Here is a 144,179-nt window from a genome sequence, read left to right on the forward strand (position 1 = left end):
CTAAAAATTACTCCGCCTTTACAATGTGAGAAAACCCCACATTATGATGTTATGGCTTTGTAAGTTTCTAATACCGTAGGTTAATTCAAAATAATTCAGTTAAAGGAAACCCTGGATGTGTTTAAGACATGTCAAACAGACCTTGTGTAAAATCATGGAAAAAAATAAGTCTACCTAGATATCAGGAAGAGAATTGTGGACCTCCACAAGTGTTCATTTTCCACGGCGAAAGAATACCTGAACTGACATTGGCTCAGAGAGGAAGTAGTCATCCCTCAAAAGCAACAAAACAAGACAGATTACAGTTTGCAAATGCAAACAGGGACAAAGACCTTAAATAAAGACATCCCGTGGTCTGATCAAACTAAAACTGTTTTTTATCCCTCAGTTATAAATACATTTTGTTTTGGCTTTGTGTTATGCTTTCCAAGCAATGCGATAATAGTAAAAAGTGCTGTGCTCTGACCATGTGGAAAAGTTGGAAAAACTAGATGGTTTATACCAGCTGATTTGCAATATGTCTTCATAAATTATATTAAAATGATTTGTGTATTGGAAACTGGCCTGTGTTTGGTCACTGTGAAATTTAATAATACAGCTTCATCTTCTCTTAGACACACATTCACTTTTTCAGACTACTCCTTGTGTCTTGTAAGCTTGAATGAAGGGCTTGAAAAGGGATTAAGACAACCTTGTATTTCTAACGGTGATCTAAACCGGAGGCAAGGAATAAATGTGACATTATTTTTTAATACTTAATGCAAAGTGATGAATAAGCAGATAGGTAATTAGTTTTCAAAGTGTTAGTGCTGAGAGTAATGTTCAGTTTTGTGTCAGCCAGCAGCATCGAGGACTGAAACGATATCCGCAGCCCTGTAATTTTGTATACTGTAGTGGGGACAGAATATGTCAAAAGTGTCTTAAAGGTTTGTAGTGAAGGTCAGTCTATAAACAATCCTCAAATCTAGATGGCAAGTGGCAGAGTGACAGGTACATTTATCTGAAGACAGGATGGAAAATAGGCTTGCAAGTAGGTGGCACAAGCAAAAACCCACCAAGCTAAAGGAAGAAAAATCAAGCCACAGTTAATTTCTCTAACACTGAAAATAAAAGTTATTCAAGAGTGTCCTCAGTGTTCAGGGTTATGGATAAATGTAATGACATCCAGAGTAAATGTGCAGTGATTATTAGTTGAGAAATAGCTGTGCCAGGTAGACATCCAAAGCTATGCCTTCGTAAACACCCAGTAAGAAGGACAGAGATAGGAAAATGGTAAAGAGATGAGAAGGGAGAAGGCAAGCCCAGCTTCCTGATGAGACCATGACCAATAGGATTGGTAGTCATAAAGAGTCCTCTTGGTATTTGTTGCATATAATAATTTTAGAACTCTTCAGCATTAGCAAAAAATGATTGAACAACACACGTAAATTGTTTTTGAATCAGAATTTACTCAGACCAAATCAGTGGATTTTAGTCATTTTTGTGCAGCTCAAATGAAAGTTTTTTTCCTGATTAATGCCATTATGGTTGTTATTTCACAATTAAAAGAGAAAACCTGCCAATTACACCCAACACCAGCAAAACTCTTTAAAGCTTTGCCCAATAATTTGCGGCCAATTTTCAATATAGCCCAGCAACACTACTACTGATGATTTTGAAAAATTCTAGATACAACATGGATCAGAATGAACCTTCAGTACTAGTATTTCTAGATTCAGTTGCTGACTTTGATTGTGTTGATCACATAGTTTTAATTGTCAAGTTTGGATAGACTGGAAACTCTTTAAATGTCCTTAGAGGAGATGGTTCAGCTTGTATCTTCAAGCCAGGTAATGTGTTGTAGCTATAAGTCATACTTCAGTGACGTGATTGGATTTTAACTACGGTGTTTCATAAGTGTCATTTTTAGATCCCGGACTTTTTAATCTTTATTACCCATTACTGTGTATTGTCTTTGGAACACATGGCATTATGTTTCATAACTACCCTGATAGTACACAGTGCTAAATTGCCACATCTCCTGATGCTCACAGAAGCATTGATGGTCTTTTTACTGGTACTTTAGATATTAAACCATGAATGGTGGATAATTGTCTTTAGCTGAATGAATCAAAACAAAAAATAAGTTTTAGTAAGTGGCCCAGACCTTAAATAAATATACAGTGCAATTTTGAACATGGGCAATATATCCTTTCAATAAAATATGAAAAGGTATTTAGAACAAAATCAGATCTTTTAAATCATATAAAATATGTTTCAAAGATCACATTTTATCATTTAAAGATTATTACCAGAATTCAATAGTTGTTAATCAGTCCAAAACATATTTTAAAGCAGAAACGTCAAAACAAGCTTTTATAACCTGTAGAATGTGTTACTTTAATGCTCCACTTTCTGGTTTCCCCAGCAACAGCATAGATCCATTACAGTTATGATAAAATTCAGCTTCAACAATGCTGACAAGGATCAGACAGACACCACACAGACAAACACAGATGACTCCTCAGTGACTTATGTTGCTTTTTATAACTAATTTTAAGGTGATTTTACTGGTTTTTTTTTCAAGTATTAATGCTTTTGGACTAAATCTATTTATGTGATTTATGTCTTCAGGTCTTTTTTTTGGTAAAAAAAAAAATGTAAAAATTAAAACTCATGATGAGGTATTGTTAATTTATTATAGTCATCACCTCAAGGACAGACCCCCTGAAGTCCTGAGGGTAGCCCAAGTGTTTGATGTATTTGAAGTCAATAAGGAATGTATATTTTTTAGCTTTGGTTTCACTCCACTTCACTGCTAGACTAATGCTGTCTTATAATTATCCATATTTAATGTAATAAAATGTTTATTATTAATTAAATATGATCCTCATATGCTCCTCAAATGCTACTCAGGCTCCTTCCCCACCTCTCTGGTGGGAAAGGAGCCTGAGTTGGTGTGCCAGGTAGAGAGGTTCCAGCTAGAAATAGTCTGGCTCACCTCGACACACGGCTCTGTCTCTGGAACCAATCTCCTTGAGAGGGGTTGGACACTCTTCCAATCTGCAGTTGCCCCTGGTGAGAGGCACCGAGCTGGGTATATTTGTTGCCCCCTATCTCGTCGCCTGTACTTTGGGTTCACCCTGGTGAACAAGAGGGTAGCCAGAGGGTAGCCTCCCTCCGCTTATGGGTGGGAGGACGGGTTCCGACTGTTGTTTGTGCCTATGCACCAAGCAGCAGTTCAGACTACCCGCCCTTTTCGGAGTCCTTGGAGGGGGTGTTGGAGAGCGCCCCTCCAAGGGACTCCCTTGTTCTACTGGGGGACTTCAACGCTCACGTTGGCAATGACAGTGAGACTTGGAGTGGTGTGGTTTGCTGGAATGGCCCTCCCATTCTGTACCCCGAGTGGTGTTTTGTTACTGGACCTCTGTGCTCGTAATGGATTGTCCATAACTAAGGGTGTCCATATGTGCTGTCATGGTAAGGAGAGAGCTGAGTCAAAAACTTGAGGCTCTCGACTTACCGGTCGATCTATGTTCCTACCCTCATCTATGGTCATGAGCTTTGGGTCGTCACCAAAACAACGAAATCACAGATACAATGAGTTTCCTCCGCGGGGTGTCTGGGCTCTCCCTTAGAGATGGGGTGAGAAGCTCCGTCATCCGGGAGGGAGAGTAGAGCCGCTGCTTCTCCACGTCGAGAGGAGCCAGTTGAGGTAGCTCGGGCATCTGGTTAGGATGCCTCCTGGACGCCTCCCTGGTGAGGTGTTCAGGGCACATGTCACCGGGAGGAGGCCCAGAGGAAGAGCCAGGACATGCTGGAGGGACCATGTTTCTCGGCTGGCCTGGGAACGCCTTGGGAGAGGGACGTCTGGGTCTCTCTGCTTAGACTGCTGCCCCTGTGACCCGACCCCGGATAAACGGAAGACAATGGATGGATGAATATTGTGAAAGGATTTTTTTCCATATTGCCCAGCCCTACTTTGAGCTGACTGCCACATCACCGCTGATCAGAAGGATTGATACAGCCCCCAGACTCTTCCATTAAAACTTCATGTGGGTTGATTACCTGGGAAGTCAGCAATAACTTCTGCCGTATTTTTCACAATGACTTGTTTTAAAGTGCTGTTGAAGTAGGTCTGCCTATCCTCTATGTCTTCTACATTTTAGAGGATTTATTCACTTCACTTTCCCCTGGACGAGCTGGCCCAAGTGGCTGGGGAGAAGGACGTCTGCGTGTCTCTGCTGAGTCTGCTGCCCCCGCGACCTGGATAAAGTGGAAGACAATGACGACGAATAAAAAATCTTTACTATCCCCTTTAAATCTATCTACAGTTTTTGCACGCGATGAAAGCTTTTTTCCAGTACTTAAAATTTTTGTTTAGACTATGTTTATGTTGAAGGCAAATGCGTACCAAAACGGATTTTTTAGCCTATATGCATCCCATGTTCAACTTTTTCATGGATGTCTGAACGGCCCAATTCGGAGATTTTTGGAGGTGAAAAAATTGGGCTACTTCCATATGCAGGGCTTGACATTAACACCCGCCATCCCGCCAAATACAGGTGAATTTTAGCAGTGGCGGGTAACACAGCCACTCCGACTAGCCACTTTGGCGGGTTGAATTATATATACAGTTTTTAATTGTAGTTTTCTCAAATGGGATCCAAAATAATAAGCAAGTTAAAATGCGACACTACAACACCATAACACCCATGAGCACTGCCTGGGTACAGTGTTTGCTCTCTGGTCCGTTCATGACCAACTTCGCTTTAGACAGGCGGTCCCTATGGAGAACACAGTTGTGAAGCAGTGGGGGCGGTAATGTGGAGGTAATGTTTTTACTTTGTACACTGCCAGTCTTGCCAAGTCCGCTTATTATAAGCAGACTTGGCAGGAGTCTCCCTTCTGATTCCGCAGTGTGAAATATGTGCACACCTTGCCTTTTCTTTTAAACAGACTTTAAAGAAAGTTTTTTCTTGACTATGTTTATTGTCATTTTGCTGTTAGGTATGCAAAATTCACTTTTCTTTTGATCAGTTGTTATTCAACATTTTAAGTTATTCAAAATGTTTATGATAAAAGTGTTAATAATAATTTTGCTGTTGCTTTTGTATAATGCCATAATAAATAACAAGCGGCCTCTATTTTATACAGTGGTGTAAAGCCAGTTGGGCTTCTTTTGGGCTTGTTTTGATAGAGCTGGTTGCTTGTTTCTCTCACGAGACCTGGCACCATTGATCACTGCACATTTTCATATAAAAGGAGCTTTACACAGAACCTGTTACGACTTGTGAGATATAGGACCCCAGAATGCAGACCAGAAGGCAGCATGACGGTAAGTGCAACAGATTTAATAACAAAAAACTCGCTGACTACAAGAGGCAGGAACAAAACAAACGGGCAGGCAAGACAGGCATGGCATGATCAAAAAATAAGACTTGAGCATGAAAACAAGACATGAGCATGAGAAAAAGACATGAGAAATGTTTCCGCGATTAACAACTGAATAGGAGTGTATATATGGAGTGAAAACCAGGTGGAGCAAGGAGACAGATTAACTTGGACAGGTGAACCGAATAAACTTAATTGACAGAACATGAACAAGATGACAAAACTGTAGCATGACCAGGAAAATAACAGAAGCATGATTCAAAATCTAAGAATAATAATAACATGACCCGAAGTGGTAAACATTTTATGTAGTCTTGATATGATTGTGTAAAAGGGTCATTTACATTTAAAAATGTTGTAAATCTAGTTAAAGTAAACTTTAGCATGCTATAGTCAGCTTTGATCATATTAAACAAATTCTCAACAGCAAAATTGGTGAAAATGTGGAGTGACTAGTAACTTTGGAAAACCACTAGCCACAGTGCCTGGTGAACAAAAAAGTTAATGTCAAGCCCTGTCCATACAGGTCCTTCTCAAAAAATTAGCATATTGTGATAAAGTTCATTATTTTCCATAATGTCATGATGAAAATTTAACATTCATATATTTTAGATTCATTGCAAACTAACTGAAATATTTCAGGTCTTTTATTGTCTTAATACGGATGATTTTGGCATACAGGTCATGAAAACCCAAAATTCCTATCTCACAAAATTAGCATATTTCATCCGACCAATTAAAGAAAGTGTTTTTAATACAAAAAACGTCAACCTTCAAATAATCATGTACAGTTATGCACTCAATACTTGGTCAGGAATCCTTTGGCAGAAATGACTGCTTCCATGCGGCGTGGCATGGAGGCAATCACCCTGTGGCACTGCTGAGGTCTTATGGAGGCCCAGGATGCTTTGATAGCGGCCTTTAGCTCATCCAGAGTGTTGGGTCTTGAGTCTCTCAACGTTCTCTTCACAATATCCCACAGATTCTCTATGGGGTTCAGGTCAGGAGAGTTGCCAGGCCAATTGAGCACAGTGATACCATGGTCAGTAAACCATTTACCAGTGGTTTTGGCACTGTGAGCAGGTGCCAGGTCGTGCTGAAAAATTAAATCTTCATCTCCATAAAGCTTTTCAGCAGATGGAAGCATGAAGTGCTCCAAAATCTCCTGATAGCTAGCTGCATTGACCCTGCCCTTGATAAAACACAGTGGACCAACACCAGCAGCTGACACGGCACCCCAGACCATCACTGACTGTGGGTACTTGACACTGGACTTCTGGCATTTTGGCATTTCCTTCTCCCCAGTCTTCCTCCAGACTCTGGCACCTTGTTTTCCATACTTTGGACCACTGAGCAACAGTCCAGGCGCTTCTGCCGCTGTTTCTGGTTCAAATGTGGCTTGACCTGGGGAATGCGGCACCTGTAGCCCATTTCCTGCACACGCCTGTGCACGGTGGCTCTGGATGTTTCTACTCCAGACTCAGTCCACTGCTTCCGCTGGTCCCCCAAGGTCTGGAATCGGCCCTTCTCCACAATCTTCCTCAGGGTCCGGTCACCTCTTCTCGTTGTGCAGCGTTTTCTGCCACACTTTTTCCTTCCCACAGACTTTTCACTGAGGTGCCTTGATACAGCACTCTGGGAACAGCCTATTCGTTCAGAAATTTCTTTCTGTGTCTTACCCTCTTGCTTGAGGGTGTCAATAGTGGCCTTCTGGACAGCAGTCAGGTCGGCAGTCTTACCCATGATTGGGGCTTTGAGTGATGAACCAGGCTGGGAGTTTTAAAGGCCTCAGGAATCTTTTGCAGATTCAGATGATTAGGTTCATAGCTCATTTAGAGACCCTTTTAATGATATGCTAATTTTGTGAGATAGGAATTTTGGGTTTTCATGAGCTGTATGCCAAAATCATCCGTATTAAGAGAATAAAAGACCTGAAATATTTCAGTTAGTGTGCATTGAATCTAAAATATATGAATGTTAAATTTTCATCATGACATTATGGAAAATAATGAACTTTATCACAATATGCTAATATTTTGAGAAGGACCAGTATTGCCGGAGATGTTACTGTTTAATCGACCGTTTCTGCCGAAACGTGTGGAACGTTTACCTTATTTTGACTGACGAATCACTTTCGCACACAATGAACACAAAACGCTCTCTCTTTATCTATGTGAATATTTATTAATCTTCACCTACTCAACATGCAAAATTCTACATAACAAGGGTAACACGTCTAACTAAGCAAAAATAAAGAAAACAGCAGTGGGTGTTGAATCAACCAGCATTTGTGGCACAATTGAAATATGACGAAAGGGTGTGGTGGTGAGTGGAGAGTGGGGGGGCGAGGCGCCACTCCGACTGTACTCAGGGCTCATAAAACTTCCCCCCAACTCTTGAGCAGACAAAGACTTATAAAACTTTTGGCGGCAAGCTAGCAAACAGTGAGGTGGAAGACAAAAGAGAAATGGAGAATTTTACCATGAGGTCGTTTTAACAGTCCAGTCTTACCCGCGTTGACTCCCAGATAGTAAAGAACAAGCAGATCTAGGAACGCGGCGGCTCCAGATACCAACATAACACATCAAAGTTTCAATAAGCAAGGTTACATGCACATATCATTCAGAACACATGAGATCCTAACCAGCGATTCTGATCGCTCTACACCTCTGACCCTGCCCAGGCCTTCTAATAAATAAATAAAAGATTAAATAAAAGATGGGTTTTACTTGTTGAAGTTTCCTTCTAGGTCAGCGAGTGAGAGGGAAAACGGGGGGTTGAAGCGTTGTGCGCGTCTGCAGTTACACTCCAAGAGAGCGGTCAGTCCCGTCCTTTGGTCTTCTTGACAAAAAGGAAAAAATAGGATCTGACCATCAGCAGTCGACTAGGGGTGAAACACGATGGCGGTTCGTTTCCTCGAACTCCGTGTTTTTAGTTACGTGTTAAACTCACGTCTTCGATCGGCAAAGTGAAATTTCTGGCCTTCCAAGTCTAGAAACCTCAGTTATGAATTGTTCGTTGGCCAACGAGAGAGAGAAATAAATGAAGACTCCACGTGGGATCTCTCCTTCTCCAGAGGACGCTCCAGTTACGTGGTAACCTTGTCAAGATTCCCAGCTGAAAGCGAGTTTTCGAAAATGTCCGCCTTCCTATATAGCCTCTTGTGACGTCAGACTTGGGAGGCCCCATCATATCAGTTGTGATGCTTGGAGTTGTGATATGGAGGAGCGGACTGTCCTGGATACAAAATGGCCGAAAGCATCAGGAGGCCTGGTGTCTGTGCAAGTAGTCCAATATTCAGCAACAAGTGGTCCAACAAATGGCAGTGCATTGGATTAAATCATGTGAGATGTGCAGGCAGTTCAATGTTAGACCAACCTTGAAGCCAGCACCTGGAAAGTTCCCAGTAGACCCAATAGCAGGAAAAGAGGTTATCATTGATTATACAGACATGACTGAGAGAGTAATTGGGTCCAGATATCTGTTGGTGTGTGTGGATGCATTTACTGGATGGCCGGAGGCATGGCCTACAAAAAAGGAAGACAGCAAATCTGTGGTGAAGTGTTTGATAAATCATTATATCCCTAGACACGGTTTTCCAGCTAAAATAAGGTCTGACAACGGAACACATTTCAAAAATGAGGAACTCAAGGAAGTGGAAAAATTCCTGGGACTGAAACACTCATTTGGCACTGTGTACCATCCACAGTCACAGGGGAAGGTTGAAAGAATGAATCAAACCCTTAAAACCAAATTGGCTAAAATCTGTGCACAGACCAAAGTGAATTGGGTAACTGCCTTACCATTAGCTCTGATGTCTGTATGGAGCTCTATAAATCAGAAACATGGTTTGACCCCACATGAGCTGCAAACAGGGAGGCCATTTCCAGGCCCCTAAACAAGGTTACCGTTTCTCACTGAGTGTGAACAATCTATGTCTCATCGTGATTATTACAGATCTCTCCACAGTCTTGTTACAGCTTTCTCCAAACAGATCCCAGCAGAACCAGACACCAGGGTCGGAACCACCACCTCGGAAGCCGAGTGGGTCCTCCTGAAAGTCATCAAAAGAAAGTGGTCAGAGCCAAGGTGGACCGGTCCATTTCAGGTCACAGAGAGGACAACCCATGCAGTCAGGCTGAAGGGCAAAGGTGACACTTGGTATCACTGGAGCCAGTGTGCAGGAGCAGAACCACCCCAATGATCCCTTTCTCAGGTCCAGGAAGATCTGAGCGAAAACACAGGAAAAGACAATCTCACTTCTCTCACCCAAGAAGGGGCAGAATAATCCCCGGGTGAGAGAAATTAGCCCAGGGTTAGTCTGCCCTGAGAGCTGAAGACAGAAGAAGAATAGCAGAAGAAGAGGCGGAAGTGATTGAGTTTCCCTCTCACTAGGAGTGGTAGAGTTTCCCTCCCACCCCAGAAGACACTGTTCGGTGAACATTTTATATTTTATACTACATTTTGATTTTTCTGTATCTTTTTCAGGTTATGATTTAACTTTATATGTTTATTTTTTAAGTTTCATAAGTTTTAAGAAAAATGAGTACCCAAAGCAAGGGAACTAGACTCTCTAGGAGTTTCATCATAGGTGATGTGTTTCTCTCAGTATTCATTGTTACGTTTATTCTATGGTATTTTTGTGAACGTCCATTCCAGACATGTTCTGAAAACCTTTCCAGGAAGGTATCCAAAAGGTCTAGGATAACTCCATCCAAGGACGTATGCGTTCAATATTATGGGGGATTAGAACTAAAGTTAATTTGAATAAAGAAACTTATCAGGTGCAGGCCACCAGGGCTCCTGCTGTCCCTGAACCACTGGTCACACAAGGAGGGGTAATAAAAGTAGACTACTCCACCTTGCAACCTTTAGACATAAAACAGATGGCCACAGGTTATGCAGAGGATAATCTTTGGTTGCAGTGGATGGCCCAAACTGCAAAGGAACAAAGTAGGTCTGACTGCATTGCATGTGCATCTGCAAGACCACACTTAACCACTGATCCAGCCCCTTTATATCTGGAAGATGCTTAGGGGTACAGTTGCATGTTACAACTAACTAAAGAAGCCACCCCAGCCAACTGTACCACGCTAGCTAGCATCTTTCCACTCATCCCAAACAATACCAAGACAGGACCATTCACTCCCCAGAGGCTGAATGGGACATATTCTTGTTTCAATTTCACCTCAAACACCCCACAGGTGAATGTAGGTCATGACAGGCATGTTTGGACACTGGAAGGGTTTGATAATGTCTTTGATGATTTCTATTGCAGTATTTGTAGCGATAATGGTGACTTGTGGATGTTGTTGTGTACCATGCTTTCGTTCTCTGATGGAGCGCCTCATCACCTCCACAATTGAGCAGAGGAATCCAAAGATAGGAATTGACCATAACCAGGATGAGGACTCAGAGTGTGAATTCATGGACGCATAATAAGATGGATGCATGTTTTCTTAATGATTTTCTTGTCTTACAGGTGGTACAGTAATATTTTTACTTATTTCTACTTATTCTTAGAAGTACTTGGTTGAAGGACATTTTAGGGTGTGAACTCTTATGAGAGTTCAAAAGGGGGTGTTGTAGAATATAAACTATCTATGTGTGTAACTGGAATGTGCAGATAGAGGTCATAAATTGGTGAAGGACAGGGGAGTAGCGGATAGGAGTGAGACAGGAGAAGATGAACTTGCTGGAAGTAAAAACAGGAAGCACTCCTTATTTGGACATAAGGAACTGTTATGCTATACATCTAAGTGATATGATATATGTAAAAAAAGAAATGTGAACACACCCTGGAGACTTAATAAAACGAGCTGGAAGCAGAAAGAGAGCAGAGTTATTGCTCGCAGGTGTTGGCTGGGGCATCGCTCTCACTCTGCGCAGAGGCGAACTTAAGCTGATTGTACTTTGTGTTTATTTCACTCTTTTGAAACCTGTGCCCAAATCAGTGGACCCGGGGAAGCAGAGATGGCTTTGACACATTTTACAGTGATATTGAATTTGTAATTATTATTATGATTATATTATTTAATATTTATTAAAACGAGTTCTGGCATCACTGGACAGCAAAACTCTGCACACACGTGGAATAAATTCACACTATTTCTTAAAATACAATGATTAATTGATCACATTAATTCATCTCAAAGTCAAACACATTTCAATCAACAAAGTATTTACTATACTAGAACAATCCAACTAAAACTACCAAGCAAAATGAAAAAGTAAGAAAAACAATTAACTGCATACAAAAGGGGAACAAATGGATCAAAGATGGTTAAAAACCATGACCAATAAAATGATGATTACCATTCAATGTTATTTATGTTTGAGAACCAAGGATTATCTTGAGGAATCTGGAAATGAGGTTAAGTTAGTCTTAGAACTAACTTAGAACAATAATTGGTATACTTTCAAACCATTCACAATGCAAAATCAGATACCATTATTTTAATAAAATAATATTTGAAAGAATTATATGCTGAATAAAACCAACCTTCTGGATGATTAGTTCTCAATGGTGTTCAATTTGCCGTCCATATTTAGTAAAATAATATTTACAGAAATATTATTAAGGAAATAGTATTTTGAATAAGAACCAACAACCTTCCTCGATAAAGTATTCTTAATGGTGTTTAATTAGCTATCACATATAGTAAAATAATGTTTAGGACAATATTATTTCCTAGTTTGGAAGATAACAACCTTTCTGGATAAATGAACCTTAACTATTTATGACCTGAGGCATGTGCTTAGCCTTAGCCGTTAGAGCTAACAAAGGAAACTCATAGCTTGTTACCACTACTTAAAAGTCAAACATGTACTTTTAAAATACCCTTAATTCAAGGATTAAAATGCATGAGTGTTGACGGCACGTTATGGCAAAACTGTGTTTAAAAACTGTTCACATTAGCTGATCAGCTGGTCTTCTAGTACTTAGCCGAGTTTTCTCAACACAAACAAAAAAAAAAACAAACGTCATGAAATAAAAATTATTCATATTACTTCATGCTAAACTAATTGCTCTGCCCAAAACATCACATCTTACGTGAACCGTTCTGATGAGAAGATTCCAAATGGTTTTGGGAAACGAAGCTGTCCATTCATCTACGTGTGAAAACTGCTTCCGTACTATCATGATGGTGGAGGAGAACCCGGATGTAGGACACGTGACATCATTAGGGAACTATCTACACAACAAAAAAGTGCACTATACGTGTACTTTGTCCCTGTTCTTGATCTGATTATGATCTGATTGTAATTTCAAAAGATTTATTAAAAAGATTAAACCAAAAAAAGGGCACTTTACAAGGAAAACCGAGCTGAAAGGGTAAAATAAAGGACAGAAGTCAAGCTTGTCCTATTTTACTCCTTTTTTATGAATGAATGGTGGGTACTCGAACAGCAAATCATTACAGACAAATCAGACGGGCAAATCATTACTTAACTTTTTTGCACAGGGATCGGTGGGTACTTGGCCGCCAGATCATAGTCACTTGGATCCCGAAATTCATCAAAGGTAGTAGTCATATTGTTGCCCACGAGTTTAAAGACCTTCAGGTGACGCTCAGTCCTCTCCATTAGATGCGGCTGCAGCCGGATTGAGACCGAGCCAAAGGGGAAACGTGTTTGTGGGTAAGGGATTTCAGCTCTGACTCCTCCTCTTCCTGGGCTGAGTTGGAAGTCGTTTAATGTGATTTATATTAAAAGCTCCAGAAAAGTAATACCGGCCTTTAATATTATAACCCATGGCTGGGGTCCCAACAATGGTTAGTATTCTTAACTTTAACAACAATATTTTTTGTAGCATAAGTAGACCCTTACCTCACTGAAAGCCATTATTTCCGAAACATTCATGTTCCATGAGAGACAGAATTTAGGAGCTCAGAAGAGCAAACAGTACAGTTTTGTTGTTGAGCCTTCCTGTTCTATGATCTACTAAGTATTGCTCTCTTCTGAATTAATGATGGCCATAATTCTGTAGAAAATACTGTCCAAGATTCTTACAGCTTTGGGCGCTTCCTCAGACTTTTAATTTTTAACTACATCAATGATACTGAAAATGTTCGAGTCTTCTTTACTCAGTATCAACTTCCCCAGCAGTGTTGTTAGAACAACCTGTTAGAGCTGTGAATGTAGTGCACCTATTGTTGAGTTCTGTGCATCTGTAGCTTTTACCAATCAACCATGGAACTTCGTTTCTGACTTTCACTGATATCCACCTGAGAACAGGATCTTTCCTTTTTCATACACTAAGAATCCATTGTGAGTTGAGTCAGTGGCTTACCAAAATAAAAACCCTCCATCCTCGGCTTCTAATTTTGGGAAAATGTATTGCATAGAACTATAAAGATTTTTGTTTGCTCTTTCCAAATGACCTGTGCTTTTTACTTCTTATTCAATTGTTACAGTAGCCTCTCTGTGGATGTCTTTAGGAACGTCAGTGTTGTCACTTACCTGGAGTTGGCTGTTGATTGGACCCAAACCCCCCCCCCCCACCCCCCCCCCCCCCCCCCCCCCCCCCACCCCCATCTTAGACACAGCACATAGCTTAAAACCTGGCAGAATTCATTTTCTTGTGATTGTTATCTCACAGAATCCATCTGTCAGACAAAAGCTAATGTCTGCACTTCCACTGGATTGCTTTTGAGATAGTTCAGTCTGGGCAAAAGCAGACAGACTTAAGACACTGAACTAGCTATGCCAGTGTTTGGCAGGAGAAAGATGCACGTAATAGGGGTGAATCACAAATCACTTTGCTGACCAAAACCACTATTCAGAATTTGTCTCTGACTACGTAGTTCATGAATTTATTTTCCAAGCGGTTCAGTCACATCAGAGTTTAAATGCATGCACATAATAGGTGATTATGCTATGTCAAAGATACTTAGAATATGGATGTGTTTCTAGCTCTGACTGTATCCTCGAGTGCTATGTTGCATGTTTTTCGAGTTCAATTTCAAGCTGCAGTGATGAGTTTTGTTCTAAATAACAGTGTTACTGAAGGTTAATTAGCAAAGTTTAGGAAGGTATTTTTTCTGGCTTTTGCTGTGTTAAAATGTTTGTATGAGTAAAGTTCCACTGAAATGCTCTAAATTGTAGATCAATCAATCAGCCAGGTTTTACTTATAGAGAATGTTTTACAATTACACAACACAAAGAACACAAAGTGCTTAAACTGAGGATCAAGGATACAATCACACTATAAAATGCAAAACTAAGTAACTAACATAATCATAATTATTAAACACCTGAATATAATGTTATTGAAAGTGTAGACCTAAGAGGAGAATGTCAATCGTAGATGAGGAAACACCATACAGACACAAAAACAATAAAATCCTGAATTCTAAAACCCACAAAAAGTATATGTTACCCATAAGACATAACAAAGATAAAACCAAACAAAAATAGATTCAACAAAAATTTGAACCACTGGTCATGACTGGTTTAACTTGAGAGAAGTGAAAGGTGGGATGAACTTGAAGACTTGAGGGCAGACGCAAACGTACAGTAGTGGGACTGATCACAGAGTCGATTATGTAGGGTCCGATGAAACGAGGAGAAAGCTTCTTAGACATGGATTTGAGGGGAATGTCTCGAGATGAAAGCCAAACTCTCTGACCAGGATGAAACTCAGGTGCTGGTCTGTGTCGTCTATCTGTGAATCTTTTATTTTGTACTGCTGTGCTTTGAAGGGCATGAATGGTGGACTCAAAGGTGTGTTTGCAGCGACGGATGTGGTGACGGACAGCAGTTACTGCAATATCTTTTTTGTCAGCTGAGAACAGAGGTGGCTGGTAGCCGATGGAAGCTTCAGAAGGAGAAAAATCAGTAGCAGAAGAGACATGAGAGTTGTGAGCATATTCAATCCAAGAAAGATACCTACACCAGTCCGTAGGGTTGGTGGATGTGAGTCATAGGAGAGTGGATTCCAACTATTGGTTCATTATTTCAGTCTGTCTGTTTGACTGTGAATGATAACCAGAAGTTAGTTACACTTTAGCTCCAATAGCTAAACAGAACTGTTTCCACACTTGTGAAATAAACTGAAATCCGCAGTCAGAGAATATGTCTTGGGGAATACCATGTAACCTGAGGACCTGTTTTATGAGAAGCTGTGCAGTTTGGAGTTAGAACGGTAGCTTTCTCAAAGGGACAAGATGACTTTTGAAAAACAGTCAACTAAGGTTAAGATGGTAGTCATGCCCTTTGAGGTCGGAAGTCCAGTCACAAAGTCCAGAGTGATGTGGAACCAGATCCGTCTAGGGATGTTGAGGGGTTGGAGCAGTCCAGCAGGGGGTTTATTAATGGATTTATTCCTAGCGCAGACAGTGCAAGCCTGAACATATTCCCTCACATCTCAGTGAAGAGACGGCCACCAAAATCGTCTGGAGATCAATGCTATTGTTCTGCTAACTCCAGGATCGGCTGAAAAGTTGGCTGTGTGAAACCAATGGATCAGTCATGAATGGACAGCTGAGCGTCCAAAAGTTCTGTTCTTGGGCCCAGTTCCAGGATCGGGCTCGTCGCATTGAGCTCGGGTGACGAGATATTCTATCTACCATGTAAGGAGACCAATAGTTCAATTGGGAGGCATAATGGGTGCAGGTTCCTTCTCAGAATTGTCTGAGGAAAATTGTCTGGATAGGTCATCTGGTGTTCTTAGAGTCTGGTCTGTAATACATAGACAGATTAAAATGGGATAAAAACAAAGACCAATATGACTGGCGAGGATTTAACCATTTGGCTGACTGCAGGTACATTTTTGTGATCCGTCCACACTAAGACTGGGTGTTCACCCCCCTCTAGCCAGTGACGCCACTCCTCCAGAGTTCCTGGTCACCTACATCATAGTTCCTTTCAGTACAACTGAGTCGGCGAGAGAGAAAAGCACAGGGGTACAGTTTCTTATCAGTTTGTGAATGCTGTGACAACACTGCCCCCACTCCTGTGTCAGAAGCATCGACCTCCAATACAAATTGTTTGATGGGATCAAGATGGGTAAGGATGGGAGCTCTAGAAAACTTCTTCTTCAAAGTGTGAAATGCAGTTTTCGCTTCCGGTGTCCAGGAGAAAGGAGTCTAAATACACTTCCAGGTAATTAGCCAATGCGAAACACCTGTCACCTCTGCACCTGTGAGCTCCAATATCATCTAATTACCAAGCAGAGTAAATAGCAGGCAAAAGCAAACAAACAGCAAACTCACAGACCACGACAAAAGCTCATGACCATAGATGAGGGTAGGAACATAGATCGACCAGTAAATCAAGAGCTTCGCTTTTTGACTTAGCGCTCTCTTCACCACGACAGACCGATACAGCGCCCGCATCACTCCTGATGCAGCACCAATCCGTCTATCGATCTCCCGTTCTATTTTTCCCTTATTTGTGAACAAGACCCAAAGATACTCGAACTCCTCCACTTGAGGCAGGACCTCCCCCCCGACCCGGAGAAGGCACTCTACTCTTTTCCGGCTCAAGACCATGGCCTCGGACTTGGAGGCACTGATTCTCATCCCGGCCGCTTCACACTTGGCAGCGAACTGCTCCAGTGAGAGCTGTAGATCACGAGCTGATGAAGCCAATAGGACCACATCATCTGCAAAAAGCAGAGACGCTGTCCTAAGGCCACCAAAAGGGATCCCCTTAACACCTTGGCTGTGCCTAGAAATTCTATCCAAAAAAGTTATGAACAGAATCGGTGCCAAAGAGCAACCTTGGCGGAGTCCAACCATCACCGGAAACAAGTCCGACTTACTGCCGGAAATGCGGACCAAGCTCTCACACCGGTCATACAGGGACCTAACAGCTGGTACCCCATGCATCCGGAGTACCCGCCACAGGATTCCCTGAGGGACATGGTCGAACACCTTCTCCAAGTCCACAAAGCACATGTAGACTGGTCGAGCAAACTACCATGCACCCTCCAGGACCCTGCTGAGGGTGTAAAGCTGGTCCAGTGTTCCACGGTCAGGATGAAAACCACACTGCTCTTCCTGAATCCGAAGATTCGACTATCCGACAGACCCTCCTCTCCAGAACCCCCAAATATCTCAATCACAATAATATTTTTTATATCCGTCAATGTCGATATATGTCACGATATAAACCAAATCACTATTTTTGTCAATCTTTAACATTCCCTGGTAATATGAAGTGAGATTTGAAGATATCAGAAGGTTATTTTTGATTTAAAGATTTTATTTTCAAAAGCTGAGCATGTCATCAAACATTGTTTAACTGATAAATAAGTTCAGAATCAGCTTTATTGCTGAGTTTGTGCACACAAACAAGGAATTTGACTCTGGTACACTTTGCTTTCAGTGAAGATTGTTATTTTATTTGTCAATTTAAATGGAAATAAAAAATATCTTTTAAATGTACATATATACAAAGTGACTATACAGGGAGGATAATGTGATATCAGTCCAAGTAGGCATGGTGTTGTTCTCAGACTCTGTCAAGTGTTCATCAGAGAAACAGCCTGGGGGGAGAAACTGTCTCTGTGGTGGCAGGTTTTAGCAAACAACGCTTTGTAGCGCACGGATTCTGTCTCGCTATCTATCATAAGGCATTAAAAAGCCAACTCTAGTCGGTTGTTGCCGCTCTTGTTGGGATTGTAAAGTTTTACATTTTGCTGCTCCAGTGTGTGGCACTGGTTCGGGTGGTGAAATAGCTTGGTATTACCCGACTTTGTAATGCACTCAACGTAATTTGCAGTGGATGCTTATTTGTTTTTTTGTCCAACTTTAACCAGCCAAAATACCTCCACACGATTAAACTGCTCAGACCCTACTTATCAACGATGTCGTTTGCTTGGTCTTACGTCTTTTCTTTTTTGGGGAACTTTTTTTTTTTCTCTTGTTCCAGTGATGTCCTACCTGTTACCTGAATTAAGACGCTACAGCTGCACAAATATTAGCCATTACTGCATCTGTCTGGTACTGTGCTGTCTGTGTCAACGTAACTTTGCCTCGCTTTATTCCAGCAACGCAATTGGTCCACCATGGAGCAACTCCTATTATCATTTGCTATTCATCTTGTCTGTATATTGAAGGTCTATATCGAGCCTTTCTTATATGTCTATCAAGGAAAAATTATTTCGAGATGTATTTTGCTATTGTTTTATCACCCAGCTCTAGCTCAAAATTTGTTAAAGGTTTGCGGGGTAAACCTTTTGATTTTTGATTTTTAGGCCTCTGTCAGCAGAGGTGGACCAACAGAGCTGACAGCCTCTGCAAATTTTATTTTGCATAGTAACACACATTTTGTTAAGCTTAGATAAGATATATATTTGCAACAATCTTTTGATTGTGTTTAAACACCTAATATCTGCCTATATGGTGTTGTATCACATAAAAATTTAGTTTTTGATTCGAGATGTTTTAAACTTGTGTAAAATGAGGACACTTGTCTGACTAGCTGTTAGCAAAGAAGATTTCTTTATTTTCCTACAAAATAACTAAGTATATATACTTAAAAAACCTATTTCTACAACAGGTAAGGGCAATATTACTAATAACTATATGTTCACTGCTATTAGGACCAGCAGTGAACATATCAATCATAATATATTTGTATAAGGATATAAATGACTATTTAGTAAGGATGTACCAAAACTTTTTTTGTACACCGTTTACACTGTATGTAAATCATGGTTGGGTAAAAACTTTGTGTTTCAGTTGAATGTACCAGTGAAAGATATAAATACAAGTTAATTGGTCTACTTTTACAGATTTAAGAGTAAAAAATTACCAATACAAAAATAGAGACAACAAAACAAACTTGTGCTAATAAGAAGGCTATATGAAAACAGACTGTGTAAAGCAAGCAATGTTTTATAGACTGGTAGCTTTACTTTAAAAATAACATTTCTGATTATACATCCAGTTTTAACTAAACCATCTAGTATTATGTAAAACACAAAGTTTGAAAGAGTTCAGGACTGAAACGAAAGATTCGAGGTACAAAAATAGGACACAATTTTAACCGAAGACTACGTTTAGTTAAATTAAATAGAACTCCTTTCATGTGAAAAATGGAACACAATACACTTTAAATAATTTCTCTAAATGTAAAAATAAATACAATTTTAATTACTCATCACTCACCCAGTGTGGCAATGGTTGCAGGCCTGGTGATGCTCTTAAAGCATCTGTGTGTGTGTGTGTGTGTGTTTGAAAACGTAGAAGAATATTAAAAGGTGTTTATTGGATTCTATCAAGGTATGCTAAGAGACCCTTTGAGCCTTCCCTATATCCACCATTTGCTTTCTACTGGTTGTTAACAAACAACCTACTGGAACTATTTGCTAATTATGCAAGCCTTTATTGATTTGAAGCACAGTCATATGTTTGGTTGATTATTGCACAAATTGCCAAAATGTAAAGCTTTTTTAAATGTTATATAATTTGTTTTTTTGTTGCATATGTACATTTTTTGTTTAAGGGATCAGCTGAACATGTTTAGTCTTTACCGGATAATGTGTCAGTGAGTTACATGTCGGTGGAGCGAGAGTGCCAGACAGACAAGATGGGGGAGAGGAGCCGAACTGTTTTTTGATCTCTCTTTATTTCCCATTTTTATGCCCACTTTGACTCAATAGCAACTCGTGGATATGTAATTTCTCTACATTTTTTGTTTGCTGTATATTCTAAATTTATTAAATAAATGGTTAACCGCAAGCTGTTTCTGAGAATTTATTTTTGATTTTTGGATAAGAGTCATGCTGGAGGTTACAGGCGCGTCTGGATAAAGTTCCACGCATTAAGGATCTATTGATGCCATCAAAGAACTATAACATACTTCTGGCTGGTACTGTATAGTTCTACAGCCCTAATTTAATATCCTTTAAATTTTTTTATTTTACCATTTTAATGACCTTGCATGGCCTTCATTTGTCATAATGTCCAAGACTCTCAAAGAACAAGGAAAATGTTTTGGCTGAAAGGTAATGTGACTATTTGCCTACGCATGGACACAGTTGAACAGTAAGTCTTTAATTTCTCACTCAGACACAACTTGTAATTTTTTTCTTGCTTTTAACCTGAAGTAATTCAACTAACATAACCAACTCCCACAGATTCAGTAAAGTGCCTCCAGTGTGTCCTTGGGCAAACAAGTCCATTCTGTTTTGATTGCTTGTTATGGGTAACTCCATCCATCCACCCATCCATCTATCCAGCTCCTCTTTTAAATTCCCTCGCTTCAAGGCCAGGGAAGTGCATGGCAATTTAAGAGGGAAGCAGCTGAATACCTCTGTGAATGGATAGCTGACATCCAGGCTCTGCAGCACACATGGATCTGTACTCGCACACACATACACACAGTCATCTGTCCTCATGGACTGACACTTGGAGCTGACATTTCAAACTGTCAGAGAGAGCTGTGCTAAACTACGCATTGTACTTGGACATGCCTGTTTAGTCCATTTAGATGTGTGCAAGCAGAGGACATTGCATATGTGTTTGGTGGGAGTTTGTTGAATGGACCTAATACTTGTTTTAGACTGCCAGAGGCGACTTTATTTCACTATGCTGATGCATTTTTTTTATTTTTTACATAGATATAAATCTGTACACTCCCACACACACACACCACTTACCATCCATGCCAATGCGCACACACAAACGTTCATATTATGAACACACCTTTTAGCCCTTCTCCTCCGACACATACTTATCAAATTAAATAAAGTCAACGTTTTGCAGCCAGCTAGTTGCTGGAAAATAAAACACCATGTCATTTAGCGCTGATATGATGGAGCCTCTATAAATAGTCATTTCCTGCTTGGCTTTAATTAAGTACCGCTCCTGTCAGTTTCGGCTGTCAAAGAACACAATTATCAAGCAGACCCATTTAGCAAACTAACCCCTTCCCTGTGTCTCTTTCAGGTTATTCCTCTGTGGCTTTCATTTTATTCCGTGTGCTGTCTGTTTTAAAGCCTATTGTTCCATCTCCATTATCCCTTTTCACTGTTTGCCTCTGTGTGCTTCTTCAAACTAATGTTGATGCAGCTGAGAGTGTTTACCTTGTTTTATTCTTTATATTTTTTTCTCATGGAAGCCCCTGCGTTCCGTTTGTTTACTTGTTTTTATCTGCTAATCTGATGCAAGTTTTATTATTGGCGACTTGTTCCATCTACTTAATTTTTGTTCTGGAATCCTCCTTGTGCTACAGCTTTTTAAGGATTTCTCAGCTTTTTTCCCCATGTTCACATGTAGCACATCCAAACTTATGCTGCCACTTTAGTTTGAGCATGCAAATTCTGTGTTGTGTTTCCATGTACATGACTGTTATTAGGGTGTTTACTTTAAAAGCTCTGGTGCAGTTGCAAATGGAGCTGCACTTTCTGTCTCAATCTGAAAGCGCTGAAGCATGTTATTCCCCCAGTGCAGAAAGTTAGAGTCAAAGAAGGCGCAGGGATAGGAAGGACAGAGAGAGCAAAGGGGGGAGTGGAGAGAGAGAGTGTGTGCAAGGCCAGGAGATGGAAACAGCAAGAGAGGATAGAGAGGCAGAGAGGAGGACACTACAAGGACAGTGCAGTGGAACGAGATGGGAGTAGGAGGAGGGAAATGCACTTAGGGATACAAAAAAAACGAAGAAACACACCACTCATTTCATGGAACACACCAGTCCTCATTTTCACTGACACACTAACACCGATACAGGATCGTTGTCTCACACACATGCACAGGAAAGAATAAAGGTACTTCCTTGGTAAAGAACAGTTCATTCTATACATAAATGCATTCCCTTTCATGGAGTATTCACACTCGTTGAACCTTTCACCCCTTTTATGTGATAGACAAACAAAACCAAAGCAAAACGGAAACTAAAATGAGGTTTTCAAATTGGTTTACAGATTAAAAAGTAATGCCTCCCTGAATCAATACTTTACAGAATCAACTTGTAATGCAACTACAGCTGCAAGTCTTTTGGAATCCCTCTCTTACATCTTTGTACATCTAGAGAACATCTGTTAATTTACAGACTTTGACAGAGTTCTTTTAATGCTTGAATATGATTTAAATTTATATAAATCAACTCACTGAAGCTCTTATCTTCCACTGCAGTCTCAGGTCTTTTGTGCCCAAGTTTTCTTCCAAGATTGTGCTGTATTTAGTTACATCCATCTTCTCATCAACTCTTACCAGCTTCCCTGTCCCTACATAATTAATACATCCCCACAGTATAATGCTACCAGCGCTATGTTTCACTATGGAGATAGTGGAAACAGGATGATTTACAATCTTTAGTTTTGTCACACACATAGTGTTTTGCATGTAAATCGAAATGTTACATTTTCGTCTCATCTGATCAGAGTACCTTTTTGCATGTGCTTGCTGCTTTTACCCCATGGTTTGTTGGCAAACTTGAAATGGTACTTATGGCTTTTTGCCATACTTCCATAAATGACAGATTTGTGGAGTACACAACTAAAAGTTGTCCTGTCAACAGATTCTTATACCTGAGCTGTGGATATCTACATTTTCTTCAGTGATGCCATGGGCATTTTGGCTGCTTGTCTGATCAATGGTCTTCCTGCTATAATCTTTCCAATTTTCATATGATGGCATGAACAGTGTTCCATGAGATGGTCACAACCTTTTACAACCTAACCCTGCATTAAACTTCCCCACAACTTCTTGATCTTTCTACAGTGCTCCTTGGTCTTCGTGATGCTGTTGGTTCACTAATCTCCTAACAAACCTCTGAGGCCTTCACAAAACGATAAGAATATATTCTGTGTGAGGGAAGTACACAAGAAGAATTGCAACAAGAGTTTCCTTCACTAAAAGGACATCAGATAAACAGAACTCTGTGCACTCAGCCCTACAGAAGCACTTACAAAGTTATGCCACATCTTATAACTTAAGATGTTGTGCCCACATGTACATAGACATGAGTGCCTGCACACATGGTCTCTTAAGAATTCTATGTCATGCACGTGCACACACACACACGCGCACATGCACACACACACTCTCTCTCTGAGATGAGAAAGTCCAATTATCAGCTGGCATTCCTCTCTCAGGGTAATTTAATACATTGGGTGAGAGCTTCTCATTTATGTTTGGTAATTACACTCTCTCTGCTTTACACTCCCTTTAATAAGCTCTAACTTCACTGCATAAACCATTAGACTGCATTCATGGGCATACACTCTCAAATGCAAAGGCCCACCTACGCACGCAGATAAACATTTAAAATAAATTTTGCTTAACTTTTTTTATTTTACATATTAAGGCATAACTGTTATCTTGAAATCAAACATGTTCACACATGCATGCAAAGGCTAGCTTCCCCCCTTGAGCATTGCTACCCCTCAAAAGGCTGACCTTCCCTCATTTTCTCTCACATTATTGTTTATTACAATATTGCACTTGTTTTGGTGCTTGGCTGTTTTCCCCTTTATAATTCATTCCGTCGTTTTCATCGGGGATTATGTTTAGCATTATGGAAATGTCTTTGATTACTATTCAATATGTTGTTTCATGACTCTGAGTCTTTTAAATGTACACGTGTGTGTGTTTGTGCATGGATGCATGTGTGAGGGAGTGATACGCCTGTGTGCATGTGGAAGCTGTTTAATTCAGAAGGTCTAAGCAGATGCAAAAAATATGTGTGCATGTGCTAGAGTTTCTGTAAGAGCACCAAAATGTGCTCTTGCATATTTCTTCAACTTGAGTCGTGACTTTCCATCAGTGACAGAGAGGCAGAGTGTGTGCTGAGACTGTCGATGGAGCATCTAAGAGATGAAATTATGGCTGTGTCATCTGCTTCACTTCCTATTTCAGAAACCTACTCTTTCCAGTTTCTGACAGAAAAATATACACGATATTGGTCTCGAGTGAGTTGGTTTCCAAATATAATGATAAAAAAATATAGGCAATGACCAAGCAAATTGCAGGCACTTAAACCATTAGACCTCAGTGAGCACTTCCAAATGAGCCACATGCATAAATTAGACAGTTTTTTTGTGTAATGTCAATTACTATAGCTGAGCTAGTTGCAGCAGTTGTACACACAATAACTTGGTGTACATACTGTACTGCTCCACAAAAGATGATGGAACAAACTTTTGTCACCAAACATTTAAGATTTTCTGATCAAGATTTTTTATACATAATAATGATTTGAGTAAATTAAGATTACTACATTAATTAAATGAATTCCAATGGCATGATGCTTGAAATTTGCCCCAACCAGAGTTTCTACAAGACAACCTTAATATGGTGCCACCACTTTCAACTCCTCACAAAAGAAAGCAGCTACAGGCTGTCCTAAAAGTCGCCTGAAGTCACAAAGTAATGTGAATAAGTTACATAATATGTGCACGTAATTATTACAGACCCCATAGGTGAGAAGAATACCATAGTAAGACAGACAAAAAGTGAGTAAAATCCTTAAAGAACTTGCTTATGATGATTCTGTTTTTTGAGTCAATGTTGCAAACCTGTTGTGTCCAGAAATTGGTGGAAAAAGTAGAAAAAAGATCTGATGGTCAAAGTGAATACAAAGTGATAGCATTGAATGCTGTTGAAAATGACGAGTGGCAATCCTCCCAACAATACTTTAGAGTCAGACATTTTGGAGCGTTGCCCTGAGAGTTATATCCTAGAATGAGGAATGAAATAGAATTTTCCCACCAAAAAGTGTAACTACGAGAATACTGAAACATAGCATTCTTTTTTTTAAATGAAAATGTAATTCCATTTTATTTTTCCTCTCTTCTGTTTTTCCATCCCATTTTCCCTTATTTATTTAGTGATTTATTAAGCATAGTCCTCAGATTTTCGATTGGGCAAAGGAATGGGCATTTCCAGAAGCTTAATGTTCATTCAAAAACCTCTCCAGGGTGTCCAGGTTTAGACCATCTAACTGTTGATTTGAGGTAAAGCTAAAGCATGTGGAGGTGCACTAGTGCTCAATTTTCATTATTCAACCCACCAGCATGATTGAGAGCTGGTTTATTATTTAACCTCTTAAGCCCAATACCCAGTACTGGGGGCAGAATTTACCTCTTGTTTTCTTCTACTTTCTTTATTGCAAGTTCCATTAGTTAAACATAAACAAATGTGGTATCCACAGAAATAGTAGAATCCTGGCTAAAAGCTGATATAAACCATTTCTACAAACACCAAAAACAGTTAAAACTAAAGGCAGTTGAATCAGAAAATAAACAAACTCCACACAATGACATAACCGCAAAACTCGGTCTCAGCTGTTCACCACATGGCTTCTCCACACAACTTGCATGTCTGCTGTAAGCAGAGAGCTCACAGATTCCAAAAAATGCATTTTGTTGCTATCCACCCAGGTTATACTCAACCAGCAGCAAAGGAAGGCCAGAATTATCATTCCCATTTGAAAACCATAATTATTAACATAATGATTGTTTAGAGTATGTCTATTGTCAGAAAAATTCTGTTAGATTTGCGCATGTTATTTTGAGCTCAAACTTCTCAAATCCCCTTTGAGCTTAAGAGGGTTTGAAAACCTCACCTTGACACCACCAAACATATTTATTGTCACCAGATAGTTTAGTCCTTATCCCCTTTGTCCTTAAACCTTTGATCCAGAAGCCAGATATGCAAATGCAAATATCAATCACACTTAAAGATGTCAATTTTGGATAAAATTTATAGTGGACTGTTTTTGGCAGAAATCGTATCACTTATTTAAAAATAACATTAACATTAAGTTTCTGTAATGGTCTCCAACCAGTTCAAATGCATTCCACACAGGTATTTGTGACCCTGTGTGGACTATAGAATATTTTTAAGGTCCCTGAAATCTGTTGCACTGCAATAATTGCACAACAGCAGCTCTAATGTATCATTAAAAAACTGAAAATTATATGAGTTTCATGCAGATAGTAAAAATAAAACTTTTCACCAGAATTGTAGAATCCGACATTAACTGTTTAGTGTGCACTTACTCAGACGTGGAGGATAAAGATGTTCATATGTACTTGCAAATGTGCAAAAAGTGGTTAGCTAGAAGCCACAGCAATAATCCAATATGGTTATGAGCTACAGTTAATATACTCACAATACTTTCTTAAACCAACTAAATGAACAGTCATACTATTCTTACTGGTGAAGGTTTTACTCATAAATTGTTGTTCTGCTGCCAGTAACAATATTATTAAAAATCAAATTAGAAGCTGTAGCTTTCTTTGGAAACATGAAGGAGAGATTACACTGAAAGGTTTTAAACGCAAGAAAGAAAAAGGAGTAAGTTTTGGAAACAATGTTGCAAAATGACCCCAATCAGACAGAAGAGTGGTGGAAGGGCTCCTACTTTGTTCATGCTATTTTTTAACAGGTTGCCATATGGTGTTGAGCTGAAACTAAAAGGAATAAAGTCCAACTAATTTTAGTTATTGGTATTTTGGTGCAGTTGTACACCTTTCCAAATCTCTCTCATACAAGCTTGTATATTGCTTTATAATTGTAAGATGGAGAAGGAACAGAGAAACCTCATGTGTGATCACAGGTTCAGACTCTGAGTGTTTGAAATTGTTATTTTTATAACATGTGTGGTCTCATTGGGGAGAAATGCAGAAATAAAAAACTAGCAAAAGTTCAGGATTTTTGAGGTGGGATTTGGTTAAAAAGTATAAAACATTTAATTTCTTACCTGCAGTAGATAACCCTCACAGTGTCTTTATTTAGTATAACTCTAGATCAGATGGTCCCAGAGGCTTACTTTAGCTACTCTAAATGGGGCCAAGACAGAGGGAACTTCTCTAGTCTTAAAAAAACTCCAATTACAAAAACATCACAGCTGTTTATAAAAACAAATTTGTTTTAGCTGAAACACATTTTTAGACTGAACATAATTTGAGATGATACAGGTTTTCTTTAGTTATTAATTGTTACACACTAGCGATTAGCTTCAGTCTCTGGCCCCAACTGGTCTGGATTTGTTCTAAATGAAGATGCTATGTAAGATTTCGTTTGCAGTTAAGCTATGAGGTGCTATAACCTTTTAACAGATCCCCACTTCCAAAAAATCAGGGCTATCTCTTAAAAACACAAAAATGCGTCAACAGAATCATGAACCAGCCAATATGGCGCCTGGTTCATGTTCGGAATTGAAAGTTTGCTCTTTATTTCTCTGTGAAGAAAAGAACATTGACAGTTATTTTACATGGAAAATAACATTGATCTCTTATGGACCCTTACATGTCCTCAGAGGTACTTGAGAGTCCACTTGAACTTCTTATATACTCCACTGAAAAGAGTCAAAAAAAAAAAAAGCTGGTCACTTGTTTGAGGATTGCAGTTTAGGGTGTGTACGTGTGTCTCCATGTTTGATGTTCATCAAGAAAAAATTCCCAAGGGAGTAAGAGAGTAAGAGGGAGTGAAGGGAACCTTAAGTCAGACTGCAGTAATGAAGCAGCACAGCCCACAGTTGCAACTAATAAGCTCCAGTTCCACATGCTACCTGTCTATTTCTTTTTTACGGAACCGTGTCAGATGAACCATTTCAACATCAACAAGGTTGTTTCTAGCCAAAAGTCCTCAACATTTACAGTTTCGAATTGCATTCCATATAATTCAAATAATTATTTTACTATAAAAAAAGAGCAGCGATTAAAAAAGTACTGCTTAGAGTTTTAAATTCTGCAATTTCTCTTATTCAGTTAGAAAAATTGTTTATGCTACTCCAGCTAGAACTACTGTAATAAGATGCTCCATTAGTGTGTCAGTGCTGTTGGCAAAATGTAGCAGGGAGAGGTATAAACGGGTAGTAATTGAATACCAGGATCCCAGTGGGAAGATGAAGGGTGGCCATGCTATTAGACAGAATTAGCCACCTTTTCCCACAGGAGTACACATTTAGACACTGAACACATGAGTGCCTGAATGAGTGCAAGGGGGACCTGCATTTATAGAAAAGTCTGTATGAGGCTGTCATCATTGTTTCATCATAAATATTATACTTTTACCTCTAATGTGCCACCTGTGCTCCTGATATAGGTTTTAATGACTAATAAACATGAATATGCCAAAAGAGCTTAAGTGGGGTTTGTGTGTGTGTTTCTGCAAAAAGGATATATTAAATAGCTATGAAAAACCCATACTTTAAATATGAAAGATGAATATAGTGATTCCAGATGAGAGCAATCGAAGCAGTGAGAAAGTGTGGAGAAAGGCATAAAGCCAAGGTTACTGTGGCAGGAGATAAAATATTGTTGCCATTAAAACTCATTGAGGTGATTCCCTGCTCCACTGCGTCACTGAGAGCCAAAAGTGGCCTGTGTGAGTAAGAATGTTGGCAACTTCTAAAGAATCGAAAATAGATTTGCAGTTCCTTCCAATACTTAAATGGTATAATTAGTTGTAACAGAAGGACAATGCAAGCTGTTAAAACCACGGATGGATAGAGGTTTAAGAAAAATGGATGGGTGTTCACGCTTGATGAAATAGTTTTGATCATTTAAAGTGAGGTTATGTTGAGCTGTTCCTAGCAGTATTTTCTGTAGTAGATAGCAGTCAGAGTTGTCTTTGTTCAAAGACACAGGGATGAATCCTAGTGGTGGTATAGGACATCCAGTATAAAATATACAATGATTTTGGCTTTATAAGAACAAGACAACATTTTTGTAATATTTAAAAGTATAACTAAAAATAATTTTTTTTGTTATCACACTAACGTCACTGGTTCATAAACCATTCAATTTTGTTGGTATGATAAACTGCGGACACGCTTCCATGTTGATGTAATATTACAGCTAACACAGCTAACCTGCCTCCCGCACATAGACTGCTGGAGATAGGCACCAGCTCCCCTGCGACCCACTATGGAAGAAGCGATATAGAAAATGACTGACTGACATTTTTAAGACCTTAGGAATGCCTTGCAGATTGAATAAATAGGTCAAACTCACCACTGCTCCCCCTATACTATCAAATAATAGTTTTTGCCTGCTGTTGTAAATTAAAGCAATTTCCAAAATATCCACCTTCAAAATCCATTGTTGACCTCGAAAATGTTGTTACAAGACAGAGGGATCAAAAAACCCTCATCACACTGTCAAGGGAAGCTCACATTACTTCGCATCAGACGGGTGTAAAAAAGTATGCAACTGATATTTTCTATCAAACAACACACACCGGCAGTTTCTGGTTGGCAGCTGATGCTCCATGCTCTGGCATGCAGATATTCTTTCTGAAACCTGTTTTATTCAGTGGCATTGACATGTCTGATAAACTATCCAAGGCTGTAATACAATGATCTGTGTTGCCTCTGCACATTTTAGCACTATGTATGAAACGTGTGCGCCACAGCAACCCAGAAGTTGATTTTAATTCATATCATAAAGGAATAGTGTCAAACATCTTAATCATCTGAGCTCTTCTGGTGGTAGCCTTATTGTTACAGGGGGGCACATCTTTTGTTGATGCTACTCATACAGCAGTCTGGCCAACAACACAAGCTATGCGAGCGGTCGGTTAAATTTAGAATTTGTATTAACATGGTAGGCAATCAACACAGTATAGCCAACATAGCTGTTAAGGCAGTAGCAATAACATATGGACTTAGGTAGCTTCACTCTCCACTGAGTATTAATCTGTTTCTCCAAACTGAAGCCATTTTAACCACTGTTTACAGTAGGTAAGATTCTGACTAAACTCCACTCAGCCCCACTTAAATCTGAAATATTTATTTCAGTGGAGTATTTGATGGACCACTATGTGAAAAGATTACTAAGAAGATGAATAATCAGAATAGATTAGTAATTGTCTCTGATATAAAAAATTATAGCTGTTGGTGTAATATTGTATTTTGCATTTATTACGTTTTTACTTTAAGATCACTGGATTTTCTAAAGTGAGGAGAGGCTCTCCAAGTGTGAGATATTCTGCTTAGAGTTCACAATATATAATTTATAGGAGAAGAAGCTTGTATCATGACAAAACAGTTCATTAAATCATACCTTCAAACATAAAAAAACAATTTCTGGGATGTTGACATCAGCATTTCAGTCCAACACTTTACTGAAAAAACCTACACCCTTCATCAACAAAAGCAAAAATAGGATATTTAAAATCACAATATTAGCATGGCATTTAAAATACAGTAAATGTTTAGAACTCCAGCACACTGTATGTATGTATCAGGGCAATGTTGGTTAATAGGAACTTTGTTATGTTTCAAAACATAGCTTGCCTTCACTTTTTAGAACTAAGCTAGGAAAAACTGGATGACTTTGAAATGTGAAAAAACCCTGTTTATTTTCTGAAATAATAAATGCTAATGAATGAACACTAAACTGGAATACAAGGAATCTATTAGGGCTTGAAATTGCATTTTTCCACATGGGCCTATATCTTCCTTTAATTTGTGCAATTTTTCACTCCATTACCTATAGTCAATTACACTTTGAGCCTGTCTGATTATGAGCCATTTTTAAACAGCAAACAAAGCAATGTCTTTCTCTTTCAGGACAGCTTGTCGTCACCTCCAAAAGAAGCTGATATACATATAGCCAGCCTAAAACAGTATATAAAAACGCTCATTTGAATTTTACATATTTTGTATGTACCGGGTTCTAAAATGATTTTAATCTCATTTCAAATGTGCAAAACCACACATCCTAGGTTTCACCTATAGATGACAGCTTAGAATTCAATTTGATGTTTCTTTTTACAACAGTAAGTTGCATTACTAAAATGAAAGTTTAGTTTCTCCTATCCCCTTTCTTCTGTTTGTGCAGTTCCACCTAACACTCAGGTCTCATATTAAAGGCCTGAGAGCTTGAGAGTTTGCCTCAGCTGTTACAGGACAGTAGCCCTCTGGACAGAGATGTCAGACATGTTCCTGGGATCACCTGAAACCACAATCCCAGTTTGGAAGGGGTCACACCCAGGTGTGTTATGTTGACTAATGGCTCTACAGGGCCACAATTTCCCACAATTACCCTGCTTATTTCCTTTGAGCCTTTGGTATTTCTCTGGCTACATGGGTTCGATTGCTATCACCAACTTTTTCTTTTTGCCCACAACGTCTGGCTAGTTAACCATAACCCAGTAGTCAGTTTAGATATCAAAGACCCATCTTGGACCAGTTTACCTCCATCACCCTTCTGTACCAGTTTGCTAGCTGGAAGTCTCACAGACAAAATTTGTCAAGTATTCCTTGGTAATCCTGAAGTAAATTATGTGCTCATTCCATATGGTGGCTTCGATACTCAGCACAGAGCAACATGGTGCTGGCATTGCTTTGGCCCTTATATCAGAAATCAGAAATAAAAAAACACTTTATTGCAATGTGTAGTAGTGAATCACTAGGAATTTGTCATGGTGTCAGTTGCAAACACAGCAAAGGTTTAATAATGCAAGTAATGCATACAAATTTAAAAATAATATTTCGCAATGCATTAAAAAGGTATAAAAGGTGATGAATAAGTAATACCACTGACTTATCAAATAATCTAAAATCTGTACAATCATATCATTGCAAATTTTGAAACGTATCAGTGTAAACATAGGATGTGCTCCTGGTCTCATATCATATGCACAAGTTTGTCAGTGTAGACTAGTGATGCAGCAGACACAATCTAACTGTCCAATTAATTCATACTAGAGCAAAAAGATGTTAAGCTTCATGTGCTAGATTTTAGGTGACGTGTTTATTGTTGGCTATATTTAATAAATGATTTATTTGTTTTGTCGATATTATATATATATGGAATTAAATATGGTATTTTGTATTTCAAGGCTTTTCATCAAAGAGTTATGCCAACTTCTACAACCAAAAATTTCCAAAGCCGCCAAATCATTGCAGAAACGATGCTCTTTATACTGGCTAGTGACCTTTCAGAATGCGATCAGGAGGCGCACATTTGAAGAAATATCGAATGCTAATGTAGGCGTACAAAAATATGAGACTGTCCTGACAGGAATTTTGCAGTACAAGCAAGAAACAGTGTAAAATAATTTCCGGCTGGTATCTTTTTGCAGAATATATTGTGCTGGACAGCTGGGTTTACTTTGGTGCTCTGCAGCATGATGAACTGATATTTGTCTGAAAAGCTGTCAGACATTAAATTGTTCAAGTCAAGTGTAGTTATTTGCTTATTTGTGACATACTATATATGCTATTAAAATATGAATTTACACAATAATTGCTTTCTCTTTGTGTGAGAAACTAAGTCTCAAGTTTTCTTTTTGTCTTTTGAGCATCACTAAACTTATTCCATGGACGAGGTCACCCAAAGTATGTGTAATAGGGGCCTGTTGAATAAATGCCATTTTTTCCAGCTGCCATATTTACCAACACCAGTTATGACTGGCCAGTATTTTCATATTTTCATAAAAGACATTTTAAACAGTATGTCTGTGTCCTAATCAGTGACAAATTTGATGAAGGAGCCCCACTGTGAAGACATTCCTTGCTTTGGCACCAGTTTGCATGAATGTGTTAGTAGGCTTGTTGCTATGTACTTCTTTTAACCTAATATTTTGTTTAATTTTGCTATTTTGTTTAATTTTGCTATTTTACCGTAAATACACTATTATACAATAACTTATTTTAATCTTTAAGACAAACATAGCCTTTGCTGTTTGTACTCTTGCTGATTCAACTGGCAGAGAGCAGGCTGTTGAGTTTAGGACTAATGTTAACATCTTTGTAAACAGAAAAAGAAAGAAGTGGAATGAACATTCCTCAGGGATTGTCTAAGAAATTATCAAAACAAATATAGTTGTCCTGCCATCTGTTCACTGTCTTAATTGTTACCCTTTTGCTTACAGCACACTTTGTGCATCAGTCAAAACAACATTGTGAAGGAAAGGAAGCACTAAGGTAGTTTTTGTTGAGTGTTACATGTGCATTAGGTTGATTTTCACACAACCTATTTCATTCCTGAAAGGGAACCTGGGCCTGGAACAGTGTAACACAAATTCTGACCCATGTCTGATCAGCGCCCAAACCCGGTCCAGGTGGAAGGTTGTGAAGGAGGATTGCCTGACCCATACATTTAGACTTTCCCAGTGTCTGCCTGGAAGGGTAAGTGAGGACAGGGAATATTCACTCCTCAAAAAAATAAAGGGAACACTCAAATAACACATCCTAGATCTGAATGAATGAAATATTCTCATTGAATACTTTGTTCTGTACAAAGTTGAATGGTCTGACAACAAAATCACACAAAAATCATCAATGGAAATCAAATTTATTAACCAATGGAGGCCTGGATTTGGAGTCACACACAAAATTCAAGTGGTAAAACACACTACAGTCTGATTCAACTTTGATGTAAAGTCCTTAAAACAAGTCAAAATGAGGCTCAGTATTGTGTGTGGCCTCCACGTGCCTGTATGACCACCCTACAACGCCTGGTCATGCTCCTGATGAGAAGGCGGATGGTCTAATGAGGGATCTCCTCCCACACCTGGACTAAAGCATCCGCCAACTCCTGGACAGTCTATGGTGCAACGTGACTTTGGTGGATAGAGCGAGACATGATGTCCCAGATGTGCTTAATCGGATTCAGGTCTGGGGAAAGGGCGGGCCAGTCCATAGCTTCAATGTCTTCATCTTGCAGGAACTGCTGACACACTCCAGCCACATGAGGTCTAGCATTGTCCTGCATTAGGAGGAACCCAGGGCCAACCGCACCAGGATATGGTCTCACAAGGGGTCGAGGATCTCATCTCGGTACCTAATGGCTGTGCGGCCCTCCAAAGAAATGCCACCCCACACCATTACTGACCCACTGCCAAACCTTTCATGCTGAAGGATGTTGCAGGCAGCAGATTGCTCTCCATTATGTCTCCAGACTCTGTCACGTCTGTCACATGTGCTCAGTGTGAACCTGCTTTCTTCTGTGAAGAGAATAGGGCGCCAGTGGCGAATTTTCCAATCCTGGTGTTCTCTGGCAAATGCCAAAAGCCCTGTCCCCATTTGTGGATGTCGGGCCCTCATACCATCCTCATGGAGTCAGTTTCTAACAGTTTGTGCAGACACATGCACATTTGTGGCCTGCTGGAGGTCATTTTGCAGGGCTCTGGCAGTGCTCCTCCTGTTCGTCCTTGCACAAAGGCGGAGGTAGCGGTCCAGCTCCTGGGTTGTTGCCCTCCTACAGCCTCCTCCACGTCTCCTGGTGTACTGGCCTGTCTCCTGGTAGCGCCTCCAGGCTCTGGAGACTACGCTGACAGACACAGCAAACCTTCTTGCCACAGCTCGCATTGATGTGCCATCCTGGATGAGCTGCACTACCTGAGCCACGTGTGTGGGTTGTAGAATCCGTCTCAGCTACCACGAGTGTGAAAGCACCAACATTCAAAATTGACCAAAACATCAGCCAGAAAGCATAGGTACTGAGAAGTGGTCTCTGGTCCCCACCTGCAGATGTCATGGTTTTATGGATAGATTTGACCCACATGCAGAAAGCAATCAGGAGACCAAATGATGTTTACAAAAGTTTATTTTACAGGGAACAGGTATTGGGAGTGGAGCTGGAACCGGAAGACAACTGCAAAGGTAAGTAGACACGGTATATAAAGTCAGGAAATGATGAATATAACAAAATAGCAAAATCTGTCTTACTAAGGGGTTGAGTTTGATCCACCAGGAGGGGCGAGACAGCAATGGAAACTGCACACTGAGATGAATGAAGCTGGTAGGTACTTGGACTCACTTGAAGTGACTCAGAGGTTCGGCTGTTGATGTTATGTGGGAGGGTGGACAGGGTTCGCTTGTGGCGGTTCGTAGTTGATCCAGAAAAAGCTCTGTCAGATTGGCCGCCAGCAGTCCCTTAGGAAGCAAAGTGTTGGTAAGCCGAATACAATACTCGTGGCTAGGAAACCCTTTCTCCAGTAGCAAAACATCCACGTAGATTAGGATTCTTCAAAGGTTAGGTCTGGTATAGTAATCCAGTCTGCAATAGGCAAATACAAAATTATCAAAAGGTACAAAGACAAGCGTAGACAAACTATGGCTGGAGTCAATACCACTGAGGGCACACTGGCGCTGAACTGCTGGCGGCAACTATCTTAAATACCCTCCAGGGATGATTAATGGGGCATGGAACACCTGCCACCACTCCTGACGACCTCAGAGCCACCTAAAGGCCAAGCACAGGGCAACAACAACAACAGCACACAGATCATGACAGCAGAACCCCTCGGTTATTGAGTGTGTCTTGCTAATTGCCAAAGATTTCCCCCTGTTGTCTATTCTATTTGCACAACAGCATGTGAAATTGATTGTCAATTAGTGTTGCTTCCTAAGACGACAGTTTGATTTCACAGACGCTTGATTTACTTGGAGTTACAGGGGTTGGACAATGAAACTGAAACACCTGTCATTTTAGTGTGGGAGGTTTCTTGGCTAAATTGGACCAGCCTGGTAGCCAGTCTTCATTGATTGCACATTGCACCAGTAAGAGCAGAGTGTGAAAGTTCAATTAGCAGGGTAAGAGCACAGTTTTGCTCAAAATATTGAAATGCACACAACAATATGGGTGACATACCAGAGTTCAAAAGAGGACAAATTGTTGGTGCACGTCTTGCTGGCGCATCTGTGACCAAGACAGTAAGTCTTTGTGATGTATCAAGAGCCACGGTATCCAGGGTAATGCCAGCATACCACCAAGAAGAACAAGCCACATCCAACAAGATTAACTGTGGACGCAAGAGGAAGCTGTCTGAAAGGAATGTTTGGGTGCTAACCCGGATTGTATCCAAAAAACATAAAACCACGGCTGCCCAAATCACAGCAGAATTAAATGTGCACCTCAATTCTCCTGTTTCCACCAGAACTGTCCGTCGGGAGCTCCACAGGGTCAATATACATGGCCGGGCTGCTATAGCCAAACCTTGAGCCACTTTGGGTTGTTTTGGAGGAGCCAGGAGCCAGGAGTCAGGAAACGGTTTCCTCCACCAGGATCACGTAGTGACCTGGCCACTATCCTGCAAGAAGAATTGACGCAGGACTTGTATATGTCATTCCCAAGACAAATTGACGCTGCATTGGCCACAAAAGGAGGCCCTACACCATACTAATAAATTATTGTGGTCTAAAACCAGGTGTTTCAGTTTCATTGTCCAACCCCTGTATATTGTGTTGTTTAAGTGTTCCCTTTATTTCTTTGAGCAGTGTATTACAAACATAGTTAACTGCATGGGTGGAATTGATTTCAAAGGCAAAACATTGAAGCCTTTCTTCCAATATTTTTTAGGATATCCCTGTCAGAGACACTGAATAGCAGTAGGAGCTTTTCTCATAACTGAAATGGATGATCCTGAATATTTTATATGGAAACACACAGCAACAACATTTACACCTAGCTGCAAGAATTTGCAGAATAAAAACACTCTGGAGATGGGGTAAGCTCCAACAGAATCTTTTGATATATACCCTACACTTTAAAACAATCTAAAAAGAAAAGAATAATAAGAAAAACAACTTATCAACCACTGATGAAGATGTCCAAAGAGAACCAGATAACATCAGATTGATAGTGATGAAACTCTTTTTAGTACAACATCAATTAAATATTAAATAAACAATAAAAAATGCAGGAAATACAGTTTATACATTAAAAGCTGTCTCTTTGACGGGAAACAAACCAGTCAATGTGACTGAGATTACTCAAGTTACAATACCCTTTGCTTGTTGGAGAATCTTATAAAAATTGATAGATCTCTTAAATTTCAGGTGAGGTTTTTGGAAATAGTTTTGTTTCATGTAAGTCTGATTCCCCTCTATCAATAATTAAATGGTATCTGGGGATGAACAACTGTGCACCTTTGGAGAAAATAACATATAACATTAGAAATAAATATAAAACCTTTATTAAAGTCTTGCATTAGACTGTTACTGACTTCAAGACACTGTAGAATTGCTCTAAATGAATGGAGCTTCCTCTTGGGGAGGGGGAAGGGGGTGGTTTGTGCTTGATTGTTTATGTATAAAAAAAAAGAATAAAATATTTCAGGAAACAAACCAATTGAATTGACCTCTATCATTCCAGAAGAGTGGTCAAAGATTCAGCCAGTACAGGTAAGAATCTGTATGATGGCTGTAAAAAGAGTTTGTTTTTTTCCATGTCTTGCTGCAGGATAATCATAAAATAATTGTGGGAGTTTATGTTATTATTTGAATCAGCACATATAATTGTGACCCTGTGTGGATCAGAGGAAATTGGCATTAGCATCAAACTTGTGCATCCAAATTCTTGCTTTTAAAATTCATTGAAGTTGTTTGTAGAATTACCATCCCAGCCTGGAAAAAGAACACTTCAGATGCATCACTAGAAGCCCAAAATATATCTAAATTCATATTGATAATGAGTGTATGCAAGCGTCTATCCAACTATCTAAGCCTTTTTTTTTTTTGCAATAAACTGTTACTTACATATATTTATAGTATTTTAGTCTAATGTTTTTGCACTAAAACCCATCCATTTGTAAAGGTTTTTTGACATAAATAGCATAAATTAGTTAAAACTATGCAATTGAAAGGAGGAGGAGGAAGCCGGAGAGACTTGGCAGGCCCAAGTGTATAGTGAGGGTATGCTGGGAATACCTGCCGGAGCCGTTGGCCAGGGATGTATTCAACTCCCACCTCCAGGAGAGCATTGACCAGATTCTGGGGGAGGCAGGAGAAATAGAGTCTGAGTAAACTTTGTTCTATGCCTCTATTGTCGATGGTGCTGCCCGTAGCTGTGGCCGCAAGGTCTGTGGTGCCTGTCGCAGAGGCAATCCTCGAACCCGGTGGTGGACACCGGCAGTAAGGGATGCTGTCAAGCTGAAAAAGGAGTCCTATCTATTGTGATTGGCTTGTGGGACTCCTGAGGCGGCCAAGTGTGTGGTGGCCTGGGCTGTGGCAGAGGAAGAGGCAAAAACACAGGCCTGGGAGGAGTTCAGTGAGGCCATGGAGAAGGACTACCAGTCGCCCTCGAAGTGATTCAGGCAAACCGTCTGGCACCTCAGGAGAGGGAAGCAGTCCTTCGCGAACACTGTTCACAGTGGAGGTGGGGAGCTTCTGACCTCAACTGGGGACATTATCGGGCAGTGGAGAAGGTACTTTGAGGATCTCCTCAATCCTGCCCTCACACCTTCCCTGGTGGAAGCAGAGAATGGGGACTCGGAGTTGGACTCTTTCATCACCCAGGCTGAAGTCATTGAGGTGGTTAAAAAGCTCCATGGTGGCAAGGCTTCGGGGGTGGATGAGATCCGCCCTGAGTACCTCAAGTCTCAGGATGTGATAGGGCTGTCGTGGCTGACACGCCTCTTCAACATAGCGTAGTGGTCAGGGACAGTGCCTCAAACTGGGCTTTTTGTATAGGGCCCACTTGATTTTCTCACATCAAATCCATATGGGCAAACCAAAGTGGGCCCCCATTGTAGGCCCTAGCAGGGTCAAAGATGGGAATGCTTAAGTCGGTTCAAAATTGGAAACGCGTGTAGGACCCACTTGGATTGGGATTGACATGGACAAACACAGTGATTTAGAAATAAGCTGTTGTTGTGGGCTCCAGGTGGGGCAAAGTTGGATAATCAAGATATGTTTTTATTACTGATAACACAGGTGGGGCCCACCTGGTCAAACTACAGTGCCTTGCGAAAGTACTCGGCCCGCTTTTCAACCTTTTGCCACATTTCAGGCTTCAAACATAAAGATATAAAATTCTAATTTTTTGTGATGAATCAACAACAAGTGGGACACAATCGTGAAGTGGAATGAAATTTATTGAATGTGTCAAACTTGTTTCACAAATAAAAACTGAAAAGTGGGGCTTGCAATATTATTCGGCCCCTTTACTTTCAATGCAGCAAACTCATTCTAGAAGTTCAGCGAGGATCTCTGAATGATCCAATGTTTTCCCAAATGACTGATGATGATAAATAGAATCCACCTGTGTGTAATCAAGTCTCCGTATAAATGCACCTGCTCTTTGATAGTCTCTGGTTCTGTTCTGATAGGTTCTGTTCAAAGCGCAGAGAACATCATGAAGACCAAGGAACACATCAGGCAGGTCCGAGATAATGCTGTGGAGACGTTTAAAGCCGGATTTGGATACAAAAAGATTTCACAAGCTTTAAACATCCCAAGGAGCACTGTGCAAGAAATCATATTGAAATGGAAGGAGTATCAGACCACTGCAAATCTACCAAGACCCGGCCGTCCCTCTAAACTTTCATCTGGAACAAGGAGAACACTAATCAGAGATGCAGCCAAGAGGCCCATGTTCACTCTGGATGAACTGCAGAGATCTACAGCTTAGGTGGGAGATTCTGTCCATAGGACAACAATCAGTCGTACACTGCACAAATCTGGCCTTTATGGAAGAGTGGCAAGAAGAAAGCCATTTCTCAAAGATATCCATAAGAAGTCTCGTTTAAAGTTTGCCACAAGCCACTTGGGAGACACACCAAACATGTGGAAGAAGGTGCTCTGGTCAAATGAAACCAAAATTGAACTGTTTGGCCACAATTCAAAACGATATGTTTGGCCTAAAAGCAACACAGCGCATCACCCCGAACACACCATCCCCACTGTCAAACATGGTGGTGCCAGCATCATGGTTTGGGCCTGCTTTTCGTCAGCAGGAACAGGGAAGATGGTCAAAATTGATGGGAAGATGGATGGGGCCAAATACAGTACCATTCTGGAAGAAAACCTGTTGGAGTCTGCAAGAGACCTGCGACTGGGATGGAGATTTATCTTCCAACAAGACAATGATCCAAAACATAAAGCCAAATCGACAATGGAATGGTTCAAAGTCCAGACCTGAATCCAATCGAGCATCTGTGGAAAGAGCGGAAGACTGCTCTTCATGAACGCTCTCCATCCAACCTCACTGAGCTCGAGCTGTTTTGCAAGGAAGAATGTGCAAGAATTTCAGTCTCTCCATGTCCAAAACTGAAAGAGACATACCCCAAGCGACTTGCAACTGTAATTGCAGCAAAGGGTGGCACTACAAAATATTAACGCAAGGGGGCTGAATAATATTACACACCCCACTTTTCAGTTTTTTATTTGTTAAAAAAGTTTGATACATCCAATAAATTTCATTCCACTTCACGATTGTGTCCCACTTGTTGATTCTTCACAAAAAATTTAAATTTATATATTTATGTTTGAAGCCTGAAATGTGGCAAGAGGTTGAAAAGTTTAAGGGGGCCAAATATTTTCGCAAGGAACTGTATATGTGTCACACATCGGCAAATACAAGTCAGATCTTGAAAACATTATTATGTGGGCCCCATTTGGGTTATGTTAATATAATATGTGCCAAGATTGTACATGGGCTCAATGTTGTTTGTATAAATGGAGCCCACCTGGGTGAACCAAACCCTAACCCTAAACCCAGGTGGGCACACATTGTAGGTCCTTACTAGGTCAAAGATGGGAAATGTTTAAATTGGTTAAAAATGGGAAACACATGTTGGACCCACTTGGGTATTTAACCTGGGATCGACATGGGCAAACACACACAACCAATGACCTTCCCCTTGACTCAGCTGTCAAATGAGACCTTAGGAACTTAAGTGTAATTTCTAAACATTCGATGTCACTTGAAGCACTCTACACACCATTCCAAATAACTGGTTTGAAACAGTTTTTATTACTTCAAAATATATCAAAATAGATGTCAAAACATGAACTGGAGATGCGATTTCTTCTCGTTTATATAACAGTAACGCAGGGTGAATTTGACCATCCTTAGAATATCCAATATGCTGCTGCTAGACTTTTAACATGAACTAACTAATGGTTACTTGTTAATTTTAGATTTCATTTTAACAACTTAAATTGAACTGTCAGTGCTCTGCGTGGTCAGGCTCAGATAAGTAAAAATAAGAACTTCATTGATCCCTCTTTGAGAAATTCACTCATCACAACAGCAGTTTCAGCAATAAAAAGTGATGAAACCAGACACAAAAGTAGACAAAATCATTATACCATGTAATATTGAGAAAAACAAAACAGAAAAACAAAAAAAATCAAAGATATAAATTAATTATACAGAGAAAAATACAGATTTGGCATTATATGCAAATTGAGAATTTAAAGGTTTTCCAAAAAATTAGGACTATTTACATGAGTAGATGTGTGGCTGAGGATTTCCTGTAAATCAGACACTTTATTGTATTAGAGAAAAGTCCATTAGCTACTTTAAATATTGCTTTGTTAACACTAGAACTCCCAGGGCCATCAATTTGACGGTTTTGAAAGTTTGACATGCCATAACTCTGGTTTATTAAAACTCTTATCTTCCTGGCATCCTGACTATTTCTAAACCTGTGTCTTGTGCATTCCTATGTCTCTATTTTAAAAAAAGTAAAATAAAAAGTAAATAAAAGATCTAAGTATTTCTACTTCTAACTACCACAGCCGCTATTTTGACGGCCCTATTAGTTACATTGATATTTTTTCCCGCAGCTGAGTATAAGCGCGAGCATTGCCTAGCAACAGCCACTCTAGAACGCACTCTGAGAAGGAGATTGTTGGCATCCTACAAATGGCTTCCAGAAGGATATTTTCTTCTCAAGAGGCTTTGAAAATGCTTCAAAAATTACATGATTGTGATTCTGGGGTCGAGAGGGATTCTGACGGCTCTTGGTCAGCATTCAGCATTTTCATCGCAAGACGAGCGCACACCTGGGAAGGAGGAGGAGATAGGAAAGGATGGCACTGTGTGGACAGTGGTAGGGGAGCAAGCAAGTAGACGGAGGCATCAGAGCCAGAACGCATTGACGGAGCGCCAGATCCAAGATGCCCAGACCGTGTTCCTCTGCTTGGTGGATGCCGAAATGCTCATCCACGTTCAGGGCTGCAGTGTGTCTGAGGCCCGCAGAGTTTTAGGAGATGATTTCTCCTCGGACATGAGTGTGGATGAGCTGAAGGCATTTTTAGCACTAGTTTATGTCCGCGGAGTGAAATGGGGGGCGTAACATGGAGCTGTCCAGCTTTTAGTCAGATTAGTAAATTCAATTCAATTCAAATTCAAAAATACTTTATTAATCCCAAAGGGAAATTAAATGTTGTTGTAGCTCATTATGAGGGTTTCTTCAAAGAGCCGTTGTAGATGCTGATGGCTGTGGGCAGGAAGGATCTCCTGTAGCGCTCCATCTTACAGCAGATCTGAAGAAGCCTCCGACTGAAGATACTCTGTTGTTGTAGGATAGTCTCATGAAGAGGATGCTCAAGGTTCTCCATAATGTTCTTCATTTTATGAAGAATCCGTCTTTCCACAATGATCTCCAGAGGTTCCAGAGGAGTCCCCAGAACAGAGCCAGCCTTCTTTGTTGAGCTTTTTTAAGTCTCTGGCTCTGATGCTGCTTCCCCAGCAGATGATGGCAGAAGAGATCACACTTTCCACAACAGACTTAAAGAAGATATGCAGCATCGTGCTGCAAACACCAAAGGACCTAAGCTTCCTCAAGAAGTACAGTCTGCTCTGTCCCTTCTTGTAGATGGCTTCACAGTTGCATCTCCACTCTAGTCTGGTGTCCAGGTGAACACAGATGTATTTATACTCCTCCACCACCACCACTTCTTCTCCCATTATAGAAATAGTTTTTGACTTATTCCTGTTTCTCTTAAAGTCTACAATCATCCGAGTATTTCTGCAGATGACAGGAGTCTGTCTTGTACTGGAAGTCTGAGGTGTACAGAGTGAAAAGGAATGGTGAGAGTACAGTCCCCTGTGGTGCTCTTGTGCCGCTGACTACCTGGTTAGACTAACAACCCTTCAGTCTCACAAACTGTGGTCTGTTTGTCAGGTAGTCTTTGATCCAGGAGATTGTTGAGGCCTCCACCTGAGTCTTCTGGAGTTTCTGACAAAGCAAATCAGGTTGGATTGTATTAAGGTCAAAAACAGTAGTAACAAGAGATGCAAAAACCTCGTTAGCTAGCAAGTGGAGCTGTATTAATTTATTCTTTGGCAAAAAGTTAATTACAAAACACCAACTGCCTGTAATCTTTTTTTCATTGTAGCTTTCTATGTATAGCTTTTGAACTGACGTAATGTAATGTATGCCGCATCTTTTTGGTAGCCTTTTTTTCTAGGACTAGCTACTAGATGTGTTACTAATCCCAAAAAAAATGTAGTTTTTTTTTTAAGTCTTATGAGAGTTTTGATGATGTCCATTTGAGGATTCCCGCTCACGTAACTCGGCCATTATGCTCTAGTAAATAAAATGAATGAACATTATCCAATGTGTGAACGGGAGCTATCACGTGACATACATGTGCAGATTGGCAAGCTCTCTTCATAAGTGGTATCGAGTATGAGGCGGAGTGGTTGTGTAAATTACTGCGGATTACAGTATTGCTGCGGGTACTTGCAGCTGAAACGGTTTCGTGACCTGAACGTGAACCTACAGTCATGTGTGGTAAAGCTACCAGATGCGCAATGTAGCTAATACACGAAAATGGTGGTGGGTGAAAATAAAAAAATAAAAACACAACTTCATTAGGTCAAACGCTGTATGCAGCACTCTCTCAGATACCAATGGGATGAGAAATGTTTTGCCAATTTAATAAGTGAGTGCAGTTGTTCAGATCGCTGGGATGGTGATGAAGGAAAAAGCAAAACATGTTACTTTAGCTGAATGCTGTGTAAAATACTAGTATAATGTCATGATTTATGAATGTTTTTGTTTGGGTTCTTGTTATTCTAATTTCCAGCTTATGTTTTGGATCTTGTTTCTGTTTATTATATTCCCTGTGTCACGGAGTGACGTTTTTGGACTCTGTTTGTGGCTTTGGTGTTTGTTTACCTTTTGCTTAGATTTTTCTATTTTGGTTTTTGTATCATGTTTTCTTTTCTCCCTCTTCCACCTTCTAGTGTTTACTTCTTAAGTTCTTTTATGATTGTTTTCTTATTACTTGGTATGGTTTATTATTTTTTTTATTATTATTATTGTAATTATCATAGTTCTGGTCTTCCCTGGATTCTTTAGTTTTATTTCTCTTTAGTATCTTTGTGTTTAATTGTGTTTTATTATTTGTTCTTTTGCACTCTTCTTGTTTACTAGTTTATTTTCTGTTTCCTTTCCAGTTAATTCAGTCAGTGTGGTTAGGTTTGTTTACTTTTGTATTCAGGTTTTCTTTATGGGTTCTTTGTTTGTTCTCAGGTTGTTACTGTTGTTCCTATGTTCTCTCTAGTTTCTCTGTTTACTTTAGTCATGATTATTCCAGTTTTCTTATTCCCCATTTGATTATTTATCTTTGTCTATAGGTTTGCTTGGTCTGTGTTTCTGTTTATTGTTTATTAGTCACTTTGCCCATGCTCAATCTTTGTATTTGTTTCACCTATTCCTTCTGCCTCCTTGTCACACCTGTTCCCTGTTTTCTCTGATTACCTGCCCTTTGTTATCCCTCAGTATATTAGTTGGTTTCGTGTCATTGTTTGTTGCTGGTCCCTTGTGTTTGTCACACCTTGTTCTTGTCCATGATTATGCTTTGTTTTTTGCCACGCCTTGCCTTGGGAAACCTGCAGTGATTTTGCTACGTTTTTTGACCTTGTAAATAAATCTTTGAATTTCAAAGATGATCGAGCTCTGTCGAGCTCTTGTCTGCACTTTGGTCCGAACCAAAACCACATTGTGACACCTTGGCTGTTATGTTCTCTATATTATGTCTTCCCGATTAGTTTGTATTATTGGATATCTGTTTTGCCTAGTCACGTTTTGTTCTCCCTGCACCTGTCAACCTGCAATCAGGTTCATTCGGTCCACCTGCATCATGTAATCAGTCTCTATGTTTCACCTGCACCATGCTCTATTTATATACTGCCATTCTGTTTATTTTCTGCGAGAACATTATCTCAATTCACATCAAGTCCTTCGTTCATGTCAAGCCTGCTTCTGCAACCACCTACCTGTCTGCCAGGTTGTTTTCTTTTGATTACTAAATTTTTACTCACACTATGTAAATGTCTGGCCATCTGCATTCTGGGGTCTTCCGCCTCACCAGCCGTGACATATAAAGTCTTAACTTCTTATGATTCAATTGATTTGACTTTGTATATAGCCTTGAGACAACATGTGTTGCCTATTTTCACAATATCCCCCTAGGCATAATTAAATAGTTTATATAGCCAGGATGTCCAAAATGCAGCCTGCAGGTCATATGTGGTCTGAGTGATTTTGTGCCCTTCAACTGCAATTGTAAAATGTTGATTTTTGTCCTGCTAGTACAGCTCACAGTTGAGGAAGTTAGACAATTATAGTTTTTCTACCGTGGGGCTTGATGAAAAATTACAGACATAATAAAAGCTATTACAAATGGCAAAGGTTAAGTTAAAAAAAAACTGTTATTCCTTGACCTTTTTTTGCTCCCCATTGTTATAATGTACTCAATTTTATATTCAAGTCCAAGAACCTACGAAACATTCAACCCATCATATCCATGGAATTAGATGCTTTTCTTTTATTAAGGTAAACGAACGAGACCATCTTTATGCCTAATATCACCAAAAATGTACACATACTTTGTTCTTTTCAATTTAATATTGGATGTTTACTGTATTCTTGAGCAGGTAAAAATTCCACAAAAATAGTTTCGCATATTTTTAAGTGGAATCAAATTTTCATATTTTGCAAATACTTTAAATTTTGGATATTACAGCTTTTTAGTAATTTGCAAATGTTTCAAAGTCATCTGGTTTCTCAATAAAGTAATAAAACGTTAACAAGCAATGTGAAAATTTGAAAGCCACTATATTAGCCATTTGTTACTTCATGGAAATTTAGTATTTATGTCTGTTAATTCATTTGGTCTTGCATGAATACTATTTTGACAAGTCTTCCTGTGACTTTAAAGCTGAAAATCAGTCTGTCAGCTTATAGGTAAATAAGTTTTGTACTAAGTTGGTCTGAATAAGATTTCTAGTTTGCTATACCAACACATGCAATGCCTTTGAAATTTTATTTGTGTATCAGTACCAGAATCAGAATCAGCTTTATTGCCAAGTTCGTACATACAAACAAGGAATTTGACTCCGGTACACTTTGCTCTTTGGTTTTGTTTTTGCATTACAGAATATATATATTTACAATGTACAATATACACATATATAATAAAAAGGTGCATTTGCAACATCTGTATGCTGTTGTTTTGTACTCTATTGAATGTTCAACAGAGAAACAGCCTGGGGGAAGAAACTGTCTCTGTGGCGGCTGGTTTTAGTGAACAGTGCTCTGTAGCCACGGCCTGAAGGTAAAGCTCTGAACAGTTTATGTGCAGGGTGTGTGGGGTCTGCAGAGATTTTAGCAGCTCTTTTCCTGACCCTAGACCTGTATAAGTCCTGGATGGAGGGAAGGTCAGCCCTGATTATTCTCTCTGCATTCCTGATTATTCGTTGCAGTCTGCACCTGTCCTGTTTTGTGGATGAGCCAAACCACACTGGGATGGATGAAGACAGGACAGATTGAATGATGGCAGTGTAGAAGATGACCAGCAGCTCCTGTGGAAGGTTGAACTTCTTGAGTTGCCTCAGGAAGTACAGTCTCTGCTGTGCCTTCTTTCGAACAGTGTCTATGTGTGAAGACCATCTCAGGTCCTCAGAGATGGTGGTTCCTAAGAACCTGAAGTGGTCCACGGCCAAAACAGTGTTGTTGAGGATGGTGGGGGGGTGTATGGAGGTGGTGTTCTTCTAAAGTCCACCACCATTTCCACAGTCTTGAGTGGGTTGAGTTCAAGGTAGTTCTGACTGCACCAGTGTACGAGCCGATCCACCTGCTGTCTGTATGCAGACTCATCACCGTCCTGGATCAGTCCAATGACAGTGGTGTCGTCTGCAAACTTAAGGAGTTTCACGGGCGAGTCCGATGAGGTGCAGTCATTTGTGTACAGGGAGAAGAGGAGTGGGGAAAGAACACACCCCTGGGGGCACCAGTACTTATTGGTCTGCCTCAATACAAATTGTCAAAAGTTGGACTGCTTTAGTGATTTACAATAAATTGCACTTATATTCCGCAGCTGTTAGCACTTGTATTTGGCATCAGTCTCACTGATGCACAATGGCAATGAATAGGAACTGCGCTATCCATCCATCCATCATCTATACCCGCTTATCCTTGCAGAGTCACCGGGGATGGGGAGCTGGTGCCTATCTCCAGCGGTAATTGGGCAAGAGGCGGGGCACACCATGGACAGGTCTCAGTCCATCACAGGATAGCACAAAGACACACAGGACAAACTACTATACACACACATGCGCAGGAACCCAAGCATGCACAGCGAGAACATGAAAACTCCATGCAGAGAGACCCCAGACAGATATTGGAAACCAGGGCCTTCCTGCTGCAAGGCAGTAGTGTTACCAACTGTGCCACTGTGTAGCCTCAAGACTGTGTTAATTTACTGCTAATGATAACCCAATTTTAGGTCTGCAGCTTCACCAAAAGAAAAGCATTTTCATGTGTTTAAAGTTTTACTGGAGGGAGGTTTTCTGATTTTTGTTTAATTTCTATAGAGCAATGTAGTTGGTATGCAAGTTTTTGTCTGTATCTAGTTTTGGCAGTTAAATCATTAAAAAGGTTTTGGACCATATGAGTCCAGACCAGATATGGGTATCATGGTCCAAACTAGGCCGGATGGTATATGTTCTTAACGTCTCCAAACCGGATCCAAGTCGGATGAGGTGCTTAATGAGTGGATCCAGAGAGTGTCCGGGCCAGATCTGATCCGGATTCATGATCCTGATTTGTTCCGTATCCATTCCGATGTGCAAGTGGACTCCGATCCGGGTCCGTTTTGTGGATCCATTCCGAACCCTACACTACATCCTGATCAGATCCGGTCCGGAGTCCATTTGCTATCTGGGGAAATACAACCCCTCCGCCACTCAATTCGATTTTCACATTGTGAATGGGATACAGTAGATGCTAATCTCATGTAGCTATGCCACATCTCAAGCTTGGATTAAAAATACAAAACAAAAATCCCACTCAAGTCACATTGTTACTGGTTGTGGTTGCCTGCTAACCTCGTGTACCTACGCTAGTCAAAAAACTCTTGTTGTGACCACTGATCACCTAGCGCAGGAGGAAGAAAAAAAACACAACCTCAAGCCTAGATTAAAAATACAACCCCCCTCACCCCACTCAAGTCAATTTTCACATTGGACACAGTGATTGGCTGCTAACCTCGTGTATCTATGCTTGCCAAAAAACTGTTGTTGTGACCACCCAGCGCAGGGGAAAGGAAAAAACACAACCTCAAGCTTAGATTAAAAATACACAAACCCCACTCAAGTCGATTTTAACATTTCGATTTTAACATTTGACTGGCCAGGTTTATGTGATTTGTCCGCTTCAGTACATGATTTATTTACAATATGATACATCATAATAGTTTTTTTAAAAGTTATCAAACTCACCCCATGAGACACTGAATGGTGTTCCAGCAGACTTCGATGCCTCCGATGGAATAAGTTGTCCTGTCCGATCTTTTCCTTGGTGTCTTCTTGGTGGATGTGGTCATTGCTGAAGTTTCTAGCTTACGCCGGTTTGTTTCAAGATGTCCAATTATTCTCGTGTCCTGCCACTCCCTTTCTGCTGCTAAAGAATCCATCCGTATGTTGTACATGAGCTCTGGAGAAAGTTTACGGCTACAGACCTGTGTCCCAAGTGAAGAGTTCTCCTTTCTTCTTCCATAGCATTTACAGTCAAAGTTACGTATCTTCTCCATTTCACTATCTCTGTTTTCTCGGGTTGGAAATTTATGTGGTAGAGGCCGCCATGTTGGAATACGGTGTTTTTGTACAAACTGTGATGTTAGCCTCACTGTTGCTCTAGTCAAATCTGTTATCCAGGTGAACATCAAGGTATTTCTACTCCCCCACCTCTTGGACCATGATTCAACTAGTGTCTGACACAATAATCCCTTGTTTTGTTCATATTCAAGATATTTTGATTGTTTCCACACCTTGCCAGAGAGCAGTCACAGGCAATCTGTACTCAGCTTCTTGTCTATCTCTGATACATGGCCCGACACTTGTAGAGTCATCTGAGGTTTTTTCTTTACAGATGACAGTACACATATTGTACTGGTAGTCTGATGTATACAGAGTAAAAAGAAATGGTGAGAGTACAGTCCCCTGTGGTGCTCCTGTGCTGCTGACCACCTGCTTAGACATACAACAGCCTCATAAACTGTGGTCTATTTGCCAGGTAAGCATGGATATGGGAAATTTTTGAGGCCTCCACCTGTGTCTTCTGTAGTTTCTGACAAAATAAATCCAGCTCAATGCACCCCAATTTTGTACCAAAGCACTGGCATTATGTCGTTTCCAACTTCCAGTTTTAATCTGTAAAGAAATTTTGCACCCATATTCGTAAGTATTTTCATAAATGGTGGAAATACATAGTCTGAGAAATCTCAGGTATAACTTACAGTTGTTTACAATCTATCATAATTTATTTCAGCTTTGATCCCTGTTTCCCAGTGACTTTTCTGAAACATGATTAGAACCCCTGATTAGGCCAAAATAACTGTAAATTACATGCTGGTATATTTTTATTAAAGAAGGTCACATTTTCTTCCAGTAGACTGCAGAGAACTAAATAGTAGAATGTTGAAAATGACCTCAAATCGTTTTTTTTTTCATGCTTGTCAAAGTATGTTCAAAATGTCCGCTTGGAGGGTTCCGAATTTACCTACGGTTGGTATCAAACATCATACAGCCAACAGTTTATTTTTGTACCCAAAAATAATAGATTACAAAATCACCTAAAGTACAAAAGCATGAAAAGGCAAAAAGACAGAAATGACCAGCACCCAAAATGTGTCTTTAGACTACAATGTGACTATCTTTTTGACTTTCTCTCAAAAGCAAGTAAGAGCGACTGCATAGTCTGTACACAGATTCACAGAAGTCTTTGTCCTGAGGTCCTTCAGTATGTATAGTTGAGCCTATTCTCTGCCCATTGGAGAAGAATATATTTACTTCCAAAAAAGTTCTTTTTTTTAGTTGTCGGTAGTTCATTACTGTATGATAAAGTCATGCTTTTTAAGCCTAGTCTTCAGGAAGCAGGATTTTAACGTTTCCCCCTTTCAGCTCATGTGATTTATATTGATGGGTTAACAACAGAACTCTCCAGAGCTAGATGATGAGTTGATGAGGTAATTAGGATACTGTTATATAAATAAGCAGTAATAGGACAATCTACCTGTGGGACCAGCGCTGAGCTAAGCTAAGAGTGTGATTGAAAGCTACTGACTGGTTGTGTGAATCTAATAAGGTGAAAATCTTCTTCGCTTTGTAGCCTAAATACTCTTTTATGTACTTGAAACATGCTGACTGCCTTATCTTGCTTTGTCCCTTTCAGTAAATCAAGCCCAAGTTTATTTCTTGAAAACCTCTTGTGTCAGATAAATCAGACATGCTCATAAAAACAGAGGAGCAGAGAAAGCTTTTGGTAATTTTTTTTGTATGGTTATATGCAAACAAATAAGGCATCCAGGGTGGATGGGTGGTTAATTTTGATAAATGAACAAATAAAAAGCAAGATAAAATGAGCAAACTCTTATGTCAAGCAATGGGCCTGAGGGAGTTTTCCTTCCAAAGTATGAATTTCCACTGTAGTATTTCACAAAAATACTGTTTTTTTTTAAAATAGTAAATATCTTACATTGGACACACCTGGGTAACTAACATTAAAGTTGGTAGTAAGGATTTGCTAAATCAATGTAAACAGATAAAATGAGTTTAAGTTAAAATGCGGATTTTAGAGGGGACATAACATGCAAAATCCACTTTTTTAGCTCTTAAAGACAGTTTTTGTGTATTGGGAGTCTCTGAAAGACTACGAAAACTCCAGATCCTGCAATGATATACTGTATTTAGATGCTTTTTGGGTCATAGTTGGTCAGTCTGTTCAGATTTTCCATTTTCTATTACGTTTCGTTCTCTATTACGTCACTGTATTTTCTGTGGATCTTCTAAAGATGGCTAAGCAATCTAACGAATCCGTCATTTTTTTCTCGCAGTATTCTTGTAGTTCAAGTTGAAGGATGCCGAAGCAGCAAGCGGAAAAATCTAAATGTTCTGTTGTCAGGTGTATTAACCCACACCAGTCATTAAACGTGGGATCAGAACCTCTTCGGAGTGCCTGGTTAAATTTTATTTTTCATGGAAATGTGCCGACATCAGTTGGAAAAGTCCTCTTCATTTGCGCAAAGAACTTCAGGGAGGAGTGTTTCAGCAACCTCGGTCAGTATGAAAGAAGATTAGCTAAAAGACTCCATCTGTCTGAGGTGTCAGTTCCTTCTGTCTATGGAAGCGATGGACAGAGCAAAGAGGTAAGGTGCAGATAACAGTAAAATGACAGCAAGCTTGATTGTTGACGTGTTGATATAACTTACTGGCTGCTGTTTTGATAGCACAGCTTCGTGCCTCCCGCTAATGTTAGCGCTGTGCGCTCATTTTAGCTCCTTAAGGACATCACCTTATTGTGTGTTTTGAATAACAATATTAAAGAAAGTTTTGTTATTTGTTTGGTTGCCCTTTTTGCCTTGGGAAACGCATGAACCAAATGCATCCAGGGATGTTCTTGATGCTAGCTTAAGCTAACTCGTTAACTATGTTGGGTCTTGTTTAACAGTTGTGTTCATTCAATTTGTAGTAGTATTTTAAAAGGTATCTTACATGTAGTTTACATTTTTCATGTAGCCAACTAGGGCAGGGGTGTTCAAAGTCAGTCCTCGCAAGATCCTGACGTTTCCCTGCTTTAACCCACCTGATTTAGATGATTGCAGCTCAGCAAAAGCCTGTTAATCAACCATCGCTGTGGTTTGTTGAATTTGATAGCTTACAGCTACAATATTAGTTTTAGTGGTGCTGTTCTCATGCATTCGTAAACGTACCACATTTTTGGTGCAATGATTTTTTTATATACTTCTTGTTTTTTAGACATTTGTTGATATTTATCGAGGGCAACTAAAGTAATGGAATCATGTTTTATTCAGATGTCTAAAGCAATGAGGCAGGAGCCATCATTTACCAGCACAGGCTGAACCTGGCGGAGTGGAAGGCCTCGAAGCCTGGATGGGGGCTGGGTGTGAAGTGCCTCATTTGCATTTAAAGAGCATCAAAATGAGATTGTCATAAAGGAAACTTAAAAAATGAGTAAAATGAATGCTGGATGGAGCTAAAATAATGACAAAATCAAACCAAAGTATTGCAGTTACACTTTATACAGACCCCATCTGATTTAAATAGGAAAAGGAAGGATTTAAAAGCATGATATGTCCCCTTTTAAGGTAATCAACCGGTTTTAATAAGTTTTGTTTTGGACAAGCAGATTTCAACAGATTTAAGCATTTTCAATTAGTAAATCTCTTTAGATTGACAAAATTAAAATTTATATTCAGTCACCTTCTCCTTCCACTCAACTTTCCACTTACATGCTTGGATACAGTACTTTGTAAACTGTCAGCTTCTTTAGCAATAAGATTGACTATAGAGACATACCCTCCCTGTGGAGGGTGTCAGAGACTGTCTGCTGTCTTTCCTATGATCATAAGATGACCATAACATGACATTTAACTTGGATTCCTTAGTTGAATGTCATAATCATTATAATTAACAGAAATAAACACTTGAGATATGTCACATTGTCAGTAATGAATCTATATGATGAATGACTTGCGCTTCTTCAACTGAATTATTGAAATAAATTAACTTTTCATTGAACTGAAACTCTTTCTTGTAACTTTTGAATAGTGCAAAGATGTTTCTGAAGTGAAATAAACTCTGTCCACCCATGTTTGTTCACTATTGCAGCTCATGAATTTAAATGTCTAAGCCCTGTAATCACTTCAGCTGGTCTTGGAATGCTCACAGTGCTTCAAAGTGGCAGAATTTTTTTTTACTGAAGCTGCAGAAATACATACTGCCTGGTGAAAAGTTTAACTGAACCTTTTTCCTTCTTTTTTTCTCTGTCAAATAGATAATCATACAATTTCTAGCTGAAAGCCACTGACCATGCAATTGATAAAGTCAATTTCAATTCCTAGTGAAAGGTCAAATAGGTGACCTAAAACAAGTGAGAAAGATCAAAACTCTAAAGTTTTTTTGTAAGATAGCAGACTATAGACTATATAATAGTGTACCAAAAACATTTTATTGAGCTTCATAACAAAAACAATTGGGAAGAAACAACGAAAAGGAAACTGTGTTTGAACTGTTTCACTGTCCTTGTTTGGGCAGTATCAAATGAGTAAATCCACTTGGGGACAGCATGAATACTGCATATCTAATCAGGCCTACAATCTAAAGCACATTTTAACTCTCCAGGCACAGAAGCTATTCAACCATTCTCTCCAACATTAAAGAGGTTTTAGCTCAGAGTTCATTCAGAGTGTATTCCACTGCAGGGCAACCAGGTGCGCCGTTCTACTTCCTGCAGTGTCATAATTACTAACACCGAGACAATTAAGTACTCTCAGTGAGGTGTGTTTGAGCCCACAAATGTATTTCAGCTTTGTATTATGCTTTGTCTTATGCGGTTTTTTCAGTTTTTTTTGTCATTTTCTTGAATCTGCCTGCAAGTTTTTCAGATACCAAATCAATGACTCAATGCCTGTGAAGGGTGAAAAGGAGACAGTTAGCTTAATTATAACGTTTTAGTGTCAGATAAACGAAGCAGAAAACATGGGAAGGAGATGTTAATTTTTCATACAAACTTGCAATGTACTTTTCAAAAATGTTTTTGTCATTGCAGTTAACTTTTTTAATCATGTAAAGCACTTTGAATTGTTTGTTGCTGAAATGTGATACAAATAAACTTGTCTTGTCTTGCCATCTTTTATTATATACTTCCTTTATTCAACACAGGGTCATAATTACACATATCCTAAATGGAAAGAGTAGTTGTTTTGCAGTCCGAATATTGTGGATTTGATTCCAGCTTCCTCCTACTCCAAGTTGCCTACCAGTCTGCGTATTAGTGTATGAATGTTTGCATGTTTTCAAGTGTGATTGGATAAATTCGTATGGAGCTAAATTGGGGCCATAAAGTTTGTTCAAACGGAAACATTTGAACCTGAAAAATAAGTTTGTTCAAACAAAAAAAATTTAAACCTGAAAAAAAAGTTTGTTCAGAAGAAAACAATTTGAACCTAAAAAACAAAAGTTTGTTCAAAAGAAAAACATTTGAACCTGAAAAATTATTCTGAACCTCCCCCAAAGAAATTTGAAAACTGGAAAAAAAAGTTTTGCAACTGAAAAAGAAACAGATGTGAAACTGGAAAAAAACAAGTTCAAAACTACTTTTCAGATTCAAGTTTTTTTTTCGAACTTGCAGATTTTTTTTTTCGGCTTCAAACTTTTGGCCCTGTTTTGGCGTGGGGGCGGGGCCTCAGATCACGGGGTGCGGAATCATGACTGACAGCTCAACACAGCGGCTGAACAACATATTCCCAGCTGTTGCATTCAGTGACCGTGGGATCTGGAATTATCTGTAATACATCAACGATATTCTATATATATATATGTGATTGGTTTTGAAAGATAACATGCTTCACCGATAGAAGCAGCTTACGTGAATACACGACGCGCATCTCAGAAGAGAAAATATGATCTTGACAGAGTTGTACAGCATTTTAAGTCCGTGTTGGAGATTTCCCATGCTCTCAAAATCAAGCAAAAGAACTGCCAGACTAAGCGACGGTATGAAACCTGATGCAAAACGAGACGGTATTTTCCGAATATACTTGCATAATTAAGCTTGGACTTGTTTTCACATGGACTGGACTCGGGTTTCGGTTTCTGGTGCATCTTTGATTAAAACGTGTTTGGTCTCTGTCGAAGCCGTCTCTGCTTCCCCGGGTCCGTTAATTTGGGCACAGGTTTCAAAAGAGTGAAATAAACACAAAGTACAATCAGCTTAAGTTTGCCTCTGCGCAGAGGGAGAGAGATGCCCCAGCCAACGCCTGCGAGCAACAACTCTGCTCTCTCTCCGCTTCCACCTCGTTTTATTAAGTCTCCAAGGCGTGTTCAACATTTCCTTTTTTACATATATCATATCACTTAGTTGTACAGCATAACAGTTCCTTATGTCCAAATAAGGAGTGCTTCCTGTTATTACTTCCAGCAGGCTCCTCTTATCCTGTCTCCTTCACTCCTTATCCGCTGCTCTCCTGTCCTTCACCAATTTATGACCTCTATCAGCACATTCCAGTTACACACATAAGATAGTTTATATTCTACATCTCCATTTAGTGGCCTAGGCCTTTTTTTCTGATCTCCACTCTTCATTGTCAACTCAGCTGGCCGCCCTGCAGCGCATGTTCATGTGTCACTTTGGACAGTAATTTACAGCAAAGGAGTTATTAAGTGCTCGTAATAGTTAACAGAACCCTACCTCAGAAATGTTATTTTTAAGCTAATTTCAGTAAGATTAAAACTGACTTTGCCAGTTGAAGTTGGGCTAACAGACACTGAATTCATTTCATAAGACAAACTACATATAGTACATAAAACAATATTGAGACAGTTTAATACTTCAAGAACTTGTCACATCCCTACTTATGTACATAAAAGTTATGGTTATTCTTAGTAGTGCACTACTTACAATCATCCTTGTTAACCATATTAAGAAATTAATCTAATTTCTGGAAAAGAAAAGTATGGTAAAAAAAATAAAGGTAGAAAATTATTATAGCAGTTTTAAGGGAATGGTATTTTACTGTCTATACTGACTTATCTTAATATACTGCCAATAAATAAGTCACATACTCACATAAAATTACATAAAACATAAAATTTAATTGGATCCCCTTTTAGCTTTGATTAGTGGAGACATGTGTTGTGGTATTGTTTCCAAGAGCTTCTGCAATATCTTAAACCTTTTTGAGAGATGCATGTTATTAGTTGTGTCCATCTGCTCCTTGTTCTGCCGTGCCCATCTCCTCAGCTGCAATCAGTATTATTCCAAGCACCTGTGAGCTTCTCTTTTTAAGTGCTCTTCAACCTTCTGTTTTCTGTCAGATTATCTAAAACTCTCCAAAATGGACAAATTCCAGGAGGTTTAAAACCATCTGGAGTGTGTTTCTCATTCCGATCCTGAAAAGGTCACCTCTATGCTCCTGCAGAGGTTTCCTGACTACCACCAGTTTCATTACTGAAACAAATCTTTTAAAATGTCCTCTGAGTCTGGATAAAATTTTGGGTCCTCTCTCTGGTTTATTACAATGTTTTAATTTTCACCATGATCTTATAGAGATCATGGGGGAGTCAAAACAGTGAGCAAAATTTTCTTGAGCAGATCCAGAAATATAAATATTCTCAATGGGGTCAAGGTCTGGACTCTGTGGTGGCCAGTCCATGTGTGAAAATGATTTTCATGCTCTTTGAGGCACTTTTGCTCTATTTAAGCTTGGTTAATCCTGCTATTATCATCTTGGCATATGGCCTCATCACCAAGGAAGAAGAAATTCACTGATGCAATGATCTGGTCATTTAGTATATTCTGTAGTCAGCTTACCTCACAAAGTTGCTGCACCGGGACCTGACCAACTGCAGCTAGCTCAGGTCATAGCAGTGCCCTAGGCATGATGAGAGCATCATTCCATGTGCCTCTTCTTATTCTATTGTGCCCATCACTCTTGAAGAGGGCAAATCTGGGTCCAGAGTCCAATCTTTAAGCCCATGGCAAATTGAATGTTTTTTTTTTCCTATCAGCCTCAAAGATCAGGAGTTTTCTCAAAGATGAATAGCTGTTTAATCCAAATCCCTTGAGTTCCGTTCACAGTATGCATGTGAAAATGTTCTTACTTTTTGACAAAAAATACCGTTTTTGTTTTACAATTTGATTTCACCAAATGTCTAAGTGATGTCCATTCCCAATCATTCAAGATCTTTTCCGACCACATTTCTTCAGCGAAGATGATGGTTTCCCTCTATCCTTCCAGGTTTTAATAATGGATTAGACAGTTCTCAACTTAACTGGAGGAGGTGTCTGGGGTGAGGGACGTCTGGGCGTCTCTGTTGAGTCTGCTGCCCCCGCGACCCGGTCCCGGATAAGCGGAAGACGACGAGTACGAGTACGAGTTCTCAACTTATTTTTAGCCGTTTTAGCAAACTGCTTAGATGCTTTCTTTGCTTGATAGCCTTCTGAACAAATAAATAAAATTTCCAAGACAGGATGATGTGCCATTCGACATAGTTGTTGAAAAAACAAGAAGCTACTCACTGGATCAATTAGGGTTAAATAATTTGTTGTCAGCTGAAAAGTCAACATCCATGCACTAATTATTAAATGGAAGGCTCTTAACTGTTAAATCCAGGTAGTGAGTTGTTTTTCAGACAGGTATTGTATTAGGCTTAATCTTTAACCACAAACACCTACCATATCCTTTCCTCCACATGTTACCACAATCCTCAAATGTTAATAAACATGTGTTCTGTGTAAATAGCTGTGTAATCTAATCATATTATATATAGATTTAAATGTTTCAGTTATCTGCACATGGTAGAAGTTTACTTTGGTCTTGCATTCTCTCTTACTGTCTTTTAGGATAAGCAGCAACTAATCTATGTTTATTAATCTGCAGCATTCGACACTGTTGATCACTCCATTTTATTAGAGCGCCTGGAATACTAATAATAATCTTTGGACCAAAGGAAGAGCGTTTAAAAGTTTGCACACAGCTTCAGGTAATACAGGTAGAAACCACCAGTCAGGCTCGAAATCTGGGTGTATTGATGAACTCAGACCTGAACCTTCAGAGGCACATAAAGACAGTAACAAGGTCGGCCTTCTATCACCTAAACCTAAAGAACATCTCCAGGATTAAAGGATTAATGTCTCATGTCAAAATAAAGTGAGATCTTTCCATGTAATCCATGCAACAATTATTAAATCCATAAAAATTAAAATTAAAATCCTTATATGTAATCCATGCAACAATTATTAAAATACACAGTTGAAGCAGTAGAGAGTGGAACAAGCATATTTGCATGTTCTGGGACTGAAAGACTGGAGAGGCCTGTGTGGAGCCCCATATTAACTGTCTTATCTTTTGAAGAAGTATAAACAAGTATCCAAAAAAATTATGTATGATGATTTTCCATTATTTAAGTTCATTCGTTCGTTCGTCGTCTTCCGCTTATCCAGGACCGGGTCGCGGGGGCAGCAGACTCAGCAGAGACGCCCAGACGTCCCTCTCTCCAGACACCTCCTCCAGCTCCTCCAGGGGGAGCCCAAGGCATTCCCAGGCCAGCCGAGAGACATAGTCCCTCCAGCGTGTCCTGGGCCGTCCCCTGGGCCTCCTCCCGGTGGGACGTGCCTGGCACACCTCCCGAGGAAGGCGTCCAGGAGGCATCCGGTATAGATGCCCGAGCCACCTCAACTGGCTCCTCTCAATGTGGAGGAGCAGCGGCTCTACTCTGAGCTCCTCCCGGATGGCCGAGCTCCTCACCCTATCTCTAAGGGAGTGCCCGGCCACCCTGCGGAGGAAGCTCATTTCAGCCGCTTGTATCCGTGATCTCGTTCTTTCGGTCATGACCCAAAGTTCATGGCCATAGGTGAGGGTAGGAACGTAGACCGACCAGTAAATTGAAAGCTTTGCTTTTCGGCTCAGCTCTCTCTTCACCACAATGGACCGGCACAGCGCCCCCATTACTGTGGCAGCTGCACCGATCCGTCTGTCGATCTCCCGCTCCATTCTTCCCTCACTCGTGAACAAGACCCCGAGATACTTAAACTCCTCCACTTGAGGCAGGAACTCCCCTCCAACCTGAAGAGGACAAGCCACCCTTTTCCGGTCGAGTACCATGGCCACGGACTTGGAGGAGCTGATCCCCATCCCAGCCGCTTCACACTCGGCTGCGAACCGCCACAGCGCATGCTGTAGGTCTTGGCTAGAGGGGACCAGCAGGACCACGTCATCCGCAAAAAGAAGAGACGAAATCCACTGGTCCCCAAACCAGACCCCCTCCGGCCCTTGGCTGCGTCTAGAAATCCTGTCCATAAAAGTTATGAACAGGACCGGCGACAAAGGGCAGCCCTGCCGGAGACCAACATGCACTGGGAACAGGTCCGACTTAGTGCCGGCAATGCGGACCAAACTCCTGCTCCGCTCGTACAGGGACCGGATGGCCCCTAATAAAGGGCCCCCGATTCCATACTCCTGGAGCACCCCCCACAGGGCATCACGAGGGACACAGTCGAATGCCTTTTCCAGGTCCACAAAACACATGTGAACCGGTTGGGCAAACTCCCATGAACCATCGAGCACCCAGTAGAGGGTATAGAGCTGGTCCAGTGTTCCACGGCTGGGACGAAAACCACACTGTTCCTCCTGAAGCCGAGGTTCGACTATCGGTCGGACTCTCCTCTCCAATACTCTGGCGTAGGCCTTACCAGGGAGGCTGAGGAGTGTGATCCCCCTGTAGTTGGAACACACCCTCCGGTCCCCCTTCTTATAAAGGGGGACCACCACCCCAGTCTGCCAGTCCAGAGGCACTGTCCCCGACCGCCACGCAATGTTGAAGAGGCGTGTCAACCATGACAGCCCTACAACATCCAGACACTTGAGGTACTCAGGGCGGATCTCATCCACCCCCGAAGCCTTGCCACCGCGGAGCTTTTAACCACCTCGGTGACTTCAGCATTATTTAAGTATTAAATGAAATTATTGATATTTGATTATCAAGTTAAAAAAGATGTATGATTGAAATATGATAAAGAACTGATAATTTAGGTTAAAAAAAACAACATTTAAGATTTAAAAATTCTCAATCAGCTATATATATGAAAAATATATCATGTTGATCAGTTGTGATGTATGAATAAAAAGTTTGGTAACTGTGTTTTAAAGAAAGTGCAGAAAGCTGAGAATGGAATGTGTAATACTGTGTAAAGTTTAAAACTGAGCAGATTATGGAGAGAACTGTAGGATGACTAGGAGTGATAAGAGCCAGCTGCATGCTGACAGCGAATCTTTTGAAGACCAACACAAGGAAGGGAGGATGAGACTACAGCCAGCTGCGTGGCTATTAATGGCATCTCCAAAGCCGAGAAACAACACCAGAAAGTCACAATGACCATGACTAAAGTATTGAGCAATAACTGAGAAGCTGAGCAGAGTAGGTTGCGCCGTGACTGAGAAGCCTAACAAAGGTCTGACTGGTGAGAGCATCTGCACTATAAAGGCAATACTGAAGGAGGGAACTGCGGTTGTTTCCTCGCAGAAGACCAGCGAACAAGATCGGACAGAGAAAAGAAGCTCAGATGGAAAAGGAACAGAGACACAGCCCAGCTGATCGACTGCATTAAAAAGAGGATCAACCCGTGGGCCCTAGAAGGACTGTGCCCCATGATTAAGAATCTGATTTCATCTAAAGCCTTTTTATTCAGACAACAGAAGTGAACTTGATCGGTGAACAGCTGATTGCTCTACGTTTCAGGCTTCTGGAAGTCCTGAATCAACCTCATTTATGTCTCCCGGTTTCCTTCAACTCTTCAGCCTCTGGAAGCTACTGTCTTCGGAGACATATGACAACGAAGTTTCTGTTTAACCATCGAAGCCTGGAGCATCAGTGCCTGCCACTTAAAGGTAGAAAACTGAAGATTAAGTCGTATTTCCTTCAAGAAACCACTCGTTACCAGAAGAAACATTTCGATCAGGTGCATGGATGAGCCTCCGTCTTCAAAGCCTCTCCAAACTCACTAGTTTCAGCATCAGGGAAAGACAGGTTGAGCTGATTGATTCATTTCTATTATTGAGATTATTATGTGTTGCTGAATTTAAGCTGTTACTCACCCCTGCAAAAGCGTTACTAATTAAAGAAAGCATAAAAAATTCTAGTTAAATTGTGGACATTCAATTATTTGAGTCAACGTATTTTTTGTTTTTCGTTGGTGGTAAAAAGTCTTGTTGCCTGGTTCTAAGATTTTTTAGGAGGTTTTTATAGTTTGCCTTAGCCAAGTTTGTTAAAACAGTGCCCTTGGGACTGGTGCCTAGCCACTAAAATTAACCTAGCCCATATACCTTCTTTTCCTGCTCTCGGTGGAGGTGGACGCTTTTCCTCTGTCTCCCGCACCCCTCCCATATCTGCCCTGCTTCAGCTCTGTGTCTTGTCTTTTTGGAGCCTCTTTTTGCACATCTTCCAAATTCTTCCAAAATATGGATTTGGTCAGCTGGTCTCTCAATGCAATTGATCAAATTTTCTCGACGAGAAGACAGGGGTCGGGAGAGCCCGCTTGCCCGGACGGGACATTTTTCTCCGGATACACGATGGACTCCTGGCAGAAGTGGAGGATTGTGTGTTTGTCGATGATGTCAGTCGAGGATGTGGAAGATGTGTATATAATTGGATGTTTGATATCAAGATTTCTGCTTTTTGGAGTCAACGGTTACCTGGCATATTGAGAAATTCGGAGAATGTCAGCAGCTGTTCTGGCCATTGTAAGGCTTCCTGGCATGTGTGATGGGATCTTCAGAGCGATCAACACTCAGACTGAGATGTTACGTGAGCTGAATCGCAGACTGGATGTGATCCTTATACAGGATCGCAGGCAGGTTGCGGTTCCTGGACTCAGGGGTGAAATGGGATAAATCTTGGAGAAAGTTGTTCGCTTGGATCTGGCAGAAAGACCAGGAATTTGGCTGTTTGGATTCGCCTTTGTGAAGCACCAGCAAGACTCTCAAGGCTGACGGAAAATTAAGAGTCAGCCTAACCCAAATAATTATTGTTTTTCTGAATCTGGCTCCCCTGCGCAGCCTTGATGGCTGGTTATCTTCAACTTCTCCTGGAAGTTATGTAAACATGACGCTCTGCTCCCTCTGCCCCCTCCCTTCCCTGAGGACATCTGAGGACCTGCTCAGAACTTTGTGGCTGGTTGATGAACATCCCAACGAACCATCAAGGACAATGGCCTCTGTTACAGTGCTTCATGGACTTACTTGCACACACTCACTCGCACACACACACATGCTCAAGATAAACATATGCACCCCCTCACACCATCTTCACCGTTCCCGGTATGATGTTGTTTTGTCAACTGTTGCTTCTTTGTGCTGAGGTTTTTTTGCAATCTCAAACTGTATACTGCTAAGCATAAAGTGTGAAATATGATTTTTTTTTTTTCCTCTACTTACCTAATGTGGCCTCTTTTCTCATCTAACAAGGGCAGCACCTGTGAGTGGGCAGCAAAGCCTCGGTGACCCGTCTCCCTTGTCTTGTGTCATGATGTATGTTTGGATGGGTTGTACTGGAATTCTAATTTCCCCTCGGGGATCAATAAAGTATCTTTGAATGGAATGGAATTGAATTGAATTGAATTGAATACCAAGAACCAGTTGTAATATTAGGGAATGAGCAGCCGTGAACAAAAGTGACTGTTGAAGTGTGAATGACTGCGGTGGGCTACTCAGTCGTCCAGACCACCAGTTGAAGTGAGACTTTTGTATGAAGGCTGTCAGAGGCTAGGCGAGTCATTTCCTGACACCAGCTTAAACAGAACTTTTCAGTAAGCCATCTAAACATTATTAGTTACGTTTTCAGTCCAATTTTCCTTTCATTTTCTTGTCCATCATTCTGTTCGCTTTATTCTATTTTTTTTCTTAAATTACCTCTGTTGTTTGATTTTCTGTATCATTCTAATGTTTTTCCGTATGTACAGCGCCTTGAGTGCCTTGTTGCTGAAAAGCGCTATATAAATAAACTTGAACTAACTTGACTATTTAAAATTAATATGTTTAGAGAATTATCTATGGCAGGTAATATTTTAACTGTTCATAACCTCTTAACAGAAATTGACTTCTATAAAACAGAGATGTAACATTCATGCTCTCTAAATTCATTAAGAGTAAAATTGACTCTGGTGGACAAAGTAGTGCAAACAGTCAATGGATGGTGCTTTGCAAGACAGACTTCACCTTGATTAGAAATACTGGCACAATTTAAAATGGTTAGGTATTGTTACACCCCTAGGTATTCACATAAAGGTGGTGGTTATTTACTCTTGGAGGACATGGTAGGCGTGCTACTAATGAAATAAACATGTACAGGAAATTGAACCTGGTAAACATTTCCCTGGGTTCCTTTCTATGTTTAGGTTTTACTGGTAGCATACGGTATGCTGCCACAGTCCTTACAGCAAATTAACAATGATTTCTACAGAAATAAATGCTTAATGCAAACATGACAGGAGTTTAACAGTTTGTAAAAAAGCCCTTGCATAAATAGCTCTCAAACTAGCCCTTTGCTTAACCCTCCGGTAGGAACTAATCTGTATTTATATAAAATTAAGACGCTAAGGGAGTTATCTGCTCATAACCTTTTAACAGTATCCCACTTCAAAAACACTGAACCATCACTTAAAGAAAAATGAGGGACCAGCTATAAAAGAGAGATTTAAATTTCAAGCTATCTAAAATCAGTAAGAGTGAAATTGTTCAGAGTCAATATTTCTTTAAATAAGTGGTTTATCTCTGTCTCTGCAGTTGAGAATGTGTGCATGCTCAGTCACTTCAGCGGCGAATGTGGAGATGGGGGCAGCGTGAAGGAAATAGGAGCAGGCAACATAAAAGGAAATAACAGAGGTCAATCCTTTCAATGGTAAGTACACCTGCAGTGGTGTGCCAAGATAATGAAGTGTTTAAACACCATTCTCTGGATTTTCACTGAAACTCTACTGACCAAACTTAGTGTCCTCACTAGTTTCTCCCATGCAGCTTCCAGTAACATATTCTGTACTCCAGGTAGGGAGACTGCTTACTGAAAGAAAAGCAGGTCATTAGAATGTGTCCCCCTCGATGAAAAACTCAGTGTGGGAGAATAATATTAACAAGGTGTTCCTTATTAGGAGAATGACTCCGCAACTGAAGCGGTGTTGCACATGCTGGGCTGTGGCTTGGAATTTAAAGTCAAGTCTTAAGCCTCGGCAAGACACAACAAGCACGTGCTGTTACCCCAACAGCTTGCTGCTTTGAACCTTTTCTAAATCTGTATCCAAGTACATTTTGAAACAAAAAAGTAAATGAGTAGAAAAAAGTTTTATGAACGTAACTGCAATAGATTTCTATATCTTAGCTATTTTACTTTGTGAGTCACTCTCTTTGTAAAATTGTCTGAGACATTTTTAATTAATTTCAATTCAATTCAGTTTATTTATATAGCACCAATTCACAACACATGTCGTCTCAAGGCACTTCACAAAGTCAGGTACATACATTCCAATTAATCCTAATCATTGAACAGTGCAGTCAGATTCAGTTATTCATTCAAATTGGATAAAAAGTGTTTCTATCTATTAAGGAGAGTGTATTAGTTCCTGCAGAGTGAGATGAAGAGATGATCCACACTATGCCCATTTTCATACCTGCCGTGATTGCAAATCTATAGAACTTTGTGTATGTGTGTATGTGTGTGTGTGTGCATTGTGAAACTTTGGGTGTGATTAAGGACTAAAAATGAGCTGTGCTGTGAGGAATGTCTCTGAGGGAAAATTGAGCAAGTGGGCAGACCCTAACACGCAAGATAATTTAGCTCTCCATGGCAAGAAAGATGTTATTACGAATTAAAGTCAATGGAGGCAGAAACTCCTGTGCTAATATTCAATTCAGTCCTAAAGCAGTAAAGGAATATGTAAATGTATCCATCACCCAAACACGGACTATGTCACACTGAGCCGTATACATGTAAAATATACAGTATTCAGGTCAAATGATGATTTTATTTATTAAGGGAAAAGGCTATCTAAATCAGTCTCGTCCTATGTAAACAAAATGTCCTACTTTCATCCTACTTTCCATCAGTTTGGAAAGGGTTACAAAGCTATTCCTAAGATTTTGGAACTCCTGTGCAGCACACTGACAGCCATTATCCAAAAATGGAGAAAACATGGAAGAGTGTTACACCTTCCCAGGAGTGGTAAGGTTGGATTGTTGGATCTGGCTCCAAAAACTACTCAAAGACCACATAAGAACCACATTGAAACACACCAACAGGTCAACCTCTTAATGACTCCTAAACCCCCACAGCAAAACCTTTGGAGCAGCAGAGTCAAAGTCTTCACCTAAATTCGACTGGCATCCTGTTTCTTGACGTTAAACAGGCTATTCATGGTGGAAAACACTCCTATGTGGCTCTATTTAAAAAAAGAATACTGCAAAGAATAGGGCAATAGTCCTCCACAGTGATGTAAAAAAACAACAAAAGCAGAAGAAATATGTGGGTGATTTCTGTAGACAATTAGTGGCACTAACTGTTATTTAGTGGTGTAACAGTAAATGTGAATTTACGTCAACTTCACAATTATGTGCTACCCTGTGTTAGTGTTTCAGAAAAAAAGAATGCTTGAAATTTTGAGCTCCAAAGGTCAGAGCATGTGAACAGGGTGTTAATACTTTTGCAACGCACAGTTCTTTCATCCATGATTAGATTTGTTTTTGTTTTTTTATCAACACCAGTAACTCAGTGCAGCCCAGAAAATAATAAGCTTTAGTCATGTTGAGTTTCCCAATCCAAGCACAGACTGTTCCTACAACTTTGTTTATGCCCTTTCACTCTATCTTCAATTAAATGTCTAAATCCAAAGGTAACAAAAGAGTTCTGTGATAAAAAAACAAAAAGTTTTTATTGTAAGCTTGTTAATTGAGTTGGAGAACTCTGCGTTCTGGGTGACACTACTGGTTCAGATAATCAGGAGGCTGTTGGTTTTCTCTCAGTCTTAACAGACAAGATAAAATGTCATCTTCTAATTTTGTATTGGCTTGACAGTTTTGGCTTTTTCAATTTCTTTCAGTCAGTCATTTTCTACCGCTTATTCCATAGTGGGTTACGGGGGAACTGGTGCCTATCTCCAGCAGTCTATGGCCAAGAGGCGGGGTACATCCTGGACAAGTCGCCAGTCCATTGCAGGGAAACGTACAAACAACCATACACACACTCATTTATACACCTAAGGGCAATATAGAGAGACCAATTAACCTAACAGGCATGTTTTTGGACTGTGGGAGGAAGCTGGAGTACCCGGTGAGAAGTGAGAAGTGCAGTGAAGTCCTAAATCATTGGCGTATCATGTTTTTCTAATGACATCAAGAGCTGTGCTTCCTCCCATCTTCATTAATGGAGCGGGCGTGCTCGAATACAGCATGAGAGCATTTACAATGCTGGAATGATAAATCTCTGTTAAGCTGGGGAGTCGCTGCAATGCTGCACACCCAATGTAACTGATTAAGCTTACACTCAGTCAGGCACTTTCACACACATTTAACCACATTTTCAAACACATTTATCCACACAGAACAGTGAATGATACTAATGTAGAAATGAAGATATCAACAGGCAGTAATCTAATCTGATTCCCAGTAGTCCTTCTATCAACAGGGTTCCTGTGGATCCTTAAAAAGACCTAATAGGTATTGAATTCATCAATCTAAAAATAAAGCCTTAATTGGTATTAAAATGTCTTAATTCAATCTTTCAGAGGTCTTAAAAATGTTAACAAATCATAAATAGGATTTTATGATTGTAATTCGTCTCAAAAATAAAAATACTTGGTAAGATTTATTATTTTTGAATAATTTACCGAACGGCTCTCTGTGTAAGGTCAAGCAATCCTGATAGCGGAACCAATAAAGGGATGTTGTTGCGGCCGGGACTATCATGTAGCGCAGCAGTCATTTTATCTTGGACCTCATGGAAAACGTATAAATTCAACAAAAATTGGATGTCCAACCAAGATTTTTTTGAATGGCTGAAACCAGTACCAGGGAATGTGTATGAGGCACGGTGTATTTTGTGCAAGAAATGTTTCAAACTCGGCATGATGGGAATCAGGGCAGTGGAATCACGCATGTGCAGCGTGAAACACAAAGCGTCTAAATCAAGTTTACAACAAACAGCAGGTATTTCCCAGTTCTGTTCCACTCTCGTCTCTACAATGCCTCCATAGCCATCTCCGATATTGACAACAGCGACAGCAGCACCACATTTCCGGACAATGTTCGACGGTACGAACTAGATTTTGAAACTTAGAGATAAATACGGACCACCGGTCAAACGTTTTAGATGCACTTTCTCACTTAATGGGTCTCTTTATTTTCATGACTATTTACATTGTAGATTCTCACCAAAGGCAAAAAAACAATGAACACACATGGAATTATGTGGTAGACAAAAAGTGTGAAATAACTCTAAAAATGTTAATATTTTAGTTTCTAAAAAATAGCTTTGATTACTGCTTTGCTCTGTTGGTATTCTCTCCATGCATTTCATGAGGTGGTCACCTGAAATGGTTTTCCAAAGAGTCTTGAAAGAACTTCCCAGAGGTTCATTGAGAGATGTCCAAAGGTTAATATTTCATTCATCAGAGCAAAGGGTAGCTATTTTAAAGAATCTAAATTTTAAAACATATTTAAATTATTTTACCATTTTTTGTTTGCTACATAATTCCATGTTTGTTCATTCACAGTTTTGATGCCTTCACTGATAATCTACATACAATGGAAATTCAATCCTGTAAATACTCACAAAGGGAAAACACATACAGGGGTTGGACAATTAAACTGAAACACCTGTCATTTTAGTGTGGGAGGTTTCATGGCTAAATTGGACCAGCCTGGTAGCCAGTCTTCATTGATTGCACATTGCACCAGTAAGAGCAGAGTGTGAAGGTTCAATTAGCAGGGTAAGAGCACAGTTTTGCTCAAAATATTGAAATGCACACAACATTATGGGTGACATACCAGAGTTCAAAAGAGGACAAATTGTTGGTGCACGTCTTGCTGGCGGATCTGTGACAAAGACAGCAAGTCTTTGTGATGTATCAAGAGCCACGGTATCCAGGGTAATGTCAGCATACCACCAAGAAGGATGAACCACATCCAGCAGGATTAACTGTGGACGCAAGAGGAAGCTGTCTGAAATGGATGTTCGGGTGCTAACCCCGATTGTATCCAAAAAACATAAAACCACGGCTGAAGAAAACCATTAAATGAGAAAGTGTGCCTAAAATGTTTGACTGGTAATGCAAATAGATAATAGATATATTTAAATATAAATAAAAAATAAAAATAGATAAATTTGAAACTTTTACACTGGACCAAAAAAGTCATGTTTTATGTTAAAATAAACATTTAGGTAAAATTATCGCTAACTGGGGTTGCTTTTGGGGGTTCTAAGTACAGGGGAGCAAGCGAATTACCGGCCATTTGCCTGCTCCCAGCGGAGCAGGGAACCCTATTGTTTTTGCTTCCTTTTTTCATTATTATTATTATTATTATTATTATGGAGTTGTACTTGTAAGACTCACCTCCACTTCCCATCTAATTACTCCACCACATTCTCCGCTCAAACCAATGAGCTCCTGATCCACATTCCTTTTCAGCCAATCATGCCTCCAGGCTTTGCTTTAAAAGACCTTCATACGCAGAATCTCCTGCTCTTCAGCTGAGGTTCGAAGATCAGGCGCGACTACAACTCTGGCGTCTTGGCCGGTTCCTCACACTGTTTTGTGACGGATCCTCGCCCTCCTTCCTCCTCTTACGCCCTTATGAGCGTTCACCTGGCCTCCCGCCTTGATAGCCCATTTTCCCCCGTCTCAGCTCTGGCCAAGTGGAAAGCGCCTTAACAACTCCTCCAGTCCTCCTGCTAATCCTCGCCGAGGTCGCCCTGCTTCCACCCGGCTCCTGCCGCTGCGTCACCCCGCCCAGCTTCTGTAGTGGTTCTCCTCCGATCTTCCTCTCACACCCCAGGCTTCAACGTCTTCTTCTACTCCGGCCATCTTCCCTGCTTCATTCATCTCCATGGATTCTCTCCAAATCATCTCTTACTCAGCTTCTCTGGGAGTTCGCCTCCAATTCTGCCACGTCAACACTTCCTCTCCTCTGCTCTACCGACGCTCAACCCACTCCCTGGCCCTGACATTCACCCTCGCAACGCTCGTCCTGGTTGTCTCTAAGGGTGTCTCTTTGTTTCCTCATGCATATGCCGTTCAAGCACACTGTGTTTCTCACTCCTCTTTTACATTCAGGTAGATCATATACCTCCATGCATTCTAACATCTAGTCAGGCTCCGCTCCAAATTCTGCAGGGGCAGCTCATTAATCTGGTTTCTGTCATTTTACCATCTCCTGAGGTTGACCACTGTGTTGCTTCCCCTGATGGCTTTACTGCTATGTTTAAATCATCTCATCCCCCACCTTACTAAAAATCTCCCTTTTGGCGAGCTTGTGCCGCCTTTAAGCATTTCAGAGACATCTTCTGCTCTTAACCCCAGCATAGAATAAGCTCAATCCCATCCCTCCCTCTTCATCGACCAACATCTCAAACATGGCTTCCTAATTTCTCTATTAATATCACAAATCCTTATCTGCCAAAGCTGCATCCACCCTCACTCAATCAGGAGTCTGCCTAGACTGGTCTATTCTCGCCACTGAAATTTTATCATGACGAAAGGCACCTCTGATTCCTGCGTCTCAGTCGGCCATCAAAGGGCTCTGGGTTCTTCTCTTCCTTTCTCCCAGCACTTCTGCCCGGCCAAACTCAAGCTGATGGCTTCGCGCTCCAGTCTCCTTATGAACTGGAATGGTATCCCCTTCTTTTATGGTGACATCGTTCTTTCGGGTGACTCGTTTCAGTTTTTACGGTCTCTAGTTCCGGTCGAAAAGATTGTCTCTCAAACGGATGGTTCACAATTCTTTGTTGACAGAGCCTTGCATGTGTACACATCATTAAAGCTAAAAAATATACAGAACATTATAACTTTAGTAACTCTAACTATACGCTGCTTTTAACCTGTTTCGCCTTATTATTTGCCATAAATGATTTATTGACCTTAAATTATTACAACCCCCTTTTACCTTTTATCTACAATATTTCCCTTTTCCCTGTTTTACTAGTTAGAGTTAGTAAACATATCATGTTCTGGTTTTTTGTGATTATTATCACACAATTACTGAATTATAAGACTCTATATTGTGGATTATGTTTTAAAGGTAATTACAGTTGTTAATCCACACACATAAAAAAACTGTTTTTATTTGTGTTTTTCTCACACCAGTGTTGTGGTTTGGCTTACATTACATATGACTAATCACAGAGTAGTCAAAACTGCTGCAGACCACAGCTGTCAGTGTTTTGTGTGAAGCCTGCTATTTAAAAGAGCCAGGACAGGGACCCAGATGATCACCCATGCTACTTCCTCACAAACTGTTGCAGATCAGTGATGTTGTTTATTAAGAAATATGGATTTTCAATTAATTGTAAATTTTTGGACATTGTGTTGTACAAAAGACAATTTTTTTTTGTTGAAAAAAAAATTACACCTAGTGACAGTCTAAACAATGCATATCATTGCCATTATAGACATGGTTGATTTAGAATATTTAGAAAATTATGAGGTTTAGTGATTTAATGAAACTTGCATAAAATGCTCTGTTCACTCAAAATACGAATTAACATTGTTTTGTAAAACACATTTGCTCTGAGGGCATGGGACTTTTATATCCTACTTCTGTTATTAAATACTTGCTGTAGCAAAATTTTAAGAATTTATGGAGACACTGGATTCTCCATGATTTTTTTAAAGTGTTTCTCCAATGTTACAATTTTGACACACAGACCTCACAGGCTTAGCCCTTACAGCCTGTGAGGTCTGAGTGCTTTTGCAAGCAAGTTCTAACCTGACCCTATGGAAAATGTGGTCATATTAAGTGATGATCGCATGCTGTGTTGGCTGGGCGCATGACATGGCGTGCTGGGAGGGGTGGGGCTGGGGGCAGACTTGCTGGGAAGGGTTTGGAACCCGTTCATAACTGCTTGCAGTTCTAGTTTTGATTTGTGTTTATTGTGAAGTTGGTTTTAACTTTTTATTTTAAGTGCCATTAAAAAGTCTTAAAAATTCTGAAATTTAACTTGCCTTAAGCTTTAGGAACCCTGATCAGGCTCATTGTCTCTGCCCACATCTTTTACCTTCCACTTGAGTAAATTGTCCGAAAATCATTTTTGCTTTATTAAAAGGTAACCCTGTCTGGGTCACTGGACATTACTATTTTTTTTTTGTTTTTGTTTTGGATAACTATGACTATGTTGAGACAAATGGCGTTAAACCATGCCAGGTTGTGTAATTTTGGGTTGAAGTTAATTTAATTCTTTTTTTTTTATTTCTTTTTTATGTGTTTTAAACCAAATAGTTTATTATATGTCATTTAAAATGCATTTTTTGGTACACTACATTTGCAATTTGATTTCTATTTTCAATTTTGTTGTTATTCCATGGTTAAAAATTTTATGTTTTGTTTTTTCAGTATGTGAAAGTTATTTTTTCATGTCCTGTAAACCTACAAATTTGCATATTTGGAATGACCCTCATCCCCTTAATTCTATCCTGCAGGTATTGAATGGAAAAAACGCAAAAAAAACAAAACGCTTTTTTTCTGTTTTCTTGTAATCCCCTCACCATCCGACCTGTTATATTATGGAAAAAACTATTTGATAAAGGTCCCCTTATCTCCAATTATCCTATGGTGAAAGATACATTCCGATGAATGTAAACTGTACCTAGATGAATAACTATAACTCTCAAGAGGTTCTGCCATGCAAATCAACAACAATGTGAAGTAATTATTTTTCAATGTACAGCAGAATAAAGGAATGATAATGTCATGATTTGTAGGTGTTTTTGGTTTATTATTATTATTATTATTGACAGATTTTGAATCATGCTTCTGGTCATGCTTTAGTTTTCGTCTTCTTGATGTTTTGTCAAGTTAGGCTGTTTGGATCTGGTTATGCTTTAGTTTCATGTTTTTCTAGTTGTATTTCTATTAGATCCTTGGATTTCTGTTCTGCTCTAGCCACGTTGTGTCCTGTCAACTTTATTCGGTTCACCTGTACCCAGCTAATCTGTCTTCTTGCTTCACCTGGTTCACGCTCCATAAATACACACCTGTTCTGTCATTCGTTGCGGAAACATTTCAGATCATGTCACCTTGCTTTTTCGGATCATGCCATGCTTGTCTCGCCTGCCTGTTACTGTTTTGTTCCTCCCTCTTCCGCTGAGTGAGTTTTTGTTTTTTCCACAATTAAATATTTTTCACCTACCATCATGCTGCCTGCTTGTCTGCATTCTGGGGTCCTCCGTTGCACTCACCCTAACAGAATGTTTCCGCCAAACATGGACCTCATGGACGGTAGGCAGGAGAGTGCCAGGGATCGCTGGGTTCAGCAGCAGAGGGAGGAGGCAATGAAACATCTGTCGGCCGATCTGGCGGTTCTGTCATCTCCACTGCTGCTTGAGCAGATGGAGCATGAGGCGGTTCAGCTCCGCTCTCCGCCTGCTCCCCTGGTTGAGTGCCCTGATCCGGCAGCAAAGCCGGTATCTTTCTCCCGCCGCAGGAAACGTCGGCGTGGAGCACCTTCCTACTTTTCAGCCATTGAGGAGGAGTTTCCCATGGCCGCTGCTGTGACATCTGGAGCACTGGTTTCCCAGCCAGCTGACTTGAGGGCTGCAGTAAGTAATCCCGCGTCTTTGTATGCCACAGCATTGTCTCCCAGGCTCGCTGCCGCTTCGCCCGTGCCATCGTCGCTCACTCCAGCCCGGTGTTCTGAGGCAACACTTGACGAGAAGGAGTAGCGTTTAAGGTTTTAAGCACACCAGCTTAAAGCCTTCAGAAGGACCTGTCTCCTGTATTCCTCTCCTGAGATTAGGGAGAGAATCAGGCAAATGGAGAAGGATTATGAGATGGCAGTAAGGCTGTTTTACTGCCGTCCGCCTTCACCCACGCCAAGCCACCAGAACGCTGCAGCTGAGTCGTCTAAGCCAGGTCTCCAGAATGGTGCTGCAGCTCAGTCCACGTCATGTCTCCAGAGCACTGCCATTGTGCCGCTCAAGTCTGCCTCAACCTCCTCCACATGCCGCAGAGGACGTCGGAAGAGGGACGACGCCTCGGCTAAAGTCATCGGGGGTTCCAGCAACGCCACAGCTCCTGCTCACGCCACTGAGGGTCTCGGCGACGCCTCAGCTTCTGCTTCTAGTCTGCAGGCCTTCCAGGAGTTCAGTGAGGAACTGGTCCACGTTCTAGTTCCTGAACCCTGTGATGAAGGTTTTGAGGAGGAAACACCACCGGATCCTGTCTCTGAGGGGTTCAAGGAGCAGCTTGTCCTCGTTCTGGCCTCTGAACCCAGAGATGAGGGGTTCGAGGAGGATGCGCCGCCGGATCCTGTCTCTGAGGGGTTCAGGGTGCAGCTTGTCCTCGTTCTGGCCTCCGAGGGTCCCGTCGGTTCTGCTTCAGCCTCTGAGGGTCCCGTTGGTTGTGCTTCAGCCTCCGAGGGTTCCCCAGGCTCTGCTTCAGCCTCTGAGGGTTCGCCAAGTCATGTTCCGGAGGAGCCCCTAGGCGGGCTACCTCCACGTCCTGGTCCTGAGCACCTCCTAGGTTTCCTCTGGGGGGTGTTCATGGAACTGAAGTCTGACTCCTGGGCGCTGCCTGGCTCCAAGCCTGGCTCCAAGCCTGGCTCCAAGCCTGGCTCCAAGCCTGGCTCCAAGCCTGGCTCCAAGCCTGGCTCCAAGCCTGGCTCCAAGCCTGGCTCCAAGCCTGGCTCCAAGCCTGGCTCCAAGCCTGGCTCCAAGCCTGGCTCCAAGCCTGGCTCCAAGCCTGGCTCCAAGCCTGGCTCCAAGCCTCCAGAGTTCCGTAAGGGGTTCAAGGATGAACCACCTCCCATTCAAGTTCCAGAGTTCAGAGAGGGGCTCGAGGATGAACCGCCTCCCATCCAATCATGGTCGCCTGCCTGAACTTTGTGTTTTTGTTTCTCACCACCCTCATCACCGGTTGAGGGATGGTTTGAGGAGCCCAGCGCGCCTGAACCTTAGCAGTTCAAGCTGCTAGCTCAAGGTGCTGACTTAGCGATGCCCAAAGGCGGTGCTGTCAAGGCCTATTCAACCAATAGGAAAATTCAACTGCAGTAGCCGCCTTTCATCCCAAAGAGGACAACACTAAGAAGGTTTAAAGCCAAATATTGCAGAATTAAACAACTTTACATGAAAATGTTAAATAAAATTGCAAAGTCAGATAAAGATGGCACCCTTAAGACCTAATTTATACAGTTTATTTGCGAAAATGTTGATTTGGGGTTTATGTACTCTTCAATCTTTGTATTAATTGTATGTAAAGGAGATGTGAAACTACAAGGGTTGGTAAATCAGTTACTATCCTTTGTTAGCCAAAACCGCTAATGCTAGCGGCAACCAGATCAAATGTTTCCATACGACTTGCGCCATCTTGTGAAAGTCCATAGATGTTTCTCTCTGCCATGTTAGTAGTCCATAACTCCATGTGATGGCTTGTTAAAATAAGGTTAAAATCAATATTCCAAAAGGTTTTTCATTTTTATTTACGCAGTTAATATTTCCTTAAATATAATTTTTACTAGAAAATGTTGGCTTAGTAAAACAGCATTAAGAATTAATTATCCAAATATGTTATTGACTTTGATATTTGGCAAATCATGCTTTAAAATATATTTTATTCTGATTTTGCATTGCCAATGGTTGTTTAAAGACATACAGGGGTTGGACAATAAAACTGAAACACCTGGTTTTAGACCACAATAATTTATTAGTATGGTGTAGGGCCTCCTTTTGCGGCCAATACAGCATCAAGTCTTGGGAATGACACATACAAGTCCTGCACAGTGGTCAGAGCGATTTTAAGCCATTCTTCTTGCAGGATAGTGGCCAGGTCACTACGTGATACTGGAGGAGGAAAATGTCTCCTGACTCGCCTAGATCTGGTGACTGTGCAGGCCATGGGAGATGTTCAACTTCACTTTCATGTTCATCAAACCAATCTTTCACCAGTCTTGCTGTGTGTATTGGTGCATAGTCATCCTGATGCATGGCACCGCCTTCAGGATACAATTGGTGGTATGCTGACATTACCCTGGATACCGTGGCTCTTGATACATCACAAAGACTTACTGTCTTGGTCACAGATGCGCCAGCAAGACGTGCACCAACAATTTGTCCTCTTTTGAACTCTGGTATGTCACCCATAATGTTGTGTGCATTTCAATATTTTGAACAAAACTGTGCTCTTACCCTGCTAATTGAACCTTCACACTCTGCTCTTACTGGTGCAATGTGCAATCAAGGAAGACTGGCTACCAGGCTGGTCCAATTTAGCCATGAAACCTCCCACACTAAAATGACAGATGTTTCAGTTTCATTGTCCAACCCCTGTAGCTACCAACGTTTGTCGACATATCTACCAACTGTTGCCCTTAATTACTTTTTAAACTAATTTGATTTCATTTACCAATTCCTCAAGATAAATCTTGGTTCTTACACATAAATATTCACATTGAACTGTGATGTCTTTGCATCTTTTTTATAGGTTTCCTTGTTCCTTTATTTGTATGTAGCTTATTAGTTTTCTTTGGTTCTTCATTTTACTTGCTAGTTTAAGTTGAATTGTTCTTGCCTAGTAAATAGTTTGTAATTTGAAATATGTTTAACTTGGAGTTGAATTGCTTCTGTTAATAAATAAATAAATAAAATTCCTATATTTTCAGGATAGGCTGTATTGGAATGTATTCCATGTGTGTGCAGAGTTTGCTGTTGTGAGAATACCAGTGCTCCATTCACTCTTTCATCTATTGTTCTAATACTACTGCCAGATTGGGCTGGTATTTAAATGACAATGCTTGACAGACCAAAAGTTATTTAATTAAATAAGTAAATAACTTGAGAATATTATTGCAAAACAAGCCCCTCCACAACACCAGCACTCTAGTGGAGCACTGGTGTCAGAGAGCCTCTCATCCTGTTCCTGACTTGCAGAAAATATGATTAGGGTACAGATGTGCTGCTAACTTCATGAAATGTTGAGCAGCATGGCCATGGACTCATAAGATCGAAGCCTTCAGACACCAAACTCAAACTTATACTATACTGGCTAATAAAGACTGAAAAATTATTTTGTGGCAATCACAAAAAGAGCATTTTTTGTTTCCAACAATAGAAAAATTTGTTTGGAAAGCAGGGTGGTGGACAGACCAGCTTTATTTTTTTGTTTTGGTTTTAAGAAGAGAGTTTAATTGGATGAGCTAGTATTAAGCATTTGGGAATTTAGAAAATATCCAAATGTTTTGTATGTATGGTGAGGTCAAAAGTGAAACCTGCTGTTTAAGTCATTAATATTCCTGATGACAAGAATTTAAACTAAAACTCTCTGTGTCTGAGTGTCTGTTGACAAATAAGCTGTTCTTTAGTACAAGCATTCTTTTAACTGCAAAAGCATCATGCTCTTGCTCTCAAAAACTAGAAAAAAACTAGTGACAAATTCAGAAAATGTTCTAAAGAGTAAGTTCAAATTAAGAAGAGAAGCAGTACTGAGAAGGAAAATAAGGATGAGAAAGGTTTAAAGCTATTAAGAACCAATTGAGAAAAACAGATCAGGCATGATGAAATGAACTGACAAAAACAGAGGGAATGTTCAGTCTAGGTTAAAAATGCTGCAATATTTTAAAAGGCAGAAATCTAATTAACAGCAAAACATAAAATGAATAAGTTGTGTTCTACCTGTTCATCTCTGCAGGAGAGTTAAGTGTACTGATCTGAAAAGTATTGCAATGTGCTTTCTGTAATTACAGAGGAGGATAATTTACTGTACATTTTTAGCAGCAAAAACAGATTTGCTTGAAACAAAAAACTAGGTAATAACTCACCACAATAAAGACAAGCCCCTGAAAATAAAAAAAATCCCCAGCAATATAATAGCTGAGCTTCATGACTGACAGGTGACTGGCACTTGCAGTGCGGCAAAAATAGCAATGACTAGCATCCCATCAAACGCTCTGCAGCTCATAGACAGTTTGTCGTGCCTCAACGTATTTCATCTAAAGGGAAGGAGACAACTGTGGTTTGAAAAGCTGTGTAACCAGTGAGTCTTTAATATCAACTGACCAGAAAAAAAAGAATGAGCTGGATGAGCCTTATATGGGACTAAATCAAATCTACCTTTACAGTCCCTTGCAAAACTATTCATCCTTTTTTTATTGAGATTTTATGTGATAGACCAACACAAAGTAGTGCATAACTGTGAAGTGGAGAAAAAAGGATATATTATTTTCAAAATGTTTTCGAAATTGAAACTAAAAGCTTGTGACCAGTTGCCTTCATGAGTACCTTGTTAAAATCAAAATGAAGCTTTCTTGACTTATGCAAAGCACCATCTGTGTAAAAAAAAAAAAAGAAAAAACTGCAGAATTTCAGCCTGAAAATACCATCCTCAATATAAACTATGTTGATGGCAAATTCATTCTCTGTGAACTCTATTTTTCAGCAGGTACAAGAAAGTTGGTCAAAGTCTACAGAAAGAAAAATAGAGCTAAATTCAGGGCAACCTGGAAGAAAACATAAGTCCTGCTACACAAGTCTTTAGACTGAGATGGATTTTGACCTTTCTGCAGGACAGTGACACTAAACGTACAGACAGAGCTACAATTGACTTGATTAGATGAAAGCATTCATGTATCAGAATGGCCTAGTCAAAGTCTAAATCCAATGGTGAATCTGCAGCAAGACTTGAAAGTGCTCACAGATGCTCTCCATCCAATTTGACTAAGCTTGAGCTGTTGTAGTTAGAACAATGGATGGCTTTTCAATTCCCCACAGAAAAGCAGAGCATGATTCTTTGTAGTGTGAATTAAAACCTCTATTATCCATGTTAACATTTGTGTTCCTTTTACGAGTTAGCCACACTGAATATATTGCTTCATTTGCAGTTTTGCTTACTCAGACTTGCACTCTGCCTCTGGTATTTAGAATTGGTATGACTGTGTGTGTGTAGAGGAAGACTGCTGTTATCAATGCCAAGACAATTAAAGGTGATCCCCTTGAATTAAACTGCTATTACAATGAATAGGAATCATGTAGACATTTAAATAGAAATACTGCTTTGAACTCTAATTGCTAGGGGTTCACATAGGTATTCATTTATATGTTTAAATGAACTGCAGTTTATTGGTTGGAGATTTGGAAATGTTTCTTTTATTGAGCTGGAATGCCCAGACCACACAGTGATGGAGATGTAGGGGATAAACTCAATGTTTGCTGTGTTAACAAGAAGATCTTAGTGCCTGGTAAACCTTATGAGCTGAGACAGGCACTGCAAAGTGTGCTTGGTCTTCTCTGTGAGGTAAGAGGTGTTTTACCTCTTAGGTTTAGGGAAACTAAACCAAGAGACCTAAAGGATTGTACTGTTGATACATCATTGCTGTGATAAGGAAGGACAAAATTAGGTAGACTTCAAAATATGTGCATTTTTCTTTTTGTCCTTGTGTTGAGTTTTAGGTTTTTTGACTCAAACATGAAATGCCATACCAAGTTATAACCAAACTAAGGGGGGCACAGAAGACCACAAGCATTATCACAGAACTCAGATTTAAGGATAGGAATATTCTGTTTTGTGACGTTGCTTACCCAGTATCACTATCTGATTTGTAAAATTGTTTCTCTAAACACAAGAAAGCACATTTTAAAACAGATGCCCTTTCAATTGGTGTCCTGCCAAATGGTTGCACTAGATTTTACCACAGTAAAGAGGGGTGAATATATATGTAAACCAGGACTTTTATTTCTAAAATAATTTGAAAATTAGGTATGGTTTTTCTTCAGTTTAACAAGTATGTGTTTTTAAATGTAACAAAATGTGAAAAAGGTTAAGGTGCATCTTTATTATATTATTGAAAGCAAGTAAAACACATATAGAATTACCCACATTTCAAGCCTTTATTGTTGTTAATTTTGATGATTTTTTGCTTGGAGCTAATGAAAACATGACATTTAAGATCAGAATATTATGTTGGACTAAAGAAAAAACATTTTCAATACAGAAATGTGGACTTAATTAAAATTATGTTTAATACCTGCCTAAAGGTTATTTTAATTTGAAACAAACCTCATCAGAACACATGTTCTAATTTATTGAATATGACTGCATAGTGTGACCATTCGAACATAAATGATTCAAAGCACATGTTAGGTAACTTGTGCCAAGCAATAGTGTTCCTAGGTCCCAGAATTCAATCCTGTTTAGGGCCCCATACAATCTTGTGCCGGCTCTGCAAGCCTGAGTAAGCATTCAACCACCTGTCTGTGTGACGACGCACTCAAAGTGAGTGACTGAAAGCTCTCTTGAAGTGCATTTTATTAGCGTAGAGATAAAGCAGCAGTTTATCAGTGCATAATTATCTGAGATGAGTAGCACAAAAAAGCAGCTTGAAAATCCAACAATTAAGCCAATGCTGTTGCTATGAAACAGTCATATCATGATATGAATTTATTTGTATAAAATCTGTTACTAATTGGAAAGATACAGACTGAAAGAGTACCATCACTGCACACTCCACAGGAGACAATGAGGCTGTTAAATCGCACGAGAAAGGATCCCACTGATGAAGCACTGAAGACTCTGTGTGTCAGACTCCCGTTAAGCAGCTGACGCCAAACACACGCACACAACTGCAGCCTTGCAAACAGCATGCACACAAACCCTCGAATTTGCTCTTCTCCCTACATGTAGAACCCCCATCTGACACTCAAATGGAGCCGAATGACAGCAAAGACAGGCTGCTCTGACAAATCAAACCTGATTTGCAATGCAATGTGGGCTTTGTGTGTGTGAGGGCGTGTGTTTTGGCACGGGGGTCTGTGTGTCAGTCTTGGGTGGGCAGAGACAAGCAGAGAGAGTTGGGGGGTCAGACTCGTAAATTTTTAAGGGTCACATTTCACCCCCTTTATCCCCCACCCACAGTCATTAAGGTGTCCAGAATAATCAGTCTGCTCTGTCTGTCTGTCTTGTTTTGAATCGTTCTTTTGGTTCTTTTCATTAACAGATCGCATGACTGACATTTTCTTGAGTAATTTTAAATAAAATTTTAATGAGACTATAAACATGTTTCACTGTTTGTTTTAAATGAATGTAAGAAACAGTTTATGTAAGTCGACTAATGTCAACTATAAATTTAGTAATAATCAGAATTGCACATTTCCAAAGACATTTTGTGTTATCCTTTAAAACTGTCCCTGATATTAGACATAATAAATACATAAACCCCAATAAATATGCAGTTCTTTAGTAACAAGTGTTTGAATGTTGATGTCTAATCTTTTTTTTAACGGTGTTGCTTTCCATTCTTTAATTCTCAGCCAGTCGTTGCTGGATATACTAGTATGTTATAGGTCATAATCATGTTGCAGAATACAGTTCTGCTTCAACTTGTTATTTTTTATAGTGGGTAACGTTGTTTTTTTGTTTTGTTTTGTTTTTTTCCTCACCCAGTGATACACTACATAATTTACTGAGGATTCTAATAATGGCTGTGAGTCAGCTAGGTTTTACTGCTGCAGAATGTTCACTTCCAGGCCCATGCTTACAGTTGTTATGAGGTTCTATTCCTGGAATTCCGGTACCGGTTTATTCTAAAATATCTTCTATTCTTGTCTGCAAATAATGCAATTTAGGACTCGTGTTCAAAGAACATCACTCCAAGTCCTGCTCTTTGCCTTTGTTCTCAACCTTCACTCTGACCTTCAGGTTTTTCTTAGACATCAAAAGTTTCCTCCTTACACACCTCCCATGAAAGGTAAACGTATGCAGCCTCCTTCTGATTTTACAGACAGGCATTTTCAGATTCACAGTAGCAGGAACCTCCTTGCAGTTCTTGTCCTGACGTTGTAGAGTATTTGGATTTGCTATGGTCTGCTTTCATGGTGAACTTGCTTGGATGGACAAACCTAGGCACGTTGGCAGTTATGAATATCCTCCACTCATCCAGTGGAATGTCTCATCTTAGTGTTCACAGAAGCACACCAAGCTAATGACTATCCTTAGTAGTCATTGGTAGAGAGGGACTGTACTCCCTGGACAGGTCACCATTCGATCACAGGGCTTCACAGAAACACAGTAAAACAGTCAGGTTTTTGGTCTGTGGGAGAGAACCCATGCATGCAGGGTGAGAACATACAAACTCCGTGCAGAAAGACCCCAGGGATTCAAACCCAGGTCATTCTTTCTGCAAGGAAACAGTGCTACCAACTGCTCCACCGTGCAGTCAAGCGTTTTTCAGAAATCAAGCTAGCATTACAGAACCATAGGGGGGTCCATACAGACAAAATGTGTGACACTATATTATTGGGTAAAAGCTGGTGTAATATATATGATATATATTTGTTCTGTGTCCACACGCATAACCTTAACATTAGAAATGATGTGAGTAAAGCATCACAGTGGTCTGTCATCACTAGTTTACTACCTCAACCTTACCCCTACATGAATCAAAACCCTGTCACCACCAACTGACTCAGAGGCGTAGCAGCAGCAAGTTGACTTTAACTCTCCTTGATGCCATGATCCTTTCAGAAAACACGCAGAGAAGTCATGGATTGAAGTCTTTTGTGAAAGAGCCTAAACAAATAATTGTAAAGAAGTGCATAAAAAAACTACTTAATTATGCGTTGTGCGTTATCATTTCAAGGCTAAAAAATAGCTCTCAAATTTATTTTTTTCTACACTCCTCCCTTTTTGCAGAGAAATGAGTCAAACATATATTTTTAGATCAAGCCATCAGTCATACAGGAAATGACCCCAGCATCAGCATTTTACCAGAACCAGCTGGCTTGTTATACCTCCACTACAGTTAATAGCAGAACTGTCCCACTTGGCTCTACTAAGGGTTAAACTGTTCTGAGCCTTGCACATAGAAACCTTCACTGTACACCAAATGCAAAATATGCTGTAATATTCATACGAGTAAGTTCACTGAGGTAGAGCTATGTGAAAGTAAGATTTACCAAGGTCATTTGCTTAGAACAAATATTTGTTATCCCTAGACGCTGCTGATTGCCCTGTCAGGCACCGTCATGTGTCATTGCCATGTTACCACTGTAGCTCAGAGGGTACCAAGTAAACATTTGCTTTTAAACAGGTCTTTCAGATTCTGCCAAGCTGGTGTTTTCCTTTTCTTTCAGCAGATATTTAATGTATTTGTCCTGTTCACCACCCTGCCCCTTTTAGTAATTCAGAACAGATGGTCACCCTCCCTAATTCTGCTGGTGGTCTCTTCTAGTATAAAGGGTTGTCTTTTCTTCAGTTATACCCAGTGTTAGCTGCATGCTCAATATGGGAGTTGAATTAAAGTACATATTTCATGCAGTATGTTGTCTCTCTTGGTTAGGCCATTTTTTTATTATTTGCATTATTATCCTTTTGTTTTGTATCATTGTTATATTGTTATTGAAATAGTATTTATATTTCTATGATTACAAATCAGACTGTATTAGTCTGAATATGAATGATATGGATTCAGTTGGCTTGAAAATGGAATGTTTGTCACACTTCCTGATGAAGGCATTTTGAAATTATCACAATCAAACCCCCTGATAAGATTCAACTCTTCATTGGGAAACAGACTAGTGTCAGTGAGATGAAATACATAAATACCTTTATTAACAAATGATGAAGAAGTTGGTTTTAGATGACCTGTTGTCAATACATCATAGTAGCTTTCTTAACTGAGTCAACTCTATGTTGGGGCAGGATATCGTGGATGTCTTGCAGATTCTCTAGTTGGAGCAAAATATCCGTAACTGTCAAGAAAAATGTGCATACTCTGTAACATCATTGGTAAGTGAGTTAAGTGGGACACAATTGTAAGACCAACCATGTAATACTGATGAAATATACATTACTATGAAAAGGTATTGGCCCCCAATAGTGGTATTTTGTGATAACTTGCAATTAAACTTTTAGAACACTGTGGAGGAATTGTGGCCAACTCTATTTTTGCAGAATAGTTTTATTTCAGCCAAGTATGAATGTCCTGTTTAAAGTTATAGCAGTGTCCAAACTTTCCACTACAAAACCTTCATCCTTGTTTGTTTTTTTAAGCTTGCTTGAGTGTTTTTGTCATATTGTTTTGAACAGATTTGACCAACATGCAGAAAGCAATTCAGGAGACTGAGTTTAACGGTAATGAGTTTATTTACGGTGTAATGAAATGTGCAGGGAACTGGAACCGGGATACCAACTGTAAAATAAACAGAACGGTAAGCAAGGGATAACTCTGGAACTAAATTCTTAAATAATAATAATTCTGCCTTACTGGATTGATGGAGAGCTCCGCCAGAGGGGCGGTGGAGAGACCAAGGGGTTGTTTACCCGTCAGACAGGAGATAGTGAACACTGGTGTGCCAGGATGTTTAGTAGGTCCAAGAGTTTCTGAAGTTGGTGCAGTGGATGGAGGAGGGTGGACAGGGTTCGTAGAAGGAGATCCAAGGAACGAAGGAATCAGGAAGCTGCCAGCTGGTGTGATCCAACAAAGTAATAAGAGGCTTGAGTCTTTGTTCATGGAGCTGGATAGCTTCTTTCCTGAAGATGGTAATCCAGGCAGGGTTCAATGCAGAAGGCAAAGTCAGGTTCAGGTAAACCTGCAAGGTAACAAATACAAAATTACCAAAAGTACAAGGCAAGGTCAAGACAAAGGTAATGTGGCTTGAGCTGTACCACTAAGGGCATCACTCTGGCAGTGAGTTGCTGGCAGCCTCCTCCTTAAATACTCCTCAGCAGGTAATCAGGGGGATAGAGAACACCTGTCACCTCTCCTCCAGGTTCCACGCCATCTAGAGGCTAAGCACAGTAAACAGCACCAAACAGACATGGCACAGATCCTGACAGTTTTGCATCATTGTCCTAATTTATCAAGCAAGTGCGCTTTAACTTAAAGTTACCAATGGAAGGCCAGACATTCTTTTAATAGATTTAGACAGCAGAATTCATGGTTCCATCAAATACGACAAGTAGGCCAGGCAAATCAGCCCAATACCGTCACTCACCCACCACCATGTTTAATTGTTGGTTTAATTGTTGTAATTTCCTGTTAGTTTTACACCAAATGTAATGAGACAAAAACCTTCCTAAAAAAAGTTTTTCTCAGTCCACAAAACATCAAGACGTTTTGGTCTTGGACCTCTTCCATAGATTCAATTTTTTCCCAGTCTGTTTTTTTTTTTTTATTGTGATGACATAAACACCTTACCTGAGACAAATAAGGCCTGCAGTCCTTTTCGATGTTCTAGGTTTTGTTAGGATCCCCTGACTGAGTCACTGGTGTGCTCTTGGACTAATTTTAAAAGGTTGGATACTCCTCTTAAGGTTCTCAAGTATTCCATGTTTCCTCTATTGGTAGATTGGGCCATGTTGTATTTTAAAAGCATTTAGCCCAGTTTGCTTTATCAAACAGACTCTACTGAAGTGATTTCTTTATTCTTCGAGCCAGGCAGTAATTAGGCATGAGTGTGGCTAGTGACACTGGAATCAGCTTTCCAAATAAATGTATTTGATCAAAGTTGTCATTATTTAACAAGGCATTCAATGATATTTACACATAGCAAAGTTTGATTTTGATAGCTTTTTTTTTTAATCTTAATTACATCATAATTTGAAAACTGCCTTTTATATTGACTGTGGTCATGTTTTTTTTTTTACATAAAAATTTGTTTGATGATCTGAATCTTTAATTAAGGTGTTTTTGTCTCACAAAACTGTAGTTTGTTATTTTACTACATCTTAGGCTAATACGTTTTCAGGCATATACATGGGATTTATTTGATTAAATTCATTCAATTATTCAATTATAGTATTGGGACTATCTATCAGCAAATACAGGGGTTGGACAATGAAACTGAAACACCTGGTTTTACACCACAATAATTTATTAGTATGGTGTAGGGCCTCCTTTTGCGGCCAATACAACGTCAATTTGTCTTGGGAATGACATATACAAGTCCTGCACAGTGGTCAGAGGGATTTTAAGTCATTCTTCTTGCAGGATAGTGGCCAGGTCACTACGTGATACTGGTGGAGGAAAACGTTTCCTGACTCGCTCCTCCAAAACACCCCACAGTGGCTCAATAATATTTAGATCTGGTGACTGTGCAGGCCATGGGAGATGTTCAACCTCACTTTCATGTTCATCAAACCAATCTTTCACCAGTCTTACTGTGTGTATTGGTGCATTGTCATCCTGATACACGGCACCATCTTCAGGATACAATGTTTGAACCATTGGATGCACATGGTCCTCAAGAATGGTTCGGTAGTCCTTGGCAGTGATGCGCCCATCTAGCACAAGTACTGGGCCAAGGGAATGCCATGATATGGCAGCCCAAACCATCACTGATCCACCCCCATGCTTCACTCTGAGCATGCAACAGTCTGGGTGGTACGCTTCTTTGGGGCTTCTCCACACCGTAACTCTCCCGGATGTGGGGAAAACAGTAAAGGTGGACTCATCAGAGAACAATACATGTTTCACATTGTCCACAGCCCAAAATTTGCGGTCCTTGCACCATTGATACCGACGTTTGGCATTGGCATGAGTGACCAAAGGTTTGGCTATAGCGTGTATATTGAGTTTTGTGTGTACACAAGCTGCCCTGTGTATATTGGAGCTCCCGACGGACAGTTCTGGTGGAAACAGGAGAGTTGAGGTGCACATTTAATTCTGCCGTGATTTGGGCAGCCGCGGTTTTATGTTTTTTGGATACAATCTGGGTTAGCACCCGAACATCCCTTTCAGACAGCTTCTTCTTGCGTCCACAGTTAATCCTGTTGGATGTGGTTCGTCCTTCTTGGTGGTATGTTGACATTACCCTGGATACCGTGGCTCTTGATACATCACAAAGACTTGCTGTCTTGGTCACAGATGTGCCAGCAAGACGTGCACCAACAATTTGTCCTCTTTTGAACTCTGGTATGTCACCCATAATGTTGTGTGCATTTCAATATTTTGAGCAAAACTGTGCTCTTACCCTGCTAATTGAACCTTCACACTCTGCTCTTACTGGTGCAATGTGCAATCAATGAAGACTGGCTACCAGGCTGGTCCAATTTAGCCATAAAACCTCCCACATTAAAATGACAGGTGTTTCAGTTTCATTGTCCAACCCCTGTACATAATCCTAAATGACTGGGATTCATATATTGGTACAAAAAATGTTAGTGAAACCCCTAAACATTGGGTTTCTCTTCTTTGATTGTAGAGTGCAGTTTTGTTTGTGTTGTTATTTAGAGTTTGTGTCACTAGATGTCACTAGATCAACCAAATTGGACATTGTACATAACCCCCCAATTAAGCAGACAGATTTCTACACCAAACCAAAAATTGGGAGCAGTGAAGGGTTTTCTTTTTTTGTATAGTAGTATTTGTTTACTTTTAAGGAATCTTTTGAGCTGCATGGCATAGATTGTTGTATTTTGTTAACCTTTTATGTGAGTAAAAGTGTTTATAAATTAGATTAATGACCATATTCCAGTGTTTTTTTTTTTTTTGGGATTGTATTATTTTGTATAACCATTTTTTGATGGTGCAGACTGATGAAGTTCAGGTGGTTTCAGTTCTCTATAAAAACTGCAACATTTTGGCAAACAGGAGAAAAGATGATAATAAGATTGAAACTTCTGTTAATAAAATGGACCAAAAAGAAACCAAAACGGTCTGCTGAAGCTCCCTTTACTGAAAGTCTTAAACAGCCTGTTTTTAGCTGATTTCAGTCGTAGCAGAATGAAATGCTTTATATTCAGTTCCACCTTCTGTCGTTAGCTCACATTAAGCCACCAGAGGAGAAACAAGGAGGCACGACTATGAAATGTGACATTACAATAAGCATAGTAACTAGTTTCTTGTCCACATTACAAAAAGAAAATAATGTTGACCTCTTTACTGTTTGCACAAACAATGAAGTTGAGCTTCATCATCTTTGCCAATAACTGACAATGTTTCAACACAACCATCCATCTTTAGTAGGAAATCTATGGTCCTTCAGTGTTGCAGGATAGTTGTTAGGTACTACATTGCTTCTTTCTATTGGAAGTTTCAACTGAAAGCCCTGCCATGTGGCTCTGAATAAAGCTTTACTGCCAGTAAAAGCTGTGAAACTGTCAAGTGTGTCTATACAATGTCATCATCAACAGAATGCACTGCACACATAAAGTATCGTCTGTGGTTCAGACTGATACAGGATTTTGTCAAATAATACTAATTTGACGTGATAAAATTGATTCTTTAGAAAGAGAAGAAAAGCAAAGCAGTGTAAGTGGGAGTCTCACAAATCTCCGGCAATATTTGTTGTCAAAGTGAAACCTGTCCTGTCTCTGGTTAGTTTCCATTTAATGTGACTTCTTCATGTAAAGTAAGTCAAAGCTGTCATAAGGATATGAAGGTCTGTGCTTTACGTGTGTCATCCGTATCTGTGTTTGACTGTCTCATTTTGAAGTCAGAAAGAAGCAGTTTTTGGGTTGACCTATTGTATGGAAATAACCACTCAGTTCTTTCCATACTGCTCAGTATAAAAAACACAGACAGGGTGATAGACGAGATTTAATACAAACACTGGGAGAATGATGTGACTGGCTAGCCCTTAACCACTAATGATTCTTAAGATACACTGGGCAGCTGTGGTCCAATAGAAAGAGTAGTAGTATTGCAACTAGAATGTTGTAGGTTCCACTCCAGGTCACTCACTGCCACATGTCGATGTGCCCCCTGGCAAGGCACTTAACTCCAAGTTGCCTACCGATCTATGTATGGGGGTATGAATGCGGGTGCAACTGGGTTAATGTAGCTTTAATGTAGAGCACTGTGAATGCTCAGTAACTCAGGACATAAACCTTAGTGTATTTAAGAAAAAATAGAGCATTTTACAAGCTATTTATGGCAATACATATTTAACCTGTGCAAAAAACACAAAAACTGGATTGTGTTATAACCTGAACTGCACTTTTCTACAATTAATACAGATTATTTAAAGCACAGCTAATGACTTTTGAAACGTTACTCTTTAGTGAAAAATATTGCTAAAATATGCTATGATCTTGTGAACCGAATCTCATCTCATGAGCTGAATGAATCGTTTACCCCCTAAATCTAGGTAAAATATACTGAATCTTCTTAGTCAGTACTTGCAGTCCTGCTTCTGATGTTTTTCTGTTAGTTAAAATGACATTAACATTTCAGTGAAAAGGTTCTTATTCATCATGTTAAACAATCTGTCCTGAGATGTTTGAGTCAAAGTAACATTTTAAATGATTTATATACTGTGTGTCAACTGTGACAAAGGAAGTCAATAAAACGAAATTTGACATTCATCTGCCAAATTGGCATCAAACATATTATGTTTGATGCCAATTTGGGTATTCTGAATAATATGATTATTAGGTGTTGTGTCACAAATCAGGTTTGCAATGTATTATGTGATTCAAAATTCAAATTTGTTTATGTGTCTGAATTAGATTTATGCACTACGACGTGAGCATTTGTGGTATGATGTTTGAGTGCATGTGTGTGCGCGTGTGTGCGTGTGTGTGTGTGCATTGTGTGTAAAGTGGCCTCAGGGCTTCAGTGAGGGGTACTGCCAAGGGAATTCTCATAAAAGCAAAAATCCTCAGCCAAAAGGGAAACAAGCACAACCTCAGCCTCTCATCTTTGCTTTCTATGCCAAAGGCATGCAAACGCAAAAACGCTCCACTCTGGCTAATGCATTCAACAAATGTAAAATCATAAATTTTATTTATACTTTCTCTATCCTTCCATCCACACTCCACAAAAACTGAAACCTAATGCATTGTTAGTGTTCTGGCCGGCATCTGGCCATGGAATTCATAACCAAAGGTTTTTTTCTTCGTTCAGCTGAGAGTTTAAAAGGAATAGGCAGGTATTTTTGTGCCTTTTCTGAAGAATTGGAACCCTTTTTGGTGAGTGTCCATGGAGACTAGCCTTGTGAAAATATATTTTTGTTAATATGTTCAGAATTGGTGTATGGTTGGCCTTAAACATTTTTAGAACACAAAAGAAGAAATACAATAAAGGAATTGTACTATGTATAATCAATAAAAACTAGAAACTAAAACTGGCATCTTTAAAAGAAAATACATCCACTTTTAAAATCCAGGGTTTTACATATTGTGCTGACCACAAACACCTCAGATTTGATGTTTCACATACTTTTAGGAGTCTCCTTCAAGTACTGTACCTTGTGAATGACCGTACTACAGTATTAACGACAACAACCTCTCACATAGATTGCCTTCCAGAATCTTGGGGCATGAAGGTTTTTATGAGCTATTCTGCTATTTGTTATTTCAATTTAACAGTCTATGTGTAGGTTGTGTAAAACCTGTGGAAATCAAGCTAGCATTCTCACAACAATGTAATGGTTAGGGTTGGTGGCATTCCTGCAATGTGTACCGAGTGTGTCAGTGTTCTTGCTGCAACCAAGAGCACCTCACCATTTGAAGTCAATTGAAACAGACGTACAAGATTTCCACACCAATATCAGAATCAGCTTTATTGCCAAGTTCGTACATATATCAAACAAGGAATTTGACTCCGGTACACTTTGCTCTCCGGGTTTCTTTTTTTTTGTGCTTTTTTTTCATACACAATGCCATGATCAGGCCCCTTGCATGTAGAACGCATTGTGTGCTAAGCTCTAGAATAAAAGGGCTCCAAGCTGTGGATAAGTACACATACTTAAAAATTGCCCATTAACTAGTTGCTGGAAGACCAAAACAAGTGTTGAGCTCTTCAGACTGCAGTTGAAATGTATCATTCATTTGTCACAATTACCAATAAGAAGCACTGGAATTGAATATAATGGTGAAGATCAGGAAAAATGGGGTTTGGGGTCTAGTGTTGCATGGCAGCAATAGTTGCAGTGTGACTCAAAATCCTCTTTAGCTTACAGTGAAAAATAAAGACATTTTGTTTGTATGATTCCCTCTACTGAATTTGGTGAGAAAAACTCATGTTAAAATCATAGTGCAAAATGGCATCATCGACAGTGTGTATAACAATTTAAAAACTGCTGTCTCTCATGCCCTTCTCCAACAAGGCTGGAAGTGGTAGTGATGATGGTGGTGCAGAAGCCGTCCATATAATAAGTGAAATCGTAAGCAGTTTGGTCTCCATTTTACCCTGTGATGAACTCACGAACTCTCCCGGGTGTAGCCTGCCTCTCTCCCAATGGTGGCTGGAGTTAGAAAACAGCCCCTCCATCAGACTGATGCCAATGGCAATGCTACAAAACTCTTTTGGCTGCTATACACTAACAGAGTCTGGATTAATCCCAGTAAAGTTGCAGGATTTTTAACCAGTCACAACTGTGTTACATGTATTACTCACGCAAACAAACCTGCAATGCATAACGAATTAAAGACAGTGTAAATAATTATGTTAAATAAAATCTGTCTCAGTTCGGGTGGTACTCACAAAAAATTAAGAAAATCCCTATAAGCAGAATTATATTATGTTCCTGTTACAGTTGGTTTTTGAAAAACACCCTTTGTAGGACCTGAAAGAAGACAAAAAACTGCAATATAAATATAGATCTACCTACTGCTGTTCCTGTGAACCTAGTCTTTACTGTTGTTTCAAAACTGTTCTTACCATCTTATATCACTGCAAATCCACATTCCTTAAGAGGATGAATCAGCAGGTGATCTTGTTTGGAACAAAATAAAATTCAATATTTATGATGGTTGAGTTTTTTAGCAGTATATGAAAATGAGGGAGAACTATCATTTGTGGCTGTTGCTTTTGGTGTGGCCCAACAGTGTTCAAAAACGATTTTGCTGACTCAACCACATGCCTCATTCATGAAACTCTCCTTGTACAAAAAGAGCATGAAGCATCATCTTAACCAACAAAGCTAATGTAATGGCAGCACATCTGGGAGAAAAATTTAGCAGTACTGAACAGCAAGAATCCTGCGGAAAGCACCCAAATAAAAAATGGTTAAGGTTCCTTACATTACAAGAAAGGTGATAACATTTTATAAATTCATTGATCCAATCATATTTGTTAAAAAAAAATCTAGGTTTGGGTGAATTTAAATTACTTGTACCATATAGCATTAATCTGCGTTGAAGTGTTTTAGTAGTGACAAACTTTTAAAACAGAAAACAGCTGTTAAACATGGTGGAGGAAGTGTTATGGTTAATGACAGTCACAAGGTTTGAAAACAGGGCAGCTTGTGTACATTTGATTTTCAGCTATCTATTTAACACATAAATGTTAATTTTGTTACATGAAAAACTATTTGAGAATGACTGAAAAAATAAATGCTGATTTGAAATGTTAATTTCAACTCACAATGGAACTCCAGCTTCGTCTGTCTGTCGCTTGCTCCGCCTTGCCTGCTGATGATGGTCAGAGGGCTCGGTGGCACCTATTGTATGACACCTTCACTTCTGTCAGTCTGCCCTAGGGCAGCTGTGGCTACAATGTATCTTACCATTGTCAGTGTGTAAATGGGTGGATGACTGATTGTATTGCAAAGTGCTTTGGGGTCCTCGAACTTGATAAAGCGCTATACAAGTACATACCATTTTCCATTATATAAACAGATTCAATTCACATAGAATCACCTCTACTAAAGGTCAAACTGTTAGTGTTTTTTAACTATTTATTTGTTTTTGTATTTTGATTATTTTTTGGACTGTTAATTACTGTTATTAAAGTCTTTCTGTATGGGTTTCTTACTTTGTGTCGAGTTTCCTAATTCTGTCTTGTGTTCTGCTCTTAATGTATTTAGTTTAGACTCTTATTCTAGTGTTAAGACATTTTTGCTTCGTTTAGTAGATCATTTGTCTCTGGTTCAACTACTCTGAGTTCATTTTGTGTTTATTACAAACCTTCCCTCAGTTTTCCTGATCTGCTTCTTCCTCACTGACAAGTCACACCCGGTTCTCATGCTACTCATTAACTCTTAGTAGTTTAAAACCTCTGTTTCCTCACCTTCAAGATTCAAGATTGACTGCTTTCTTCATGTTTTTTAGTTTTCAGTTTTTACTTTGGATTTGGACCTTGGATTTTGTCATTTTGTGTTTTTTTTTATAAAATATTTTTTTGGCATTTTTCTGTCCGCAGTTGAGTCCTAACGTTGAACCAAGACACAAACACTCCAATAGCCTCATTCCAGAAATGAGAAGACAATCTTGTAAAATACATACAACCACTTTTCTAGCTTGCAATACTTAAAGGTGGCAAGTCAAAAAAAAACAAAAAACAATGTACTTACTTTTTCACAAGCATACACTGTATCATTCATGCGTGGCTGCTTTTTACGTGAGTAAAGTGATCTGAGAATGGATAATTCTTTCATAATTAAAAGATGGCATTTTTGAGTGGACAGCAGCTGTAAACTGAGTGATTTTTGGGACAAAACGCAGCTAGTGGTGAAGTGAGTCACCAACATTTTAATCAAGTTTAACGCTGTATGAGTGCTCAGCACACATGGCTATTCTGGTTATTAATAAAATACATGCCTTCACTCATCCCTGTAAACCTATTTGTAAAGGCTAAACGGTCCTGCTTTAGCAATCAAAACTGAAAGCTTATGCAAAAACATGTTTGCAAGATAGGTTCTGCATGCACTTCGAAGAAGGGAATTTCATCCACTGAGAACATCAAGATCTCCCGACACAAGCACAAAAAAGTCATGAAATTAACCTTTAATTTAAGTGGATGACGGTATTTCTGACAATCATGTGCTTTAAAATTATAGTATTGGCTCACTAAAGTTCAGACTTTTCTGATAACAAATATGTTAATAGGTGGAGCTGTATTGGTAAATATGTGAGTTTACAGAATATGGGAAGGCAAAGAGAAATCCATCCACAGTTTTGTTTTGAACCTTTAAATATTTCTTAGCAAATTCAGCTTTATACCATGTAAACAAAACTTTAAATTAGTTCTTTTAAAGATTACGTTTGGAGAAGAGTGACTGTAGAACAATTAAAAAACTAACTTTCTTCACAGAAAGTAAAAAAACTGTCTCCCCTTCACACAGTTTACTTGATAGACCTTTACTTTGTAGTAAAAACTGTTATTTTGAACAAAGTGTTGTGCTTTACTAATTATTGGGCCGCTAGGGCATCTCAGTAGAGAGCATAAGCAAGCTGTCAATCAGTAACTATTTTTAACTTCTAGCTTCTGGCAAATATGCAGATTGTTGTTCTCATAATTACTCGTTTAAGGCAAAATAACTGGAAATATTTAATAACAGCAACAAACCCAGAAAAGAAAAAAGACAGCGAATTGTAAACAATGCAGTGTTGCTGTTATAGTCAAAGCAAGAACGTAAAGGAAAACTACACAGCACAGACTTTTGATAAAGATGAGAGAGTCTGTTCTTAGAAATTCAGCACATACAAAATTTAGGCCTTCAAACTGTGTTGTATGAAAACAAATTTCATTATTACATGATTAAATATTTAGGAATATCTCAAAAACATGTAAATATCATGAATAAAATCCAAAATCTTTTGTCACAAATCTCAGAAAGTGAAACTCGTATATCGAATAGATTCATTACACATAGAGTGACATATTTCAAGACTTTATTTCTTGTAATTTTGATAATTGTGGCTTACAGATAAGGAAAACCCAAAATTCTGTGTCTCAGAAAAGTAGAATATTACATAAGATCACTAAAAAATGATATTTTAAACAGAATTGTCAGGCCAACACCAGCAGAAGACATGACACCCCAAATCGTCATTGACTGTGAAAGCTTCACAGTGGACTAAGATTCTCTCTTTCTCCACTATTCTTCTAGGATGTAGGATATTGATTTGCAAATAAAATGCAAATTATACTTCAATCTTTAAAGTGGACTTTAGACCGCTGAGTTACAGTCCAGTTCTCTTTCTTCTTAGCCCAGATACAGTAACATGCTTCTGACATTGCATCTGGATCAGGAGTGGCTTGACATCAGAAATTAGTACACTGATATCCCATGTGTAGGATTTCTCTGTGCATAGTGGCTCTTGATGCGATGACTCCAAGCTTAGTCTGAACTGATTTTGCTCAACAATCCTCTCAAGACTGCGGGTATCCTTGTTGCTGGTGCAGTTTTTCCTATCACACTATTTCCTTTCACTCGACCTTTTATAAATATGCTTGTTTACAGCACTCTGTAAACTACCAGCTTCTTTAGCAATGACCTTTTGTGGCTTACCCTCCTTGTGGACAGTCAATGACTGTCTTTTGGACATCTGTCAGGTCAGCAATCTTCCTAAAAGTTGCAGGACACCGGCCCTTGGGTAATGGAGCCTGACACTCCCGATTTAGAGGCCCAGAATCATGAATAAGGTGTGACACAATGAATTTCAAATATTGAACTTTTTCACAATATTCTTATTTTCTGAGACACTGAATTTTTGGATATGTATTGTTTGTAAGCCATAATCATCAAAATTACAAGAAATAAAGGCTTAAAATATTTAATTCTACTTGTAATGGATCTACATAATATATTCATTTCTTTTTCTGAAATCAGTAAAACATCTTTTTTTCCACAATATTTAAATTATTTAAAAGGTGCCTGTAAATGCTTATGTTCTGTTATGCAGTATCTTGCATCTTTTAATGAGTAAACTTTACCCATTAAATTAGTTGTGCATTACAAATTTCTGCCCTTTATCAAAATGTGCCATAAGGAATGCATTGTTGAAAGAAAGCCCTTTTAAAACATTGTCCAGAAGGCAGTCTGGTAAAATAAGACCAACATTTTAGCCTACATGAAAACACATGTGGTAGAAAATGAAAACTTCACATTATGCTCACCACATCATCACGTCAATGACATATGGTGGAAACATAATGGTGTGGGAGGTCGTTATTCAGAAGGGACAGAGTTGATTGGAAAATGGACTGAGCTAAATACAAGGGAATCTTGACAAAGAAAACAGTTAGAGGGTGCAAAAGACCTGAGACTGGAGCAAGGGGTTCACCTTCTAGCAGAAAAACAACACTGAACTTATAGCCGAAGCTGCAATAGAATGGTGTAGATTCATGTATATCAATGTGTTGGTGTGGCCCAGTCAAAGTCCAGAGTAAACTTTTATTTCGAATATGTTGCGAGAGTTGAAAATTGATGTACACAGAGACTCTCCATCTTAACTGAATGTGCCACATGTATTTAGTAAAGAAATATGGGCAAAGATTTCAGTTTCTAGAGGTGCAACACCTGGAGCCACAGTGGCTCTCAACAGTGCAAACCCCCCTGTTAAAATCTCAGGTTCTTGTGACATAAAATAAGACTAAAGCCTGTTGAATTATTTCCGAACTCTGTTCACCTTTAATTTAGAAAATATATTCTTTACATTTAAACTGAAAAATCAAACAAATCCTTTGAGGGAAATTTAAAAAATGAAAATGCTGTGATTAAAAAAAACTGGATGCATAACAGTCCCACAGTCTTAAATTGATATTTTGATTTGATCACAGCAATCATTATTTTGGGGTACACACTAGCCATCAATTATGAGCCTAGATAACTATAAGGTTTGATGTCATTTGCCTCCTTTTGGTGAAGTCATAATTAACAGAGTGTAAGAAAACCTGAAAAGCATCTCACTGTATAAAGGCATCAGTCAGGAAAAGGATTATCATACTTATATATTTTCCAGTTGAATTCTACAGGATATTGGTCACAATACAAGCAGACAAATGTTTGAAATGTTTTATTTCGGTTTAATTTTTTATGTAAAAAGAATAAATTTTTTTTAACAAGGGTGTGTAGACTTTTAGGATCCAACAGGGTAGGATACTACAGGGTACTGAGTCAGGGGGCCTGAATACATATGCTAAAGTGCATTGAAGTTTGCTGTTGCAATGCGAAAATGTGAAAAAGGTTCAAGGAGTATGAATAACTTTACAAGACACTTTAAATTACAAAGGTTAATCAACCTGCACTTTGACATTGTTTTGCACCAAACCTTAACATTGAAACACCTACTCTTGGCTGTGCAAGTTTCTTTTGAATTATATATATATATATTTTTTTTTATAGTGAGTGTTTTTATTTTTCTGTTCTATCAAGAATTTCCAAAACCACACCCGGATCTCTACAGCACCAATAGCTATGTTGACAAATGTCAGCAAATACAAAGTGAGTCTGAATACAAAGCATAAACCTGTCGCATAAACTGTGGAGAAAGTAAACCACAGAATGTAAACTTATAACAAATATAGAAACAACCCTCCCATGAACCATGAAACCATGACTTTCCAGGCTTGCCTTCAGCAATTCTGTGCTGCTACAGAAAATAGATTGTTCTCTTAACAAAGAAAGGTTTTATTGAAAGGTTTGCTGTTTACAAATCAGTACAAGTGTCAAGATGAGAACCTCAAGCGGTGGAAAACATGCACATAAATCACATCTGAGCTATAGCTTTGACCTGTGATTTATCAACACATGAATTCTCTGACAGGCTGCTTTACAGCACTACAGAGCTTTAGGGGCACTTGATGAAAACTGGGATGGGAATTGGAACCTCAGTGGAGTGACTGTCAACTAGCCATAATAGATGCTTTGAGTTGATGCAATTATTTTTCTTCCTATATCATTTAGCATCAAAAGCTAAATAACCAAAACAGAAATCTATTCTGTATTTTTAAAAGTGAAGGGCATAAACTTCTACTCTACAACCACTGAACTGTCAGTGGTGTGCAGACACTAAAATAGGCAGAGAGATCAATATAACTCACATATGGAGCGCTGGAAAATTAAGCCATTTTTTAATCAGCAAGCTTGACTTTCATTTCTAACCATGTTAGTTTTTATAGTTTGTTTGATTAAAAACCAGATCTAAACTTTTGAATCTGCAGAACAAAAAACAAAATTGTGCACAATTCTTAGGTAAGTGAGCATTTTAACTATTTCCCTGTATTGTTTGCAACTCCAAGCTGCATACATCTGAATTCTTATTGGATTTAAGCATATCATGATGTATGTTCATGTAATGAGGGAGGGTGTGACCTAAAGAGATCGATGCTTTCTATCAAGGTGTGCATAAATATTAGGCAGCTTCTTTTCATTATGCAAAATGGGATAAACATTGTTGTAGCCTGGGGGAGGTTGGAGAATGATGAGAAGTGCTGCACCAATTTCAGACTGCCGAATTACAGACTGCCGAATGAAAGCATGAATGCTTCCAAAAGTACTGTTTAAATAAATCAGATGTTGGAGTGTTAGTGAATGCAGAGCAGAATGTTACGAGAGCTACATGCTGCACCCTTTGCCTAGAGTGTTTGACCGGCAGTGGGGCTCATCAGACCAAACAAATCAGCATTTAATAAATGTGTTATATGATTCACTGGATAACTCAAGTGTAATTAAAGTCAATCAGCGTTTTTAAGAATAAACTTTATAGATATTTGTTATTGCAGAGCCCTAAAGTTTACCACTTAAGCCAGTAAACTTTGTGGTGACATGAGACGCCCCAACAGAAAGCAAACAGCTTAACATTTTAACATTTGATCACACCCTCTTAGTGTATGGAAGCAAATCGTTACCATATTTCAAATGAAAAAGCATTTTTAGAAATGCTTTTTCATTTTAAGAATGTGGCTGCATTGTTTGACTCATAAATGAAATTAGTAATCAATCATCCTATTTGCATTTTAATTTTCTTCTTCAAGACTGCTCATTCTTTCACTTAATTAAAATGAAAAAGAAAAAGACATTTGAGATTTATTTTTCAAACTGTACCCCAGTAAACATACTAAAATTCAATTTGAATTATAAAATTTGAAAATGAAAAAGCATTTCCAGAAATGCTTTTTCATTTTAAGAATGTGGCTGCATTATTTGACCCATAAATAAAATTAACAATCAATCATCCTATTTGCATTTGCATTTTTTTTCTTCACGACTGCACAATTTATGCCATAATGAAAAAGAAAACAAAGCACACATTGCTTTTTCGTTTTCGTGGTCTGCCTGCAAAATACTGCCCAGAACTCGAAAACGAAAAAGCATTCCGAGCGGCGGGCGCAGCAGAGTGACGTCAGCAGCCGCTCTTCCTCAGCTCCCTGCTGACCGAGCTGCCCATCTTGTTCGGTAGGGGGCGCTGTTTTAATTAAGTGAAAGAATGAGCAGTCTTGAAGAAGAAAATTAAAATGCAAATAGGATGATTGATTACTAATTTCATTTATGAGTCAAACAATGCAGCCACATTCTTAAAATGAAAAAGCATTTCTGAAAATGCTTTTTCATTTGAAATATGGTAACGATTTGCTTCCATATTAGTGTTGCTATGACAGTATTTACATTTTAATCCTGAAAGTTTTTACTGTATTTTTTTTTTACTTATATCTAATTTTTGATTATACACTCAGAGACTGGGTGAAACAGCTTGTAAAGAAAAATGTATTTCATGCAGAGAATGCAAAGCTCCATTTTCACTAAAACACAGTGACTCTGTATGTACTAAGTTAACGACTTTTATGGAAAGCTCTGTATCACAAAATGTATTCACTGCAGTTTCTTAAACCAACTGAGGAACATAATTATTTTCATAATGACAGCCGGTAGAGATAGAGGAAAGAAAAAAGAATACAAGTTATTATATTATAAGGAATCATAGCAGGGCCAAGTTTGTCAGGCAGGGGAGGTCATAGTAGAAGCATCTTTGTCCAGAAGGAGTTCTGCAGTGCATGTACATATGAAAATATAAGAGTGACACAGAGAGCGGGTGAATACTTCTGAATGAACTAGATGACATTAGAGTGTATGTACAACTTCAGTTCCATTGAAGTTGGGACATTGTGTAAAACACCATACAATGATCTGCAAGTCTTGTTCAACCTATATGCAATTGAATACAATACAAAGACAAGATAATTAATGTTCAAACTGATGAACCTTATTGTTTTTTTGCAAATATTCATTTTGAATTCATTTTGAATTTTGAATATCTTGTCTTTTAGAGTATTCAATTGCATACAGGTTGAATAGGATTTACAAATCGTTGTATTCTGTTTTTGTTTATGTTTTACACAACGTCCCGACTTCATTGGAATTGGGGTTGTATAAAGAGTTACATTTTGAATGTAACTGCAAATGAATTTGTATAGTTTGGATTGTATATAGCTTAAAAAGGTAGCTATTACATTCCAATTTTCAATTAAGTCATGATATAAGCAGTGCATCACCATGATACAAATTGTATGTCTATTTATTAATATTTGGTCTATTAATTCAACAACCAACATTTATTTGAATTAAATAACTTTGCTTAATTTGTCAAATATTGCTATGTAATAAAATTGTGATTCATTCAGATGAAAAAATTACAAAGCCTCGAATTAATTGGATACATTTTTAGTTTATCATGCCACCACTCATTTGTGCATTTGAAGTGTCGGTTGATTATTCCCATTTTAGTAGATGAATATAATATGGGAAATTGGGTTGGACAATAATTCTGCAAATCAATAGTTGCTTAATACACACATAGATATTCTCCCAGCCAAAATGTCATTATTACATTTTTAAATATTCAGGTTTAGGATTTATTAACAATTTGGATTAGCTGAAGATGCTGTAATTGTCCAATAATAAACCTGATCCTCAAAACCACGGCTTGCTCAATAATTGTGCACAAAGTGTAGTTTTGGGATCTGTTACTTAGTGAAACAAAACGTAAGTGAAGAAAAACATGGTTGAATTTAATGGCATCAGATTTCATTTACACAAAAAACTTCACAGTTGGTATTCAGTGTCTGCTGATTTTTGGGAGACATCAAACTTAAACACTTAACCTGAGAGACAGGTTTATGTCTTGTCACCTTCAGGAGAAGGGCAAACTGTACATCGCAGTACACAGTGAAGATGGTTTTAAAAAGCCTTGAGGCAGGGTTGCTGTTGAGCAAATAGAAATAAAAGGACACCATCAATACAAAAAAAGAAGAGTTAGGTAAGGCTTTGTAAGTGGCCATGAAGATTAGATTCTATTGGCTCAAATTAAACACTGCACGGTTTTTACCTCAATATAAACTGACAGGCCAAGAACAGTCATTGCCTGGATATAGTTAAGTAATCAGAAAATAGTCTCTCTCTCTCCCAATAAAATAATATAGTAAAATAATCAATATGTTTCTGCAAAAGAGCTAATTTACTTTAATTAATACTTCTGATCACTAAATACTTATCCTGAGTATGTAGAGAAATTTAAAGCAAATCAATATTTGGTGCAACCACCCTTTGCCTTCAAACCAGCATCAATTCTTCTAGGTAAACTTGCACACAGTTTTTGAAGGAACTCAGTTGGTAGGTTGTTTCAAACATCTTGGAAAACTAACCACAGATCTTCTGTGGTTGGAGGCTTTCTCACATCCTTCTGTTTCTTCATGTAATCCCAGACACACTCCATGATGTTGAGATCTGTGGGGGCCAGACCATCACTTCCAGTAATTCTTGTTCTTCTTTACGCTGAAGATAGTTCTTAATGACTTTGACTGTATGTTTGGGTTTGCTCACATAGCATTTTATAAATTGATAAAAATAAACAATCATCATTTATATTTCTGAAAGCATTCTTTGTTTACAGCTTTTTTTCACACCTGCTAAAATGTTTTCACAGTACTATATATTTTAACTTAACTAAAAAATGCATGTTCTCCCCGTGCATGCGTGGGTTCTCACCGGGTACTCCGGCTTCCTCCCACAGTCAAAAGACATGCCTGTTAGGTTAATTGGTCACTCTAAATTGCCCTTAGGTGTATGAATGAGTGTGCATGGTTGTCTGTGTGTTGCCCTGATGGACTGGTGACTTGTCCAGGGTGTACCCCGCCTCCTGCCCATAGACTGCTGGAGATAGGCACCAGCTCCCCTGCGACCCACTATGGATTAAGCGGTAGAAAATGACTGACTGACTGATTAAAAGAAAAAAAAGTGACGTGAATTAAACCACTACTGACATTGCTGAAATCACAAAAACTGAAACTTCTCAGGGTATTATTAAAACTTGGGTGGACCAGTCCTCTTCATAAACATTGTTGGGAAAATATTGACATTGTTCAGAAGTTTTTTAAATGTTTTTTTTATTTTTTTCAAAAACCAAATGGTAAGAATTTAGAGGAAAGCAGAATGTAATCTGAATGAGAGACTTTTGGATTAATTCAAGTAGGTTTTCTGACTACTTGGGGTCACTCAGAGAGTACAGTATTTTCATTCGAGGCAGTCAGATGATTTGTAAATATAAAAACGAGGTGGTAGCATTATGGCAGGAGGAACTAAACCAATAATCACAAAGCAGAAAGATGTTAATTCCACACTCTTGATACCAATACACATGCACTGTTCAGAACATGGCCACATCAAAGCAACAAACACGGACTATATTGCAAAATGCATTTGTCTGTCTACTTTACATGTACATGAACTTAAATGACATCATATTATTAATTTATAAGGTCCCATTTATTGATGTACTCAGCAATTGCAAGTTTAACTATTCTGTAAACATGTTCTACAAGGTTTAGGAGTGTGTTCATAGTTAGATGAGAAAACCAGATTTGCTGCCTCTGCTCTAATTCATCCCAAAGATGTTCAAGAAGGTTGAGGTCAGGACTCTGTACAGGCCAATAAAGTTTCTCCACACCAAACTTTATATATGGAAATTATTGTAACACTGGAATTTATCGACTTGATGGTGTGACCAAATACTTTTGGAAATATAGTATAACTCAAAAACAAGACAGCACCTTATATCTCTCAAAATCCCTTAATTTATTCACTCTTAGAACCACATAGGAAGGTTTTCAATATGGTTACATTTCTAGTATGATAGAAAACAGTGAAACAGTAGTTTTAGGAAAGCAGATATTGGTAAGTTTACCAGAGAAGGTAAGTCAGCTAGTTTAAAAAAGTAACAGTTGAACTCTAGAGCAATAAAAAAATCTCATTAGTTCGATGAGCCCAGAATATACCCTGTTCTAAACAGGGTAACAACAAAAGTCTTTAACTGGTCTCATAGGATTTAAGGTTGCTTCATGTAGTGAGATCTAGTTTCACCAATGCAAAGTGGTCAACAAAACCATATCTGCCTACAACCTGCCTACTAAAGGATTTTTTTTTCCAACCATGGAATTTGTCCATACCCTGATGGTATGAGCATATTTCAAACTGATCATGCCAAGCTTTATTGGGCTCAGATTGTGAAAGTATAACTGAGGGTAGGATGAGACATGTTTTCACATATGGAGTGACCATCATCATGGTGTAGAGACCTTAACACTGTACAGAATCTGTGAGATGTGTTAAGAGTTCACCCAGGTTTCCAACTATCAAATTGTCAGGATAAGACGTTAGTAAAAATGAAATAATATGAGTGTGTACTGTCACCAAATAAAATCATTCTAATAAAGCATCAGACTGACCTTTATGTTTAATGTAACTGTATCTGTTAGGTCCCTAAAAAGAGCTTCCACACCAAAGAGTGGTGTCAGCACTTAGAGGTACATCTAAAAAAATTGAGTATTGTGAAAAAGTTCTATATTTTTGTCACTCATTCAGAAAGTGAGTCTCATATATTATATAAATGTCAGTCAGTCAGTCATTTTCTACCGCTTATTCCATAGTGGGTCATGGGGGAGCTGGTGCCTATCTCCAGCAGTCTATGGGCAAGAGGCAGGGTACACCCTGGACAGGTCGCCAGTCCATCGCATGGCAACACACAAACAACCACGCACACACTCATTCACCTAAGGGCAATTTAGAGTTACCAATTAGCCTAACAGGCATATCTTTGGACTGTGGGAGGAAGCCAGAGTACACAGTGAGAACCCACGCATGCACAGGGAGAACATGCAAACTCCATGCAGAAAGCCCCCATGCTGGGAATTGAACCCAGGACCTTCTTGCTGAAAGGCAACAGTGCTACCAACTGCACCACCGTGCAGCCCTTATAAAAATGTGTTACACATATATTGAATATTCAAGACATTATTTCAGTTTGATGTATGTATGATGACTGTGTCTTACAGATAATGAAAACCCCAATATTTAGTGTCTCAGAAAATAAGAATATTAAATTGGATCAATAACAAAGCATATTTGAAACAGAAATGTCAGGCTGCCACTCAGTACTCATTTGGGTCTCCTTTTCCATAAATTACTGCATTAATGCGGTGTGGCATGGAAGTCAGGGTTGCTTTTATAGCAGCCTTCATGTGCATTGTTGGTTCTGTTTTCTCTCATCTTTCTCTTGACCTGTTTAGGTCAAGCGTTTTAGGCGGTGAATCGAAATAAATTAAACTACGTCATTGAAGCAGCCTTTGGCAATGTGCCTAGGTGCAAGGTGCAAAGTTCAATCAGCATTACTTATAGCTTGTCAGCAAAATGTAGCATGGAGCATTCAAAAATGTCCTGGTGGATAGCTGCGTTGACTGTGGATTTCATGAAACACAATGGACCAACACCAGCAGATGACATGGCACCCCAAATTGTAACAGATTGTGTTAATGAATTTTGCCAAGATTTAAAGTACAATTTCAAACAGCAAAAAATGACACTATTACAGCAGTTATAAATATGTTTACATAAAAAAGAGTAGGCTGGTAACACCAACTATAATACTGTGGTGAATGTATTGCTTTATTCAAAAGAATGAACAAAATCAGTCACTATACCAAATGTGAAATATAAATTCAAATGGGGTGGGACGAATTCAGGGTAAGTCAGAACTCCGTACATAATAACTTAGAGTCAGTACCATTATTTTCTAATTACTTGCCTGAATGAAAGATGGGAAATAAATGCAGAACAACACAGACTGCAAATTGTGTTGACAGAAGAGAGACAAGTATTCGGTACTGTTTCTTGTTGTGATTATTAAAATATTCATCAGCATCCTCTGTACAGAAAAATAGCCCCCATGCATGTTACTCATCCAGCGAAAGAGTTCAACGTGACTTGTTTTTGGTACGAGGGAGTTGTTTGCTGAATATTTTCAATTTCTCTAGCTTGTAAACACATTATCTGTCAGCTTAGGATGTTACACAATGTGTTTGTGTATTTTCTCAGTCATATTAACATACAAAAATTATACTCACTTGTGAGCACAAGGAATTTTTTGTATGCCCTTTTGAAATGTGTATTTGTGTTATATATTGGCATACGTGTTTGCTCAGGTTGAGGAATCGCCCCGTATTTATGTCTTTGTAGATACCATGAACCATGAACAGAGACTGCTGGTAGCAGATATAAACAAGCATCAATTTCTTTGGCCTGACATTTGATGTGTCCACATGTATATCTCTGCTTGTATCTGTTCCACTTTGTGATCACATCTTTGTGTTTATATTTATGTACAGGCGTGGACGTGCAAGGATGTCCGTGAATTTTGTACCGTCATGCCCACTTGCCAGACCAACCACATTCTGCTCAGAATACATATTCAGAACTTTGTACTTTTCTCTCTTTCTCTTTCTGCTTCTCTTTTCATTGTCGCCATTTTACCGTAGCATTAGACAGGACATGTTTTGCTACTGGCAGTTCTATCAAATTTCAACACCCAAAGGCATGTGAGTTATAGAAACTATTGTGTTTTTAAGAGAGGGTAAATGCAAATACGTTTGACTGCTCCATGTAAGAGGAGCAGTGTGCATACATCTTTACATCTTTATCTGTATCTACACACACACACACACACATATATATATATATTGATATGTATTAATATATATACATATATGTTCATTGATTTATAGACTAGTACTTTAAATAAAAACAACAGAATATGATCCACTCCACACTATCCCCAAGACTATTCTCCACACTTCATGGCGTGAAGCATATCCTCTCTCTCTTGCTCTTTCTCACACACACATACACAAACACACGGAAAAAACATGCAGAGAGCTCTAATATATCAGCCCAAACCACACATACATGTTGTAAGAGCCCAGAGGCTCCATCCATTAAAAGGTCCATCCATCATCAAATATAATTTTAATATGGCAGAAATAAAAAAGATGCTGACATGGTTAAATAAGGTTTTTCAAAGACCTACATGGTGAAGCCCAAAGCCCTCCAAGAAACCTGTTAAAGAACAAAATAAATGCAATCAAAAACACTCAAAATAATGAGCTCCAGGTTGCGGGGGCAGCAGACTCAGCAGAGACGCCCAGACTTCTCTCTCCCCAGACACCTCCTTCAGCTCCTCCAGGGGGAGGCCAATGTGTTCCCAGGCCAGCCGAGAGACATAGTCCCTCCAGCGTGTCCTGGGACGTCCCCTGGGCCTCCTACCAGTGGGACGTGCCTGGAACACCTCCCAAGGAAGGCGTCCAGGAGGCATCCGACACAGATGCCCGAGCCACCTCAACTGACTGTCGATGTGGAGGAGCAGCGGCTCTACTCTGAGCTCTTCCTGGATGGCCAAGCTTCTCACCCTATCTCTAAGGGAGTGCCGGGCCACCCTACGGAGAAAGCTCATTTCAGTCGCTCGTTCTTTTGATCATGACCCTAAGTTCTTGCCCATAAGTGAGGGTAGGAACGTAGACCGACCGGTCTCTCTTCAACATAACGGACCGGCCCAGCATCCTCATTACTGCAACTGATGCATGGATCCCTTGTGAACAGGACCCCGAGATACTTAAACTCTTCCACTTGAGGCAGGAACTCCCATCCAACCTGTAGAGGGCAAGCCACCCTTTTCCGGTTGAGAACCATGCCATGGCATCGTACTTGGAGGAGCTGATTTCCATTCCAGCCGCTTCACACTCAGCTGCAAACTGCCCCAGTGCATGCTGTAGGTCATGGCTAAAGAGGGCCAGCAGGACCACATCATCTGCAAAAAGAAGAGACGAAATCCACTGGTCCCCAAACCAGACCCCCTCTGGCTGCACCTAAAAATCCTATCAATGAATATATTAACAGGACCGGTGACAAAGGGGAGCCATGCCGGAGTCCAACATGCACCGGGAACAGGTCCAACTTAGTGCTGGCAATACAGACCAAACTCCTTACCGGATGGCCCCTAATAAAGGGCCCCCGACTCTGTACTCCTGGAGTGCCCCCACAGGGCACCACAAGCGACACAGTCGAATGCCTTCTCCAGGTCCACAAAACACATTTGAACAGGGTGGCCAAACTCCCGAGCACCCTGTAGAAGGTGTTTAGCTGGTCCAATGTTCCACAGCCAGGACGAAAACCACACTGCTCCTCCTGAAGCCGAGGTTTGACTATTGGCCGGACTCTCCTCTCCAATACCCTGGCATAGGCCTTACCAAGGAGGCTAAGGAGTGTGATCCCCCTGTTGTCGGAACACACCCTCTGCCACTCTGCCACTCCAGAAACACTGTCCCTGACCGCTACACAATGTTGAAGAGGCATGTCAGCCACGACAGCCCCACAACATCCAGAGATTTGAGGTACTCAGCGCGGATCTCATCCACCCCTGAAGCCTTGCCACTGTGGAGCTTTATACATATATAAAGTCATATTCAATAAATCTGACTTTTATTAAGTTCATTTATTTTGGTTACTCAGATCACAAAGTAAAACATTTTATAGATTGTGACACACACAGTGATGTTTTTAAGCTTTTATATCCGTTACTTAGGTGAAACTTTTCAACATTTAATATAAGATTTAAGATTAGAATACTTCATCAGACCAATAAAGAAAAAAAAATTTTAATAGTAAAATGTGGGTTTGATGAAGACTGCTATCATTGTCATCATGCACAATAAATTCATGGCAAGAAAGAAAGCTGTCCAACAATCAGAAAGTTGGACAAAACACTCAATCCCTAGTTGCCCAGCGATCTGCATACAGGTATGTGTGGTGTGTGCATATTTGTGTGCAGAAAGGTAAATGAGACTTGTAATGCTACAGCTGTTTGATTTGACAATAGTATATTATGTACATGTTTATGGAAGCAAATTTTAAAAAAATGTGATTAAATGCCAAACTTCCCACTAAACAATTGTAATGCTGGAATTTTACTTTAATGCTTGTCTTGCTTGTAAAGTCTTCATTTAGAAGGCAGATGCCCTGCCATGCCACTCTACCCAAATATACAACATTGACCCATTAATAATATTACTTTATCTCATGCAACACTTTGCATATGCTATGTCTATTGAAGAATCACTTACCTCAGCTGACAGGATGCTTCAAACTGAAAATGATGTGGAAGGCTAGAACTACTTTCCGATTAATTTGGTATCTGACTACTTGGATTACTCGCTTATGGATTATTATAATTCGAATTGCAGATGGTCAGTGATTCCTAAATATGGAAAAATAAAAAATAAAATCAGAGAGTGACATCATGACATAAGAACCTGGAGCAGATGACTGAATTTTATATTCTTGATCTCAATAGACTTGCACAAAATTATTTTCAGAATTGGTAGCCCTTGCTGTAAACAAATAAAATGTGGGGAAAGTGTAAAGAATGAAATAAAACATTCTAATTTAATTCAATCAAGGTATCTATCTATCTATCCGTCCGTCCGTCCATCCATCCATCCAAACAGGGGATAGATAGTCCTCATAGATCTCACTGACTCATATCTCAGTGAGTTATGGGTCTGCCCCTCTTCTCTCAGTGTGAAATGCCTGGAAAATCTCCAAAGGGAGACACTCAGGAGGCATCCTGCTCAGATGCCTGAACCACCTCAGCTGCCTACTTTGATGTGGAGTAGCAAAAGCTTTATTTTGAGCTCCTCCTGGATGACCAAGCTTCTCACTCTAACTCGAAAGCTAAGTATGGCCATCCATAGCTTGTATTTTGGATCTTTTGATTTGGTCATGATTGTTATCTATGACTAGAGGCCAGGGTCAGAATGTAGACTGACCAGTAAATCAAGAGGTTTGTTTTTTTGGTTCAGTTCATTCTACGCCACAACAGACCAGATCAGCACCCGCATGATTGTGGACAAGAGCCTAATGATGCGTCTCTCCATCTCCTACTCCAGCCTAGGATCACTTGTGAAAAATACAGCAAAACACTTGAACTCTTCCACTTGGAGCAAAGACTGACTCTCAACCCAGAGGGAACAGTTCATCTTGTTCAGGTTAATACATTAATTATAATTATTAATGTTGAGGTAAGCAGCTAAGAGCTGAGTTAAAAAAATAAAAAAGAGTATATGCATGTGTATGTGTGAGGTAATGAATGTACATAATCACTGCAGTGTGTGGCAGGATTACATGGGACCCTTTAAGATATCTTACAGGCTCCCTCGGGGCATGTACCATAACACATTAATGATCTTACATTTATGCTCTCTAATTCTGTTCTCTGCAGAACTTGAATTCATTTGGAGCATAAGCTGCTCAAACAGAGCTGATGTTTTGCAGCACAGGAAATAAGGCAGAGCCAGACATGGTCATGTCTTGTTTAGTTCAAATCAGCCCAGGTCAGGATTACCAAAACATGTAATATTAAATCAATAGATAAATCAAAAGGTTAAAAAGCAAACATATGGAAGGAGTAACATAAAGGACATATGTAGTGCAGCTCATCCAAGATGGCACATCAATGCGAGCTGTGGCAAGAAGATTTGCTGTGTCTGTCAGCGTAGTGTCCAGAGCCTGGAGACGCTACCAGGAGACAGGCCAGTACACCAGGAGACATGGAGGAGGCCGTAGGAGGGCAACAACCCAGCAGCAGGACCGCTACTTCCACCTTTGTGCAAGGAGGAACAGGAGGAACACTGACGGAGCCCTGCAAAATGACCTCCAGCAGGCCACAAATGTGATATTTGCCAGAGAACACCAGGATTGGCAAATTCACCACTGGCGCCCTGTGCTCTTCACAGATGAAAGCAGGTTCACACTGGGACATCATGTCTCGCTCCATCCACCAACGTCACGTTGCACCACAGACTGTCCAGGAGTTGGCGGATGCTTTAGTCCAGGTCTGGGAGGAGATCCCTCAGGAGACCATCCGCCGTCTCATCAGGAGCATGTCCAGGCGTTGTAGGGAGGTCATACAGGCATGTGGAGGCCACACACAATACTGAGCCTCATTTTGACTTGTTTTAAGGACATTACATCAATGTTGGATCAGCCTCTAGTGTGTTTTTCCACTTTAATTTTGTGTGTGACTCCAAATCCAGGCCTCCATTGGTTAATAAATTAGATTTCCATTGATGATTTTTGTGTGATTTTGTTGTCAGTACATTCAACTTTCTACAGAACAAAGTATTCAATGAGAATATTTCATTCATTCATATCTAGGATGTGTTATGTGAGTGTTCCCTTTATTTTTTTGAGTGGTGTATATATATATATATATTATATACATATTGCTCCTGATTCAGAACAAAGAATGCACTTGTCCAATCAAAAACAGCCTCTAAACTAGATATTGCTTTGCCAGTGGTGCACTCATTAAGATTTATCAGTTGCTCCAGGTGGACTTTACTCAGCCTCTTTATGAAGCACAGTCACTCCTCTGACAACCTCTCCTCAATTTTATCCCTAGAAGCAGTGCTGAACGCAACATCATCAAAGCACAGGATTTTTTTGAGGACACTCTAAAGGTTCATTACAGTGACTTAATTTTCAGCTTAACCACATTTTCTTCATCTGCGTTTTCACTGTGACAGTGTTATAGTCAGACACAAACATCAGATCTCCTTCTTGGCAATAATATTTGTAAGCACACTTAAAATGTTGAAAATGATTCAGTCATGTTAGGGCATTTGTCACTTCTACTTAGCAATGTTTAAGCATTGACTATCTCTTAAAAATAGTAGTTTAGCCTTGCTAAACAATTAAAGCTGATGTCAGGATGAGCACAGAAAGCATTGCGAAACACACTAAAACAGATCTATTATAAGCCATATTGATCCATATCCAAAGACAGACAGCTCAGAGCGATATGTTGTGTTCCAACTCTGCAGACTGTAAATGGAATTTCCCCAGAGAACTTAAATGTAGTTAAGCCAGCAAAACTGTTTTCACCAGCTTTAGGTTGTTACTGATGATAAAACATCTGTCTCTGTAGCGTGAGTCTGTGCTGTACAGCTATGCTTTCCTGCGAGTTCATTTAATGAGGTAAGTTAAACAAGGTTATGATATTTATCACAGCACAAGGATGCTGGAGTGGAAAGGAAACTTTGTACAACTATAGTCCAATGTACAGTAGGCTAGGCTATGTGCAGTCTTAAAAGTAGCACTTAAAGCAACACAGTTCTGATGATTAGAAAAAGAAGAACTGCAGGTTATTAACTCCGGAAAAGAAAAAAAACAAACACTGGCAACAAACACTAGCATACCTATACCCTAAGTTTTTTAGGGCACCATTTTATTAACATTGTCAGCAAGTTCGACTAATAAACGTGCAAAACTGCATTTGCAAAACCTGAGTATAAATCAATGCACACATTCACACATTCAGATGTAAGGGCAATTCAGATTAACCAATTAACCTAACATGTATAGTTTTTTTCTGGACTGGGAAGGAAGATGCAGCACCTGGAGAGAATCCATGCATGCGCAGGAAGAACATGCAAACTCCATGCTGGATGACCTCAACCAGGATTTAAACCCAGGACCTTTTACGGCAAAGCTTTTAACAGCTGCTCCAGCCTTCAGCAGCTAGTGAGCCAGCAAATGAAGCTAAAAATTAAAGTTAATGAAGAAGTACAGAAAAATTGCTTTTAGTCAGTTCACGCCATCACTAATTTTTAAGCCCTTTTCAAACCCAACCATTACTGTTCCTTCTAGATGTTGTGTAAAAGTATTTGTCCCCCTTTAGATTCGACCTGTTTTTGCTATTTTGTCATTTTAAAATGGTTCAGATCATATGACAAATTTTATTACCAAGACTTGAGCAAATACAAAAAGCATTTAAAAAAAATTTCTATTTATTTTATTAAAAAACTCAACCTGGCTCTGTGTGAAAAAATACTCATACTTTATTAAATCACAAATAAACTATGATAAAATTGATTGTTCAATTTCATTAGCCATCCCAGGTCTGACTGCTGCCAGACCAGCAGAATCAAGAAATCTCTTAAATAGAATGTGTCTGATAGCATGAGGTAGGCTAAAGATCTCATGAATCAACATATCATGCCTCAATGTGTCACACATACAATATAAGAAACAACATCAGTGATCTATTATTTGGGAAAGGATTAAAAAAACATTCCTCAGCCTTTAGGACTAAAGTGAAACCACAGTGAGAACCATTATCCATAAAAAGAAAAAAACATGAAACAGCAGTTTTTAAGAGTGGTTGGCCTACCACAACTACTCATCAATGACTCATCAAATGCATGGGGGACTTCCAAGGAGAAAACCACTAGTCACCAAAAACAACACAAAGATCTCTATTTTCCCAAATATGTTGTTGTTTAAGGATCTTACCAATTTGCAGTTATTAATGGAATTCAGTTATCTACCAAAAACTGAGAGAAAATTTTAGACCATCAGTTTGTGACCTTAAGGTAAAGCGAAGTTGGCTATGCGCCAGGACATTATCTGTCTCAAAAAAACTAAATGGATGATTTGGACTGGCCTAGTTAAAGTCTAAAATTAAACTGAGTTGTGGCATAACATTCAACAAGCATGCTGCAAAGAGCAGTGATTCAAAATTTACCCACAGTGTTGTTAGTGATCTACTACCTGTTGTCAAAATGCTTTGTGGCATTTGTTTCTGTCTACAGGTTTTTTTTTTTGCATTTACTCAGGTTTTCTCAGTCTGAAATCAAATTTTCTTTGATTATTTGAAACATGTCATATAAATGTAAAAACTAGAAGCACTGCACAGTTACTTACATTTTGCATCTTTAAACATGCAAGTTCAATTGAATTTAATTCAGTTAATCTACTGTAAATAGAAATTTGCCAAATTGCAAAAGAGCTCATCTCAAGGCACTTTCTAATATATGATGTACAATATACAATATATATATTGCTATATAATGAGCTGGACTGACAGTTTAGTCATCAATACAGTATTATGGTTTTATTTTATGTCTTGTTCTTTTTTTTTCGCTGCTAACATTGTTTATAGGTTCCACATAAAGACTTCATTCATTCATTCATTCACTCATTTCATCTTGAAAAAGTTGTATACTAAAAGACCAAAACTGCAGATGTACCTAATGGTGAAATACACTTACACCCAAATAAACACTTTTAGGATATGACGTTCAATATCGTGTTTTTAATGCTTGGATTTTTATTCAAGTCCTTTCAACAAGACTTTACAGAAGTAATCTTTTCTCCTAAGTACACACTGTCTATGGTGGGGCTTGGGAATATTTCGTCCACCAGAGGTATCCCTCGAGCCGTTAGGTGTACTCCTTCAACAGGTGTCCCTGATCTTCATCTGGTTGTGGATGCCTTGGAGGAGTACTTAGGAGCCAAGCCACCAGTCCTTCGATGCCAGAGTGTTTTGCCCATGTGGTAAATCCCTAGCCGAAGTAATTCTTGCCTGACACTGAGTGTTCTAACCAGTACTTGTTTTTTCCTGCTTCCTTGGGCGGATTCACTTATCCTGAACCGTGTTCTAACCTGGATTTCATACCTACTGTTTGACCTTGGATCTCCTTCATTTTTGGCTGTTTGGTTTGGCTCCCTAAGATCGCTGGACTCCCGGATTCAAAACCTCCACTGTAACCTCCTGGAACTGTTTACCTGCCTGGAACCCAGTAAGCACTTGGCTTTTTGCACTATTTCTGTAAGGACCTTCCCAGAGTAACTTTTCTCTCTTTCTCCAGTGAAGCCCTAGAAGCCTTTGTGCCCTCCCGTGGTTGGCTGACCAGAGAAAACCCTGAACTTAAGTTTGTGCTGTGATAATAAACCTTTTGTATTTGCTCCTAAGTGAGGTTTGCATGTCGGTCAGACATTTATCTAAAGAGATGACAGTCTATGAACATTTGCTGTGTTTGCCACGTGCCTTGAAAGTGCAGCATTACTGTTGCCAAGGGAATGAGAATAGCTTATAAGGTCTAAGAAAAATTGAAAAATGGTCAAGTCTTTGTGACAGCTTCCCCAAAAGCAATAAGACACTGAGATAGAGTTATACACAGAAATCCACCACCGACATTTAAACTGGATTTCTTTATTTAAAGCAGTTTGCACAGATGTACATTCAGAATTCTGCAGTGGGAATATTGGCATCCATATATGATTGACACCTGACTATGATGTAGCTTTATCATCTTACTGTATGTTAATATAGTGTGGAGTATTACACAAAATAAACAGTTTAACAAGAGGAAATAAAGACATTGTCTAACATGTACCACTTGTTAAAGGTAATCTAAAAACCATACTTTTGACTCTAAAAGTATTCACAGTGAAATACTTTTTTTTTTTATCTTTACACTTCTTTACACATTTGGTTTTGGTCTGTACTGTTTTTCATTAAATAATTTGTATCTAAATTTCTGCTCCAAACAATCACAAACACAATGTAATCAACAACAACAAAAAAAACAACTACTAGCAAAACAGTTCATCTTGATTCCCGACCACTATAACGTCTAGAATGCATAAAACATGGATATAGAAATCCACAGTAAATTTAGAATACCGCAGAATTTAACTTGTAGATGTGATCTCACAAAAATAGGTTTTCCTTTACAAATGCTGTGTAATGCCAACAGAAGCTCAGATGTCCTCCAGCTAAGCCATTAGTCCTTAAAAAATTAGCTTGAAGCAAAGAGCTACTTTTTTGAAGCGGGCAAAACACTACTCTGTAATTTTGTCTGCGCAAAACTACTCCAATTTTTGGTGAAGTGCTTTTTGAACAATTCAATCACTGTTCTGAAACCTAGTAAGAACCGTGTTAGAGCACAAAGGGCAGGTGGGATAAAATATAAATCAATGTCCTTAAAACACACAGTCTAGTGAACATCTAAGTGATGTCTAAATGTCTTGGGTGAGTAGAGGACACAATCATTTTCCCAGAACTTAGGGGTTAACTTCCAGAACTTAAAAAAAATGCTTGGTGGCATTTGTTTCTGTCTACAGGGTGGTTTCGCATTTACTCAGGTTTTATTAGTCTGAAATCAAATTTTTTTTGATTATTCAAAACATGTCATATAAATGTAAGAACTAGAAGCACTGCATCTTACTTACATTTTGCATCTTTAAACATGCCAGTTCGATTGAATTTAATTCAGTTAGTCTACTGTAAATAGAAATTTGCCAAATTACAAGAGAGTTCATCTCAAGGCACTTTATAATATACCATGTACAATATAAAATATATATATTGCTATATAATGACATGGACTGACAGTTTAGTCATCAATTAAGAATGATGGTTTTATTTTATGTCTTATTTTTTTTCGCTGTTCTTATTGTGTATAGGTTCAAAATAAAGACTTTATTCAATTATTCACTCATTTAATTTTGAAAAAGTTGTATATTAAAACATCAAGACTGCAGATGTACCTAACGGTGAAATAGACTTACACTCAAATAAACACATTTAGAATATGACGTTCAATGTCATGTTTTAAATGGTTGGATTTTTACTCAAGTCCTTTCAACAAGACTTTACAGAAGTAATATTTTCTTGCTTGAAACAAAGGAGTTAACTTCCAAAACTTAACAAGTACTCTTATGAATGTTTCTTAGAAATTACTGGTTACCTTTCTAGAATGTACAAGGTACTTTCCTGGTACTAAGAGGTAAACGTCTCAAAATTGTTCAAAGAGAATGGTCAATTCGCACAACTCCAGAGTCCAAGCAAAATAATTGGTGCACAGTTCAGGGGAACATCCAAACATTTATATGCAGCTTTAAGTGAAGAAATACTAACGGTGAGAGCTGGTAGTGAATGCTTTTTGTTTATTTGTAACTTTTATGAATTACCATGTACTTTCCTAGAACTTTCATGGAACTTACTGTTTGCATTACTGACAATTACTCAGATTTTAAAGGACAAATAGTCAAGTCAAGTCAAGTTTATTTAAATAGCAATTTTCAGCAACAAGGCACTCAAAGCGCTGTAAGTAGATTTTAGGTCCAATATTGAACTTTTTTTTCTTTAGCTGTTTCTAAATTTGTTGTTTATAATATATTTTGGCAATAAAATATGGAAATGTTGTTTATCAGCCTTATGACAGTGTTTTTCCAAACAATCAATCAATGATCAATCACAATTTCAGCATGATTAAGCTGTCCTACTTTGGTTCTGCTTTTTTTAATGCTTCAGGGTCCCAGACATTGCATAAATAGGAAATAACTGGGTTATGATGCATAACCCTATTAAGAATTTTTAATGAAAATGATTAAGAAATTTCTTCAAACTAATACACCAAACAGCCAATCCTGTAATCTCTCTACTAAAAATTTAAGATTAAAATTTTTTTATACTTTAAAGCACTGTAAGCATGATTTGAAGTCCCTTTTCTGTAATTTAAGAAGCTGTTTTAGGGGAGGTTATATACCTCTGGCATCTACCTGTAAAATCCTGCTTGAGAGGTACTGAAAAGTGTAAGAGAGCAAAAATAGTTTAGTGTTAAATTGTTTGACTGTCATAAAATTAATGTTCCGCCAAAATATATATATCACTGTCTAAGAAAGGAAACAAATAGTGCAGAAATAAATTGCAACACTTGTGACCATGTCAAGGGCACATTTTAAAACGTGCTTTTATCTACCAAATAATCAGCCAGAGATCATGACTGTTTTGACAATGAAAAATGTTGCAGCAGAAAAATGTTATTGTCTGGTACTGTAAATTCCTGTCCTTCTAAATTAGAGTACACGTTTATATTCATAAGAAGTAACGTTCTAAGCACTTGCCTACAATTTTAAATGGGACTGCCCAAAATTTATTGCTACTCCTGTGTGTGGCGCCATCTTCCTAACAACATGATTCTAATTCTCATTACTTTAACCATAACTTTTTACTTTATGATCAGAGCTGTCTTCTCTATTCTTCTGCATGCTGCTGATAGGACACATTTGTAGTATCTCTGGCCCCTCCTTATCGATTTCACATTTGTTTGCTAAAGAGCGTGCTTGAAGAAAAAAAAGAAACCCTTTTTCCCCCCTCTCTCATCTTCGAAGGATTTATTTATCTCATTAGGGCTCTTTAAAACCCTCCGGCTGGGAAGGGGGGATGCTCTGTGTGCATGCACAAAAGCAGGTGAAAGTAAGAACGCAGAGAAGGCTGACATAATCTCTCTCTCTCTCCCTCCTTCCTTCTTTCTGTCTCAGAGTTGCTGAGTAGGGATTCTATAATGAGAGAATGGTGACGTTGACAGGGAGAAAAAGAGAAATCTAAGCAGAGTGGCTTAGGTGGTGCTGGTGTGTGTGTGTGTCGGGGGGGTACATATGGAGAGATGAGGGAGGGAGGCTGGGAAAGCAGAAACAATGGGAAGAGGAAGAGGAGGAGTTGAGTCAGGAAATCAGGATGTTGAGAAAAAATTCTCGGTCAAGGTCCTTCCTAATGAACAAATTATCATTCATTGCTTTCTCTCTCTTTCTACATCTTTCCCCTCCCTTCTCTCGTTTCTCGCCGTCTTCTCTTTTCACTTTTCTTCCAATCCATCCATCCATCCATCCATTCATTCTTTCTTTCTTTCTTTCTTTCTTTCTTTCTTTCCTCACCTGTCTCTCTCTGCTTCGCTGACTTTGACCTTGGTTCCCACCTCTCTCAAATACCATGCTTGTTGCCTCCCTCCCTGTTTCGCTCTAACCTTGTTTATTTTCCACTGCATCCCTGTTTTCTTTATCTCGGTTGCTTCTCCTCCTTTGCTATGTTTGCACCCCACTCACCCCCACCCCCTACAACCCTTCTCCAAGGCCTTAGGCAGTAGTCTGCTGCTCTAAAACCTCTCTATCAGCACATCCCTGCAATAGTCAGCTCTGACAGTCACTTTTGCTGCAGAGCCGCTTGATTTGCCACACACAGACAAACTTATGCCCTATTGTGTCTACTGCTAACATAGTGTGACTGTATGCAAGTGTTTGTGACTGCACGGGAATATCTTTTGCATCAATGATAATAACATTAGATCTTCATGCAAGAATTGATTTTAGGATGTGAACATCTGCAGGAGTGCGACTGCGCCGGAGTCTGGCTGTTCATCCTGCCCCAATTTCTTCCTTCCACCACTTTTTGCTCACTTTTCAATTCGGTTATTAGCCCAGAAGCGTCATAAAGGTCATGCACTGCAGCGGCATTTAACCGCGGCTCTCTAAAATAATAGCATTGCTATTTACTGTTCTTGAGCTCAGCCTGACGTTTGCGTGTGTGGCCCAGGGGCTACATCAGCTTCATAGCTTTGCTTAAGATGTATCCCTGGATTGGGTCAGTAGGCAGAGACATGGCCTGGTACATGTTTTATACTTGTTCAGCTCCCCCAGGTACACAGTGTTTTAAGGCGAAAAAAGGCGAGATCGGCTGAGGCACAAGGAAAAAAAGAGAGAAATCAAGAAATGGGGGGAAGGAATTATAGGGATCAAAATCACACACAGGTGAAGAGAGTCATTTCTGATATGACTATTGAGAACAGAGAAAATAATAAATAGGACCAGTGCTTTTGTCTTTTAAAGAATTTGAATGCTGAGAGTGGAGTTTTGAACGTTTCAATGTGTTAATTTATGGCAGGAGTCCCCAACTAAAATAGCAGGAGGTCCACAACCTCCATCATCCAAACACTTTGGGGTCTGAACATTTTAAATCAACTGACAAAAATATTTTCTTTAATTTCATTTAACATTTAATTAACACTGGAGTTTTTGTTTTTTTAACTACTGATCAATTATTCATATGCCCATGAAATCACCTGCTGAAAAGAACAGTGCAATCCAATATTAATACCAATATTAAAAGCACTTTGAATGACACAGTCGAGCTGGGTCTGTACATCTTGGTATAACAATTCTGCTCTCCTTGTTATGCTTGTGGCAGGCAGGGCTATTTACTTAACTTTTCCTTAAGTTATTGTCCTTTTCCTTCTAGAAGTGTTTCTGGCACAGATTCCATGCACTCTTTGATTATTTCCCAGTCAGTAAAAAGGCTTTTTTGTGTTTTCTTAAAATCTGATGTACTCGCAGTGAACACTCATATGCCTGCTTTTGTACTGCAAGAGACTGTGTTATCAGCCGTGTAGCTCACTCTTGCTGTCCCCTCTGTTCATTCTCCTTGTCCTACAATTTTGTCCTACAGGCTGACAGTTTTGGTTGAAGTTTTTATGTTTGGTTTCATAATATCTCTTTAGATTTCCACTCTTTATAAGTTCAACTGATTAAGAAAATATCAGGCAGACTGGCTTTACGGCCGAAGGATGTTAAAAAGAAAGTGTATGCTTCTGTCCATTCATCTTTAGACGTGTGATTTTCATAGTCCACTTTATGTATTTTTGACAAAGCCATCTTCTTTTCCTCACCAAGTCAATGTACTGTGAGCAAACATGAGCTACCAAACTAGTAACCCCTGTCAAGTAGTAAGTAAGGTGCATTACCGCCACCAGCTGGCTTGGGGCGTGGATCAGAATGTCGCTGAGACGCTGACCCACATAGTTGCTCGTTGCGCCTGATCAAAAGTCAGACGTGGCATCCTGCAGGAAAAAAATGTCTATATCTACAGAGTAAATGCAAAAATGCTTTGTGGTCCAGGAAAAACGCTCTCTGGGTCCTGATTTGGACCGGAGTCCGGAGTTTCAGGACCCCTGATTTATAGGTTCATAGTAGCCCCTGTAGCAACCTCTAGCACAGATGACAGCTGCAGCTCTTCATTAACATCAAATGTTTAGGTATAGGTTCATTTAAAGTTTGAGCTAAACTGAATCTATATCTGCTCAGAAACAGAAAAAAGGTCCTGTCTGCATTAACACAGATATTTTACTAAAAGGAGACCTCCCATCCAGAGATTTGTGAAAATACTTTCCAGAGATTATTAAAAATTATAACCTAGTGGCCCAATTTGTGCCTTTGCACTATCTGCATACAAGAAACCACAAAGACAATAAAGAAAATTACTCTTTTTTTCATTAAATATTAAATGTAAGCTTCAATACTTTATAAGACTCAGAGGAGAGGGTAAACACAATAAATACACAAACTATTTTTAGCCTGGCATTGCTTTAGCCATGCTCAGGTACATGTTCTGTTCCTGTGGTCTGGCTGCAGATATAGGTCTGTAACTATATAGTTTAATGTAAAAAGAGTCATGACAGAGTTACTGGTATTAAAAACCCCATTAAAATAGCTCCACTGTTGTCATGGTTTCTTGCACTAAAAGTGATAGCAGGCATGTACAAACAAGGTTTTTATCTCATCAAAATAGACCTTCTTGAAATCTCCACTTTTGAAAATTAAAAAAATCGTTTTTGGTCAGTGCCTATTACAGATGGCCAAGGCTGATTTGTGGCCCTTATTCTCTGTGACCATTATCATTCCCATTGCCATGTTGGAATTATGATTATTGATTAATTAATATTTATCAAGAATTATAATAAAAAATCATAATTTGACTAAATTAATTTCTTAAACAAAATTCTCATTTATGAATCGAAACCAGAGTTGTCCTCTGGTGTTGTCATCATGGCTCAAGGCCTTTGATAATTACCATTATTTAATGTCACTGTTTAATCAACCGTTTCTGCCGAAACGTGTGGAACTTTAACCTTATTTTGACTGACGAATCACTCTTGCACAAAATAAACACAAAACGCCTTCTCTTTATCTACGTGAAAATTTATTAACCCAATCAGCCTGATACAATCAACTCTTCGATCCGATAATCTTCACCTACTCAAACATGCAAAGTTCTATACAAAGGGGTAAAATATCTAACTAAACAAAATAAAGCAAAACTGTATGGAATCAACCAGCAGTTATGGCAAAAGTGATAATATGACAAGGGAATATGGTGTTGAACAAAGCTTTGGGAGCGCAACCCGCCAGAAAGTGTAGCTCAGTGAGATGCAGGCAGTAATAAACTTCCCCCCCAGCAAGGTTGTAAACCCAGAGGACAAAGGGTAGTAAAACTTTTGGTGGCAAGCCAGTAAGCAGTAAAGTTGAAGACAAAGAAAATGGTTGATTTTCACCATAAGGTTATTATAACAGTCCAGTTTCACAGCTCACCTGCTCTCAGGTGTTCACATGGTGAAACCACAATCTTGCGAGACACGGCGGCCTCAGAAAACAACAGTAATCACGTTTCAAAAGAATAATAGCATGCACATACAATTCAGAACACATTAGACTATAAGTCGCGATTCTACATCGCACTAAATCTCCTCTACCCTGCCCAAGCTATTCCTAATAAAGAAATTAAAATAAAAGGTGGATTTTACTTGTTGAAGTCTTCCTTCTGGGGCAGTGAGTGAGAGAGAAAAAGGGGTTGAAGAGTTCCACGCGTCCGCGGATACTCAACCAACCAGTCCGTTTTTTTCCTTGGTGGCCTCCGTGGCAGAAAGGTAGAAAAATTATGACGGACCGTCAGCAGTCGACTGGTACAAAACAAGGAGGGAAAGTTGCGTCTCCTTGAAACTCCGTGGTTTTTGGTTACGTGTTAAACTCACGTCTTCGATCGGCAAAGTGAAATTTCTGGCGTTCTTATTCCAGAAACCTCTTTCATGAATTTTTCGTTGCCCAACAAAGGAGAATAAATGAAGAATCCACATGGGACCTCTTCTTCTCCAGAGAAACATGCTTCAGATGTTGGTCCGGTATCCAACGTGAAAGCGCTTCTTTCAAACGTTCGCCTTCCTATATTCCCTCCTGTGACGTCAGACCTGGGACGGCCCCATCATATCAGCCAAGTGGGTTTTGTAGGACAGACTATCCCGTGGTACAAAATGGCCGATGACGTTGGAAAGGCATAGTGGCGTCCAGCAACATGCAAATGGTCCAACATTCAGCAAACAAGTGGTCCAACAGCCATGCTATCCTGTCGTTTCAATAAAAGATGTGTCCAATGGCTTAGTTTACATTCATGTGTCCTAGGTACAACAGAAAACAAAGAAAATAGGACTGGTGTGTTATGTGTTATAAGCAACCTTAACCCTAAAACAATAATGAGATTAAATACAATTTGTTGTTCTTTGTATACATAAATTGCAAAAACAAAATGCTCTCAGAGGGTGAGTGCTGCTCTCCAAACAGGAGGAACAGAAGAGACCTAAAAGGAAAATGTCACATTTTTGATGAAAAGAAAGTCTTTGTATCAGTCTAAGAAGTCTTTGAGAGAAGCAGTGAAAATAAACACAACATATGAAAAAAATGTTGAAGGAAATGCATGCTGCATTTTCCCCTCTGATCACTGGAGAGAGTGATTTCACAAACACATCATGAGGCTTTAAGTACGTCATTCTCGATTAATGACAGCCAATATATCAATTTGAATGAAAACCCAAGTTTTAACATTTACATGCCCCACTGTAAGGAAGCTAATACTCTTTTCAGTTGTTTCAGCTATTTATTTTCAGCCTAAAACGTATCTCTCATGAAAATTAAACTAAATTGATCAGTTGGATTTTATTTTAAGAAGTTGAATACTCCCTAAGGTTGCATCTGATTCAATCTGCTCCTGGAAATTATTAAGACTGGATTAAAATGGCACAGGTGTGATGAAGTGTAATTTCTCACTAACAGGACATTGCAATTACAAATTTAATACTAATCCACTGAATGTGTGCCTTGCATTTGTAATAAGACTACATTCCACATATGGTAACATCTCAATAGTATTTATACACTTTCCTATTAATAACGGTAAAATGACAAAATACAAGATCTTTACTGTTGCCTGTCAGGTATCTGTTGAAGCCGGCTTGACATCCAATTTCCCCTTTACTGAAGTTATCGATGTCCTATGTAAGACAGCTCATTTATGAAATGACAAAGCTAAGTTGAAAATTGTGAAGGAGTGAAATGTCCTGCTCATGGGCTCTTTTGTAGCAGCCTGAATGGATAGCAGAACCTTTTCTGTAGAAAATAGTTTTTGCTTTTTTCTAGAAGCTTCTTACACCTTTTGTGTTTCATCAGACTTCATTTTCTAAACACCTCATTGGTACTGAGATGTCTTCTCACAGTAATGACATCAGGACTAAAAATTGTTGTAATAAATTCAACCCGATGCCTGGTGCCGTACTTTGCTCACCAGCCAATTTCTTGGTGAATTTCTAGTTCAAAGTAACTATTTCATGCAAAAGGGGGAAGGTGTAAAGCTACTTAGAATTTGATGACAAATTAAGTTCTTGTAGTTTTAGATGGAGGAAATTGGCTCCCAGATGGACCTTGCTCTGAGTAGAGGTTAGCTTGATTTTCCAATCAGACACAAACTACTCTAAGCTACCCTACATGACCCACCCTAAAAATAAAATCTGAAATCTTCAGACAGCGTGTTATGATGATAGAAAATTCCAAATGGGTTAGACGTCAGGGTGTAGGAGTTTAGAGAAGATTCCAACATATACTTGTACTGTATAATTGCTGCATTAAAGTAGTTGATTCTCATGAGGCAGTGTTTGTTTGTTGGGTTATGGATTTTTTCATGATTATTTAACTATCACTAATTTCTAGAAGAGAAAACCAGCCCATTACAGTAACTCCTTCAGTTACATACTTTTGTTATGTGAAGAGTCAAGATAACTAAACACCACTGAAAGTTTGCACAAAGCTTTCACAAGGAAACATGAACAAATATTAAACTACTTTTAGCTTGGCTTTTCTAGACATCGTCTGCTTGGATATGAGTATTATTTTCACTTCGTCTGGATTCATTTTACTGCTGCAGCCACATTTCAGTGAAATTACTCACTGACAGTCCACAGGCACCGTATGCTTCCGACAACAACTAGCTCTCAGCCAGAATGCTCACAGGGCCAGCTCATATTACGTTTTGTGACAGGCCTGTTGTGTTGCTTGCAGTTACAAGCTTCTACACATTTTTGTGTGTTTGACACAGAATTTTAAAAAAGCTGTGGATGTCCACAGTGCACCAAAGGTCCGGGACATGTTAGTAACCCCTCTTTAATTAGATCAGGGCTCAAAAACGAGCCTGTTCATGTCATGTTTAAACAACAAATATGAGTTCCAGTTTAATATCCACACTCAGTTTGATTGCTTCTTAATAAGTTTATATTTACTCTCCTGTTTTACCTATTTGTGACATATCAGGAATTTTCATTTTCATGGTGAGTATAAAAATTATGATTTTGAATGTATTCCAAACATATGGAAAGATGAATTTAAACACAACCCACATTAAACTGAAATTAACTTTAAATACTATAACTATTACAATTCATCATTTTGTCCATAATTATAGCTCACATGCAGGACAATGCATGTCATTGTAACTTCAGAGTTCCTACTGCCAAAATGTCATACTTTAAAGCTTTCTGTGCATGTTTTTTATCAGTTTTTGAGAATAAATACAAATAGATAATAAATATCCTGCAGAATTTCCTACAGAGGTCAGGTTTAAATTACAGAATCAGCAGAATCTTTGACCTATGGATGGATGGATGGATAGATGGATGGATGGATGGATGGATGGATGCATGGATGGATGGATGGATGGATGGATGGATGGATGGATGGATAGATGGATGGATGGCCTTTTTACTGGATGAGAAATTATCTTTCTTTTCTTTGATATAAAGTCTGCCTACTGTAAGATAAGGTAAAAACTGCCAACAATTAGCCAAGTGATCACTTTTTACAAAGAGAAATGAACTCATGATGGCACCTCCTCCACTAAAGTGGATAGAAAACATCTTTAGTGGTTTTTCCATGAATGAATTGGGCAATGTTGTCATGTGGGAGGAGATATTGGGTGGAGTGTTTGAAGATGTTCTTTGTTTGTTAAGCTCTGCTCTGATAGATGCCATCTTACCCTTAACTTGACAATCTGATTGTGTCTTTATGGACACCCCACCAGATCTTCTGTCTCGGTGGAGGTTTAGAGCATCCAACATCTGCAAGGATGAATCATTGCATGGGGTGTTTCTTGGGGAGCTCAATTATCCTGCTATGTTTGCAAGAGAGAAAGCATTTTTGCCTTTGCCATCAGAGGGTCATTATAGTGTGAATTCCTGACAATAAACCAGATTTAGAGCTAGATTTTCAGTTTTTATGGCTTATAGTTCTAAACCTTTGAAAAATTCATGAATAACCAGTTTAAATGTAATTTTCAATATCCTCTGCTTATTTTGTATGTTGTTCAATTTACCTTCTGTTTGCACTTTGAAACTACTTACAACCTGGTAATGACCCACCACCACTAAATGTGCATATTTGTAATTCATTTCTTCTACAGTCTAAACATTTAGATGAGATGTGTAGTAAAATGATTTCAAACCTTTGAAATGCAAGGATTGACAGAAAATTATATCAAACCAAACCAGACAAAAAAACATCTAAAACCTCTTAGAAAAAATATAAACTCTATGTTTATGCTGTAACAAGTGAAACGATTTGAGCTGCAAATATATGCATTTGCAAATGTTTACTTCAACATCACAGGTAGATTAAGTAACAGCAGGAGTGCAACTTTTTTATATTCCCTTCCCTGCCTACAGTGTCTGCCACATTTATTGGCACCTCTGGTAAAGATGTGCAAAAAGCCTTAAAATAAGTTCATCATATTTCTGCAGCTTCTTCTCACACTAAAAACATGTCAAACCATTGATTAGGCTGCAATATTGAGTGGGGAAAATAAATCAGGTGAAGTGAGCAAGTAGGGTAAGAATAAGCTGTTGCAGTAAAATATATATTTATTTTAAGACTTTTTACATATCTTTACCAAGTGTACTTTCTTTGTGATGGATTCTGGCAAACGGTTAATTTTAATATAGAATAACATATCCAGTATATTCAGGCAAAGCAAACATCAACTCAGCAGCAAACTAACAAACCAAAGACAAACCAAACAAAGACAAATGAAAAAGTAACAACTCAAGCTATAAAGATTTCATTTTTGAATTTGTATAAATAAAATTAATATGGAATTCAAATAAAATCTAATATTACTAAGCAAGAAGAACTGCAGTATAAATCCACTCTTTCCCTCATCATTTCGTCATTAAAATGAGATGTTTTACCTCAGTTTCAGGATGTGTTAGTGAGGCCCCATCTCCTGCATGTGTTGCTACTACATATGTTTTCTTAAGTGCATTTTTCCCTCGGGGCCTACAAAAAGGAAGGCTGGAAAAACAAAACCCATTCCCCCTTCTAGCCTGAGAGGAAAGGTGAATAAATCAAGGTAAGTGCACTGCATGTATGAGTGAGGGAGATCATCTGGGTCTGTGTTTGCATTTTCAACATCTTGAGGTTGGCGTGCTGTACACACTGTCAGTGTTAGAGCATCTGAAGCTGCACAGTAACCTGTCTGCATGCATAAAAGTGTGTGTCCATACCTTCTGTTACTTGGCACAGATAACTATAGTTAATTGCTCCTTATCTGGTGGCTTGTCAATTCTCATCATTGTGACTAAGGGAGGAGTGGGGCTACAGAAGTGATTTATTCCGCCTACATTAACTAGCCCCCTCTATCTCCCTTTAATGATCATTATGAATGATTTATGCTGCACTGTCATGTGTAGGTATTTGTATGCATGTCACAATGGAAAAAGATTAGGATTTCCCTGCTGGCAGAGTGAGTCACAACTGATGTGCAAGGGACCATACACCTGCTAACCTTCCACTGTCCTTGGTTCATTCTTCAGTGAACAGTCTTGCATTGCAGAACCTTTGGTATGTGAGTGTAACTGTAAGACCTTTAGAACTTGCTGGAGCGGGAGGAATGTTATGTTTGTTAAAAAAAACAACAACAAAAAAACAAGGAAAGTGAAGACTAAGAACAGCAGGACATAGAAAACTATGAAAGAATGTAAAAAACTGAGGTGAGCCTCTTTGCTTATTCCTACCCCTATTCTGAGCCCAAGCTTTGGCATTTCATACTTCCCTACTTCCAATGTATACCCATGTACTTAAATTATTGTTATTTCAGATTATTTTCCTTGTAATAAAGTATTTCCAAGATTTATGAAAATTGTTCCAAAAATGCTCAAATCTTATGTGTTACTTAAATAGTTTTTCATATTTTTTTTTACCTTTGTGTGTATCTCCATGCTTCCATTTGCCTTTCACTGCTGCTGGTACACCTGATTTTCCCTGCTGTGGGACAATAAAATATATTTATATTCTATTCTACATTAGTATCTGAAAACTTGAAATTGCACTCTCTTCTCAATTATTTGAAACTTGATCCCAGTTTTTGCTCACTGACTCCAACAAAATTTGACAGACTGTGATGTCTTGTAAAACCTAATTTTTTTTGTATGTTTTTTGCAGCACTAGTGGCCTTTGTCTTCTTATTTTTTGACAGTGAGCTGACAGGAAAGGGGTGGAGAGAGGGGGAAGACATACCGCAAAGGTCAATGGGCCAGAACTTCATCCCGTGATGGACTGCATCAAGAACTGAAGCCTCCGTGTTTAACCCCAGCGCATCGCTGCCCATCAGTTTCCATTTATAATAGAAGAACTTAGAGACAAAAGGACCAAAACTGAAAAGGTAGTAAATGTTAGGCAGCAAAGGCACATTTTGGCCTCAAAGTAAATGCTTTATAATGAGGAACCATGGCAATTGTTAAAATTTGAAAGTTTGACAAAAGCCAATTAGTGAAGACTAGATGACTGGGTCAGAGCATTCCAAAAGTTGCAGTTCTTCTGGGTTGTACCAGTTTGCAGTGGCAAGTATTTAACAAAAGTAGTCCAAAGAAGGAACAGAGGTTAGAGTCATGGAACATTGCTCAGTAATGTACATTGCCAATTTAAGGCTGACCTGTGTGGTTTGATCCAACAGATGAATTACTGTAGCTCACATCTACAACGAATCAAATCTACAACGGCTCTTTGAGGAAACCTTCATAATATGAGCTATAACAACACTTAATTTCCCTTCGGGATTAATAAAGTATTTTTGAATTGAATTGAATTGAATTGAACATTCAGAAAGAAGTTAAACCTAGTTCTGATAGAACAGTCTCAAAATACACAGTGCATCATAGTTTGTTGCATATGGGGCTGCATAGCTGCAGACCAGTAGAGGTTCATATGCTGATTGATGGACGTTTTTTCATTTATCAAGTGAATGGACAGGTAAATAGTAAATGGCCTGCACTTGTGTAGCGCTTTATGTAGTCCGAGGACTCCAAAGCGCTTTACACTACAATCAGTCATCCACCCATTCATACACACATTCACACACTGACCGTGGTAAGCTACATTTTAGCCTCAGCTGCCCTGGCGGAAACTTACAGAAGTGAGGCTTCCATACAATCAGTGTCACCGAGCCCTCTTACCACCATCAGCAGGCAAGTAGGGTGAAGTGTCTTGCCCAAGGACACAACGACTGAGACAGATGGAGTGGGGGTTTGAGCCAACAACCCACTGTTTACAGGACGAACTCCTACCACTGTGGCCCCCAGCTGCCTTTGGATTGCCTACCTGGGAACACATGGCACCAGAATGGACTATGCAGGGTTCTCAAACCTTTCAGGCCAAGCCAACTTTCAGTAAAAGAAAATCTTCCAGGCACCCTTGCTTTATTTCTTCTAGCAGTAAAAAGCAAATAGGGAAGGAATGCACTTAGCAAAAGCAAGTAAAGCAAAATAGATCACTCTACCTTTACTTATTCAAAAAATAAAAACATAAAATGAATTTGTGCATAGTAACCCCCCATAAAATTGCAAAAAAGTAAGCTGCTAATGCCACTTTATAACAATTTGGTGACTTACTGTTATTGTCCCCTCCTAGGGGAGACATCCCACACTTTGAGAATCAATGCACTATGGGAAGAAGGCAACCAAGCAGAGGCAGTGTTATACTGTGCTGGGAAACCCTGGGTCCTGTTATCTATGTTGATACTACTTTGACACACAGTACCAACCTAAACAATACTGCACACCGTGTACATCTTTTTCATAAAAAAGAGTTCCTTGATGGCTGCCGCTGCTTTCTGTTGGACAGTGTCCTCTAACCCCGAAGCTAAAATTGATCAGGAATGTTTTGAGGAGCAGTTTGCTGTTAGCCTCCAGATTCCACAGATCTCGACTCAATAGTCCATCTGTGGGATATGCTGAACAGACAAGTCCAATTTTTGGTGGCCCAGCTCAAAGCTTACAGAACTTAAAGTATTTGCTGATTAAATTTTGCTTCCAGCACACCTTGAAGTACAGCACAGTCCATGCCTTGACCAGGCCAGGGCTGTTTTTACAGCGAGAGATCGATCAACACCATATTAAGCAAGTGGTCATAATGTTATGACTGATCAATCTACTGTGTGTGTACATTTAGCATTTTTGTGTGCAAGCATGATATGTCCTGGTCCATTGTTTTCTTTGAACAAGCTTTTCATCCTTGGCTCAGCAATAGTTGTAATTGGTCTCTAATGGGAATGACCCACCAGGTACTGACTGAGGGAAAAAAGCTTTGGATGGCTTCCTTAAATATTTCAGCCCATCCAAACGTGAGGTCTCGCTGCTCCTGCCTCGGGCTGAACCAGCACCACCACTTAGCTGGCTGCCCTGTGATCCCTGAGAGAGAGATAAATAGGCAGAGCATGATAGACATAAAAGACTGTGTCCACACAAGGTCTGAGGAGTAAGAGTGACAGCGTTAGTGACACAAATCTGCAGAACTGAGCATATTCATGAGACGTTATTAAACTTCTGTTGTCGAGAAAGTGGTAACTGTGACTGGACTGCATCTTCATTTCGCAGCAAATTGAGTTGCCTGTTTGATGCATTGAACTCCTACCTCATTATGACATCCTCTGTCTGCACCTTATTAAGTGGACATCTCATTCCACACATGATGGCTGTAGCTCCCTCTGATACACCAAATATTTGTCTTGGTTCAAAGCTTTACCAGCGGGCCTTCTCCCCCTACAGCTCATTCAACCGCCTTCTCTTCACTGTATGTCATTTTCTCTTTTTAACTCATTCCTGTTTTGCTGTCACTCTCCCTCTTCTGGTCACACTAACTATCTCTTCTCCCCATCATTTTTTTTTTCTCTACGGTCTCTTGCTCCCTCCATCCCATTCATGCGAGTGAGCCAAAACGAGTTGAAAAAAAGAACAAGATAATTCACTGGTTCTTTGCGGAAAGAGAGAGGGAGTAAAAATAGGGAAGGTTACCTTTCATGTTCAATTTTAAAGGCAAGTTTGAGATTTCCCTGGGATGAGTAAATAGGAAACATTCCTGACAAGGTCACACAGACTAACAAACACAGACAAAGAGACACAACATGCATGGAGACACACAGAGCCTGGTCACAGCACCTTTGTGAGAAACACCTTTCTCTTGCACCTGTAGTGGATATAAAAAGTCTACACACCCCTGTTGAAATGGCAGGTTTTTCTGACAACCATGATGAACCATTTCAGAACTATTTTAACTTTTTATGTAACATACAAGTGGTGTGAGAAAAGCATTTGCCTTCTAATAGATTTCTTCCAGTACACGTAAAAAAATGTTTTAGATCATCAAACAAATGTTAATATCGCACAAAATAAACCAGAATAGATACGAAATGCAGTTTTTGAAAGACGATTTCATTTATTGATTGAAGAAAGCTATCTAACCAGTATGGCTCTATATTGTGTTTGCTAGTGAGACTTGCTTAGGGTCATACCACAGCGTCTTAGTAGGATTTAAGTCTGAACCTTAACTAGGCCACTCTAGAAGCTACAGTATTTTGTTTTAGCCTTTCAGAAGTGGATCACTGTTCTAGTGCATAACCCAAGTGCTCTTCACGGACTGATGGGCATACATTCTCATTTAAAATCTTCTGCTAGAGAGTAGAGTACCTGTTTTCATCAGTTTCACTAAGTTATCCAGGTCCTGAAGCAGCAAGACAGCCCTAGGCAATTACACTACCACTACCATATCAGACTCTCAACTGAGTGGTCTTTTTGTAAATTGCTGTGTTAGTTTAATACAAGAAGTAGCTTGATGCACATCTTCCAACAAGTTACATTTTTTATCAGTTGTCCACAGAATACTTTTCTGGGTATTTTCAAGAGGTTTTTGGCAAATGTGAGACAGGAATTTATATTCATTGTGGTGAGAAGTTATTTTAAGCTTACTGAATCGTGAGTTTGTGGTTTGCAGAAGTCCCAAAGTATTAGAAATGACCCATTGAAACCGTTTGTAGACTGATAGAGGTCCATGACTTTGTTTCTAATCTGTTCTTTATTTTCTTTAGATTTAGCATGTTTTGCTGTTAGAGATCTTTAGCTTACTTCAAGTTGTAAGAAAAAAATTGCTCAAATGATAACTCTATTCTAGAGGTCTGGGAGCAATTAGACCTATGCATGGCATGTGAAAATCAAACCAACTTTCCATAACACATAAAGAGATTTTTTTTTTTTTTTTATGTAGGGCCAAGTTGGTTTGGATAGCTTTTTAAACTTATAAAATGAAACCATCATTGAAAATTGTATTTTCTTTTTACTGGTGTTATAATTCCTGTTCTGATCCAAGCCATTTGAGTGGGCAAAGAAATATAAATTAAAAATGCACAGATTAAATCTGTAAGGGGCAATATACTCTTTCAATTCACGGTATATAGTTCAACTGAAAACAAATTAGTCAATGAGAAGATTTTTAAAAATATTTTAAAAAGCTAAAAATAAACTGGTTCAGATGACCACGCAGATTTTCTGTCAGGATTAATTCAGGATTCTGGCTTAACCATCTTAAGACTTCAATTTGTATTTGATGAAACCAGAAGTAAAGACTTTGTTGGTTCTGACAAATGTTTGGACTCAAAGTAATGCCAAAAGCAAAGTCTATCTTCATCATCAATCTTTGAGTAGACATCTGAAGGTTAAGGGCCAAAATAATTGTAATATTTATATTTAAATAGTAACATTTAGAACTGTTCATCATTTCATTGACCTTGACAAAAGGTCTAGTTCCATTTAAGGAAAAGTAACCCTAGAGCATGATGCTGGAACCGCCATGTCATTCATTGTGGGTATTTTGTTCTTTTGGTGTTGTGTTATTTTTCTGCCAAACGTACTATCTGAAATAGTGTCCACAAGTTCAGATTTAGTGTGATGAGGCCATAACACATGCTCCTATAAGGATTTGAGAGATTATGTAAAGGCCTAAATCTTGCTACCCCACTTCTAAGTTCAGGCATATGGATAATAAAGAAAACTTTCACATGTAGAACAAAAACAGAACTATCTAGAAATACTCAAAGCTTATTTGGAACTATTGGAAGTTTCTTTACCCTACTTCAGATTTTCTTTTTTTTTTACATTACTCCTGACTGACACATTTGTCAAATTAAACTATTTTGATCCTCCATTAATACTATAGCCTTGGTTAAAGATGCAAATGGGCAAGTGTCAAGACAAATCCTGCTAGGAGAGTTGAACTTTATTTGCAATAATTAGATTTTCTAAAATTAATTAGAGCTTGCTGTGTACACAGCAAGACTGAGTGCTGAAATTCATCAAAAGGTGGTTCACCAAAGTATGCAACTAGGTTAATGTAACGTTTTTTGTTTTTACATTTCTCCTCTATTAAATTTCGTTGTTTTTGAGTTGTTCACATTAAGCATAGAAAATGCCTGAAATAATTTATTTTTGTAATTTGTTTTTTACATCACAAAAATGTGGCTTTAAAACACGATCATTAAACCTCTTTACATCCATAGTTTAAACTGAAAAGCAAAGAAGAAGAAAGGGTAAAAAAAGGCAACTTGTTGGAAAACAACTTTATTTCTAGGACAGTGTGCTTGTGTTTATTCTCTGTTTTCTGCCTGAGAGGCTAAAAAAGCCAAGGCAGCAAAATTGATTGACTTGTTTTTTATTACTCTGGCATGTATCACCTTTCATTAAATGTGAGAACACAAACTTCAATTATTTATATCTCTGTCTTGTGTGCATGTGTGCCTTTATCTGCTCTTGCATGCTTCTGTTACGGTTATTTTAATGTTTGTGCGTGTATTTACAGGCTTATTAAGATTTAACTTTTAGCTTTAAGCATCACTGTTTCCCTGGAGACCAATTATCTGACAGGGTTAAGGAAATGCTCTTGTGCCAGAGAAGGGAGATTGTGCATTTCTGACAACACTGCAGCATGTTTCCTTAGGCCTTCTGATTGTGTTTGGTGTGTCCTGCGCATGCATGCCTACATGCATATGTGTTATTCATCATCAGAAAGCCCGTTGGCTTAGATATTAGGAGCGAGCACAGCTTTTCCAGAGTCTGTCTCTAATCATGTTTATTGCACCAAAAACCTTAACAGGAATGCATAAGTAAACTGTAGTCTGTCATTCGGGGGTTTGTGTGTGTGTGCATGCGTTTGGATGTGTATTGTGTGGGCGGGTTTCAGATGCTGCAAATTGCTGTCAGTCATGGTATTAAGGTATTCTGGATGTGTCCCAGCCACTTGGTAACTTTAGCAGAGACTGACAGAGGTGTTGTGGGACAAAGTGGAGTTGGCGTTATTGAATGAGTTATCCTGAATTCAGACTGCGTCCGTCTCCAGAGGCATGGATGAATGCCCCGATTCTCTCTTCACCTCTCTTTTGCTCCATGACTTTCCAGCCTCCTCCTCTCCCTTCCTTTTAAACTTTCTCACCCTCCTCTTCCCCAAAATCCTTATATTGTGTCTTAGTTTTTTTTTATCTCTCTCTTCCTTCAGCCCGCCTCCTTGGCTTCCCCTTTCTCCTGTTGTCTCTAACCCTTCCTCTTCCTTTTCTTCTTCTTTCTCTGCCTTTGCACACAACTCTTTCCATTTTCCAGTTTTCCCCTTCCCCTTTTCAAAGTTGGGGGCTGCAACAATGGGCTACACTCCAGCTCTGTTTCCATAGTGAGAGAAGGTCCTCTTGTGCTCTTTGCTATCCAAGCTCCCAATAGTGGCAGTGGGGATCCTTCATAACATAGCACCCAGTCTTTTTAGGTTATTCTTTATTTCTCTATCATCACTTCTACAATGAAATTATAGGTTCTTTTGAAATACAGAAATAAGTCATTTTTCTAAGTCCAAGTCAAGTTGTATGTCTCCAATGACTGAAATTAACATTCTCATATTGCAAGAAGGACGTCTAGTCTGCCTAAAACACATTACTGTAGGCTATTAATTCAAATCATTATCCTTAATCCTATATTAAGACAAGAACATATTTTTCTTTTTCAACATTTAATTCAGCAACTAAAAAACTAGAAATATAAATGTGCATTTATATATATATATATAAACATATACAGTAGTAATTGGTTACACAAGTTAATTTCAAGTTTTTAAATGAACTAAACACAAACTATTTTTGTTTAAAAGAGCTGAAATTGTCTGTTTAATTACGTTAGCGTAATGATCAGAGAATAAGATGGTTGGAAGTTAAATTTATTTCTGAAACAAGCCAAAGAAATTTAATACAGAATTTTAATACAGAGTTTAAGAGATGCCACAGCGAACATGAAAAGGTTGTAACGAACCATTAATAGCCCTTGGGCCCGTTAACGTGCCTGGTTAATAAATCAAACTCACCCTTTAACAGAAGAATATGTGCATCTCTTTTTGAGCAGCAGCCTGTGGCTTACTCTTGGTCTAGTGCTTGCGTGATGGCAACATTTTAAAATTTGACGACTTTTAAAGCTGTCTTTAACTTGTTTTATGGGCCTGTACTGTCATGAATCTTTGCATAGAATATGTATGTGTGTAAGATTACCATAGCAACCAGTCATTAGTATAGACTATGGTATCTTAGAGAAGACAGCATCGATCATTTAATCAAACAGTCCACACTTACTGCCCTTCTTGAGCAAAAGATGGTCTGTGAATAATTCAGTAGAAGTTTGTTCCAACACTAGGTGGTCCCCTACTGTAAAATGAGTCAAATGCTCCATGATAATTTATTAGACAGTTGACAGGTTAATTTACTGTAGCCTGATTCTTTTTCTTTTGGGAAAATGTAATTTGGGTTTGTCAGACCATGACTGCCGGCAGTAATTTTGCATTTTTTTCTGAAGCCATCATTGTTACCAATTTTGTCAATTGGATGAAATAAATACATTTGATAAGATTTAACTTGTATTTATTTTATGTGTGATGGACTGGCGACCTGTCCAGGGTATACCCCACCCCCTACCCATAGACCGCTGGAGATTGGCATCGGCTGCCCTGCAACCCTGTATGGAAGAAGCAGTTATAGGAAATGGAAGGATGGATATTTTGAATTACCTGTGAACAGTTAAAAAAGCATGTTTGACTTCCACAGACAGTCCGTTAGAACAATAGGCATATATTTAGGATTACAGCATTATGTTCCACCTTTGTCACAATCCGCCTCTGTTAGGTTTTGAGTCTGAATTCAATCGGTTCTCTCTGTACTGCCATGTTCTTCAGTTGTTGTTATTTCTGTTCATTTCAGGTTGATTAAATTAACCTTTCTTTCTTGTGTTTAGACTTTAAGTTTCCTTGTGCATCTGTTCCTTCCTGTTTTTGTTCCTGACTTCCCCTGAAGTCATTGCTCATTTGCGTTAATCAACCTCCTCCATCAGTTACCTGGCATTCCTTGTCACAAGCTGTCTTGTAGTCCTCCTGATTAGTTCCCTAGGTTCATTGGTCCATTCTCCTCCTTACCTCAGTATTTAAGCTTTGTGGTTTTCTGTTTTCACCAGTGGATCTTCTCTGTGTTCTGTGCCCTGCCTGCCTGTAACGTTTCTTGTATTAGTTAATTAAAGGAACGTATCAACTCACAATGCGACTCGAAGCTCTTGATCTGCATGTTGGTCTTGCAAACACTGAACGTTTACTGACAACCTTTGTGAACTAAATACAGAATTGTTGCTCAGATGTTTGGAATATTTAATGACATACATCAGCCCTCTGCAGAAAAAATATCTCCAAGCAAAGCATGAAGTCTGTTTTGTCCTCTGGTCAAATTGCTTTTATGTTTTAATTTTCATTTCAAGATTAAGAAGTCAAATGCAAGCATCACATCAGAACTGCAGAAACCGAATGAGTCAGTAGCACTTTATATGTGTTAGTATTTTTGTTTACATAAAGTGAGACTTAGTGTTGTTGCACTGTTCTGGCACCTCCCTGTGCTTGCATACTTTGGAAAAGCCAGAGGCAAAGAAAGCACACCTCTCTTTCCTTAGATGTGCATCATGAAAAACCTAAGGCAAGAAAAGCAACAGCAAGACCCCTGTGTGAACAGAACAGAGCAATTCTCAGTGACAGACATGACAATGATTAAATCATGCATCAGATGAAAAGAAAGCACTGTGGCGCAGGTCGCTTGTGATATCCCTCACTGAAGAGCTGGCAAGGGTATGCAGGCTTTTTGAATTTTGCCAAGATGATTCTTAGGAAGGAATTTGCAGAGCAATCAGTTGATGGGAAGTGATACAGAGGTAAGTTGAATAAATCAATGGATGTTCTGGAATACTAAACTGAAATTGGCTTTGTAGCTTGCCCGAACTAAAACTATGTTTAATCAGAACACAAATAAAACCAGTGGGATTCCATTCCAGAAGAGTGGAAGCTGCTCCATATAGGGCGATAAGACCATTTGCCTTAAAGACTTAATGTGCTTATCAAAAAGAAAAAGGTGAATAGTGAATTTGACTAAATGCTGGACACAGATGGGTTACATAGAGAGTAATGTTTAGGACAGCATGAGAGGTAGTCAGATGGCTGGTAACCAAAGCAGCTGGATGCTCACCAGGTTCTAGGACAGTCAGATGAAAAACTTGAAATTGACAATAAATTCTGAACTTTGTTAGAGGGACAATCCATTCCCACAATTGCAATCAGCTTATTCAGCACAAGGTTAGGATAAGTCAGCTGCTTGGTCAGTTCAGGGTCAGGAAAAAGCTCCATCTGGGATTCAAACTGCTGTTTTATTGACAAATGAAAGAACTAAAGCTACACTTAGTGGCTTAGCCAATTCAGACTCAAGAACAGAGAAACCACTAGTCATCTATTTCCCATAAACCAATACCACAAACTGCATCTCTCTAGGAAAATATGTATGGAATAGCTAATGAAGACATAATAAAATAGGCACAAACTGACCAAAAGTTTGATATACCATAGGAAGGGAAATGAAATCAGGTTACTAATCCATAAAGCAAGTGTTGGGCCAGGCAAGAAACAGAGGAACCCCTTTGAGTAAAGTACAGAGGTTTCTACTACAACATAATACCAGACAGAGATGGGTGAGACTTCAGGACAGTATGCATGAAAGTCATATGTCTGGCAATTAAAGCAACTGGAGTCCTAGGAAATTATGATAAACTTTCAACTGGCAACAAAGTCTGAACTTGGTAAGATGCTACAAAAAAGGAAAGATTTTTACCTGGAGTCAGGGGTGGAATGGCAGTGCCTTAGTTAGGAGAAGATTTTTTTGTTGTTGCTTAATCAAACTGTAAGGCTCAGAAGATGTCTCAGTCAATACAGACTCAGCAACAGAGGAAACACCAGTCATCGTCATCTCTTACCCATAAACCACTACCAAGAAGAGAAACCAAGAAAATATGTTTGAAGTAGCAAATCAAGAGCTCAGAGTTACACAAAACAGAAAAAGAAGATGCACTATAAGGATTATGATTATTGATTAATGAATATTTATCAAAGATTATAATTAAAAATCCTAATTCATAATTACAATTAGTTAAATATCATTAATAATTTATCATTATTAACCAAAACCATGCTAAATGTCACTGTTTAATCAGCTGTTTCACCGATAGGTGGGGAAACTTTGACCTTTACAGATAAATTTGACAGATAAATCACTCTTGCATGAAATAAACACAAACGCTTCTCTTTATATATGTGAAAATGTATTGAAACCATATAGCCCTGATATAATTACTATTCTGGTCCAAAAAACTTCACCTAATTAACAACCACTATTCTACAAAAGAGTAAAATGATTACCTAACAATAATAATAAAAAATATATGCGCATTGAGTGTCAATATGGATCAAATCACCAGTTTCATGTACAAAATGTGCAAATCTGGGTTAACTTGGAAAGTGGGGCAGAACCACTTTGCAGGGGAGCCTTCTTGGTGCGCTGATGCGGTGATCAGCTGGTAGAACGGTGGGCACTGCCCCTTTAGCCACTCACAGCTGATTGCCCCAAATCTCGAAAAAAGGGTCATAAAACTCTGCGGCGGCAACTCGGTGGAAAAACTCCAGTAATAAAACTGGGACAAAGGAGTGGTCAGCCCACGAGGCCCAAACCGCAGCTGCTTTGAATGAAAAACTTTCTAAAGTCCAACTTCTAACTCCTGGCTGATTTGGGATCAGTCGGACAAAAACATGACCATACGCACCTTGCTGATCACATCCGAGCTCCACGATTCAATCGCACAGCAAATCAAACACAGCTCAGCATAAAACACTTAGATTAATATTGCATGCAACAAGTTGATATCTTGGATTAACTACCGGTGATTCTAAAATAACCTTAAACTGTGCCTCACCCTGCCCAGACCTCTAAATACACCTATCCAATTTAATATTAGAAAAAAAGAACGAAAATACTTTGATGCTGATTCTTCACCAGTTGAGGATGGGTTGTAGGTCTAAAAAAAAACGGGTGGCAGAGTGACACGCAACCGTGATCAACTCATTGGTGGGGACTTCAATCGGTATATGAATCTTCTGACCTTGTATCAGACAGAATTCCAGCTTTCAAGCTCTTCCGGGATGGCCTTGTGGAGGAAAAAGTAACTCGCCTGCTTTTGGTTTGGTTTCGCAAGTTTTATAATCCCAGGTGATGTCAGAGCTGCGATGCCTGTTGAGCTGTGCATGTTGAATTGTGCAGCCCAGTCGGTCTATCCGACCAAAATGGATGACCCCAACAGCACTAACTGCGCAAAAGGTTGACACAGGATATGAATTAAAACCAACTGTCTCAAGCACAAAACAAATTTAGCCCAATCCAGAAACAGAGGGGCTCCTCAAACAGAGAGATTTCAGACAATTGCAAAAAAGACATAGAAAACGAAAATGCACTGGCTAACCTGAGAACTATAAAACCTGTGACGTGGATGATCACTTTGACTTCCACAATAGTGAACAAGTGGACTTCCAAGATTCTGGACAGTAGCTTGCCTGACATGACAGTACAGGTCCTCCATATAAGGTTTAGGGCCCTTACAATCTTATAAAGGCACTTGAGGATATGGCAAAGGGAAGCAATCGAGAAGAGAATGAGGGCAGACATAGAGAAAGGCTTTCAACAGTTGAAAGGCACCATGTTGACAGGAGCATTGGTACTGAGAGAAAAGAGACAAGTGATAAAAAGCAACTCTCATTTAAATGCTCTCCAGATATTTCAAAGACACACAAACAGAACTGAATGCTGGAATTAGTAGATTCTTCTGTGTATTTTTGATGAGAGATCAGATAGCAGTGTAATACGATCTCTGGCTTTTATTTTGTTTAAGCAAAGAGAAGCTTAAATAAGAACTTGCAATATTCTAACTTTACTCTGCTCACTTGTGTCTGTGTTTAAGTGTGTACTAGTATGAGTACATTAAAAGTTTGGTCTGCCTTTGCTTGACAGGTTTCAGATTTGCATGGGTGTTCATAAACTCTGAAATGCTCAAAATTTAAAGCAGGCTTTGTTTATATGTATTTAGTATGTCTCTCTATTCCTTCTGGAGGAGGTTAAAGTTTGTCTAAGGAAGCAAATGTGTCCCAATATTCAAATTAAAATGGATTAATAATGTTTTTTTTTCATTTTCCAAATGAAGCTGCATTTTTGACTCAAAAATAAAATAAAAAATAAATAATTTAAACTGCATTTTCATTTTCTTCTCCAAGTCAGCTCAATTTGTAAATTAATTAACATTTAACATTTCAATTCAAAAGATGTCTCAGCAAAAAGTGAACAAAATTCATTTTGAAATGTCAAATTAGAAAATTTAAAATGTATTAACAGAAATGCTTTTTTATTTTAAAGTCATAGCTGCATATTTTGACTCATAAATGAAATTCCTAATAGATCTTTCAAACTGCGTTTTCATTTTATTCTTCAAGGTTGCTCATTGTGTGACACAATTAAAGAAATAACTGAGAGGAAAATGCTTTTTCTGGCCCGCGCCCGCAAAAAGTGTTCCATAAATCAATTTGACTTTGCAATTCCTGAGGTCGGCGAAAGATGGCGAAGAGAGCGGATGCACAGTGATGAGCTCTGGGTAGCAAGCTCCTTAAATAAATAATTAAATATCTATGAAGTCCAGACTAGATACAAAAAGGAGTATCATCATAAACTAATAATAATAATAACTTAAAGCGTCCAGTGATAACGGGGTAGATATCTACAGGCAAAAGAAAAACAATGTCGACAATGGCTAACAACAAAGCTAACAGCAAAGCTAACAAGGCTCTGCTAACTCACGACTATTGTATAGGCACCGATGGCAAAGGGACTAAAAATGCCCTAACATCACCGTGCAAACCCCCAGTCCCACACAAGAAGACAAAGGGAGATGAGGAGGTTAGTTCAAATGCATCCAATGACAAGATTTTAGAAGCAGTTGAAAATCTACAAAACATTATGCTGAACTTTGGAGAAGAAATGAAACAGAACACGCTCTCCATTGCAAATATTGCTAAAGCGGTGAAGTTTAACAGTGCTGAAATTCAAGATTGCAAAAATACAAACAAAAAGCTGGAAAAGGAGATTGCACAACTTAAAACCACAAACGCCGAGCTAACTAAGAAATTCTAAGATTTTGAAAGAAAAGCGGCAGAATCAGAGCGCTATAAAAGAAGATGGAATTTGGAATTTACAGGTCGGATCTTCAGGAATGAACTCTGGCGATCAACTAACCAACACCCCATCTGCAGGGAGCTCAACATCCGTTTCTCTGAGGACCTCAGCAAAGAAGACCAGGAAGCACGACTGGCTGTGTGGCCCAATGTAGAGCAAGCACGAAAAGCTGGGATAAAGGCGGTGTTTAAAGGTCCATATGCCTTTATCAATGGTCACTCCTTAGGGACACAATAGATCTTCACGACATTTCTGACTTCAGATAATTTTATCAATTCAGGAGTTTTTTGCTACTTACAGTTCAATTATTCTCAGGTAAACCCTGTTAAATACTGTTCAGCCTTTTCTTTTATTTCATTAATTTTTATGTTTAACTTAAATAGTGAACTTCTGTTAATTTCTGTTAATGCAAGGGGCCTAAGAGATTTGACTAAAAGGAAAAGATTTTTTTTTATTTTGTAAAGGGAAAAATGCAAATATAATATTCTTACAGGAAACTCATTCAAAACATGAAGATAGCATCTTTTGGTCTAAACAATGGGGAGATGAAGCTTATTTTTGTCATGGTTCTTCAAGATCAGCAGGGGTCGCTGTTCTTCTAAAAAACTTCCAAGGTCAGATAATTTCAAGCAAAATGGATGAAAATGGTCGCTGGTTATTCCTTACTGTCTGTTTGGATAATGTAATACTTATTTTGTTAAATATATATGGTTATAATGATCTAAACCAGAACAAATTATTGCTAGAAGAAATAACCCTAAATTTAGATCACCTAAAATCATTTTACTCAACCAACAATGTTGTAATTGCTTGGGATCTCAACCTCGTTCAAGATGAATTTTATGATAAATGGCCTTCTAAACATAACTCAAGTTACCCAAACAAAATATTTAACAATTTTTGCAATGAAGAAAATCTAGTTGACGTGTGGCGCCACCTTAATCCCAACTATATAAAATTATCATGGTTTGGTTCAAAGAGCCAATCAAGAGTTGATTACTGGCTTATAACAAATGAATTATTGACCAATGAAATCAACTCAGATATCTCTGCTGCACTGTTAACTGACCATAGCCTTATTTCCTTACATTTAAAACCTCCAAACTGGAAATCAGGCGCAAGAAAATATTGGACATTTAACCACGGTCTTCTTAAAAATAACTCCTACTGCCAAAAAAAATCAAAGAACTAATTCAAAATATTAAGGACTCTGGAGAATTAAATAGTCCTGTTCAAAAATGGGAATTCCTAAAATACAAGATTAGACAATTTTCTATTTCATTCAGTAAACAAATTAAAAAAGAACTCCAAAAAAAGAACTAGACATTGTACAACAACTAAATATTTATTGCAATAAACCCAATCCCTCAATTGAAAACACACAAAAAATACAAATCCTCCAACCTAAACTAGATGAAATGTATATTCATAGAGCCAAAGAGGCATTTATTAGATCAAGAGCGAAATGGATCGAGGAAGGAGAAAAAAACACGGCCTACTTTTGTAATCTGGAAAAAAGAAGACAACAACAAAACTCTATCAAATCCTTAATGATAAATAATGTGGAAACCAACAATGAAAGATTAATTTCAACAGAGATTTTTAAATTCTATAACAACTTGTATACCTCCAAATTCTCAGAACCAAAATCTTACACCTTTTTTAAACAAATTGAAACATTTATCCCTAAAATTGAGGATAATTACAAAAAAACTTGTGACAACTATATTACAATAGAAAAACTTGATAAGGCTATAAATCGCTTATCATTAAACAAGGCACCGGGTCCGGATGGACTTACAGGAAACTTTTATAAACACTTTTGGGAAGACGTAAAAATATTACTGCACCAAGTTTTTACAGAAATCTTTATAAATCATACTATACCTACTACAATGAATCAAGGAATTATTATATGTATCCCCAAACCAGACAAGGACCCTAGAATTATTGAGAATAGAAGACTTATTACACTCAGAAATTCAGATTATAAATTACTAACATACATTTTTACCATGCGTCTCCAAACCGGAATCTCAGACATTATTGCTGAATCACAGTCTGGCTTCTTAAAAGGAAGGTCAATCCACAACAATATTAGACTGGTGAAGGACCTGATTGAATATAGGGACATGATAAAAGATGATGGCTTTATTCTTTTCCTTGACTTTTATAAAGCCTTTGACTCGGTGGAACACCGATTCTTATTCTCAGTTCTTGAACATTTAGGTTTTGGTGCCAATTTTATTAACTTAATTAGAGGTCTATATCAAAACATTAATAGTTGTGTAATACTACCTAGGTGCACTACAGCTAGATTTAACATTAATGTTGGAATTCCTCAAGGGTGTCCCATTTCCCCATATCTCTTTAATTTAGTTGCAGAAATGTTAACAATCTATCTTAAAAACTGTGCAGACACTGAGAAATTAGACATTTTCGGTACAAAATTAATCATTAGCCAGTTAGCAGATGACTCCACCGTTTTCTTAAAAAATCACAAGCAAGTCCCAATTGTAATTGATCAAATTAAACTTTTTTCAGAGGCTTCAGGACTAATGCTAAATCTTAAAAAATGTGAGCTTATAGCCATTCGTGACACTCCCCTAAAAGTAATATCTAGCATCCCAATTAAATCTGAAATTAAATACTTGGGAAATGTCATAACTAAAAACCAAGAATCAACCTTAACTATTGAAAACAAGATTAAAGATTGCAAATCCAAACTTAACTCATGGCTCCAACGAGACCTTTCTATTTTAGGACGTATTTACTTATCTAAAATGGAAAGTTTGTCAAGGTTAATTTATTCAACTCATAGCACTGCTGTCCCAAATAGCTTAACTAAGACCATTAACCAAATGAACATGAACTTTATTTGGAGAAACAGGCCACACTACCTACGGAAAAGTCATATGGTCCAAGAAATCAAAGATGGCGGTCTGAAGGTAATTGGCTTTGATTGTCTTAACAAAACCCTTAAAATTAATTGGCTGAAATCCTGGATTAAAAATTCTCAGTTATTTTAGTATTGTGTTCCTAATTATGTATTTAACAAAATAGGTGGTCTAAAACTTCTACTTCTAGCTGATTTCAATATTCATAAACTGCCCATTAAACTATTAGAGTTCCATAAACAAGTGTTACTTTACTGGAAAATGCTCTATGTACATAACTACTCGCCACACCCCTCTATCATATGGAATACCAGATTTATTCTACATCGCAATAAATCCTTATTTTATAAAGATTGGATGGAGAAGAATATTTGGTCTATTATCAGAATCAGCTTTATTGCCAAGTTTGTACATACAAATAAGGAATTTGATTCCGGTACACTTTGCTCTTTGGTTTTGTTTTTGCATTACAGAATATACATATTTACAATGTACAATATACATATATATATAATAAAAAGGTGCATTTGCAACATGTGTATGCTGTTGATTTGTACTCTATTGAATGTTCAACAGAGAAACACTTATACACTTAATGAATGATAATGGTTGCATGTTAAATTACAAACAATTCTGCGCAAAATATCAATTCCTTCCCCCAAAAGCTGAATTTACCAGATTATTTAATGCCTTACCAAAACAATTTATTAATCAGATAAAAAAATGTAATAACTTATAGTCCGATGACTCCACAATTACCCAAATTATCTATTAATGGAATATCATTCACTGACCCAAAATTGAATAACCACACAATTAGAAACTGTCTAAATGAAACTTTACTCCCTGGGAAAATAAATAAAAATAACGTTCTTTGCAAGTTTAAAAAAAAATCAATTGAAAGTTTAAGGACTCTTTATTTAAAACTCCCCATTCAACCAAAAGCTAAAGAAACACACTTTAAAATTTAAACGCAATCTATCCCTCAAAAGAACTACTAAGGAATCGCTTTAATATCAATGGCAATAAATGTTCATTCTATGAAAATGATATAGAAACAACTGACCATGTCTTCAATGAATGCAATCAAACCAAAATATTTTGGAATTGCTTAGAAAGGTGGATCAAATCAAAAATTACACTTCCTGAATCTATTTCTAGAGATATGGTAACTTTTGGAGTGTTATTAAAAAACAAAACAATAGAACTCTTGTAACCTAATATTTTGCTTGGCAAAATTATTTATTCATAAACAAAGAGTGCTGAGATCATCCCCAGTTTTTAACATCTTTTTATCTGAATTCCAGTTATATTTGAAATCTCTAAAATATA

At 39.0% G+C, this 144,179-nt stretch overlaps 1 long non-coding RNA gene across 1 annotated transcript; it reads left to right on the forward strand.

The window, feature by feature from the left end:
* Positions 1 to 50,756: 50,756 nt before the first annotated feature.
* LOC124868865 lies at positions 50,757 to 113,019 on the forward strand. Its single transcript, XR_007038414.1, has 4 exons — positions 50,757 to 51,672; positions 63,826 to 63,940; positions 112,788 to 112,855; positions 112,925 to 113,019. It is a non-coding gene; the product is annotated as an uncharacterized LOC124868865 (long non-coding RNA).
* Positions 113,020 to 144,179: the final 31,160 nt, after the last annotated feature.

This window comes from Girardinichthys multiradiatus, chromosome 5 (assembly GCF_021462225.1).
Source record: "Girardinichthys multiradiatus isolate DD_20200921_A chromosome 5, DD_fGirMul_XY1, whole genome shotgun sequence".
Taxonomy (NCBI): domain Eukaryota; kingdom Metazoa; phylum Chordata; class Actinopteri; order Cyprinodontiformes; family Goodeidae; genus Girardinichthys; species Girardinichthys multiradiatus.